General features: G+C 36.7%; 4 protein-coding genes and 1 long non-coding RNA gene across 6 annotated transcripts in view; 4 read left to right on the top strand and 1 right to left on the bottom strand.

Moving 5' to 3' along the window:
- The window catches only part of LOC143179371 (multiple inositol polyphosphate phosphatase 1), a 10523-nt gene extending 5457 nt beyond the window's left edge, over positions 1 to 5066 (top strand). For both annotated transcript variants that reach the window (XM_076378573.1, XM_076378572.1), the window contains exons 7-10: positions 1180 to 1321; positions 1397 to 1607; positions 1746 to 1955; positions 4313 to 5066. In XM_076378573.1, the coding sequence (XP_076234688.1) occupies positions 1180 to 1321; positions 1397 to 1607; positions 1746 to 1955; positions 4313 to 4544 (795 nt within the window). In that variant the 3' untranslated portion in view covers positions 4545 to 5066. The remainder of the gene's footprint in view (positions 1 to 1179; positions 1322 to 1396; positions 1608 to 1745; positions 1956 to 4312) is intronic.
- Positions 5067 to 34259: 29193 nt separating this feature from the next.
- LOC143179675 (uncharacterized) lies at positions 34260 to 35464 on the top strand (the record flags this gene model as incomplete). Its single annotated transcript, XM_076378988.1, is given in 2 exon segments — positions 34260 to 34788; positions 34791 to 35464. Coding segments are annotated over 2 exon segments (1203 nt in total), but the record flags the coding sequence as incomplete, so codon positions are not given.
- A 1680-nt stretch (positions 35465 to 37144) lies between these two features.
- On the top strand, positions 37145 to 139207 carry LOC143179994 (transmembrane protein 114). The gene is made up of 6 exons (XM_076379481.1): positions 37145 to 37287; positions 88445 to 89072; positions 93000 to 93246; positions 122705 to 122782; positions 130042 to 130179; positions 133336 to 139207. Exons 2-6 carry the CDS (start codon positions 89040 to 89042, stop codon positions 133584 to 133586), a joined length of 747 nt encoding a protein of 248 aa, XP_076235596.1. The 5' UTR covers positions 37145 to 37287; positions 88445 to 89039; the 3' UTR covers positions 133587 to 139207.
- Positions 61510 to 63392, top strand: LOC143179229 (uncharacterized). Its single transcript, XR_013001917.1, has 2 exons — positions 61510 to 62363; positions 62435 to 63392. It is a non-coding gene; the product is annotated as an uncharacterized LOC143179229 (long non-coding RNA).
- Positions 80732 to 81613, bottom strand: LOC143179674 (uncharacterized). Its single transcript, XM_076378987.1, has one exon. The coding sequence runs from the start codon at positions 81611 to 81613 to the stop codon at positions 80732 to 80734; it is 882 nt and encodes a 293-aa protein (XP_076235102.1).
- Positions 139208 to 144179: the final 4972 nt, after the last annotated feature.

Below are 144179 nucleotides of genomic sequence, written 5' to 3'. Positions count from 1 at the left end.
AACGTAACATAATTGAATTAAGTAACGAAAATCTCAAATAATATAGCATTTTAATAGAATATATTTCAATAAAATTAAGTTCAATACAAAAAATTCCTTTGGTAAGTTTGCCATGTTTACTACGTTTTGAAAAAATTAAAAATTTAGAGCAATAGAATTTTACATTCACATATATATACATATTGATTCCTCGCTATTCGCTATTCACTATCTCATATTTTATAATTGCTAATATAAAAAGGAGATAATACAGAAGCTCTGTCAATAGAAAATAGAATCATAGTAAATCGTTTCCTTGTATTCCCCTAATTTTCTCTTAGATTTCATTAGCATTAACCAGGAAAGATATATCTATTAAATAAAAACTGTAGGTAGTAATTAGTGAGTATATATGTTCATTTGCTGCAACAATGACATAATTTAAAAATTTGTTCTTATTCTATATTAACTAATATCTAAGAAAAAGATCGGTTTTTGCATTAAATGTTATTTCATTTCCTTAAAAATTATTATTTTGGAGTTATGTCATTGTTACAGTAAATGGGGCGGTATCTTTGATAAAAACAAAAGTGAGTTAATTATCGCATTGCTTATTTGTTGAAACAATGACATAGCTAAAAGATTATCTGTTGTTGAGTTATTAATATAAAATGAACGATATCATCCCGTTTCCATGAAAATCATGATTTTCTATGAATATTCACATATACAAATTTCAATTTTAGTTTATTACGGATGCGTGTCCGCGGACAATCGCCGAAAAGTATTAAAAGCTGAATACTTTCGTCCGCAAAGAGTTAACACGTTGACTACCATAGTTTTTTACTTTTTTAGATTTTTTCGTTTACAAATGCAAATATTATAAGTGTTAAGAATATTTCACAATTCAAATACATTCGTAATTATTACAAGAATGTTAACCCTTAAGATACCACAATGGCCTCACTCAGAGACTCCAATATCATTTCTTTAACACGAACGAATTGAAGCTTTTAATATTTCGGCTTTTTGAGTTCCAATTCTTGACAATCTATATTTGAACTCTAAGTAACCCTACCTTGGTATGATAAGACTTAAATGGATATTATGAGCTGTAAGTTAAGGACACTGGTGATTGCGATGGTAGTTGTATTATATTTGCTTTTACACACCACTATACTTCTTATATTATACTTGCAGGCTTACAGGACCTGCAACGTATGGGATCACGAATATAACATTACGATGGAAGAAGTGGAAGAATTCGAGAAGGGTTCAGAGTTCCAGGACCTCATACAGAACGTCAGTCGGCGACTCGGTTTCCTGTATAATATTTCCAAACGTTAGTTTCCTTTGTACTGCGAGTATCTAACTTTCCATTCATTTCAAAGTCTCCACTAGATACACGATTTTTTAGGATCGATCTTAACGATGTACGACATGTGCCGTTACGAAAAGGCTTGGACAGTGACGAAACTTTCGCCTTGGTGTGCCATTTTCAGTAAAGAGGAGCTTCGCGTGTTGGAGTATCGCGAGGATCTCCACTATTATTACAAAGCCGGATATGGACGTGAAATCAATGCACAGCTAGGATGTACGCTATTGCAAGACATGATGAATCACTTTTGGTAATTTTAGTTTTTGTATTTTAAGTGAAAGTGTCTGATATTTTTTCGCATTGTGCAATGGACTTATGTAATATTTATATTTTGCTATAATTTCTGTGCTATTGAAAGTGTGAATGATTTTGTACTATGCAATTCTAGGAAAGTGCAGCAGGATAAAGATTCGAAGGAACCGAAGGGATTGTTCTATTTCAGTGACATTATAAGTTTACAGAATCTCTTGACCACGTTGAATATAAACAAAGATCATGTGTTATTGACAGCTTCTAACTATAGAGACGTGGCAAAACGTCAGTGGAGAACGTCCTTTGCCTCGTCTATCGCTGCCAACCTGGTCGCAGTATTTTACAAGTAAGAAATTGATTTTCAACGGTATTTTGAAAACATTAACATGAAGTACATTGTATACCGGATATGGGTACAGAAAAAATTAAGTGTGGTCCAATTCTTAGTAATACTACGATATTCAAAGGGAAAAATAATGTAACTTCTATAATTACATGTACCAAGATGGGAACATGAGATGGGAAATAGAGAAGAGAAATGAAATTGTAATTTCATTGTAGAACTTTAAAATGAAAATTCACAAACGAGAAAATGCAGTGTAATTTATATTGCCCACTTGGTGCAATAGTAACATATTTCAAAAGTTATGATTTTTTGGAAAAAGACATAATATTAATGCAAAAATCGTTCTTTTTATCTCAAAAAGAGCAAATTTTTTAGTTATATCATTGTTGCAGCAAATAAGCAATATAAGGTAGATAATTCCAATTTCGGCAGCGTTTTTAAATTTGTCACCCATGAGAATTTCATTAAATCATAAATACAATCGTAAAATAACATTAGTGTAAGATTTCTAAAGAGAATGAACTTCATTCTACAACGTTACAACCAAAAATTACAACATGCTGGTGAATAATAGACATTTTTCTAAGACGCGACATAATCGCGTAAAGGATTGAAAATGACTTACATAAAGCTCTGTGTAGACAAGTAAGACTTGTCTTGTTTCCTTAGGATAGATAATCTGATCAGTGTAACTAGTAAACTCTGAAAAAGAATTCTCTTAGATCAAGTTAGCAACCCTTTTCGCTACGGTATGCAGCCTTTTACTAGTTTGTTCTAAACTGTAATTAAAAATCTTTTTTATGAATAGTAATTTATTGTAGGTATAAAATAAGACTTTATGCTTTATGAACCATTCAATAACTTCACTACATATGTATTTAGAAATATTATATAACGTTTTAAACATTAATACAAGGATGGTATTCGGTCTCGCAACCGAATTTTTTTGTGGGTTCGGAAATTTACTTATTTTAATACCGAATCAAATAAAAGCTACGGATAAAATACGGTCAAGTAGCTAAATTAAAACCGAAATAAATTTTTGGTACTATTTCTGCTCTTATTAACACGTTCATGACGGACTCGATGTACACATCGAGAGGACTACTAGGACCTCGAAAAAGTTTTGATTCGGTCCGTCTCAGAGTGGAAGACCAAAGTCCGACCCTTTGATGGAAGACGATATTTCCTCCACTTTCAACGAGTCTATATTATAGTATGGACGTTTCAGTTGCAAATAATTATAGATGATTGCTGGAGGACCTAAAAACAATACCACCGCGAAAACATTGCGGCGAAAATATCATATTTGTATTTATGATCTCTCGATAGATATGCATGCTTTGAGAATAGAATCTATCAACATAAACAAATCGTAATAGGGTCACTTCAGTCAGTTCGTCAAATCGAACACTTTTCGGAGTAGCATCGCGGATCTTGTTCAAGTTTTAATATATTGTAGTCTTTAGTGATATTTAAACGTATCTAAACGGGGTTTTAAAATTTTTAAAGTTATGAATTTTGCAGCTGCTTGAAATAGAATGCAAACTTTTTTTTTAAAGATTCATTTAATTTAGAAATTTAATTTAGTTATCTTTTAAGAGACTAGTTAAAAAATCGAAAAATATTTCGGCTTTTAAAATGAGACCCCTCTGTAAAACCAGTAAATAAGATTTTTAAGACAGCATGATAAAGAAATGCCGAATTAAATATGGTCTATTTGAAAATGTATACTAAAATCAAAATTAATATCGGTTTCGGGACCAAATACCATCCCTGTATTAGCATGGCGAAATTAGAGCCACCTGCTTTACATACATTTATGGTACTAGTGATAAAACCAGTTAATTTAGTTTTAATAAACAGTTCCCGAATAATAAATAACCTGATTATTCCACCATTTTAATAAATATTACTACTATTGTATAATAATCTTTACCGTATAGTTATATTAATATACTAAGAAAACATTGTCATTTGCTTGAATTTAATAGTTACCATTCAACTCAAACTAATTAATCTTCACACTTTAATTGGCTTTGGTTTTATAAAAAAAAACTAAAATTTGCTCTTTGGAGTATTTTCACTTACAGAGTCATCAAAAAACTCTTTCGTTCTTAATAGGAATTTTTACGCATTTACTGACACTTCAAAATACCCATCACATAGTTTCTTCGAAAATATTTTTTAAGCATAGGTCTGTTATTTGCTTTTTCGACTTTCCATGCTACCAATCGTGAGCTATGAAAGAAAACATAGCAACACGATTTGAAGAACGTGGATTCTATCTAATATCGCAAACGTGTGAGTCAAATGGACAACAGTTGGTTGCAAAAGGCTTCTATTTCTTTTCACAGATGTAACGGCGACAGTCAACCACATAAAGTCATGTTTTACTTGGCCGAGAAGCTAGTTCTCCTGGACGGATGTGACGTAGGACTCTGCGATTGGGAATACTTTAAGCAAAAATTCAGCCCGGTTATCCGTGGTTGCAATCTTAACACTTGCTGGAACGAAAACGGAACTGTCATCTTAGTCCCAAATTTACTTCTTCTTTTCCTTATTTCTCTAGTCTTTTTTAAAAAATAAAAAACAAAAAAGTAGAGAACATATGCGTTCAATCGTCGATACTCGTGATTCGCAGACGATGCATAATAAGTTCGACATTATAAGATAAAATACAATTTTCTAACGTACAAGATGACGCCTTGCGAATAATCCTGTGCTTTCGAATCACCAAATATGTATATTTAGTATCTGCTCTATACATAATTTATATGCATTTATTACTGTTTAACGTCATCTTCATTTGTTTATACCTCACATGTTCGCATAAGTTGTATATTATTTATAGTGTCTCCTTTCTGTTCTTTATCCGTCCGATTCGTAGCAATTGCACAACAATACGCAATACACAAGTGCACACAAATGCTTTAAATCTTCCTTTTGACTCTTTTAAATATTGCGAATCGAAGGAAACACATTCTTGTACGCTTAATTAGTGTAAGGCCTTGGATGTTAATGTACTATTCCGTTTATAATATCATGTGTTTTGATTCTTATATGTAACGTGACATTTCCTTTTTAAATAAAACTTTATTGCGAAGGAAAGATTCGGAGTTATTTCATTGAATGAGAAATTTACTGCATAGAACATAGAAAATTACAGAATTTATTAGAAATTAAACATTTATTAGAGATTTAGGTCTTGTTTATTATTTAGATAGAAGTGTTGTAAATGAGTATAAATTTATAGAAATTATATTAAATAAAAGAAAAATATAAGAATTAATTGCAGAATATTTTTCAATGTCAATTTCCAGATTAAGACATATATTCTCTTTATCTTGTAAAATAGACGACCTTGGGCAGTTTTATATAGACAGCAAATAATTACAAACTACAAGGGTATTAATCAACGTAATAGAGTCATGGAATATGAAGGTTTAACATTGCAGTGGTTAATAAAATTATCATAATTGAAGGGGTAATGCATCGTCAAGGATTGTCTGAAAGATTCTAGGCTATAGACAATAAAATTTGTATTGAATGTGCAAATTATCAATAAATGGAAGACTGTCAATTAGAGTCAATTGAACGCTCCGCCTGCGTATAGTTTGCAGGTGAAATCTGTTAATAAAAGAATCCTTCAGCGGTACTTTGATCATTTCAAGGTAAATACGTACACACAAGCAAATTCTTGGTAAAGTGCTTACGTGATTTCTCTTTTCTTGCACACTAGATGAAACACTTAAAATTACAATTTTGACATGCGTCTATGTTGTCAAACTTGTACAATTTTAATTACAGTAAAATTTACTACTGGCAATGTAGTATTGTACAGGATATAACATATATATATATATTGAAATATTTTAAGGTATGATAGGGTACCCCAATTAGAGAACAAAATGTCCCGTAACATAATGTCCGATCTGCTTTCGTTTAGCAACAATAATGCCTTGAAGTTAGCACCATGTTCTGAAACAAAGAGTAACTTATGCATATCGCTGATACAAACACATTGAAAGAGTCCGTTCACCTATTGTCTGTATTTCGAAAGAGGATCCTTGGTGGCCGGGCCTCTAACTTATGATGTTGCCGTTTTCCTGATTTATGAGGGGTATGTATCTCTAAAGGTTGAATCATGAGAAATCAAACTGTATGTGTTTAATTTTATTGTTTCTTCTATTACACTAGGATTAGAAGGGGACAGCGTACGAGTTTTTAACCTCGTTTCATTTGGCCTCTCAAATCATTGCTAAATTTAAAATAGCTCCATGATATGCCATAGGCGGCACTATTTATCGCCCACAGACAAATGGCCTTCCTCCCTCTCACGTGGTATTTCTATTACGCGGCACGCGCCCTTCTGAATGGGTGCTAACCAATTACTTACGACTTCTTAGTTGTGGGACCTGACCTATTCTCTGTTTTTGTCTGGCGTCTATCATTTTCTCTTTTCCACAAGCACCGCCAACGTCCTTTCTATAGCTGCTGAGAAAAGTGTTGAATTCTACTGATAATTTAGGAAGGCTCGTACCGTAAGGAATAAACGGTAAACAACTCGAAGAATGTCTTTTCATGAGGCAGTTCGAGTTATGCTATTCTGCGCAATGGAAATACATATACTGCAAATATTTGTATGTAACAGTCACTTAAATAATGTAGAAGAATTAAATTAATATAGATAACACGCTGTTAGTGGTTTGGTATGTTGTTTCAAAAATGAAAAAGAAACTATAGGTAATGTATAGCAAATAACAAGATAATATGGTCCAATTTACCAACTTACAATTGTAAAACCACCAAGTAGTTAAGTTCGGTTTGGATTCTGAGTTCCACAAAAAGATTTTCAAAAAAGTATCCAAAAGATATTAACCACAAGAAATCTTTACAAAATATGAATCCCCCCAAAAAGTATCCAAAAGATATAAAATAACCCCCCCCCCCCCCCCCCCAGCATCTAAAAGATATTAATCCACAAAAATGAAACCCAAAAAATATTAAACTTCAAAAATGTTACCACTTGATTCGAAGAAAGTATTGAAATCAAAAGTAGTTTTCCAATTTATAAAGGTGCCCTAAATCTCGGTAATTATGAAACCGCCAAAAAACATTAATCTATTTGACTTGAAGAAGGTACTGAAATCAGAAGTAGTTTTCTCGTTTGTACAGTGTGCTTCACAACACGTTAATTAGAAAATCACGATAAAACGTTAATATTTTAAATGGATACATGTGAAAACCAGAAAAACTATCCTAAAGTGTACTTGGGGAGTCATATGTATGCAAAATTGGTGTAACCAATAAAAATAAAGAAATATATAAATCCCAAAAAATAAGAAGCTCGTCAACAAATATAAACTCATAAAAATGAACTTCAACAAGTATTAAACTTCTAAATGATATCAAAAGCCCTTCAAATAATTAATCAAAAGATATTAAACTCCAAAAACAAGTAACCTTTACAAATAAGGTTTTCCTTCAATTGATGACGTCACTTTGTAATATCATTAGTGGTAACAATTGACACGCCAATTTAACATCAGATGTAAATTACGTACATTTGGAATTATAATATTGTAAGTACGGTTACGTGGAATCAATTCGATGTCACGTCTCCAGTTAAAGGTTAAGGTCATAAAGTGTGTATCCAAATAATGTCGTTATTTGTATATTACCGAGGATACTACACACGACGGTTGTCTGATTTTGTTAAAAATGGCCCACCAAGTACACCTTAGGCTTAATTTTTCTGGTCCTCACATGTATCCGTTATTTGTGAATCCATTTACAATATTAATGTTTTATCGTGATTTTCTAATTAATATGTTGTGGAGCACACTGTACAAACGGGAAAGCTACTTGTTGATTTCAGTATCTTTATTCTAGAGGTTTTGTAATTACCGAGATTTGGAGCACCCTTATAAATTGGACAACTACATTTGATTTCAATACTTTCTTCAAATCAAGTGGTAATTTTTTTGAAGTTTAATATTTTTTGGGTTTCATTTTTGGGATTAATATTTTTTGAAGGTAGTTTTGGGGGGTTTATTAATACCTTTTGGATGCTTTTTAGGGGGTTATTTAATATCATTTGGATACTTTTTTGAAGATTTTTTGTAAGAACCAAAGTCCAAATCGAATTCAACTACTTGGTGTTTTAAATTTGAAATGTTTCTTTTGGTGATTTCACTTATCTTTGCGATTGATATATAAGAAATTATTATTTCTATACAAAATAGGCTGTCCGCGTATCTTTGTTTTGCTTATTATGCGTATTTATTGTGATTTCTGATAGTTTATTGTGATATGTTTTTGAAGATAAATATACAAGCGTCTTTGGCACCTCGTGCAAAACGCGTTTGACGAATGTCACAGTCATTAGCATGCATCCATGTAGAATTCTTTGGACTTAGGAGACAAGTATATGGTTCTTTATGAATAGATTCGTCATGATGAAATATAATAGTAACAACTTTATACATCTTCGAATCTATTTGCAGTGTCGTAGTAGTTACAGCTTTGATGTTATATTTGTTAACTTTTGAAACGATTTGATTTCGTAGAGAAAATATCAATAACTGAATTATTATAAGCTGGTAATAATTTAGTGGAAAGTATAATAATATTTTGAATACATTGATGACAGTCACAGTCTACAATAGTACACACGTTTAAGTGTAAAATGTAATAAATCACAAAAGGTTAAGTATAAAATTCTAATAAATAATAAAAATATATATTGAATACAATTTATTTTGTATTATTAATAATACCTAATTACTTATTAGCAACCTCTCCTTCAAAATTTTTTCATTTAACATGTATTAACTCACTCTTTATTGTGTAACAACATCCCCGGTATTAGGGCATGTTGTTACATGAGTCCCCAATTTTTTAATTTATTAATTCTGTTATCTGTTACTGTTTTACTGTGGAGTCTAAGTCTCATCTTCATGAACAATCTGAAGTTATTATAGTCTGAAGCCCTATCTTCGTGAAGAACCTGAAGCTACCATCATTGTACCCATTGTCTACTTACATTGTAAACTCGATCAACGCGCGTTATTTAAGTGTTTAGAGTCAACTATTAATTTGTTTATAGTAACAACTCAGATACTTCTGAGAGTGTAAAGACTCGAGATCTGAATTTAAAAGGAATCTTAAAATAAATAATTATTCAACAAAATATTGTATTTGACTAAACACTAAAGAGTCGCTACGATATTTATTGGTGACCTCGAACATAAATACGAATACGAATATAAAATTAAAAGATTTCCAAGAATTTTAAAGATGCCTCTTGAACGATTTCCACTACGGCAAACGGAATCCTCGACTTCAAACACCATGGATCATTTTCAGCAACTTCCTTAGGAACAAACTCAAACTAATTTGGTGGTTCAAGAAACCGTTCCTTAAGAAAATTTCGGAGAATCCTGGCCTCTGGCTTGCTCAAGTCGAAGCGGCATTGACTATAGCACGGATTGCAAGCGACGATTCCAAATTCAGGTACGTAATCGTAGACTTGGATCACAGCATTCTTCTGATGGTATCACATATCCTGATTAGCCCAGTGCAAAAATAAATATCAAACTATTAAAAGTAGAATCATCAATGCTTTTGAAGAGACTAATGAGTCTAAATTGCGCAAATTCATGCAGTTGCATGACCAATTATAGCGTTTTTTAGAGATCTATGCCAGCGTTCAATTGAACCATTGATGGCAGGATTATAAGCCGTAGTTCGAATTCTGTTTACTCCTATAAGTTTGCATAAACTTTGGAAAAGTTGTGATTCGAATGGACTTCCCCCATCAATAGAAATTGTGACTGGGGAACCAAATCTGTAAATCAAATTATTAAAAAATGCAATAGTTACAGTATTGGCAGAAGTTTTAATAGCTGGAATAGCTTCTGACTAACGAGTAAATCTATCAATGATAGTCAGACAATATTTATAACCATGAGACATAGGAAGAGGCCCAACAATATCCATGTGAATATGTTCAAAATAAGAGTTAGGAACTGGAAAGTGTTGGTACATTTTTCACACGTCTATGAATTTTACTTCCTTGGCACGGAAGACAGGAACGAGTCCAATCTTTTATGGTCATCCTCATGAGTGACCAAACAAATCTTTGCGAGATTAATTTCAGTGTAACTCTTCCGCTGGGATATGATAGATTATGTACTTGTGGATAAATCTGTTTCCGTAAACAAATAGGTACGTAAGGTCGAATGTCTTCTCAGAAGTGTTAGATCGTAGTAAAAAATCTGAATTATCGACGCGTAGACCGCAAAACTTCAGTGAAGAGTTTGTTGATTGCAAGATATTTTGTAGTTCCTGATCATGCTGTTGTTCTTTTAGTAATTCGTCAATAGTAACAACAGTAGGTATGTTTATTGATTCTACTCGCGAAAGAGCATCAGCAATAATATTAGATTGACCAGCAATATGAACAATGTCAGTAGAAAATTGACTAATGCAATCAAGTTGCCTTAATTGTCGTGGAGAAGTTTTGGAAGACTTTTGAGCGAAAGCAAAAGTTAAAGGTTTGTCTGTACAATCTGAATTGCCCAGAAAGGCGTTGAGAGGGGCTTGAACAGTAGCAGCATTCTTGATGTATCTTCTGTAAAAGTTGATCATGCCGAGAAAACGACGGAGTTCTGAAACATTCTTCGGAGTGGGAAATGTTTTAATGTCTTCTATTTTGGCAGGTAAAGGTTTTAGTCCTTGTTCGGATACTGAATACCTGAGGTAAGTAACTTCCGTTTCGCAAAAAAATGCATTTTGCAATATTTATGGATAAACCAAAAAAACTTTTCTTAAATGAAGTTTGTGTTCAGCAAGGTCTTTAAAAGCGATAAGAATGTCATCGATATAGCCATAACAAAAATCTAGACGAAGGACAGTGTCCATAAATCTTTGGAATGATTGTGCAGCGTTGCATAAACTAAAAGTCCTGACAGTGAATTCAAAACGATCGAAAGGTGCAATAACTGCGATTCTGAGTTGATCTTCTGGAGCAATTGGAATTTGGTAATATGCGCGAGTGAGATCTAAAGTTGTAAAAATTTTACAACCGTGTAAGCGGTGAGTCAAATCGTGGAAGTGAGGTATAGGATACTTGTCTAGAATGGTAACTTTATTTAATCTCCTATAGTCTCCACATGAGCGTCAATAACCAGTTTTCTTCTTAACCATGTGAAATGGACTTGCCCAAGAACTAGAAGAGGGAACGCAGATGCCTTCTCTCATCATCTTCTCATATTCCTTCTTAGCAATTTGTAACTTCTCTGGAGTAAGTCTACGAACTGGTTCAAAAATTGGAGGTCCAGAAGTAAGAATGTGATGAGTAACATGATGTTTACACCCACGTTTTCCTAAAGATTTCGTAATGTCAATAAATTCTTTCAGGAGAGATGTAAATTTTCCGGTTTCATTGATTGTTGATAAAGTAACGTAAGATTTAGATGTGATGTAAGCTGGAGAACTTAAAAATGTGATCCAATCCAGTAATCTCTTTCCTTTCAAATCAACAAGAAGATTATAATGTTTGAGGAAATCAGCTTCTAAAATAGCCTTCGAAGTATCCACGATGATGAATTCCCATGTAAATTCTCGCTGATGACCGACATTGATGGATAAAAGTTTACGACCGAAAGTGTCGATGACAGTACCATTTGCAGCGCATAATTTGAAATTACCCTGTTTACAAGACCCTTTCTAACCCTTTTTTGGAATAACGGAAATATTTGCGCCCGTATCAACCAGAAAATGTGTTTTTGTTTTCGTCTCTACAATAATAAGGCGGTATTTGAGAAGTCATCGAGAATTGCCTCTAATTGACTTTAGTGGTTTTCCGCAGACGTAGATGATGTTTGTTTTGGAGTTTGTCTTCAGGATCAAGACGAGATACATTAGGTGTTTCTTATTCGCCGTTATTGGAATTCGCGAATCTTCAGCGACACCCGTGCTCCCCGATCCATCCACAAGGCCCGGTGTGTGTGTGTGGGGGGGGGGGGGGGGGGGGGGGGGGGGGGGGCACTCAGATGGCAGCCCATTTCACGGCGAAAGTGAGAATAAACATAATTATTACATTAGTTGCGATTTACAGGAGAAATATGATTAGTTAGCGTGAAATCGGCTATGCACCTACGTACCTTTTTTATATACTTCAAATTACAGTTGAATGCTATAAAATGTGTGGTAAAAATGTAAGCATAGCGAAAACGATTTCTAATGAATTTATCTTCGATGAAAAATGTACATGATTATTATATGTATATGACTATACTTATCTTTTTGCATGTGTGCAAACTGTCTTCTGTCATGTGACACAATAGATCAGCTTTAACATATTTTGTATTTTTCAATATCCATATAATTGCTGAAAAATAACACCGAAGAGCTAAATTTACTCCCATTATTACTCCGACTATTATAGACTGAAATTTGTCGATCGCAAAGAGTTAAATATGTCTGGGCAAATGGAAATATCGCGCGCGGTTTGTGCCGTTTGTCAGCACCTTGGACAGTATTTCAAGAGCGAGAGAGTATGGTTCGCTTTACATTCGCGTTTTCTTTTGACTTTCCGAAGCTGTCCGAAGTGTGTGTAGTGGAGGGGGAAATTTTCAGTAACTCGCATCGCAAATTTTGGTATCACAGTGTTCCGTTCGACGAGGACCACACTCTGTTTTTTATTGTTGCCAGATGCGGAAATCTTGGTTCTTTTCGCATCGTTTTCGAAGTTCCACATCTGGCATATTTTTACAATATAATTTCGGGACTTTCGTCGAACGGCATGTTCTTTTCCCTAGCAATAACCATCGAGGGCCGTATTACCCCGTAATCGGTGCCTTCGCCAGCTCATCCTTTTCGGACTCAGAGGATTGATGCTGACTCGCGGGACAATATGGCTATAAAAACATTCGGAAAATACGCGCGTGGGCCCGCTCGAGCCACGCTATTCCGGGGTTCGTTCTTCCTCCCCAATTTTCGCGGCCTTCGACCTGAAGGAAACGTTTCCTCCACTTTCGTCGCGAGGAAATCAGGGCGGTTCCTTTGCCCCGTCAGGGTGACTAGGAAGATCTTCCTTCTTTGGGCCAAAGGCCAATCAATACCGATTTGTTTCGTCGTGCAAATTCGGTGACGCCCTTAAAGTCGCGCGTTTTGGGGAATGTAGGGTGATGAAGAACGGACTCCGGGAAAAAACGAGGAGAAACATTCGAATCTTCGAAGAGATACATTCGTGTCTTCGACAAGAAGTCAGAGCCGTCTGAGCTTCACCGCAACTAGAGTCATCGTACGGACTCACTGCTTTACGCTGTAACCTTTCACTGACGAGGTCTCCGGAATTTGAAACAGCCACTCAAAATTAATTTGGCGAGTGGCAAAACGAGTGTCGCGAGTATCTCGATTACCCGCGAACCGAACACACAGATTCCGGTTCCACATCGGCAACCTTTCAAATTAGGCGTCGCCTGGTTCGCAAAAGCTCAACTAAATTTGTCACATTTTTTGCTCTGTTTTATCGATAACACTGTTCAACACGGGTCTGATTTTGTAAGCGTGAATAAACATTTCTTATAGATTTCGACGTGCTGATTACGAATCTGCAAACCGTTTTTTCCCAGAACGTACAGTTTTTGAAAAAATCAATTTTGAAAAAAATGACAAATTTTCAACTTTGGGATTTTTCTGTGCTTTTGCCGTAGTAGTGATTCTGTGGACTCTCCCGAATAAAATAATATAAATAGTTATTAGATTATAAACATCGAAATAGGTTTAAATAACAATTAAAGTGAAAAGGACACCCAAAACGCACCCATTTTTGCTGATATTTTTCACTTTATTTCAAAAAGTAAGGGTCTAGGAGAAAATTTGACTATACCACGCGGTAGAGCAAACCTTTCCACTAAGGAAAGCATCAAGCGAATGTTCAAAATTATTTTTGTTTTCAATATAGAAATAAAGTAGTTTGGCGAAACGCGCGGCGGCGACAGTGGTACTCAATGACGGCGGCGCGCGCTGGTGGACGCCTCGCCTATCGCCTGCCGTTCCGCGGACCCTATACGCATTGACGTCATTGAGTCCCAAAAAAAAATCCCAAAGTTGAAAATTTGTCATTTTTTTCAAAATTGATTTTTTCAAAAACTGTACGTTCTGGAACAAAACGGTTTGCAGATTCGTAATCAGCACGTCAAAATCTATAAGAAATGTTTATTCACGTTTACAAAATCGAAAAAAAGTCAAAATTTGTTGAACAGTGTAACCCAGCCGGAAGCAATACTGTGGTATGGTTTTACGGCCTGATACTTTTCGCCCCTATATGAGAACATTTTGAACTGGGAAAGGGTTCATTCGATAGAAAAAAGTACAACGCAGCGCAGTCAACTCGCGATTTCGTTCAAAACACTCTCTAAATTACATAAAAATGCTTAAATTTCTATAGCTGTCAATGGTAGATTTTTGTTCTATTTTATAACACTCGTATTACTAAATATCAGTAGAATTTCGTTAAATCGCGAGTTGATTGTGCTGCATTGAACGTTTTTTTCTCTGGAATGAACCCATTCCCAGCTTAAAATCATCTCATATAAGTACGAAAAGTACCAGGGCGTAAACCCCTGTTTTTGCTTAATTTTATCGGTAATGTCGTCGCTCTGACATATCTGATCGTACCTCCTGAACAATGTGGTGATTGTTAAAGTCCATTATACACCGCGTCAAAAGAATAATTGGTTATTAAAACTTTTGGATGTCTTGGTCGCAGAAAAGATACACTGCTAACGTCTGGCGCCACTCAACTATCTGGCGCGGGATGCTGCTGCGTCTCCAGAACTATATAGATTTAAATAACTATTACATAAAACAAACGTATTTTTATCACATACAATAGTACAATATACACTAGAATTCATCTGGTGCATGTAATATTGCTTCGTGATCGTAATTTTTTGTATTTGCATTTGTCGGATTACGAACTGTGGATGTTCAGTTCTTGCAAAAATTATACTCCACTGAGCTATCCGAAAAAAAACTGTGAGGATACGCCTATTCGTTCGAGGCTCAACTAAGGGATCGAGACTTGGAGGTGTGCAGCATACCCACGATTCGAGGAAAGAAACGTCATCAACGCGTCATCGACGATCGTCAACAGTCAGTCAACAGTCAATAACGGTTAGCGACAAGACATCGATGACATCCAAACTCGAGACAGCTCCTGAGTTCGGCTCCATCAAAGGTAGGCTCGTTTGTAGTCAGATATTGTCGAGTCTTCTTCTTTCATATCCTTCCTAGTTCGTCTCAATAAAATATGTTCGTGGTAAAAAACGCGAACGTAAGCACTTCCGGGAGCAGCGACGCAAGGATAAAAAACTTGAAACTTAAGCGACGGACGTTTAAAAGTTAGTCACTATGTTCACTAATTACTTAGATGCCTGCAGCGATAGCGAAACAGAACGAGTTGAACTCGCGGACAGAATAGTGAGAATACGTAATCAATTTGAAACTTTTAATAAAATTCAAGACAAACTTCGTAAAATAGAGGATTACGACGAGGTCTAGAATGAGCGTAACGCCACCACCGACATATATGATGACGCGATGGCTAGCGCTACCGTAATGCTCAACCGATTCGCGAGTATTACGAATTCCGTAAAAACCTCCGAACCTTCGCCCTCCACGAATTGCAAAGGCGCGAATTGCAATACATCAACTGTATCGTCCTTTTCATTGCCCGTTCATTTAGTTAAAATGAACTTGTCAAACATCTTGTTCAACGGACGCATTGGAAATTGGCTCACGTTCAAGAACGCATTTAATAATCTTATTTATTTGCAACCGAGCTTGAGTAAAATTCAAAAATTACAACATTAACAATTATCGTTATCATGCAAAGCAGAAACTGCGATCAGTGCTTTTACCATCTCGGATAAAACATTGGAAATATGAAATATGAAACATTGGAAACAGCTTGGGAACATTTGACAAAAATATACGATAATCGACGTGCACTCGTATTACATCACGTTGCTCTTGTTACATCCAGCCTTCACCTGGTCCCCTTTTCTTCGGTGTCAATTAGCAAGAAATGCTGATGCATTCCGAAATATGTAATCAAGCGTGCGAACGATTACGACTAACTCTATCGAGCTGATTCGGCAAACTGATGTAAGCGTTTTCCTTTTTGATATTATGACACAAAAAGGAATAATATAAAAACAACAGTCGTCAGCGCGCGCCACTCAGACAAAGAATCGAAAAGAGAGTTAGCCCAGTCGTGATTCAAGTACAAATTCGAGTCCGAGTAGAAGTGACAGATCAGAACGAATCTCTGATTGCCACCCACACAAGAGCCGTAACATTGTAACAGCGAGGGCGTATAGTAACGTCGAACCGGGAAACCGCGTAAGAGTCGAAAGTGTCGTGAACATACTCCGCGAAATCCGAATCCGCCTCCTTAGACCGCGTTGAGTGAATCCGCGAAGTTCGAAGTAGAAAAGTGCGTACGACAAGGAAAACCGCGTTGAAAAACGACCAGAAGTGACCAACGAGCAGATAACTTACAAGGTGGTAACGCTGAAATTGTACTGACAGACCGGACAAGTTAGTATGTAATTCGTCACCTTTCTAAATATTGTGATGTTGCGCATAGTCCCGTCTTTGGTGAATATTGTAAAGTTTGTGATAAGAAGGACCGTATGGCTCCCTTGCGGAACACATGCCGAGAGACGCCTCCTGGAGGAAAATATCGTGAATTCGAATCGTTGCTAATTTCAGGTGCCTCCGTGCCGAGCACGCACGATGTTTCAGGGCCGTAAAAGACACTTGAGGGACCCCGAGGCCGTCCCCGTCCCCTGGCCGTGCAGTTTTCGGATTCAGGCGCCATATCAGCACCGGATGGTATGGGAGCCCTCCAACCTCGGAGTTGAGGGACTTGCCGCTTCCGTGGAGGACAAGAAGAGCCAAAGGAAAATCTGCCAACAACGAACTAAGATGGTCCCGCGGTGCTGCCCTTTTACAATGGCTTAAGAGGAAGGCGAGGGAGGAGGCGAGCCCGGAGATCGTTGACCAGGCGGCAAGAGCCACAGGAAGTCCTGGGGAAGTCTCCACGATGCGAAGGAATACGGATCGTCGCCGGAGAGGAATGGCCTGTCCCGGGGGCCCCGCTCCTCGCATACACACCTGGACCGTAGCGAGTACGCCAGGAGCGGCCTGCCGCGGGGGCCTCGCTCCTCGCATACACGCCTGGACCATAGCGAGTGCGCCCTGGGGCTGTCGCGCTTGCGCGGGGGAGCGACATGCCGCGAATCAGGGGGGTCGCATGCGCGCGTGCCGAGCGTCGTCACTCGTTGCCGACACGCGACTTTAGGCGAACGCTACAAGGGACCAGAAAAATTAGGGTAAGCTGCATAGATTACCTTGGTCTAAATGTCACTGTTAAGTTTTCGGGTGTACGCCGTGTCCATTTGGAATTATTTTCCCAACGTTTCACTAGTATTGCAACTAGCTTCAAGGGGGGTGTCAAGAGACACACACTAATACTGATGTGTGCCTTGAAGTGTTCTGTTATTATACCGGAGTGTGTTCATGTACCGGATCACTGCCTACCAAGCAGAAAGTGTTTTTAATTGGTCAGCTGAACAATACAGCACATTATAAAGTTGACCACTAACTCCCGTATCACTGACAAATTTCAGCGCGCCCCTTTTTGTCGCTGTTATGTACATTCCATTTTTCGCCGCACGGAGATTCTTATCGGTGACTTCAATTCTTCAAAATCTGTTGCCAAGTATTCTCTGTTGATTAAGTGATCCGATGCTCCCGAGTCCAGTAGAAATTGTATCCTTGTCTTTTCTATGTTGTTCATTTCGTAATCTCCTGCCACAAAAGCGAACCCTGTTGTATTTGTAGCTCCTTCTGATGCTTGTGCAAATTGCACGGTCTGGAGTGTTCTTCCCTTTTCTCTTCCTTTAAATTCTAGAGCCTTCTTAGAATAACAATAGTCCTTTTTATGTTACTTTTCCTTCCACACTGATGACACTTTGTTACGTATGATTTCTTTGACTTAAATGTATTACTTTTTCTTTCTGACGATCTTTATATGTCGTTGGAAATTTATGATTGTGTTTTCTTTCGTTTTTAGTATTCATTAATGTATGGAGTACCTTTGCACTCATATCTTTATTTTCATGTATCAACTTGACTTCGTGATCTAGAAACCTTGTTTTTACAAAGGCAATACTCGAATTGTCTTCCGATAAAGTTTCGATGGCCGTTATTACTCCATCGTACGATGATGGTAAAACTAACAGTAGATGTGATATTATGTCCATTTCTTTTAGTTTAAAATAAAGTGTTTCATTAAAGACGTGTCACCTTGTAAGTGTAAACTTAATAGTCTACTTAATAGTCTCTTTCGCAAAGTTAACTGTGTCGCAAGACTTCTTCTTTCGTATATGCTGTCTAAGTTTTTAAAAATTTCCTTCACAGTCTTCTCCGGTGTTATAAAGCTTAGAAGAGAATCTGCCAAATAGTCCACCATCATCCCTTTAGCAATCCGCTCAGCTTTCTTCCACTCTTCTGTTTCATTGCGTGGAGTTTCTTCATCCAGAATCTTTATGACATTTTACTCGGTTAACACGACACGAATTCTGAATTTTCAGATACTATATCGTTCTCCGTTGAACACTTTAATGTTTCGTTTTGCACTCGTGACTTCCATTACCTTAAGATCACAAATTGTTCACAATACACAAACGAAATATATGTTTTATAATCTGGGTGTATATTTCACCTTGCACAGAGTGAGGGATTTGCACTGTTATACATACACTGCCATACTATATTTTATATTTTATTTCACACACGATCAACATGCACGTTAACTGGGCCCATAACCTTTTGGGTTTATTTGGTTATGAGTGAATACTTTTATTATTCAAAAGGAAGGTATATCCCTACGGAACCGACTTTCATGAACAACTAATTTCTACGTGCTACAGTCATGGGATAGAACTCCCCGGACCACGGACCTTTATCTCTGTTTATATAAACAAGCAACTCTCGGTCCGGGAACCGAAGTTTCAAAAATGAATTCTCCTAAAGAGAGATTAATGTTTTGTAATAAAGAACTCCTTGTTGGACGTATGTTAATTCAACAGGTAGGATTCTCAAAATGTATAATCTTCTTTCTGTGTGTAAAATGTGTATCTTAAATTTGTGTATAGTAGATTTTACTATTTTATTTGTTGTGAAATCCGACGCTGGTTGTATATACAACCGAGGAGGGTGTAGTGGAGCGTTCCAGGAACACTGGACGAGGCAATAGCAGGGCATAAACAGCAGGACGCCAGGCCCTGCTAATTGGGGACAGTCTTGGGTTGCGTTGGAAAGCGACAAGACGTGGCAGCGAACTGTCTCAACCCGAAGGAAGAATAAATCTTCATTTGCATAAAAGACATTCTTTGTATCATTTATTGCGTTTAGTCTTACAAGTCAGAAGTGGGATTGCACATTGCCCGCGTGCAGTGGTGTGTTGGCGCGAGTTACGCGCACTCCAGAGTGAACGCGGTTGTGCAGTTTGACGTTGTTCGCAAATTGTGCCTGTGTGACGGTGTTGTAGTGCCAGTGAACTATGGGCCGATCAAAGGCGAAATCGCGACGGCACTCGCGGGATTGTTCACGGGGACGTTCGCGCAAACGTGAACAATCGAGGGGCCGGTCGCGTGATAGCTCGGACGGGCGGGTGCGCGAGCACTCGCACGATCGCTCAAGGGATCGCCCACAACGTCGTGAGGACAATCAGTTGCGCGATCATTCGAGGGATCGCTCGCGACGTCATGAAGGAGAAGGGTCGCGAGACCAAGGCAGAAGTCAATCGCGAGACCATTCGACGGATCGTGTGAGGGGTCGTGCACGAAGCTGGTCGCGTGGTCACACGCGCCGCCGGGACCACTCGGATGACAGTTCCGCATCGGAAGATCTGCGCGCGACGGTGAAGCGCCTGAAGCGCGAGCTGAAAAATGTCCAGGGAAGGCCCGTGAATGACGAATTTACGGTCCCGAAATTCGATCCGTCGCGAGACGATGCGGATATCGAACAGTGTGTGCGACAGGTTGATCGACTCGCGCGCCGTTATACGTGGAGCGACGGTAACATCATGATTATCATCGCTCGTAATTTGAAAGGGTATGCCCGGCGGGTGTTCGATGACGAACTGAAGAACGATCACACGTGGAGATCGTTCAAGACACTGCTGGTCGGACGATTTAAACGACCGCTGCCGTTCGCGCGACTATTGAAGGAGGTAGCTACGTACGTGGCGGCGCCCGGACAGAAGCTGGGAGATTATTGCTTCGAAAAATTGTCGAAGTTGAAGGCCCTGAAGTTGGAAATCCCGGACGCGTATCTGGAGGATGCGATCATAGGTGGCATTGGGGATGAGAGCATCGAACGGACAGTCCGCTCCAACCGGTATGACGACGTCAACCAATTGTATGCCGTTATGAACGAGATGGGGTCGATGCCACGCGTGCCGCTGACCAAGGTGGTGCCACAGCGACCGACGGTGTTCCACCGAGGGCTGGTCACAAGACGACCCGAACCGGCGGCGTCGACGTCAACAGCTGTTACTCCTCCAGTGGCGCGGGAAGGACGACAGCGACCGTCAGTTACCTGCTTTAATTGCAGGGACGCAGGTCACTTCTCGACGCGATGCCCGAAAACCCCAGTCACCTGCCGGACCTGCAGCAAGCGCGGACATCTGGACAAGTTTTGTTTCCAGGCGAAGAGAGTCAACGAGACCCGGGTGAGTCGAGATCGCAATAATATGTATTTGGTTCCGGCTACGATCAACGAGTGCAAGGTGGCATGTCTCATCGATACGGGGAGCGCGAGGACATTGATCCAGAAACCGGTAGCGACGCGAATCAGGGTTCAGATGATTGCGGATAGAGAGCTGGAATTGCGGGGGTTTGCGGGATCTAGAACGTCGAGCAAACTAGTGGCCGATGTTACGATCAAGATCATGGAGGCCATAGCGAAAGTACGGGCGATAATAGTTGATGCAGACGTGATGCACCATGAGGCGATTGTCGGTCGCGACTTCCTGGACCAGGATCATGTTCTGCTCATTAAGAGAGAGGATAGCGTCACCATACGCAACTTTCCTAGGATTGAAGAGATTCGGGGAAAGGGTATAGAGGTCTGTTCGAGCGACGAACCAACGGAGATTGAGCAAATGATCTTCGGGGACGTTGACGAGGCCAGCAAGGGTCTCTGCAGGGACCTTATGAGGTCATATATTGATCGGGTATCAAAATCGATGCAGACACTCGGGAAGACAGCCACCACGGAAATGGAGATCCGTTGTACCACCGATAAGCCAGTATACTATCACCCATACCGGATGGCCGAGACGGAGCGGGAAGCTGCACGGCGGATCATCCAGGAACTGCTCGATAATGGTATCGTTAGGGAATCCAAGTCGGCGTACGCGAGCCCAATTACCCTGGTCAAGAAGAAGATCGGTGACTACCGATTATGTATTGATTACCGGCTGCTGAATGCTATAACTGTAAAGGATCGATCCCCTGTACCACGGATTCAGGACCAATATGATCGACTGGGGGGGAACGCATATTTTACGGGTTTGGATCTAGCATCGGGTTACTATCAGGTACCGATGACCGCCGACTCCATCGAGAAGACTGCGTTCGTTACCCCCGATGGTCACTACGAGTTTATGAGAATGCCTTTCGGCCTGACCAACGCGCCCGCTACGTTCCAGAAATTCATGAACGATGTGTTGGGTTCATTGAGGAACACTACTGCGTTTCCGTATGCCGACAACATCATCATACCGTCGAGGACTGTACGGGAGGGACTGGAACGACTGGCACTTGTCCTGGATAAATTACGGGAGAATAACCTAACGCTGAACTCGAGGAAATGTTCGTTCCTGATGACCAGCATTGATTATCTTGGCAGCGAGATAAGTGCCGACGGTATCAAGCCAGGACGTAAGAAGGTGGAGGCTGTGTTGGCCATGCCGAATCCAACGAACGTCAGGGAGATTCGGCAGTTTCTGGGCCTGGCGGGATATTTTAGAAAATTTGTGAATGGATATGCGACGATAGTGGCACCGTTGACAATGTTGACGAGGAAGGAGATGAAGTAGACATGGGGACTGGAATAGGAAGAAGCAGTCGCACGGGTAAAGGAAGTGCTTACCACGCGACCGATATTGGCAATATTCGACGCCACGCTTCGCACAGAATTGCACACAGATGCAAGTTCACTGGGGGTCGGTGCCATTCTGTTCCAGTTCACCGCAGAGGGCAAGCAGCAGGTGGTCAGGTATTTCAGTAGACAGACTACCAACGACCAGCGCAAGTATCACTCCTATGAGTTGGAGACAATGGCTGCGGTACTGGCACTCCGGCATTTTCGAGTGTACTTGCTTGGGCTAAATTTTTTCGGTCGTTACGGATTGTAATGCCCTTCGGACCACTTTTACGAAGAGGGACCTGATACCACGTGTCGGCCGATGGTGGTTGGAGGTTCAGGATTTTACCTTCACTATTGAGTATCGAGCAGGGACTAGGATGCAACACGTCGACGCTCTCAGCAGAAATCCGGTGCAAGGATTCGAATTATATCCGGTGGACATCACTGAAGCTGATTGGATCCTGGCTGCCCAGATGTAGGACGAACAGCTGAGTCGAATTCGCCGAATCTTGACCGAGAACATCCGTAACAGCGAGACGAAGCAGTACTTCTCCGAGTATGCTTTGCGAAATGGCAAGATCTATCGACGGTTGGAAGGGGGTCGGACGGCGTGGGCTGTGCCACGTGTAGCACGGTTCCAGATTTGTCGTTTATGCCACGACGATGCGGGGCATTTAGGACTGGAGAAGACACTGCGACGAATCCGTGAGAATTACTGGTTTACCGGGATGGGGTCGTTCGTGAAAAAATATGTAAGAGCCTGTCTGAGCTGTGCATATTATAAACGGACGTCTGGGAAAAGGCAGGGTAAGTTGCACTCTATTGAGAAGAGCCCGGTGCCTTTCCACACCCTGCACATCGACCACGTGGGACCGTTTGAGACGAACGTTCGAAAGAACAAGTATTTATTGGTGATCGTCGATGCATTCACCAAGTTTACTATCATAATGCCAGTACGAGATACGACGGCGAAACGGGCAGTTAAGGTTTTATTGAATGTAGTGCACCTGTTCGGGGTCCCATCTCGCATCATTAGTGACCGAGGCACGGCATTTACAGCGAGGACATTCAAGGTGTTTTGCACGATCTATGGGATTCGCCACATCCTGAACGCAGTCGCTACACCACGCGCCAATGGCCAATGCGAGCGATACAATAGGACCATTGTTGCGTCGTTGGCCGCGACGATGGCGGGGAAAGAGTCAGAGAGATGGGACGAATGTGTGAAGCAAATTCAAAGCGCGCTGAACACAATTTATAACAAGGGAATTGGAGCTACACCCGCAGAGGCGTTGATGGGTTTCAATGCCAGAACCACGGCGGAGGCGCGAATTCTGCAAGATGTGCAGATGGAAATACAGCGCTTGGACCTGAAGGAGTTAAGGAAGCAAATCTCGGAGCACATCACGGAGGATCAGCGTCGACAGAAGGAACGATACGACAAGGCCCGTCGCGAAGCGACTCAGTATCGGGAAGGAGACTTGGTGATGGTCGAGATTACTGCGGAGCGACCCACCGGGGAGAGCAGAAAACTGCACCTGAAATTCAAGGGGCCGTTCAGGGTGCGTCGGGTATTGGGAAACGACCGCTACGAGGTCGAGGATTTGCGGCAGGGAGGTCGAGGGGCCAAAACGGTGGTTGCCGTGGAACGACTGAAGTCGTGGGTGGCCGCTATCGAGTGAAACAGGGGAATGCCTGCTGATGTACAGAATCCGGTTGTTGCAGGAGTGATTAAAGACGACGTGCAGATACAATTTGCGCATGGACGCAATGTGGCGGGAGCAACACGTCTACTTCGCCATTCATATTTCCTTCATAGTTCGCTGTGAGAATGCAGTCCGGTCTTCATTTTCGATTGCATTTCTCTGAGCCATTGGCGTGGCGAGGAATCAGCTGGATGGGGCGACTGGGACATAGGCGTAAGGCAGGGTGGACAACACGTCTACTTCGCCATTCATATTTCCTTCATGGTTCGCTGTGAGAGTGCGGCCCAGCCTTTATGTTTCGACTGTATGTCTTGCACTGTCGATGCAGGTAGGGTGAATACAAGGACAGATTGGTCTAGCTGGTGCCAGCGTTGTCCGACGGACTTTCATCGGCGAGTTGACTAACTTGGCAACAACGAGGAGGCAGTCCTCGAGAGGAAGTCGATGGTACGACGGCGGTGGGACCGTCGCTGCTATCGCATGATTGTTGACCATCAGAGCGACGGAGATGTTTGGCTGTTATCGATATCACGGTGGCAGTGAAGAGTGTCATTGCCACGTGATTGTTTTAACTTGCCATGGCAGAAAGCGGATTGTGCAAACTGCATGACAAGGAGCCGTTATTAGTGGTCGTTCGAAGTCGTCAGAGCAGAGAGCAGATTGTGCGGCTGCATGACGAAGAAGTCGAACCATCGGGACGTGAGAACGTCTCTTTTCCCCGCGATGTCGATGATGCCCAGTTTGCGGGTTGGTGATAGCGACTGAAGGAAGGGTTGGTCTACAAGAAGGGGAGTATTGTCGGTTGACAAATGTTTCGGTGCCCAGACGCCTCTCAGAAGATCATGAGAAGGCGCAATGTGCATCGGATGAGTACTCAGATATGGGTTCGATTCTATTTGTTACAGAAAGCGTCGTAATGAGGATTTGACGGCGGCCGAGTGCTCGAGGACAAGCACCACGTCAGGGTGGCCGAATGTTGGGAAATCCGACGCTGGTTGTATACAGGGTGTCCCACATAAGGTGGCGGAGCCGAAAAGGGGAGATTCCTGGGGTGATTCTAAACACCCTTTTCCTTTGCAAAAATGTTCTCTGAAGCTTTGTTAACGAGTTATTAACGAAAAACATCGACCAATCAGAGAGCACGAATAGCGAGCGCTCGGCCGACCAGCGACAGGTCACAAGCTACGCGGAGCGTCTGCTACTCACCGTGCTCGAGGCTTGTACAAGAAACTGAAGACTTTTACACGTTATTGCCAAATTCCTCCTAAAGTATTGGATGGAAAATTATGAAAAAAATTAGGGACACGCTAACTATCGCGACACATATTGTGGAATTTTTTCAGATTTTTAAATTATTAGCCAAGTTGTAGAAAAATAAAAGACAATGTTAGTGTAGATTTCTCATAAACTATTGGACAAAAAATTATGAAAAAAATTAGGAACACCTTAGCTATCGCAACAAATGTTGTGGAATTTTCTCAGATTTTTAAATTAATTAACAAAATTGTAAAACATAAAAAACGAGAGACAAGAAGGATACTGACCAATTTTGTTAAAACTATTTGTGGAAAAATTATAACAAAAAATGCTGCAACATGTTAGCTATCGCGACAAATATTTTAGAATTTTTCCAGATTTTTAAAATAATTAACAAAGTTGTAAAACATAAAAAACGAGGAAAAAGAGTTTCAAAATGCCGATTTAATAAAGTAATGCTATAGTAAAAAAATAAAAAGCAATGTTTTTGTAGTTCCTACGGATTGTACGTTATTTTACTGTGTATCAAAACATTGAAAACTGTACAATAATACTTATTTCATAATGAATGAACGAAAATTGGAAGTATTAGTTGCTGTAATCGGTAAAAAGTATGGAAACATTGATTTTTATTTTTTTAGTTATGACGGACCAAGGAAAAACATGTTTAAATAAATTGAGATTAATAATATGACTCTAGTAATACGAGTAATTACTATCGGTAAAACTCACCCATTCGGAGAGGAATTCACCTGCTGCTTGAACACTTGCTCCATTAGGTCGTTGTGTCGATCCCGATCATTGGGGGATGATGGCCAGGTAGCGCTGATCGCAGGTATCCAAGACCACAAAAAGACACCTTGCATTTACAACACTATGCGGTCACTAACAATAATCACTTCACTAAACGAGCACTTGACCTTTTAATGACCTTTTAAACGACAATCGACTATTTTGAAACGTTCTGCAGGATTCCATAAATAAAAACAAGATGTTACACACTTCAGCGGCGAAATTACGATCGATACTAACGATTTTTTCCGAAGTCTCTTTCCTCGTGCCCTCGTATCCCTCCAGCGCGACTTCTCGGGGTGTAGCTTCGTCGAAATAGTCGAATTTGATTTGTTAGTTGACACCAACGAGGTTGGATCTTCTTCGGTTACTTTTTTTAGTGGAGGTGGTAGTCTCTTCTTCGGGTCGAAAAAGTCACATGGAAATTCATGGGGAAAAACGAAGGCCGTAACGAGTGTCTCGCAGATGTGGCCGTTTATGATCACAGGTATTGCCCAGCAAGTTCGTAGGAGCCATCGATACCCGAGACTGGAGACTGCAAGGGTCGCGTCGCGTTTACCATGGAAGTCCTTTTAATGCATTCGGACGGATGAAATATGGAATTGCCCGTTGTTAAAACGTCAGTTGGGGAAAGCTTCTGAACGTTAAACATTTGGTCAACGGATGTCTCGGATAGACAGACAAACTCGTCGATGAGGAGAAAATACGGAAATTGTATTCTCATTCTTGCATGCATTTTATTACGGCACACACACAGTGATCATCCGATGTTTGTTTCTCTCTTCCCCAATTTTCGTAAACCTTTTCGACCTATAGGGGAGGCTTACCCATGTATTAAAGATTTGACGGATCTTTTACATACACGTAAATGCATTTAGGTACATGTAAAATCAGGACCTCCTTTATAAACCACTTGGAAATTAAATTCAATACAATGGCAATACTTTTTTTCCTTCGGAATATTTCAACGAATATCTGTTTATTTTTTCGATTTTGTTTCATAAAAATATTTTGAAAGATAGCAGGGCAAACAAGAAGAATAAATGTACGGTCACTACATGTGCAGCGTAATAAAAAGCAAGGCTCGGTCGCAAGACGCAGACATCGAAATAGTTAAAGGGATTCGAATACAATTGATGTATTTAACCCCCGATGTAGTGACGAATTAGTCTCTGCCAGACATTCGTTGACCAAATGTTTAAGGGCAAAAGAGTTTCCCCAACTCGCTTTTTAACAACGGGCAATTCCATATTTCATCCGTCCGAATGCATCGAAAGGTCTTCCATGGTAAGCGCGACGCAACCCTCGCGGCCTTCGGTCTCGGGTACGGATGGCTACTTCGAACTAGGCAAGGCAATACCTATGATCATAAACGGCCACATCTGCGAGACACTCGTTACGGTCTGCTATGCTAATCCGATATGCCTTTGCTTTTCCCCATGAATTTGCTTGTGACTTTTTCGACTCGAAGGAGAGACTACCACCTCCACTAAAAAAAGTAACCGAGGAAGATCCAACCTTGTTGGTGTCAACTAACAAATCAAATTCGAGTATTTTGACGAAGCTACACCCCGAGAAGTCGTGCTGGAGGGATGCGAGGACACGAGGAAAGAGACTTTGGAAAAAATCGCCAGTATCGATCGTAATTTCGCCGTTGAAGTGTGTAACATCTTGTTTTTATTTTCGGAATGCCGCAGAACGTTTCAAAGTAATCGGTTGTCGGTCATTAAAAGGTCAAGTGCTTGTTTAGTGAAATGATCAGTGTTAGTGACCGCGAAGTATTGTAAATGCAAAGTGGTTTCTCGTGCTGTTGTACCTGCGATCAACGCTACCTGGGCATCATCCCTCAGTGATCGGGATTGGCACAGTGACCCAATGGAGCAAGTGTTCAGGCAGCAGGTGAATTCTTCTCCGAATGGGTGAGTTTTACCGATAGTAATTACTCATATTACTATAGTCATATTATTAATCTCAATTCATTTAAACGTTTTTTGCTTTGGTCCGTCGTAATTAAAAAAATAAAAATCAATGTTTCCATACTTTTTACCGATTACAGCAACTAATACGTCCAATTTTTGTTCATTCATTGTGAAATAAGTATTCTTGTAGAGTTTTCAATGTTTTAATACACAGTAAAATAACGTACAATCCGTAGGATCTACGAAAACATTGCTTTTTATTTTTTTTACTATGGTATTACTTTACTAAATCAGCATTTTAAAATTCTTTCTTCTCGTTTTTTATTTTTTACAACTTAGGTAATTAATTTAAAAAGTTGAAAAAATTCTATAATATATGTCTCAATAGTTAACGTGGTCTTAATTTTTTTCATAATTTTTCATCCAATACTTTAGGAGAAATTGAGCATTGACGTAAACATTTTGAGTTTCTTGTACAAGCCTCGAGCACGGTGAATAGCAGACGCTCCGCGTAGCTTGTGCCCTGTCGCTGGTCAGCCGAGCGCTCGCTATCCGCGCTTTCTGATTGGTCGATGTTTTTCGTTAATAACTCGTTAACAAAACTTCAGAGAACATTTTTGTAAAGGAAAAGGTTGTTTAGAATCACCTCAGGAATCTCCCCTTTTCGGCTCCGCCACCTTATGTGGGACACCCTGTATACAACCGAGGAGGGTGTAGTGGAGCGTTCCAGGAACACTGGACGAGGCAATAGCAGAGCATAAACAGCAGGACGCCAGGCCCTGCTAATTGGGAACAGTCTTGGGTTGCGTTGGAAAGCGACAAGACGTGGCAGCGAACTGTCTCAACCCGAAGGAAGAATAAATCTTCATTTGCATAAAAGACATTCTTTGTATCATTTATTGCGTTTAGTCTTACATATTATTTTGTACTTTTACAGCTAGAGTAACCCCCTACGGAGGACGGTGGAGGATTTTAAAGGTCACTCATTTGTCCAATGAACTGAGCAAATTGGTCTACTTTCTTCTTTTTTCAGGTATGTATAACTTAAAGCAAGAAAAAATATAAGTAAACATATAAGATCATATGTATTATGTATAGTAAATTATATGTAATTATAATTAGTAACTATAAATAATTTAAATATTTGTCAGATATTGAAATCAACAAATAATCCATGGATTAAAAGGAGAAAGATACTGGAGAACTCTGAACACTCAGTTGTCTAATGAACTGGGCAATATAAGTCATTTAGTAGATTGGATTTTTATGTAATTTTATATTTTTATAGCAGTTAAAAAATGGAGCCTAAATAAGAGTTTATTTCTTCTTCCAAATACTGTGATTTGGACTTCATTTTTCATATTTTCTATATTTTTGAGAATTATACGCATTCTGTAATCTTTTTCACGTTACAAATTTCCATAAATGCATTAAAATTACAGTCTATTCATAACAATTATGTAGTGAATTATATGTAAGCTATAAATCATTTGAATACTTTTCAGATTCTATTTATGTCAGTTCGCTAAATGATGTCAATTGTACGATTAATTGAAAATAATAAAAGGTGTACATATACATACCTACGTTGTGCATTTTCACCTCTAATTTCTTATTTTTATTATATTTATATAATTTAAGAAGTAAACCAAGGCAGCTACGGACACAATTTAAAAGTTTTTCATCAAAATATTAATAAATTTCCACAGTTTTAATGAAAAACTTTTAAATTTCGTTCTCACCTGTCCTGGCTTGCTTCACGATTAGTTAATCTTATTTGAAATACTCGATGCGTATGCATATATACACATAGATGCGATCGTTCACACATTTACACATTTTAGTTCTCCCCGAAACGGTACGCAGCGCTGCAAACGTGACTTTAACTTTGAACCTGGGAGATTTGCTCTCTTACGCGTTGGCACGAAGCATTACACAGTAGTTGCTTGACCATATCGGAATCATGTCATGTTTGATATCATTTTCATCAGGAGAGCGTAAGGAATCGATTGATGTTACTTGTCTATTCTTGTCTTTTATGACGTCATTAATTTCGGGCGTCGAGCTCGAGCATCGACGATCGAGTGAGCCCCTTTTTCAGGAAACATATTTAGGCGATCCAACAATTAAAAGATAAGTGTAAGTCAAATGCAATCTAACCTGCTAGAGTATTGTAATTCTGTGTGTTACGAGCCGAGGGCTAGATAGTCTGACCGAGGGTCAGAGTTTTTGGAATATTGTTATTGTTTCGTGGACGAACCAACGGGTAACTTTGCACTCGTTGGGAGCCACCTCACGGATGTGGATGAACCAGTGCGCAACGGCCAACACCGGGAACCGCCTTGGGTTTTAGGTAGGTTTTCGTGGACGAACCGACATTCAACTTGGCGAGTATCGGGAGCCACTAGGATGGAATAAAGACTGTGGACGAACCAGCGAGTAATTTTGCACTCGCCAGGAGCCACGGGACGTGGACGAACCAGTGCGCAATGGCCAACACCGGGAGCCACTTGTAGGTTAGGAAAGGGATCTTCGCAAGGATTGCGAAGATGTTAATATAGCCTCGTAACTTTTAAATTTATAATATATCTCGAGCGGTAAAGATATAATATTTGTGGGATCGTTACGCGTTCGCTTCTTATTGGATTTAGGAAAGGTTTTGATTGAACTAAGTCCAATTTAACAAACCTTATAAAAATGTATATTATTACGAGTTTAAGTTTGACTCGAAGGAATACAATTATTGTCGATGAGTTTAAGTGTCGCGGAACTAAGTTCTCTCTCCCTAGATTACGCACAGAGGTATATGGGGGACGCGTCGTTGAGAGTACGTTACAGTGAATTTACTTTACGTACAGTGAAAGAGAACTAATGCTCGATCTTGCTTCCAGTCTATGCCACGTACTAAACTCGAATTGGATTGGAAATGAGCCCGCTAGATTGAATTTCTTGGCCTTTTTATAGTCAAAACTCTATGGGAAAAATGGTGGGGACTCGGCTGCATCGCAGAGTTTCCGAGAAAAGTTCAATAATATTAGTTTCAAGGAATTCTATTAATTGGGTGCAACGGAAATGCCTATCGGCCTTTACATGATGACTTCCAGGCAAAGTTAAAGGTCAATGGAAGGAACTTTGAATTGAGCACTTTCATAGTTACTTTACGTAACTCGTCTGGAGTCGTAACATGTGTTTTCCTATCGCACGTGCATCCTGGCAGTGCCAAACGAAATTTATGCCTCATCCCTGTTCCTCGCTGTGTCGTGCCGAAGATGAAGGTTAAAAAAAAATAGTATACCAGTCCTGTAAAAGAGCCGCACATCGGGACCATTCGTGGCTATTTTACGGGACAGTACTGTATTCCCTTGTTTTTTACATTTATTTTTCTTTGTCTATTTCTCTTCCAAATTGCTAGATTATGGTAGGTTAAACATACTTTATTGTATATAAGCAATTACACGTGATACGCAGTTAACAAAAGATATAGTAAGAACCAAAAAACCGGAAGTTCAACAATTACAAAAAAGAAACAAAAGAATGTCTACTCTTCCACACACGTCGCTGCTATCAGCTAGTTCGCCGCGGGAGATACAAACTTAAAGTGTATTGTCAATACTATCATAAATGTAAATAATTTTCAGCTAATCAGCAATTATCACCGCTTTGTCTAATCACTCCTTTGAGGATCACTAGTTACACCCAAATAGCCTGTCACGAGTACATAGGAGTTATGTAAAGCAACTATGAAAGGGGTCGATTCAAAGCTTCTTCCGAGACCTTTGACTTTGCCTGGAAGTCACCATACAAGGGCCGATAGGCATTTCCGTTACATCCAATTAATAGAATTCTCTGAAACTAATATCGCCGAACTTTTGTCGGAAACTCTGCGACACAGTCAAGTCCCCATCATTTTTCCCATAGATTTTTGAGTATAAAAAGACCAAGAAATTCGGTCTAGTGTACTCATTTCTAATCCACTTGTAACGTATAAGAATGATGTATTGCACAATTCTAATCATCCTAATGTCCTATAAATTGGAAAAAGCATTGCATTAGATGAATGAAATTAACATCCAACGATATCTAATGTTAAAATAATTTCCGTACAGCTTTGTGCCTAACTTCTAGAATCAGTCACACTTCGACTTTCTAGTTGGATTTTCGATTTTATAACTGAAATTTATTTCAATTTTTAACAAATTGGAATCATACTTCTATTGTATCTATAATGCTTTCACAACTGTGATTTTGGTTTAATTAAGCAAATGTGAGTATTATATTACATTCACAATCCGAAAGTTTTGATTCTTGCAATTATTTTGGTATATAGATTTTGTACCTAAAATCTAAACCAACCCAAGTCCTTTGTTATTATTTTCTAGGAAAGCAGATCAACTGCGATCACACTTTTCTTGAAATTGTGTTTAAAGCGATCATCACTATTTTATCTTCTTTATTTATGCTAGTTATTCTATTATTCTAATGAAATGAAGAGAAAACAGTAAGAAAGTGTTTAAACCTGAATTTTGGAAGAAACGGACTTTGGTTAATTTGGCTTTGAGGTATAGAATTGTTACTTGATAATTTTAGTAGTCATAAATAATTTTGTTTAAGGAAATGTGCAGATCGCGAATTTAGTTCCTAACCCACTATTACTTTCATCAATTTTCGTTTGCTGTTTTTAAAAGGGATGAACCAGTGTTAATTAAATTCCAGGATTTAATCATGAAAACTGTCATTATACTATCAACGTTGCTCCTAACAACGCGAATAAAAGGATGCTCAAATCATTTACTAATAACACTGTCCAACAGATTTTAACTTTTTTTTGGTGTTCCGATATTCATTATACTTTTCTTATAGAACTTCGTGCGTTGATTATGAATCTGAAATCCGTTTTTTTCTATCATCCTTAGTTTTTGAGAAATTTAATTTTTACGAAATTACACATTTTTCAACTTTGAACTAATTTTGTGACGTTATTACAAAAGATATTTCAGTTTTGTTTATATATAATAATTCTGTAGACTTTCCTCTACGCATTGATATCAAGTTTAATTCTGTTGTGAATGATTATATATATCTAAACATTCATTGAAAATTAAGTGACATCGATCTGGTATCAATTTTTTGAGGTTTTTTTGAATATATCCTAAAAAGTAATGGTCCAGCATAAAATCCTAGTATACCACACGATAGAGCGGACTTGTTTCTCAAGGAAACGTTCTGGAAAACTGGGAACACAAATATTTTTTCCAAAATAGGAGGCAAAATTGTTTCGTAGGCGCTAAGTTGCCGACAGTGGTGCTCAGCAACAGCGAACGCTCGACACGACGCGATGCAACGTGACGCAGCGCGACGCAATGTCTCATTTAATAAAATGCAGCCCTTTTATTTGCAAAACTGCCTTATCTTACTTCAATATTATATTTATTTTTATTATATTATGTATTTATTTTCTTATTATTATACATATATATAGGGTGAATCTCGTAATGTGACAAGTGTCAAGTAACTCATGTGTTATTTGTGGTAAGAAAAAATGTTTTAAATAGATGTTCCTTGGTTTATAAGAGGACATACAGTATCGTAATTTGTAACTTTTGTCCTAAATATTTTTTTATCAGATTATCGCAAGTACTTAAAAAATCGTGAAATGTGTTACGTGGGACACCCTGTATATAATCATTCACAATAGAATTAAAATTGATATCAACGTGTAGAGAAAAGTCTACAGAATTATTATATATAAACAAAACTGAAATATCTTTTGTAATAATGTCACAAAATTAGTTCAAAGTTGAAAAATGTGTAATTTCTTAAAAATTAAATTTCTCAAAAACTGAGGGTAATAGAAAACAACGAATTTCAGATTTGTAATCAACGCACGAAATTCTATAAGCAAAGGATAATGAATATCGGAACACAGATTGGCTGTTGGACAGTGTAATAAGTATACTTCAAGAAATTCTCAAAGCGATAAAACCATTGGACATATAATTCGTTATTTAATATCTTCCCGGATGTGAAATTGCAATAATCGACGAAAACTGTTAACAAGTTGTGTTTCCCCGAATTCTTCAGTTCCTCCATTGTCACCCTCTTTTCACGCATGCTGTGAAACACTGATAATCTATATATACATTTCAACGGAATATCTAAATCTCCACCAAACAAACGATATAATTCGCGTTATTGTGCATAGTAATAATCGCCCAAAAGGTTTATTAATAACTATGCTAGAGGAATAAGTGTCACTATTGAAGCAAATGTGAAAAAGATATATCCTCGATGTAGCAATTTTCAAATTATCTGGCAATATTGGAATATTAATGAATATTCATCAGTATAATCAATTTACGAATACCTATAATTGGTAAACCTGTATTTCCAATGCGGAATGGTTTCCCAATAAAATGACAAATTTGCATAGCCATCCGATCAACGCGCAAATAGCTAATACACCAGGGTATGTGCAGGTGACAATGGATTTGTAGGGCTACCCTGTAAAGTACAAAGGCACCAATGTAGAGGTTCTAAAAACACTTCTACAAATTTTGAATTTTACCATCATTTATTATCCCTCTGATAGTAATTTGAATGGAAGTAGCGTCACAGACAGAACAGTTGAGATGTTGGCCATGACTATACCTATTTATCCTCGCTCCATGATTCGTAGATTCATCTTGCTACTTAATTTTGAAAAGTGATGTCCAGTGGTACCAATTACTTACAAATATGAAAGTTTCAGTGAAAAAGTTTTTATCAGGATCTTCATAAATTTTTTGATAATTTTAATATTTTGGGGGTTGTCCATTTTCTTGAAATTTAACTCTAGCTCGTGGGAGTCTCTCAAAATCTTCACCATGATAATTTGTGTTTCTGTCTCAGGCTAATATAATAGAACGTCTGAGAGAGTCTCGCTTTTTTCCTTCTTCTGGTTCCGACTATTTACACATCGAATTTGTATAGTGACTTAGCCTTTGTCAGCTTACAATTCGTGATTGAGGTTGACTATAACAATTTTGAAGAATTGGAACAATCTGAACTGATACCTGTTGTGAAGGTTTTGATATTTAATGAAACTTTCAACGGTGATAATGAAATATTCCTAAAACTGAAGAAGAAAGCTGCAAGTGTACTCAATATGATTGATTTCATTGCTTCTCTGGTAGAGTACAAAAATGTTATATACTTTATAAATTTCAACAAGGCGAATATGGCTTCTTTTACGTGTAAACGCGAAGGAAAAGCAATTTTTAAGATCTGTTGAGATCTATGCTACGTGCAGCCACCGAATGTTTGTAGTTTTTATAAACATTCACCTTATCTAGATCGAGTTACTGATATATTGATACGACTACATATGAGTGGAATTCGTAATAAGTGGCATTTTGATTATCTAGGTAAATTTTTACCAAAGAAGATATGCTCTATGATAGATACAAAATTTGATAATCACTTAGTTATGTTAAGTCTTACTTATATTGTGGGATGTGGATATTTTGTATCGTTATTAGTATTCTTTAGCGAGATTGCAGTTTACTTATATAAAGAAAGAAGCGAAAAGTCGACGGGTACTCGATTGTATTAGTAATCGAGACTTTTTGTCAGTAATAAGAAAATTCTTAAGTATTGTCTAATATACATTCATTTAAGCCTTCTGTTTATTTAAACATTTATTTACACATTTACATGAAGTACATGTACCTTCAAAATAATTCACAAAATTCCGCTTCATTCAGGGTTTAAAGTGTATCCGTTAAAAATTAAAAAATGGCTTTATTAGTATACCTAAAAGTATTTGTTGTTTTAAGCAAAATTAGTTTACACAAGTAGTTCAAATACTTAGTTTACATTTTAAATATTATACCAAATTTTGCACCAAGTTTTCTTTTCACTTTTATCCTCTTGTATAAAACTGAGCTTGCATAATTTATCATATATTTAAAAAATATTTAATAATATGGAAAAACATAGTGAAAACAATACACTGATTTCCAGTCATTTTGGATTTTGCGCTATATTTATTTATAAATATAGAAATAATCTAATATTAGTATCATAGAACTTAATGATCCCATACTTTAGCTGTGTCTTGAAATGCCAACTTATTTTCAGCATTTGACCTCATTATGCTGTTGTAACATTTGTCTGTGAATATAAAATACTTTAACAAAATATTCATCAAATATTCACATCAATAAATGTTATTTTATTTAATGTATGGAATATGCAAAAGACATGATGAAAAATCGGATCCTATACATATAGACAGTAATTCATAATAATTGATAAGAAGATTTCTTTTCTGTTTTTTTTTTTATATTGTTAATTACTCTTGAAAAAAATTGTCTTTGAAATAATATTTAAGAAATAATTTACTGATTTGCAGAGCCCCTTACACAGATACAAATTAAACTAATTTATCATAGGAACTATGATAACTATGCACTTAAAACTTAAAATGTGCAGTATTTTTTTCATAAGCATGCATTTTATTCGTTCATAAAAGAAACTTATATTAAGCTAGTGTATATATATATACATATTACATTATATATATACTATATAGTGGATACCCTTGACAAAGAGCATACGTCTTGTTCTTCCGTTAAGCAAATTTAAATTAATTTGGGATTAGGTCCCTCCGGAAACAAATTTCTGTGAATAAAACATTCTCTCCTTCGTCAATAATCTGGGTCATTTATGTCCACCAAATATTTTTTTATATTCTGCACTTTTAAAAAGTCTATGAAACTTTTGAGATATCTCAATATTTTTAGAGTTTCGTCTAATAATTTTTGTTCCTAATATTACACCGTTTCTTTTAGTTTCTTTTTAGTTTTCACGGAGAACTTCAAGAGCACAAAACTGTGAAGTAGAATACACAGATTTTTGACGAAGGGTTAAACACTTAATGATCAAAACCACTAAGTATTGAACCACTGTTCCTAACACACGAGAATTTCACGCTTTATCTATAAAATCTGCAATCCCATCTTCCCAAAAGCATCACAATTCTTTCTAGCCGATAAATTTCATCATAGAATATCAGGCGAGGCATTCCCCTTATGCAGCCCATAGGGAGAGCCAGTATTCAGGGTAGACACCCTCTCTTATTTAGATTTTCCTCGGTTGCAGCTTTCCCTCGCAGCCCTTTGTCCCTTGGCCGCTCCATTTCCTGCTACCCCCACCGGGGCGGACTCGCTCCCGCTGTGAAGCCACGGAGAGTAAGTAGTTCGTGTAGGATCAGTGTCGGCCCGACCGACAGCGTGTGTAGGTGGTGGAGCGACGCTCACCCTGACGGTTTATTTCGAACGGCCAGTTACACGAGACGCAACCGGATAACGCGACGCATTGTGTCGGGATATTCTGGCTCCTCAGACGAATCGAATAGCGCAAGGAGGGAGAGAGGTGAGCGAGGAGAATCGGAGAATAAGCGAGAGGAAGCACGTGTCAACGTTCCTCGGTTGAATTGCCTCCCTCGACTATAACTGTTCCCTGGTTATTGTTGTCCAATTTAGTGCTGTTAAAATAAGCTTCGAGTCCTGAGGTTTGATAGCTTGAACCACGGTTGAAGCCGAAAACTCCGGAATTCTCTGGGTTCAAATTTCGAACTGCTGGAGATAGAGTCCTTAACCCTTTAGGCTTTAAACTCAATGACTTGAATTGTCTAAATTGTTGTATATGTTGGCACTGTATATTGCCATTAAATTCTGCGACTTTCTGTTGCTGTATACATGATATAATATACCATAACGGTTACAACAAAGTCACAAAATATCATAAAGTTCGTGAAAGTACCTTTTTGTTACTGAACTTAACTAGTGCTTCAAAATTTCTTTAGTTTAATTTCGAGAACATCGAGGAGTGAGCATTAAATCTGTAATCTTAGAACTTTGAAAGCTTGAGTTTTAGACGATGTTAGTTTTAAAAACTCAGCATTTAAGATTGTGCTTTAAAATTTGCGAGTATTGTGCTTTACACGTCACTAGATCATTTATTATTACTTTCATTCGGGCTTCATAATCCCCAGTTTTTGACATCTTTTTTATGTTTCCCACTAGCATAGCGTGCTGAAGAAATAGAAAATTCACATGTGATCGTATATTATGAACTTTGTTTAATTCGCCGCGTGAGACGGTTGTGAAGTTTACGTTGAGTTCGTAGAATAATCTTCGCAGAAAGCAAGTATCTTTGGTGTACGTGTGGTCAATGGTTGCTGCTTAGCAATGAATGTTGTTGCAGTGACCTGTATTCTGTGCCTGTAAATTGAACTTGTGATTGAAGCTTGCAAGATTGGATGTATATTATTGATTGAAGAAGATTGAATTAAAGGAATTTTTCTCTTAAAAAATGAAAATATAGTAAACGCAATTTCATAATACAGAAAGTTCGAAATTCGAAGTTTCAAATTTTAAATCAAATGTTATGTGATTTAAATGTCGATATCTCGAAAATAGAAATAATGTAACGTGTGTCGATTTCTTTTATAACCACAGTATTCTGAGTTGCGTTTTAGGGGGTGGGGATTTCTTGCAAGTTAGTAATTTAAATTTCATAGACATTGTATGTCTCAGTTATATGACTTTCATAAATTTTAATTTTTGAGTATTCTTTATATGTCAATGGTATAGTTTGCAAGGTACTTCCCAGGTTTCATGGTAAAGTTTGTTAACATTAATTAACTTAGGAAAACCACGCTACTACAGGACTTCAAGGAGGTTCGATATTTTGTATTTTTTCTTGTTAACTCTTAACTTTTGAATAATAATTTGATAATATATTTGGGTATATTAGAATATTTCACGAATAATGAAGATACTATTTCTTTTCTTTTTTTGAAAAGATGTCTCTATGGACTTTTGTAATACTGTTTTTTGTTCATCTATCAATCTAGTATCAATTATGGTCTTATGTAGATACGTGTTACTTATGAAATAGTTCAATATTTCCTGATTGTTTTTCATATTATTGTATTGTTTCTTAAAGTCATGTATTTAGGTTTGACATTTTGGTTCTGCATTGTGTATCATATGTATATGCAGGGTTTATCAGAAGTAGGGTATTTGTACAGGGTAGGTTTTACATAAGTAGACAATAAAAAAAAATTCATGTGTACATATACCTGGAACTACTTAGTTTTTCAGACATAAACTATTACGTAAAACATTGACCCAAAACTTGTAAAAAGTAATAAAAACGTAAGACACTTTTGGAGAATAGATTCTAGAAACAAAGACAATGAAAAAAGTTTAAATGCATATATGATCTCAAACGTTTCTAGTTATATACTACTTTATATTACGTTATTACTTACCCTCGTATTGATGTCCTCCTAGGCCCAGAGATATTCTGACCTTTTAAATAAGGGGGACACAATTATGAATTTTAAAGAGGATATCAATGCGTATACAATACAAAATAAAACTTTTTTCGTTGTGTTCTTTATGTTTCAAACGTACCTTCCAAAAATGTCCCACATTTTCTGATACATTCTCTACATGTACGTGAAGAAAACTAATCATTTGCCAAAAAAATATGTTAGTACATACATAGAAATGCAGCTATATATACATATGTATGTTACTCTAGATATCAACTATTTGTTATTCTATTTTTTATTTAATTTCTGTTACAATAGTCGACTTGAAATTATGAAAAAATTAAAGAGTATAATTCTAACGAGTTTCCTTTCACAAAGCGTTAAAGTCAAAGAGTTAAAAGAAAGACCATATCATGAATATTTTATTATTTTCTCTTTCGTTTTAAATAGAGACTTACACGTACTGAGCAATTTTCATGCAACTTCTAAAAAATGACTATCCGAATTAAAAATTTTCAGACAAAGAAATTTTATATTTATTTTTATTCTGAAAATATTGTTGAAAACTTAAGTAATATTGCTTGTTTATTGCATCTTTGATCATTACACATAATCAAGCCTTTTAGAATCTCCTTTCAGTCACGATATGTTATCATCGAAATAGCTTAGTCAGAATAAAGTGTAAAAACGATGCACCCTTTTCAAACGTACCACATGTTTCGATCTGCCACTGTGAACACCGTTATTCGAGATAAATGCACTTGTTCTATTTACAACCCAGTCACGCAACACAATTCTGGAAATCTCACAGAATTTAGAGGAAATACATTTGTTTCAAATACGAAATTCTCTTGAGATATGTCGCTCAATAATTTAGTAAATTTTAAAGATTGATATTTACACTTGAATAGTACCTTTATCCTGTTCCGAAAATGTTATAAAAAACTTCAATAATAAAAAATTAGAATAGTTAACAATTTGAAATAAAATTACTGGAAATGAAGTATTTAATTTTCACTAACAGTCTCATACGCTACGTTGATTATGTTTCCAGTTAATTAGAACTTCTATCTGAAACATTGAATATTTCACGGCTATTTTACAAGACTTGAATTGTCAATACTGTCAAAGCAAAACTCCGTTATGCAAGCGTAATGAACCTTGAACGAGTTTTTCTACGAAAACGTTAATTAACACGCATTTTTGCTTCACAGTCTGAAAATATGAGCGAAAGTAATTAATAATAATAGCAATAATAACGTTTCCGTATTAATATTAACGACATATATTCTACATGTACCTATATGTATCTAATAATGTGTAGGAATAAGATTAAGATTTAACATTATAACTACTATGTACAAAAATCTTAGCTTAACGCAAATTCACCTCAGTTTTGAAAGTACATAACGCCAAAAGAATTCGCTCATACTACTATACTAATATGTATATTAGTCGTATATTCGTATCGTACAATTGTTAAAATTAACACTATCTCGATTTTCCATTGCTGTTACTAACTCCTTTTAATCCTTACAATTTTTTAATGATAATGCTCTTGCATATGTTAGATCAACGTGGATTCATTCAGCCCCTAAAATCGTTAACTACCGTGTTGTTATTCCCCTTTTGCATTATTTGCGATAATTAGTATCCTTGCTACATGATAAACAACACTTTCACAAGTCAGAAGTTACGAAAGAAACTCGTGAATTAACCATGGGGTGGCCCTGGAAATTTTACTCTCTCTTTTGGCTGTGGGTTCGATACTTGGCCTACCCTTATTCTACCCTCGGAGTAATTTTCCCCAATGCATTTCGTGAATATCATTTCATCGTAGGGATACTGTAGGTAGAATGTTTTCTTCTATAAATGCTATTCTATAAATGCTAATAATTAGGTCAATTTTATTACATTAATTTCTGTTTAGAAATTTCTGTACTCATAAATATTTATTTAAGGAAAGACTTTAATTTGTTCTAGGTAACTAAAGATTCTTGTAAATATAGTTCTTGATCTATCAAGATTCCTCGAAGTTCCAATTTATTTTATAGACAGTACCATATATTGTACTATACTACGTGATAAATATACAGTACTCCCGGGATATAGACTCGCTAGATCTCCCAGGATAAACTCTCGTCGCTATCCCCACCACCGTGGGAATGGGAGATCCCACGGAATTACTGTAACGTGAAATGTGACACGATTCGACCCGTGCGATGCTCCTTTGTAAACAGTCGAAGACTAGTATTTAAAATATCAAGGAGACATTTAACAGCCAGGACTAAAAATGAAAGGTTAAAGTTTTTAATGTTTGGTCTTATTTTTATGAAAATATTTGTCTTGTATTACTGTGATTTTTCCGATGAAAATATAACCAAACACGACATGCATTTAATATCGGTTCATTATTTCTCACTCGCTCTCAGTTTTTCCCTACGCTATCAGTTTTTCCCTATGCTATCCTTTCCTTCGACTGCGATTCATTCTATCTCACTCATTCTCATCATTTCTCAAAACTATCCTTGTCTTGGATCATCGAGGGTCGACGTTATCGTCTAAAGTCTACACAAACCATTCACTCAAAGTTAAATGAGGTGTGAACTTAGCATCTCACCCGGGATAAACGCTCGCGACCGGTCCCGAGCAGTGAGCCTATATCCCGGGAGTACTGTACATTGTGCTGTACAATATTACAGGGTAGATTCCTTTTCTGATTTTTCTGTTTTTTTTAAAAGGTGTCATATTTTTTATTTTGCAAAGCTTGAAACGTAAATGAATATATCTAAAAATTATTGTTATTAATAGACATGTATATAAATTACAGGTTTAAGGTGAAGTTATATAATTCGATGAAACGAATTTTCCTATTTTTTTCTATCTCCTTAAATAAGACAAATTAAAAAAAATGAATATTATAGTTTCACTTGAATATAAATGTTTTTTTTCTTTTCACTTGCCCTTCTCTTCGCTTTGTCCCATATAATATAAAAAACTCTAATTTGAAGAACTGTCTATATGAATTCAGCTTCTAGTTGAACCCAGTGTGTTAATCCTCCATTTGGGAATAATTAAGTTTTCCTCTATTCTTTTTATTCAAAACGCAAAATCTAATTGGCTAATACATTATCTAGTATTACAAATTCAATAATTGATAACTACTGCTGGATATAATCTTTCTACGAATCGAACTCCAAACAAGTGCAAAATCCACTTATGTCCACTCACACCTTTTGTGCTCTTGTTTTCAGTTTCTGTTTCTATAGTGAATGTGAAATACAAAAAGGTATACTTTCTTTATACTACCCTTTCTTTATAGACACTTTCATGACATCCTTAGTATTTATTTTCAATCCAAATGGCAGCTAATCGATAGTGAGAGGTACTCCATAGAGGGTCCATTTCAGTAATGTCACATTTAAATTACAATAAGTCGGGGGTCCGCATTGTAATTTTCGGGATACAGGTAGCGATTTTATCTCAATAATTTGTTCGCGTTCAAGACTCGAGTTCCTAAACAAAGAAATAGCGAGAGTAAGTGAAAAAGATATAGTAGGACGAACGTCTTCGGTCAATGCCACGCATTTGAAACACATGCTACGTACATTACAAAAAACATGTAATTTCAAAAATATTCATTTCTATAATTTATATTCATTTTAATCATCTTACTTTTATAAAAATGCTGGATTGGTGAAGTCCTACCGATAAAAATAAGTCCAAACACTACATAAATGGAACAAGTTTTTTATTAGCAGGACTTCATCAATCCACTGGCAGGTAAGATGAAAATTACAAAGATTAATATTTTTGAAATTCCATGTTTTTTGTAATATACGCGTATATTACAAAATTTTATATTGTTTCGTATATTGTTTCAAATGCGTGGCATCGGCCACCGCTGCCACCTTATTATATCTTTCTCGTTTACTCTTATTATATCTATTCACTGTCTTTGTCCATAGGACAAGGTTCCGCTAAGTTGAGGATTTTTAATGGTGGGATGGTAGTGGGGCGGGGTCATTGTAATTAAAGCGTTACAATTTTATTGGAATTTAGGTATTACATTACTGTAAAATTAAAACTGTAATCAGAAAATAAGGAACGAAACTGCAGCGTGTTGTGGTTAAGATCCATAATAATCATCGACGTGAAATGGCGTTGACACGATTTCGCTTACATATTTCACTGTTTACTTGACTAGAACTACTGTGAATTTCCAAGATAGGGGAAAACAAATAGCAACATTAAACATGACGATTAACTTTTTCAAAGGGTTTCTCACCGAACTTTCTTGGTCACTATATTTGCAATTTTGATTAATCGGATTCATCAAAATGAAGCTTTTAAAGCATTTCCTTTACGATTCACACATTTCCAAGTCACTTTGGTAAAGGGATCCAATTCCTTCAACTTCTCCTTTGACTAGGAAAAATAAAAAACAGTTAAAGCTAAGAGTAAACGAATTATTGAAAGAAAATTCTTTCAGCAACGGAATCTGGTGTCAGAGGAACCATAAATCATCATTTATTTGGGAAGTAATCCGAAACATGCAATTAAATGCATTTAAATTCACAGCGTGAATTGTAATTTGATTAGTTGCTATTTTTGAGTATTATTATATTATCTTCGAGCAACGTTCAAGTAGAAAAATTATTTTTCAAAAATTCATATAGAACACTGTTTATAAGGGGTTATCCTACTCTGACGGCCCAAAAATAGGGCGACCTTTAGGAATCCTTTTTTATAAACTATACAGCATATCGTTTTGAAACTTAATAGGATTATTTATTAGTACCGTAAAATTAATTCAGAATGTTTTTAAGCATCAAGAATGGATATATGAGAAGTTCTATCTCATCCCTCCATGGCGCCATAAAAATTTCTGCTCCGTGGGTGCCACGATTTCAGCTGTTACAGTGGTCTGAAAACAAAAAATGAAAAACATTTTAAATCGGTATCAGCGTGGCTATCGTAAGTACCACGGTATCAGAATAATTTTAAAATCTTGAAAAGCAAAAAAAGCAAAGTAAAGGTCGCTAGTATCTTGACTTTCTAAATTCGAAATCATTGTGAATTAAAACGATTCTGGTAGATTTGTATTCGATTCTGGATTTCTGAACATATCTGCAAAACCTGAAGTGAATTGGTTACACCGTTACAGTTATCGTGACAGCCATGGAGAAAGAGATGTTTTGTAGTGAACGAGCTAGAACCTTTTATATATCTGCTCTTTTTGCTTGAAAAAATTTTGAAATAATTTTAAGGTGTTAATAAATAGTCCCATGAAGTTTCAAAATGATACGTTGTGTAGCTTTGCAAAAAAGATTCTTAATTTTTGGTCGTTCAAATTGGTTTTAAGCATCGTCATTTTTTGACACATAACAGTAGGATAGCCACTTAGAAATTGTGATAGATTGGTACGGCCAACTCAAATGATTCTGGTCGCATTGACATTTCCTATCTCTATCTCTCTTATTCAATGGTGCCAGTGTAAAAAGAGGTAGAGAGTATCAATACGGCTAGATTTGTCCGAGCTGGTTGTACATAAAGAATCTGAAAAGTAATAAAAAATATTTATGTAATGACAAAAATTGGACAGAGTAAAGAGATTCTTTTATAGCACAATAATTATCTTTTAAAGAATCAAAAACTAGTAAATTATATCAATTAATAACTATTTTAGTAGTGATAGAAATTTATAATATACTAATCGTAATGATGACTTATTTAGTAACGAATAGTCATTTATATTTTGACCTCACTCTTTTCAGACTTGAGATGATTTACGAATAAAATAAACACAGAAATAAGTAAAACAACAAAGTGATCACAATTATTTTTATTAAACATAACATAAAAATTATCAAAGTTAAATAACTCACTATACTAGAATTCACAATTTGGCTATGTTGAAAAAGATTATATATACACAATTTTGCTAACATTTCGATAAATAATTAGTTCTGACGAGATTTGGCACTCGTTCAGTGAGATCAATTATTGCCTCAGCTACATTTTAATATTATCATATCAGCGGAACTCCTGCACGAAGTATCACATGTTTGACTTGAAAAAGTCTTTCTAGCCGCTTTCGAGAACTCACTATTATCAAACGGTATCGATCATATTTTATGATTAAATTGCAGATTTTTATGCATTTATGACATATTTAATCTGTGAACAATGAATCTCCTGCATCTTGGTCATCGTACGACAGACTGTGCGCTCATTCAGATTCAAACCTCAGTTTGATTACCTCATATCTGAAAATATGGATATTGATTGAAGTGTTACATTATTATATTTGTAAATTCTTTATTTTTTATTATTATCTATTTTTACAATCTAAATTATTATTATCGTTACCTATTAACACACAAAATTAATAAAATACACCTTTTGTATACCAAATGTGTATAGCATGCATATACAGTTGCTGTACTTTTATGTACATTTATTACCATCAGTGAGAGTGCATCTTGTATGTTGTCGCTAACTGGTAGTACCTTTCCTAAATTTATGTGATTTGAGAATGGGAATAGTCAATTAGCTATATCTGTCTGTTATTTTGCAGTTGTGACAACCATTGCATGGGTTAACGTGGACCCGCTGGGCGAATGTTAATTAACGTTTTGATATGAACACCTAGGCATGTGTTAATCTTGTTAGAATTAATAATATTGTAATTTAAAGATGAACGCAGATAATTCAGAAGTGATGCAATAATTACTGGATTGAACTTTTCAAGAATTTGCCTTGCCATTTTTCTATGAATGTACACTTACTAAGAATCTACACAGGAACAGTTTCCCTCCATCAGATTATATTTGTATTTCCGCTGTTCAGACGTTATCTTCTATATCCCACATTTTTCTTACACAACCAACGAAGCCAGGAAACGTCTGTGTTTATTCGAGGAGAACTCCCCGGCTTTTGGCCATTGTATTTATACCATCCAATCAAAACAGACGCACTGCATACATCTGCCTTTAAACAGAGTTTGAACAACAAGATAGAAAATCGAGGATGACCTGCGCACCAAAATTCTGAATAATTTTGTAGCTGATTATTGGGACAAGTTAACCCTGATGTGAGCCCTATCCATTGCTCTTGAAAAGGCAAGCAGACTTGGAAGTTCTGTCAGAAGTAGCTCATCTAGGTGCTGCCTCTAATGAATGAAGCTAGAACCTAGGAAAAGTGTATTTTCAACAAGTGCTCTAGTTTTGCAAATATTCTTCAGCTATTCTCCTATATGAAAGTCTTAGGAATTCATCTTTGAGAAATATTCGCATATAGAAGAAACCTGGCAACCAAAAGTATAGCCTCGGTTTTACAGCAGAATTTTCTCAAGACTTTTCTTTTCCATGGTGGTTATAGACTCTCTACGACTTCCTATATTCATAGCCTTGTTTAGGAGCTTCAGGGTCCTAGCTCTGAGCTTATTCAGCTCAATATTCTTCTCGGACGCCCTTTTGATATTCTTTCTTTGCTCTCTTCATGCTTAGTTGTGCATGACTCCCTTTGAGCTCTTCGGTATAAAAGACTCAATTAATGGGTATTGTAGTTGCTCGACTGAGAGCCGCTTCGGCCATCACGATCGAGAGCCGCGACTATCCCTACTACTTCATATTCTTGGAACGATCGCGCTCGAACTCGGCGCCGGAGAACAAGGTGGCAATAAAAAACAAGGATAGTATTAGGGATTAAGAATAGAAAAAATTGAAGTTTCTTATTTGCAAACGGATATTCACGCAAGTAACATCAATCGATTTCTTGTGCTCTTCCGATGAAAATGATAATTTATAACAATGATATATGAAACTTGGTTAGTTGATAAACTATCCTTATTAAAATTTATTTAGAATCCAACAATTCTTACTCACGGAAGGAAGATCAACCCATATCGTATATATATATGTATATTACATGTATGTTACATGTATGTTACATTAATATATACCTATATATGTGAAATAATATATAATTCTGTAGTATATGTGCAAAAAGAATTAATGGTACGTAGCGAATTAGTAAATCGAAGCACGGATGAGTAAGCTCTTTCTTTCCACAAATTAAGTTCTTATGTATCTTTGTTATAAATAATCGGAATCATGTCGTGTTTGATATCATTTTCATCGAGAGAGTACAAGGAATAGATTGATGCTACTTGCGTGAATATCCGTTTGTAAATAAGAAACTTCAATTTTTTCTATTCTTAATCCCTAATGCTATCCTTGTCTTCTATAACGTCATTGATTTCGTGCGTCGAGCTCGAGGCATCGACGGTCGAGCGAAACCCTTTTTTTTGCTTCTGCTGTTGTATACCAATTATCTCCACGGCCTAGAGCAAAGGAAGCCGAATCGATTACCAGTCACATTAGAGGCTCGCACCCAGACCTGAATGCGACTCTCAATCGAGCAACTATTGTACCTGCACTAAGCTACCTGACACAGGCCTCTTTAAGCTGAAGATCCATGATATTCATCAATTTGAAACGTTACGCATTAAAAATGTAGTTTTTAAACCTACGTAATTATATTTGTAAATTCATCCCAGTAAAAAGTATTTTCAAAACCAGACTGCTTAAGAGATACTTCAAGAATCAATTTCTAAGCTAATATATTTTAAAAGAATGCACAGAAAGTAGCAAAAGATGTCTTATTCATATAGTATAATGTAATTCAATATTCTGTTACATTCCTTTGTTGCAGTAAGAATAAGATTCCTTTAAAATTGGGTACAAAAGTTAATTTACAAAGGATTTCCTCTATTATTTATAGTACAATTTAAAAAATGTGATTTTTAGTAATAGTATACAGTAGGTCTATGTGACTCAGTGACTAAAAACAATGAATAGAGGACTGTTGTTAGAAAAGAAGAAATAGACCTGTAGTTGTCGAATACATACGACAATTCTTAAGAAAATGTACTCAAAAAGGTACTAAAATGTTAAATATTTGCTGCAGAAAATTGTCTAACATTTGATCAAATAAAACCTTTTCAACTCTTGTTTATTTCCGCATATACATACTTTCTTTAGTCCTCATTTGATATGATGGAGGGCTAAGTTGGTTTTTAATATTTAATATGAATAATATCCATAACACTAAAAAGATTGATAAATTGATATATATATTGTTAAACGAAACTATAAAATATATATAAAAGCTATGCAATGAGTGTCGGTGGGCGTGGCAGTAAAACACGCTACCAGCTTATTATGTACCTGCATTCGTAATGACGTACTGGTAACAATTATTGTTTCATATAAGGTTTTTTAAGAGGAACGTAGCAGAGTTTAACTTTTATCTTATTTTTTCAATTCTAGTACAAAAAGTACAATGAAATTTGAATGTGCGTATTTAACTCATAACTATGAACACCTTTCTTGAACAAATTCGTGAGTCACTGTATGTATACAATGGAAATGAAAGTATAATCGTACAATATGAGCGTTATTTAGTGGCAGTAAGTAATAAAAACCTGAAGTGGTGTGAGCGATAAAAAGATGGAATCACATGTTTAATCAGCGTAAAAGTTCCGCGTGCCACGCAATTGTCGTAGGTCGTTGAGAAATTATTTAAAAATACATTACGGACGGGAAACTATTTCTGTCGAAGACCAGCCGCTCATACGTGTTCGAGTCTTGTCGTTTTGGGTTGAGCCAACTTCACGTACGCGATCTCTACTGACACGTGTCGATGTTCGGTGTCAATCGCCTATTAACGTGACTCTATCGGTTCAATTTACTGAACAGTTATGAAAATCAATTTATTGGAAGTCTAAGCTAATCTATCAATCACCAATAGGATTCGTTATCGATTTTATGAACTTTGTTTTACATTAAACAAACTAAACAATTCAGATTCTTAAATTAGAAACTCAAATTATAAAACAACAAGAAATTCCCTTAGCCCTTAACAGCCCAATAGTATCTGCTGAACACATTTGCAAATTGATTTGCATACAGAATCAAACTTGTTTATTTTATTGCAAAATCACTTATTTAGTTTATCCCTTCTTTTACCTCCTAAATTATTTTATCAAAGATTTCTAAAATAAAACTAGATTGTTAACGATTAAGTACCAGGTATAATTCAAAAAGTTTTTAAATAAAACTGGGCTGTCAAGGATTAAGTACCAGATATAATTCGGTACCTCAAAATCAAACTTTTACCCAAGTCCTTTTTTAAGAAAGATTTTATATAAATTTTCTTCATTTGTAACGTAAAGGAAATAGATTCTTATTATTCTAATAAGATTAAATAAAAACAATAAGATATTGCACAAAATCCAATTCTGAAAAAATAGACTTGGATTAGTTTTGCTTTCAAATAGAGAATTGATTTAGAACGTAAATGCAGATTTTAATACATGACTTTTTAAACTAACTATTATATACGTCACGCTACACATTTACCCAATGTATGCAAATTTATAAAAAGGGTTCCGTATTCATTCGTAAATCGTAGATTTCAATATTCATTGACAATTCTTTGTACTAGAATATTTCTACTAATTATTCTTAGAAAAAAAATAGCTCTTAAACTATTTCTGTTTTTAAGGCTTCTGTACTGTTCAAATAACTATTACATACAAGTATTATCAAATTAATTGCTATCACAAAAAATAATGTAAATTCTATTTTCATTTAATAATGTATACCTTAAATGTCATAACATTATTAAAAATCTGTAAACTTTTCGTCAACTGAATTTTTATCCAAAAGCGTTAAAATGTACTCAAAAAATGCACAAGAACGCTTCTTGCAGTGAATGTTCAATGAGGTTTATTTATTTCTGCATTATCCAATTAAAAACGTAACTAAAGTTACACATTATCCAACACTTGTATAGGTCTTATATTTCCGAACAAAATATTGATCGCGCCTGCTGAGCGTTGTTCATATATGCCTGACAATTTTAACGCATAAAGCTGTGAACTTACCCGACGATGACGCCTTTATGGACAGATTATCGTATCCATTAATTTTCCTTCGTATCTAGAATAATGTTTCTCAGTTATGTAGCTAACAATAAGCTCAAGTGACTAAAGTTATCTAAAATTGCATTGTAGTTTGAAGACTAATTTTTTGTAGAATAAACTCCTTTGAGGTTGTTTGTGTATTTAGTACGTGATGCCAACTTTAAAATATTACACACGTATCTTGGGACTGTACGTCAATAAAATAAAACTTGGACAAAATGAAGACCAGAATACTGCCTTGTAATCGAGACTATGCGATTGAAGTAAAAGAATAGATCTCTGTTTCGAGTGTTTGTTATTTCTATTATCGCAAAGTTGCTGTTCCATTAGCTCGACCTATCTAGGGAACAATCCTGACTCTATACTATGTGGCTAATCTCGCTGTCTGGCCAGCTAACTGATATAGACAGATCGTTGGTAGTTATGGTGTTTGTACCAACAAAAATCATTCCCTTGTCAGTCAGTCATTAGTCTCTTTAATGCAAATTCGGTCGGAAACAAACAAACCCTCGTATGCAATGATGGCGTATTTCCACGCCTTCCCTCTTGGCTCGGAGCGAGGATAACGTCGGTGGAAATTTAGGAAGGCTATAACTTCGTGTTTTGTGGTTATATTTGACAGTGAGACTCATAAACCTTCCGAGACGATCAATCATCGACGGAGAAGGAAGTGTGAGAGTTAAGATGACGATAGATCGATGGCTATCTCCTTCTCAGCATCATTATCACTACTGTTCTTCACCCCACACATTTTTCTTCAAGCAGGAAATCGAGTGCTCTCCCTTATCGTTTCTTCATACCTTCCCGACTGACTAGAAAGAAAATAAGATAAAAAAAATAAATGAAACTTGAATTACTGGTTTGCTTATTATGGTATATTCTGGTTTAAACTTGGTTGTAAAGAGGATTCCTTCTGATTTTGTTATTCAGAGACTGTCAATTTAAAATAAAAATTTATGTTTTTATTTCTGTAATTCTAAGAAAAGAGAGTGTATGTAAATTACATGTTTTTATTTTGAACAAATTGACTTTTGAAGTATTGAACTGTGATTGTGTATTATGAACTTGGGTTTTGTTATATTCTTGTTTTTGAGGGAAAATTCCCACTTAAGAAAATTTCTTTTTATTCCATAAAAATTTCGGTTTGTAAAATTGTGCTTCTAGAAATTTGGCAGGCAGTGTAGTTATTACAATGACATCTTGAGCACAACAACGCTAAGAAGAGCAGCTGAGAAGAATTTGCAACAACAACAACCATTTTTGAACTCATGCCAAATATTTTTTCCATCAGTTTCTGAGGCTGTCATTGTCGTGCGCAGCATTAGGCTTTGTGCAGTAAACATCGTTGAGGGAAAAACGAGCATTTAAAGCGGGAGAATGAAAGTATAATTTCATCTCGATAGAAGCTTTGAAATCAGAAACGAGCTTAAAAAATTTAAAACACTGGTCTTCCAAATATTAACAATTAGAATTTTTACCTTTTCAGTGACTTTGCGTAGTGGAGACACAGGATTTCTTTTTTAAAGTGAAAGGTTAAGATCATGTGCACTTTACGAGTTTATTAGTGACCATGGTGAAATTATCAGTGAGCCACATATATAATCATATCAGGTGATAGAGATCAATGTTTTTTAGGGAAACACTTTTGTAGTTAGTCTAGAAAGGAGTGGACGTGTAGTTAGTTTAGAAATATAGCGTGGTCACAAAATGAATCGGAAGGTGAACATGTTTGGGACACTAGAACAAGTGAAGTGACAGAAATATTGGAAAATGAGGGTTTTAGCCTCTTGTAAGACCACGATTAGTTGTTATTATCTGTTCATATTAGATGGTACTTCTAGTTCAAGCCTCAGTCTACCACGCTATATTTCTAACTTCTGGGCAAACTGTATCTTCTTTTTGTAGCATGTCAGAGAAGTTGATATATGGTGGTGGTTTCTCTTGTTAGTGCTACTTGCTAAGATTTGCTCGATTAAGCTTTGTATGTTACATTCCTCGCAGATGTTTTGTTCGGTTTTGCGATAAATCAGAAGTGTGTCCAGTTTGTATGGTTTTTCAGTCTTGTTAACATCACTTAATTAATCTCTTAGACTCAGTTAGATAATTCGACTGATGTTTCTTGCGTTATTACGGATTTTGTGTATATTAGTAGGTTTTGAATTTTTCAATTCTTCATTTCATACCTTTTATCGTAGCCTGTAAAAAGTACTGTATACGGCTGCAAGGTGGCCGTTAGGACGGCACTTAAACCCACTTTTGTTCCCTTTACGGACATCGATTAGTAAATCTAGCCGATATTACCAAATTACGACAGTACAGACTCTACAATTACGTCTGAGTAGATCGACTTATTTCACTATCAATTGGATCCACACTTCTTTTGTCTGCCAACTTCTTATCGGCTGTATACAGTACTTCTGAAGATACTTATGGAGTATAGGCAAATGATCTGTTGTAGATATGTTAAAGCTAGCGTGTTTAGCTGCCATGTTACTTTCCTTATTTCCATTGATAAAAAGTCCAGGGTTGTTTTCTAGATAGTTCGAGCCAATGAAATATTGACTTTGTGATAATAGAAATAACAAATACCGGAAACACAAGTGCATTCCTTCATTTTAAAAGTGAAATCAAAAGAAGGCTAATAATAAATAATCTAAAAAATTAGATTTAAGAAAACTTGAGTGGACCACCTTATATTGATACAACATTATAGAGTCAAAAAATAGTTCCACATAAACTTAATATAAAATGTAGATAATATAGAGTGAAAAAATAGTTCCACATAAACTTATAATTAGTGTAGATACTATCCAGCTTGTGTCGAAACGACACTGTGCCGTTATTTCCTATTTTATAATACAATGACTTACGAATTTATTTACGAAGACTTATTATATTCACATGTTTAAATTCTAAACAAAATTTATTTTTCGTATTAAAATTAATATGCCCAGTCTATCAAAGACGTTGCGCTCCTAAAAAAGTATTGACTGAAAAATAGTGAAGAAAATATTTCATCACTAATAAAATCTACGAATTCTTCTATCCGTATTCTATTCTAAAAGAAATTCAACAAGAATTTGATGAAAATATCGTCAGAAATCGTCGTTAAAATTGCCCTGATCCACATATGGTTCATCCAAAAACAAGACAAATAAACGGAAAAAATACTGTACAGTAATTTTTACAATCGATCAATGCTCTGGGTACAAGTGAACGAATCTATCAGTCACTATACAGAGTGTTTCATAACATGTGATATCCACTCTGGGAGTTGATTGTATGCTTAAAAGCAATAAAAAAAAGTTATATAAACACATCCTATCTGTCTTCATTTATAAGATGTAATGAACTTTTTTTTAATTACCTTTAGAGAAGATGCTCAAACTGATCACCTTGCATTTGAAGATAAGCCTGTACTCGTCTTGTCAGCGATCTGGTTACTCTCTCTATCATATCTGGTATTTCTCGAATTTGTTCAAAGCCTTGCCCTATTCTATTTTGTAGTATTTCAGTATTTCAGATTTTAAATGTCCCCACAAATGAAAATCTAATGGATTCAAATCCAAAGAATGAGCAGGCCATGCAATACTATCTTCTCAACCAATTCATTTATTCGCAAAATGTTGATTTAAAAAGTGTCTAGCTACTCGACGAAAATACGGCAGAGCTCCATCAAGCATAAATCACATACAAAGTTTAATATCGACTGGAACTTTCTCTAATATTTCGTGTAAATGTGTGCTTAAAAGATCAACATACTTTATGCCTGGTAGTTTCGCATCAAGAAAAAAGGTCCAGTTAAAAACCTTACTTACGAACTATTGCGGTCTATGGAAAGAGAGGCTGAACAGAGAATTTGCCCTGTTTACACAATTCATTATATCTCATAAACGAAGACAAATAGAATATGTGTTTATGTGACCTTTTTTATTGTTTTTAGGCATGCAATCAACTCCTGAAGTGAGTACTACGTGTTATGAAACTCTGTATAATACAATACAGGGTGTCGCAGTAGTAATGGTACATGAAAGAGGATGATTCTATATAAAAAAATATGTCGAAAATGTACAATAAAGTCTTTTCATGAGGTTCTGTTTTCAGGAAAATCGACTTTGAATATTTTTTAGATACAGATACGCTCCACTGTGGTGTTGGTTGATCTCGATACAGACCATTATTTACTTTTCCATTTATATACAGTGCTATGAACATGACTTCATATGTTCATGATACAATTTCATGATGTATTTTCTTAAAGTATTACTATGTTTCGCTTATAACTATCAGTTTCTGTGAACTAGTCACAGTGGTAAGATATAATCATCAAGAACACGTTGGTAAAGCATTTTCGCAACTTGCATATTTTCAAAGAGAAAAACAAACTCTCGTCGAATGTAGCTCTTCTCAAGTTTTCAGTTACTATACAATCATGAATTACGTTAAGCGATGAATTCTGGAAAATGTAGAAGTAAAAATTGTGAAAAATGTTATACAAACCTTTCCATTTCACATAGTTTGCAGTATGTTATACTTAATGTTAATGACTTCATCTTTATCATACATTAAGAATGCAAAGTCCTATGTTTCGTGATTTTATCCCAGAAATGGGTTTTTGCTGTTGATTTCTCGAACAATATTATGAAGATATTTTTGATCGCATATTATACAGATCAATGAAGCGAAATTTACACATGATAGCATTCTAAACGTAGGTACACAATACTCGTTGACGGTCATCTGAAAATCTACGTAATATTTTAGATACTCACTTTCAAAGACTATGAAGCAAATATAAACATCTAGGTCAGAATAAATAGAAATGAAATTGTAGAACCTCATAATATCCCGAATAATGGAAATAGAATACTGTATAAAGTCCTTACGTGATGACCTATTCACTTTGTTAGATCTCTGTATGACGGAATCGCACTGCATTTTTCTCGAGAAATTACCAATTTATTAGCAGGTAACCTGAATGTGTATTGACTACGGTTTTAATAATAATTGGATTTGTCACCTCGTGACTTTTATTCATGGGATTTTCTTCCATCAACAGTTTATTTTAAGGATAATAGGAGCCTTTAGAAGTCAAAAGCAATCATGTAACACCACGAGTAGCATTTTGGACGATTTCTGTGTTAATACAGTAAATTTTAAAAATTATGAGATTTCTATTCACAAATCCACTCTAGGCAGATAAACGCAGATAGCGGTACACAAAACTGATAAATAGGCGGCAGATCTTTAGGCCTGTATGGGATTTTTAAGTATGTAAGAAGTTACGAAATATGAAAAGTAATTTAAGTGCGAAACAAAGTTTCATTTAGAATCTATTTCTTTAACTGTGGTTACGAAAGTATGCATTTGCATAAAAGTTTGGTGTCTACTGATAAGGAATCCACATTACATATGATATTAACGCTATTTGTAAATGATATATGTTCTGCATCAAAATCCGTTTAACCAGGTCATAATGAAGTGTACGCGTGTGTACGTAAATAGTGATCGAAGTCGATTTTCTCTAACACATATAAAAAATTACATTCTAAATTTTTAATTTAATTTGGAGATGTTCATAAAACATTTTTCTAATCATAAAAACAATGAAAAAAGTGTATGTGCATATATGCCAGAAAACGCTTAATTTTTTAGTTATATGCTATTTCATATTACGTAACACGTTAGTCTAGTACTTTCCCATGGTTAATACTTAAGTTCTTTAAGATCGTGTTAGGCTCAGAAATATTCCGGCCTTTTAAATAAGTAAGGTTGAGTCATGGATTTTAACCCTTTTAATTACAAGCCCCTAATCACAGGTATAATGGAAATTATCAAGACATTGTTTACTTAGTCTTCATGTATCAAGAGTACTGTAATCACCACAAACACTGTTAGTGGTAAATGAAATTTTGTCCACATGTTGACAAATTTTTCCAAAATACACTAATGAAAAAAATTGTATTCCACACATTTATTCAATAATTTAAAAGGTTAAGAGTTAGACGAGTTTTAAAGTATATATGTACCGATAGATCGGTTTAAGGCAATTTTAATACTTCGTCTTAACACTGATAGATCAATAATTTGGCACTAATTGTAAGAGAGTTAAAGAGGGTATCAGACCGTACGCAATACAGAATAGCGCATAAATAAAAACTGAAGCTTTAAGCATTTTCCAGCATACGTGAACATGAACTTTTCTATTTGTCTTCGTCTCTAGAACCTACACTCCAAAAATGTCCCTATGTTTGGAAACACACTGTAGAATCATTCCTTTCCTCGTTGTATCATAATTACTGAGACCGACCACACTGATTTAGCTTTGTGACGTAAAGAAAATCAAAGGAAATGTGTCATAAAGATAACGAAATTTCCCTATAGACAATATCAAGAAAAATTTGAGAGGTTCTGAAAGCTGCGTGTGGCAGCTCCATTATCGAGAGAGAAGTTGTCGAATTAAATAAGGGACGAGGAGGAGATGACGCTTCTCATTTTTCTGATCATTGAAAATTTTACGAACTTTCTTGTAGTACAGTTTGTAAAATTCAAATTTATAACAATGTAATTGCTAGTCAAGAAATATAGTGAGAAGTATATAATTACGTTAAAGAAATTGTATTTTATCTCAATTTATTGAAAGTGGTGAAAAATAATAATTTAAAAAATTCAAGCACAATTCAAACATTGAATGGAGTTTTTAAAACGTAACAAAAAATAATACATTACGTAAAGAATGCTTTTCGTTTTTCTAAATCATTCAACTATATATATATATAATATCATTTACTGTCTCAAAGACGATGTCTAACGTTTGATACTCGTTTCCCGAATATGTTTCCAAAAATATGAAGCTATAAAACCTGTCTATAAAAAATTCCGAATTATGTGACAGTTTTTTGGAAAGTAAGTTAGTTTCTATAAAAGCTTTCCTTTCTATTGGAAGTCTTTAATAATAGCTTTTATTTTTATCGACATCTTCCATGTTCAATATTCACATCGTTAGCTATATTGTCTGTTCTAGGTAAATATACTTGCGTCTAAAAAATATAGTATCGACGGCTTTGCAAACAAACAGTAAATTCTTGCAAAAATATAAAATTTTGGTATGATATATTTTTAATGAGAGCCATGTTAGTCATGATAGTCTATTTACAATTTAAGTCGGTAATTATTGTATTTGATTAAGATCAAATACCATATTTGACGAAATTACGTCTAACAATAAAAATATTGTCTCTTGGAATACATATTTTCCATATATTCACCCTATAAAAGTCGCTCAAATGATGACGTTGAATATTAAACTTCAAAGAGTGTATAATAATAAATCATATCTATATAGAGTATTTTTTGCAGAAATGAAATATGTACGTAGTTCGAGTTCAATATTTCTTTTAAGTAACTCTGGCTGGGGGCTCAAGGATGCTCTCTTCCGTCTCGTATTATTCCTAAGATTAATTTTGAATATTTTGTCTCATTTTTAGTTTCTACGTTCAATTTTTATTCAGTTTTTTTAATTTTAAAATGTAAACTAAATTTTCTTCTGAATTTAAGTACGTGAACTTAATAATCTTTCGTAAAGAAACTCCTGAGTTTCTGTGTATAATTAAAAAAATCTTGGAGAATACTATTTTTGCAAGACAGTGGATTGATGGACATTTCAAATTACTTTCATATTCAACTTATCTTTACCCAACGAAAATTTTTTCATACAAAAATAATACAATCATAGAATCAGTCGTAAGTAATGTTTTAAAACAAAAGTCATAGAGATTTTTAATCTCTAGAAATAAAAAATGGCGACGTTCAAAAAAGACATTATAATTTTTGTAAAAAAATTACCTTTTGTTTCATCTTCTACAGTCAAATTTTGTAAACAGTGGCTTAGTTCTAGTTCGGATGAGATAGAGATGCTTGCCAAGTTGCAAGTAAATCAAATGATTAATTTCTAAGATATCATGCTCGCCAAGTGGAAAAATGTCATTTTAAGAAAGACGCATTTAAAGTAGCGAAACACTTCAATTTCTGTTTACGTGCCGCTATGTTTAAAGACTTGTAGCACTGCTAATTTTTCAAATTCCTCTATAATACCATAGGATTGTGTTTTTGAAGAACTATAAGAAAATATAAAAAACATTTAATTTCTTTCAATCAGGTTCTACTGAATGATAATTTTGTTTCAAGACTGCTTTCCTCCTGGTTTTATTCTTTATCGAAAACCACTCTGTATCGCAGAACATTATATGACAGCTAAAAGACAGGAAACGACTTTGCAGCGTGGAAAAAAGGCGACAATACTCGAAAATAGCAACGGTGAGTGCTGGGTGTAGATCTAACAGTGGCACGTTAGTTTTATCAGCATTTATAACTCCATGTGCGTCTCATGCGGCTGCAGCTGTGGTTAAATAAACTACGTGCACCGTCGGCTCCCAGTGCTCGCCATGTAAACGAATAAAACAATGCTGAGCGCATTGACGTCATAGAACGCAATAAAAAACGATGAACATTGATAATGTCAAATGACCAACATTTACGCGTCGTTAACGGCTCAAAATGAAACAGAAAGCGCACGTGTGCTTTGTAATTTTAGCTACGCGTTTACACGCTGTTTCCAGCGACTTTTTCCCTGTTCTAACTGGTTTTTTAATCAATATTTTAAAAATATAAAGACTGAGGAACTCGTAACGAATTGTGATCAGAAATCAGAAGAGGAGCTTACAATATCATGGAACCTATACAACATTTTAATTGATGAAAAAAATTTAATTAATAGAAATAAATACGTTTGCATTAATATGAATAATATGTGGATCAGTCCAATTTGAGCCATGATTTCTGACGTGTTTATCAAATTCTTATAAAACTTCTAAATTCTCTTCATTTTTTATCGTTTAACATATTTAATAATTAAATTGCCAATATTTATGCTTTTATGGGAATTTTAAAAGTGTAAAAATTTCTGGAATGGATACGATGTGCAAAAATATACAGAATATGAACTAGATAAGAAATAAACTTAAAAACTGAAAACGGGTAGACGCATTGATTTTTGTTTATAAGGAAAAATTTCTTCTAATTTAATTTCCTTTTTAAAAAATAGAAATTCTATCTTCTGGTCGTCCATTGAGATATAAACTACGGTTTTTTTTTAAAATGGACTTAGGCTGGATGTAGACCATGTAGATTTTTGTTATTGTAAACATTGCAACGTCAGCGGCTGTTAACTAAAGCCTTGTTTAAATTAGTCAAGTTACTTAAATTCGAGTGGCTGGAATGTAAGTGATTTGGACCAATTTGACCAATGTGAACGTGTTATTTTACTTGACTTGAGATATGCTTTCAAGCTTCATGTGAAATTGACGTTTTTTTAATTTTTCCTTGTCTCAAAATTGTTAGATTTGAACGACCTGCGCATGACAGTTTTCTTTTGTTCCTTTTTATACTTAACTACAGGCGATTCGCAATGGCGTGCGTGGAAACATTTGCTGTATCATTGAAATATTATAATAAACGCAAAGTATATTTAGTGTAGTGCTGGACGTGATGACTTATTTTCATTTGCGTTCCTGACTCTTGCTAATATGTTATGGGCCCAGGGGGAATATCGCATTAATGTCTCAGTCGAAATCAAACGTTGAAAATAGAACACGTGCTCACGTAGAGGTTAAGTGCCGAAACGTGAACAAAACTGATTGCGTCAAACATCGTACGCATCGAAGTGCTAACAAAAGAAAACTATGATACGTGGAAATGCAAATGCGTGCATTATTAATTAAAAATGACGCATGGTCATACGTTAGTGGTGAAATCCGGAAGCCAGAACGAAGGGAAGGAGACGAACAATCAGCAGCAACATGCATGGCTTGGAAGAAGAACGATGAAAAAGCTAAGTCAGATAGCATATTATCTATAACTGCTTAAAAATTGAAATAAATTAAATTTTGCGAGATGTCGCACGAAATGCGGTCACGGCTAGAAGAGATTTATCAATCGAGAGGTCCAACGAAGAAAGCAACATTGCTGCAACGGTTAATACTTCATAAAATGAAGGAAGACGATGATATTCGTGTGCATTTAAACAAATTTTTTGATGCTGTTCATAAGTTGCAAGAAATTGTCGTCGACATAAACCCGGATGTACAAGCAATCATGTTGCTATATAGCTTGCCGAACACGTTCGAGAATTTTCGATGCGTAATCGAATCAAGAGATACGTTGCCAGAACTAGAAGTATCATGTGTGAAAATTGTCGAAGAATATGATGTACGAAAAGATCAAACGGTTAACGTTGTGCCAAACGCGATAATTGATTGCTGGTAAATTGCGTGGAAAACTGAATTTCTCGAATCGGAATAAAAATGTAAAATCGGAAAAGGGAACTTTTAAATATAAGTGTCACCGATGTCGACGAGTGGGACATAAAGCCTTGGAATGTAATAGAAAATTTGATAATGCGCGGCCGTTTGCGAAAAACGGAAACGTTATAAGTTATAAGAACATTGTAGAAAAGACATTGCATGTCGTAAATGTCAGCAGCGATAGTTGGTGTATCGATAGTGGCTGCACTTGACGCTTGGCATTGTCGTCTTAGACATCTAAATGTTTGGGGTATGAAGGAAGCTGCGAGAAAAGATGTAATTGTTAGATTAAACTCCAAGGATTTGAAGGGTGAATTGAATTGCGATATATGTATCCGCGGAAAAATGACTCACTCACCCTTTTCTAAGACTACTAATAGAGAAACGGAAATTCTGGAGATAATTCATAGTGATGTGTGTGGTCCCATGCGCGTACCTTCGCATGGCGGTTCAAGATATTTTCTTACTTTTATACATAGATGACTGCACGATATGGTGCGAAATATACACACTAAGAAGCAAGGATGAAGTTTTGCAAGCATTTAAAGAATTTAAAACTTACGCGGAGAATATTACAGAATATAAAATAAAATATTTACAATCGGATAATGGAACAGAGTAGAAAAATCGTGTATTTGATGATTTTCTGAAAGCTCATAAAATACAGAGAAGATTTTCTGTTGCATATTGTCCTCAACAAAATGGACTGGCTGAAAGAAAGAATCGGACTATTATTGAAATGACCAGGTGTTTACTTTTACAGTCTAATTTATCACCGTCTTTCTGGGCCGAAGCTGTATCTACGGCGAACTATGTGAGGAATAGGTGTCCCACCAAAAGCTTATCAGGCAGAATACCATATGAGGCACAGACCGAGAGAACACTGGATGTCGGGAATTTTAAAATTTTTGATTGTACCGTCTACTTCATGGATGGAAAGCCGAATAAGGGAAAGTTCGATCCACGATCAAAGAAAGGTATTTTTATAGGATACTCCACTGACTTCAAGGCCTACAGAATTTGGATACCTGATGAAAAAAAAGTAAGGGTAAGTAGAAACTTCGTAGAAAATAGAGTAGAAAATTCGTTGAAAAGTTCGATACACGAACAGAATATAATTATAATGAATTCTTCATGGAAAATCAACACAAGTTCTGCACGGAGGACGAAGACACAACAGAACACAAGAAATGTCAGGAAGTAGAAATTGAAATATCTCCTACTGAGGATAACCAAGGTCAACAAGGTCAAGATGTATAAGAAGACATTGAAGAATACTCACATTGAGAGCAAGAAACTCCAAGAAGAGGTCGAGGAATGCCTAGAATTGTACGCACCGGATTAAGGAAATTCCATTGAAACGGGCTCTATCTGAAGACAGCAGAGAAGAATGGTATGGAGTAATGGCGTTTGAAATTCTCGGCCCACAGACAGAGACATTGTCGAAAGTAGAGTGGTACTCACGAATAAATATGGAACGAACGGAGTACTAGAGCGAAGAAAGGCAAGGGTTGTTGCTCGAGGTTTCGCACAGCGTCCAGATGTTGATTTTAATCAAACGTTTGCACCGGTCGCTAGACTCAGCTCTATCCATGCCATGAATGCTATAGCTACAAGGTATGAGATGGAAATGCATCAGCTTAACATAACCACTACATATTTGAATGAAAAAATCGAGGAAATAGTATTTATGGATTTACCAGAACAACTAAAAGAGACGTTGGAATTCATACTCAGAATGAGAAATTACTATCCTGAAAAGGAAAAGAAAGTACGGAAGATACTTGAGGAATTAAAAGTTGGCAATAAAGTATGTCTCCTGAAACGTGCATTAGAGTTGTACCATCTAGCGCAAACCCATGTATGTATTTCACTTTTCAGGGAGAAGATTTGTTAATTGTCCTGATCTATGTAGATGACCTACTTATCGCTTTTCGGAATTGAAATAAGAGATAACTTTAAGAGATTTTTAGCTCGTTCATTTGAAATAAGAGATCTAAAAGAGGTAGACCATTGTCTTGGAATTGATATTGTACATACTTATCTATAGTTGCGAGACCAGATATAGCGTATATGTACTGCGAATGTTCTTAGTCAATATAGTACATGCTATGGAGAAATGCACTGGATAGCGGCAAAGCGTGTTCTCCGATACTTGAAAGGAACAATGGATCTCGGAATTGTGTATAGTCGAAACCAAGAATCAATGATTGGGTATGCGTCTGCAGATCGGGCAGGTTGCTTGCATGATAGACGTTCTCATATTCGTTACACATAGATTCTTAGCGGCAGAGCGATTTCCTGGGAGTCACTCAAGCAGAAGACTGTCGCTTTGTCTTCTAAAGAAGCGGAGTATATCAGCTTGTTGAAAGCTACGAAGGAAGTTATGTACTGGAGGAAACTACTGACAGATTTGGGACTCCTGGAATTATCGGATATTATGATATTTGGAGACAATCAAAGTGCTCTTCGATTTGTTGAAAACCCGAAATATCATAATCGAACTAAACATATCATAATCGAACGACACCACTTCGTATGAGATGCTGTGAGAAATAATCTGATAAGTTTGGAATACGTGTCAACCGATCGTATGGCAGCGGACATTTTAACGAAGTTTCTGCCAGGACCTAAGCATAAGGAATACGTTGCTCGGTATGAAAACAATACAAATTGGTGATTATGCGCGTCTCGAGAAGAAGTGTTAGATTTGAACAATCTACGGCGGTTTTCTTTTGTTCTTTTTTATGCTTAATTGCATTCGGTACGTAATGCCGTGCGTGGTAACGTTTGCTGTATCATTGAAATATTATAATAAACACAAAGTACATTTAGTGTAGTGCTGGACATAATGACTTATTTTCATTTGCGCCACTGACTCTTGCTAATAAAAATACACATTGATTAATGCGTATTATACTATGCAGAGCAAAGGGCCTAGCCGAATAAGGACGTCCAACAATGCCGCCAAACCAAATTCAATTTGAAATGGGCCATTCGATGGTTTATCACAAAAAACTAGTTTGTGCCAATTTTCAACCCTTTATCTCAACCTGGGGGGTAGTAATGGAGGTAAATAGAAAATCACGTTTTTTGGAAATTACTACTTGGAAATTACCTTATCGAATAAAAAATTCGACAAAAAATCAGAGATATTTCAGACACTAAGATATATGTTGTAGAATTATTTGAGATTTTTAAATCGATAATTGAAGCCGTGAAAAATAAAAAACGGAAAAGAATGCCAAAAAACGTGGATTTCGCATTGAAGCAATCTCAGAACTGCAATCATATTTTTACAGTAAATACATATTGTTGTTACTAGTATCTCTGATTTTTTTCAGATTTTTCGGTTTGGTGCGCCATATTCGAAAAAATCAAAAACCGATATTTTCGTCGTTTCTGTCGCGTCAGAGTAACATATACGTCGAATTTTCGTACATTCTTTAAAAGATAAATGTTTTGTTCAATATTCAAAACTTTTACAATGAGAAAAATAACATAACAATTAGAGAAAGTAAATAATAAATAATTTTTGAACTGAATTTAGAGTGCGAATACAATGTTATAACGTTACGTGAACTCACATTATATATTATAGCTCTGTTTCATATTATAGCAAAATTCATATTATAGCGGGTCTAAAGCAAGGGAAAACCCTTGGCTCACACTACGAATTGTCTATATGTAGTACGTAACGTGAGTTCACGTGACGTGATAACTCTGTTTCGTTGTGACATTTCGGTGATGACACTATGCGATCGATTAACAGCCGTCACCATTGTGGGATCGTAACGACAAAAGTTGTTCATCTGCATCCAGGTTTTACCAAGGGTTCCGACCTAGGCGTTTACAGAAACATTATTTCCGGCATCTTTATATGCATAATAAAATAAAGAAAATGGCAATCTGTTGTTTCACGGCATTTTATTTATTTTACAAAGTTAGTAACTCTGAAATAATTTAAAATATCACAAGTTCACTGCCTGTGATATTCTTTAATTTAAAAGGAAATTTATTGAAATTGATGAACTTGTTTTTGAGATATTTGTTCCGCCAGTTCGGGAAATGTTTGAAAAAAACGTGTTTATAATTGAGCCGTTAATAGTAAATCTATGCTACACCTGTCACTTAAAATTCTACAGTTTAATATCTAATTCTTTGATCATTTTAGGAACTTTGAAATTTCCTTTTACCTGTGCATTTTTCAATCACCAAAGAAGTAGAAGTCTAAAATAAACCAAATTTTTAAAAGCTCTAGACTGGAACCTCTATTTAAATCATTTTGTTTTACAGTCTCTATAAAACCTATGGTGTAAAATGGTAAAAGTACTAACATGGTGTAATAATGTTAGAAGGAATTATATCTTCAGTCAGATGGAGTTAGAAGATATCTAAAATAAATTAACACATAACAGTAACGTGTTACACGTTAACATTTTCTACCACAATTTTAACATTCTTTAATATGTCTAAATAATGTCTTCTCCCAAAAGAACTTCAATCCTAAATTGATTCTGAAGAAAGTATAAACATTCTATCTTATTTTTTTATAATTTTTTCTATAATTTTTACGGAGAATCTTTTCGAGATGAACGCACACCACTTTCTCAAAAACCAGAAGAAAATTAGAACTGAAGAAACAATGCTCACTTTGCTCTCAACGTATTTCTTTATGTAATCTTATTCAAATAACATGGTTACTAATAAGCTACTTTGGTGGGTGCAATCTAAAAAATTCAGTTCAATAAATATATATAAATAAGTAATTCTTTAGGTTCCTCTGCTGTCTGCTGTAACATCTGCTAACAACTCGTTGACGTTTAATACTGCATCCATAGCGTAGCGGTTATCATCGTTCATACTTAATACTTACACAAACTGTCAACAAGATATCTATCCACTCGTGTGTTTCATCATTGGCACCTTAAATTCATTTATGTTTTACGATTAAATGGGTTAACGTGTCAACAAAACTGAGCTTTAGCTATTATTGTATTTTCGCGAAGGGTTCTGCGATCAATTTGCAAATATAACGTCGTTAGGTTGCTTAGTATAATATTACAAGGCCATAGCGGCGAACTAGGACAAACTGTGTAATGAAATCAAGGATGGAAAAGATAATAATGCGCTCTACTTTGGTCACCGTGCTTGGTAAATAAATAATGGTATAATGCGGAATCTCGATTTACGTAAGTCCGAGACTTCAACATCGATTCTACATCATTCCTCATACGAAAATAGGGTATTGCGTGAGGAAAATGTATCCAATACTTTCAACACAAAATTTCAAACAATTATTCAGGAAGAAATAGCAACAAAGAAGCTTACAATGTTTTGTGAAATCAAAAAGTTATAGTACTTTAATCATTTTTTTCCTCACCTTTTTACATATTCATTGAAATTAAAATCTTATTTAATCTTTTAATTAACCATTACTTAGAAATAATGAATGGAACGAAGATTTGAATGTTTTGAAAATGTTAGAATATTTTCATGAAGCACATATTTACATACAAACTGTTTAAAATACACGAGTATAAATATTTCTTTGCAGTCGTTAAATAATTTGGGAAAGAAAGGGTTTACCCTATGAAATAAAACTCTTTCATGGAAATGCTTATTGATGTGACAATAACAGTAAAACTGATATTTTCACTGAACAGTGAAACCATTTTGAATATCACTAGTGATTAATTACTTAAACAAGTAATTATAGTAAGCTATGTCCATAGTGTAACTTAAATGAACTGCACTTCGAAGTGAGAAAATTCATGAATTCATATTAGCACTTACAACAGTAATTTTCCTTACATTTCAAATAAAGCTGATATAATTATTTTTATTGTTGGAAGCCCCAACGATATTTCATCGCATATCGTGAGTGAAAAATGCTGTGCTTGTAAGACAAAATAGCATATCATTACTTTTCATATATTTACATTCGAACTTATGGATCCTGATTTAAATTGAGAACTTGCAATTATTGTACTCTTATGTTTAAGAGAAGAATTCTCAAATTCAGGTGCACATTCAATATTTTCGCAAAAGAAGGTGTTTATTCACAATTTCTGTTATTCAGCATAACGACACATGACACAACAGTTCTCGAAATTTCTCTGTGTAACAGTTATGTAACTATACCACTTCTGAAGAGTCTAGTAAAGATATTACATTTTGACGAGCAATAACGTACAATTAATCTAACGTCAATTTCGAGCACATTTTGAATATTCAACCCAGATAGCGAACCATTGGAGGTGTCAAATCTTCAAATGATTGAAGTTCATCGCACATTTGGCTGAATTTATGAACAGCAGCATAGTGAGCTGACACGCAATATCGTACACAATAAATATAGCATGGTGGCTTCAGAACGTGGCTTTATTTTTAGGCTGTTAGCTTTTCTCAGAGAACAGTCAGTCAAGCTAGAATCTTTTACAACGTCGCGAAATTAATGAACTGAACGACCACTCTAATTTCACAGTGAAAATAGCCAAAATCTAAGATAGATAGGTGTTCACATCTTTACCAAGATATAGCAAAATTATATGTAAAATTCTCTACAAATGTAATTAAGATAGGTATATATGCTACAGGAAGAGTACATCGTATACAATAAAATATGACCGTTGCATGTTCATGTTTGCATTTTGTTAGAGAATATAATGAAATAATAAATGAATGATTGATTAATGTTTTCAAATAGAAAAAAAAACGAAGAAACTAACTATAGAAAAACTTGTTACATATAAAACAAATTTGAATATTTATTTTATAGTATAAAAATCTTTTCATCTTGATTGGTTAATACAACATATTACCAGTGCCGAAAATGCAAGTAAAGCAATAATATTGATTTGAGATAAATAACTAATCACACAGAAAATCAAAACAAGAAATTAATCACAATTTGAAATATATGTCTAGTATATGACACAAAATTTAATCATCATATATTAATGTTAAAGTTGTTAATTTATAAAATATAAAGCATAATTAACATCTAAAAAGTAAGGTCGACCAGATTGTTTTTAATAAAAGTGTTTATTGCTTACAAACAACTAACACACTGTCATTTTTTATTGAAATAGTGAGTACTCTGGGTACCAAAGTTACCACTCTTTACAATCTCTACTCTACATTAATGTTCTTTAATGATTTTAATTTCTATTTTATGAATTTCTTATTTTTTCTTAAAAAAGGCGAATCCAGAAACGAATTCATGAATGGCGAAATTGTGTACACTTACTTTATTTGCTATGTTGCGAAATGAAGCTACGAAATATAAGTTCGAATTAATCGGCAAAGGAAAATCAACTCGTATGAAATTTATTGGTTCAAATTCCAGGATGGAAAATACGTGTCCATTAATGAGGTATGAACGGGAGGACAACAATTTCACAAACTAGGTTAAAAACCGATAAATCTGAAGATCTCAATAGTGCCTTTTGTATTCTTGTCTGCTGTATTGAAATTATTTACCACTTTCAAACACCTGTTACACAAGCTACATCAAAGAGTCTTTAATGTAAATTTATCTCCTTATTTCTGAAGGGGATATTGTCCTTATGTAGGGATTTATTATGATCTCATTCATTTAACATTAAAATCGTTATTCATAATATAATAGTCGAAAGCATTGAATTCTTAAGAGCAGTGATGTAAAAATTTCTATTTACATAATTACTTAATCACTATAATAAAATTCATTAAATGATAGTGAATGTATGTAATGGAAGATAGCTTTATAATTGAAAAAAAAACTTGATAATTTTTGACTTGCGACAATTTTCTATCATAAGTGAAGTTGTTTCAATTGAATTCCAAATAAACATTAGATTTTCAAATTCATTTGAAGCTAAAGAAATAATCTATAGAAACTGATCTCGTGATCTTTATACAAGTAACATTTAAATGCATAATATTCTCAGAAATAATAATATGTTAAAAAATTCCGAGTTTAACAGACAAAAAACATAGGAAAATAATCAAGTAATTGTGAAATATAATAGTTACATATTTTCAAATTTGAAACTATTATAGAAACTAATAGGAAATATTATTGCTTATAATTATAATATAATTAATATTTTTTTAAATATATTTTTTAATTATATGCCAACCGTGAAAATTTATTAATAATAATTAACATTGCATAATTAGCTAATCTTAACAGCGATACAAAAATCGTTCACTTCAAATTAACAAGTAGGTATAACAATTCTAACGCTACTAATATACCTAATTACTAATTAATTTTAACTAATCTTAAGGACTCATTTAATGCTTGAGACACTTATTGAACTTAATTTTCTTATAAGATAATTAATGGGGAACTTTCATTTAGAGAAAGTACTGCTATCAATGTTATTTAAGCACTTTGAGTGACACAGTTGCGTGTACGTCACAGACGCAAGTTGAACACGAAGATCGTTTTTCACGTTCTCGGGAGACTCGTAAATTTTGGCTGCACGTGTTGCTATGATAAACACGTCCATCGACAAGTTAAGGCGTTAAGATACTTTTGGTTATCGTTTCATTGCCAGCAATATTTTCATTCTTGTGATATTACGATCATTTTGCAGCTAATATTGATGTTGAAGCTGAGACAGGCCTTGACGATGTTACAAGTATTGGCCAAGAATATTGATTTATTTGTGGGAGACTTTTTGAAGGTGCTTGTTGGGGATATTCTCACACTTAAAACTAGAAGTCGAAAACAGTTACGATATTAGTTCCGGTTCTTGAAACGATTACGAAGAATCAAAATGATACCATAATTGTTATGAGTGAAAAAGGTTTTGACCGATGTTGATTTCGGTTATGGTTCCACATTCGGTTCCACAGCTTATTATAATATCAATTTTAAAATGACTCTGAAATGATTTTGTATCGTTTTTGACACGGTTTTATGTTGGCTCTGACATAGTTCTACATCTATCGAAGTGGTCATATAGAAGTAGAAACTTTTAACTTGAAACGATTCCGAAAATTATTGTTAATAATTGATATATGAAAGTAGAAGAATACAAATTTTATCTTTGTATCCTTCAGTTCGGTCTTTTCGCAAGATTAAAAAATAGAGTAATCATTTTTCATGTTAATTTAGCTTATTAAAGGTAAAGTAATGAAAAAACTTAACAGTAAAGGAACGTATTAACTCATAAGCAAATTGAGAGGCAGCCTTGATGCACGAATTTTGGAGTGTAATGAATGAGAGTGAACTTGAGGTAATAAGTAGTGGAAAGCCATGTCAATCGGTTGGATAAAACCAATGTAGAACTGTTTTTGAACCAAACATTACAAAAACCGTTTCAGAATAGATGGAATTGGAGGTTGTGGGACCATAACCAGAATTGATATTGGCCGAAACTTTCTTCATTCAAACCAGTTATATCATAATTTTAAATCTTCATAAATGTTTCAGTTAGAACATATGTAATAGAACATTATGTAATAGTCATTGACATAGCTATTTTCGAAATCTTTTCAACTATTGATAAGATTTAAAACTTACACATCTAATAGACATATATGTATGTATAGAAGACTTGTTTATGAAAAATATCTTTCAAAGTTATTTCATCTCTACTCATATCTTTATTATTATACAGGATGTTCCATACACATTGTTGGACCACAGAGTTGTGGCATCAGGTGTCAGAAATTTTAAAAGGAGATTCTACATGTCAAAACAGCACAAAATAAAAAATGACAAAATAGCGATTAGGCCTTCGTTTCAGAGGTGTCAATTGTTATAAAAACGCCTAAAATTCGAAAGAAATGTATTTAACTTGGAACTTACTCTATTACCGGTACGTATTATATAGTGAGGTCAGACTCACTATATAATAGTATTTCAACCGTTTTCTTTGCAATTAATAATTTGGAAACGAAATCTGAAACATAATTTTGTCTTATTTTAGCATGAAGACTCACGCTCTAAATTTTCTGATACTTGTAGACGAATACCCTGTATACAAGTCAGTACGCAAAATAATTATTATATCATTGCCAGTATCTAATATAATTTGTTTTATTAATTTAGCTATAAGCTCTCCTTACAGAGAGAAATTATTGTGATTTATAACTTGAATATGTCACATTTCACAATATTTTGAACTCTTATTTACCTAATTTAATTAGTATAAATTGTTAGCAAAGCAAACTAGACCCTAGTTTTAGCAAAAAAAAATAGTAGATCAAATTTCAAGTATATCATTTTAACAAATTTGAAGTATTTTTAAAACATTTTATGTTGCTTCGTAAATTGTGTTTACTTTTGGACAAATTTAAATAATAATAGATAAATATGAATTTTCATGCGAATGTACCTTTCTCGTTGCATACTAGAAGCTCTGGATATGAAAAGCCATTTAAGCGTATTCCTGATGTTGATTAAATTTTTCTCTTTTCACGTATGCGAGAAGCAAATATACCGTTTTATGTCGAGCCAGGTTTCATTTCAGGACCATTTCAGTCGTAAAATGCGTATATCTCGTATTAGGTGAGTCAGCCTCTGGCACAATAAGTCGAGAGCTACTCTAATTAGAATCTTGATTAATGTACCGGGTCGACAGATGTAGAGTTGTAACAGAAATCACTATTATTTGTTAGAGAGGAATCTTTGTTCATATGACAATGAAAGAATCCATTACGTTAATTTAAAATAAGAAGTTATATGAAATTGGCGTTAGTAATAATATATTATCGTGAAAACTTATTTTTAATAAAATACATTTAAACAGTAAATGTTTGAATAACTTTAGAAAAAATATAAATACATTAATAATAGGATTATTTAGTAATATCAATAATTACATACCTGGTTATAGCGATATTGGTGGAAGTACAAACAGACGACGTGTTCCAGCCATAATATGTACAAATTGCTTTTCATTTACCATATAAATTTATAATATTTTTTCATTTTACATCATTTCATGATGCAGAAAAAACTAACGTAACATAATAAAGAATAATTATTAGAATTACTCTTAAAGTAATGGAACAAAGTCGTTTAAAACAGTGAACGGATTAAAAAATGATCACTTTTGTTGCTGAAATGTTACATCTCAAACTAACAAGCAAAACCTTAAAATTCATCAGAAAGTTTTCAGAAATATCCGAATGAATCTGATTAGACATTATTTAGCACCCATATTATAATTTTATTACTTTGTGACATTACATATAATTATACAAGTGGATTGTTCAGTTTCGAAAAATTAAGCATTAATCAATAAAGCAATAAAGTTACAAATTTGGCAAAAAATGGAGTTGATCAAGTTAGATTTTGAAAAGCTTACATATGAACTTCACATTTTCTTCACAATTTTACCATTTATATGCCTCGTATCTTTATTATTTCTCTGTAAATTCGAAATCTATTTTAATACAGTCAGGTATTAAAATAATTTTAATTAAAGTAGTCAAGTATGAAGCGACACTTATAAAAAAACGATTATACTTTGTCAGACAGATATCAAATAAAGAGTCGTCATAAATTACTACGAAACTACTTTACGTCGGCTGCGATTGTTGATCTCAAAAATCGATTATTCACGCATATCCCTGTGGTCGTACAATACCGTTCAAAAGCTTGATTTCTTATACCATTTATTATTGAACAAGGCAGGCTTTTTCTTATATATGCAGCTATTAAATATTTGTATTTATTAAAAATTAAAAGAATTTTTCGGAACCTATCAATAATTGAATAAATTTAGTCTTGAAAACTGTAAACTCAAAGTAATTTAGGTTTCCTCGTAATTTTTATGACAACTGTTTCAATTTTGATCCACCGTTTCATTCTACATAACTTAATTATTAAGTAACTATTTTTTTTAATTTGTTATGTCCGTGCATTCCATAACTATTTATGTATTTTGATTTTTTTTTTATTGTTTATAAAGCACACTCGATGCATATAATATTATAAAGTGGACCATGTTCTGTGAATAAATTAAATTAAGAATTAAATTTAAAGTAAAACAATAAGTTTAAGAATTACTAAAAAGTGCGCTTTAAAAACTACTATGTTTCGGAATCTAACTTTCTAATTCAACTTTGACTACCAACTATTCAATTGATCTGAACTTCACATTATCTTATGAACAACTTAATAATTAATTTTCACAAATTCGAAATTATGTAATGTGATTATAAAAAGGAAATCAGAATTTCTTTGTGAGAAAACACTTTCATAAAATTGTCATATTTTTTTTAAAAATAAGTGAATTGTAAGTGTATTTTTTGTTTTAAAGTATAATACGATACATTTTAATTACTACCACAAGCTAGCACATATTTTCAATAGCAGACTTATCTACTGAGGACAACACTTTATTTATTTTTGCGAAATTGTGTATTTGCAAGTAAGATTGCATCAAAGTTTTAAGTGATAATCTACATGTCAATGAATCTTGCGTAGTAAGTCCCTATATGAGAAATAAACTCATTGAAGTGTCGAATGATACAGCATTCAGTTCAACAAACGTATAGTAAAATTTCTTTCCATGAAATGCATTTTCGTTGCAATTTCCATCGGACCCATCCAAATTAATTATCCAAGGGATCTTAATTGGCGAACCACTCCGTTGGGATGTATATCTTTACTAGTGTTTGCAAAACAGAACTCAGTAAATCTTGAATTCACAATAAGACGGTTGCCAGTCGTCGTTGTCTGTGACGCCAAATTTATGTTTGGTGTCGGGTAGACATCAAAGCATTCTGTCTCATGAATCTCTAATTCTCGTTCTAATATTTCTTGTCTCTATTTTCATAATAATTCGCGCCTTGCAAATAGTTTCCTTTGTTAAGGGGGCAGACTCCTTGTGTTTTGAGCTGTGTGCGTGCGCTCACACAAGCAAAGAAAGTCATACACGTATACGCGATGAGCGAGAGAGACAAACAGTTTCGCAAATTACGCTTTACGTCTCGATACTTGCATAAATGAATTTTTCGCGGGTACAGAACCCACGAGTAGACTTCACTACAGGGTGCTCTGGTCCGTTTAAACTCCAATAAACACTATACGTTGAGAAAACTGTAAAATTACAAACTCTAAGCATGAAACAGACGCTGTTGTAAACTAGCAAGATGGCTGCCGAAGTGACATTTTCGCAAATATCTCACGATTTAATGGTTTTTTCACTCATAGCACACCAGAGCACCCTTCCTTGAATTAGCACAATATCGTGGAAATGCGATTTTCCTCAATTTAACACTTCTTGAAGGCGTAAAGCGTAATTTTCGTTGTGCACCCGTTTTGACACAAAAATAGTTCAACGATTTGCCGTTAGAAGCGTAATGGTATATCTCAATCAATTTGGTCATATTACCATCAGCATCGATAAAAATACAGATCAGTCGGTAAATGTAATCTAGAATTTGACAGCTGAATGGCGTATTCATCGAATACACGAATACAGACGCAAGAAAGGCTTAGTTGCCAAAACGTATTGAAAGTTCCGTCACGCTGTTGCCACATATATGTACAGTTACTCGTTTTAATATTCGGACACTATGGCTTTTGCGAAATTAAAGCTTTACGTACTTACTTGAAATGTGGTTATCGAATTTTCTGGTCCGTAATTTGTTGAAGCACATATTCTAGTTTACAAATATGTAAAATTAATTACTTTATTTTTTATTGTTTTCCACATAATAAATCATAAACGAAATTAGACCCAATATTGGTGTCGAAAAAATATTCGGACACTTAACATTACATAACGTTTTTTCCTATTTAGAAATACATAAGAACAAAATTATAATAATTTTAATATTTTGTGGGATATCCCTGTTGTCTAATAACATGTTGCAACCGTGTCGGCATATTTGAAATTACTTTACTTAAGTAATTTTGAGTAATGCGTCTCCACTCTTCTCTCAGTCGTATTTTTAATTCTTCTTTTGTTTTTATAGGCGTTGTCGTAATATTACGATCCAATAAGTCCCACAAATTCTCAATTGGATTTAAATCCGGTGATTGTGGTGGAGGATGTAGCACTTTCGGACAAGCATACAATAAATATTCCTGAACTATTCTCGATTTGTGTTTCGGATCGTTGTCCTGGTAGAACTTGAAACTGTCGCGTATACCCATATTCGTTGCACTTTTTAATAAATTTTGCTTTAATAAGTCTAAATATTTGTTCTTATCCATAATACCTTGAATGAAAACTAACTCTCCTACTCCAGCAGTTGAAATACAGCCCCATACCATCAAGCCTCCGCCACCGTGTTTCACCGTCGGTATCATATTCTTTATTTTTAATTGTTCATTTGGTTTACGCCACACTAATTTTCGTCTACTACACCCAGAAACATGAAATTGACTTTCGTCCGCAAAAATCACATCATTCCACTATGATTGTGTTTTAGAAATAAATTCTTTAGCGAATGCTATGCGTTTCTTTCGATTGATCTCGTTTATGTATGGTTTTCTACGAGCCACTCTACCATTATAATCAGCATCTTTTAAAACATTGCGAACTGTATCCACGTGCACTTTCTTTCCAGTTTCCGCAGCCAATTCTGCTGTTAAATTAGGGACACTTAATCCTGGATTGATCTTTATTTTTCGAATAATTACACGCTTATCACGATTGTCAAGCAGACGTGGGCGTCCCTTTTGAGGAATAGATTCAATGCGATCTTCATGTTTATATCTTCTTATAATATCCGCGACGGTACTTTTACTTAAATTTAACAACTTCCCAATTTCCCGGTATGATTTCCCTTTTTCGCGGTGAAATATAACAAGTTGTCGAATGTTGAATGAGGTATTTTTACTTTTGCGACCCATTTTCACAAATGCGTGCAGAAACGATGGAATCTATTATGAAACTGACTACCAGAAGCTAACCGAATTGCTGCACACTCTTGGTGTTTACAAACAATCATAAGGAGTTTACAAACGGACCTTCTAAAGCGAATAAACGGCGAAATATACTAGATGTCCGAATATTTTTTCGACACCAATATTGAGTCTAATTTCGTTTATGATTTATTATGTGGAAAACAATAAAAAATAAAGTAATTAATTTTACATATTTGTAAACTAGAATATGTGCTTCAACAAATTACGGACCAGAAAATTCGATAACCAAATTTTAAGTAAGTACGTAAAGCTTTAATTTCGCAAAAACCATAGTGTCCGAATATTAAAACGAGTAACTGTATGTACATATTACAATTCTGCCCATCAGGAAAACTTGAACGAATCCAACTCCAGCCGAGATTTTGATTCTTACGAATAAGGGAACATCGCGAGGTGAAAGTCTCCGATTTTGATGAAACTTTGTAGGATTGTAGAATAGCCGAAAATATTCGACACGTATTTTTTTTTATTGCTTCTAATTCATCTAAAGGGTGTGAAAACCACCCCCAAAGTTGGGGGTGGAAAACATATTTCGTTTAATATTTCCAAAACTAGTGCGTATAGCAAAATGATATAAATGGGGCGATTGTGTATTTTTGAACGACGAATCCACCTATGTAAATAGTTTTTAAAAATATCAATTTATTTAAAAAATATATTAAAAAATAGTATATTGTCGTTGTTTTCACTGACAACATGCTGATCGATGGTTTTGCAAATTTGTATGCAAATACTATGAACCAAAACACAAAATACGGCTAAAATAGAATTTTGAATTTTTACGTTATAAACAAAATAATAACATTCCTAGTTAAACTGCATTTTGTGCGAAATTGGGCCCTGAAACGAGTGGTTTTACGAAAAATATATACCCCTATAATGTTTTTGTCATTATATTATGATACATGTTGTTTATTGTTCACTAAATGTATAAATTATAACATTGCTAATGAATACTCGCAACGTCTTGCACTTGTTGCAAACAGTACGAGACGTTCAGTGTGAGTGACTCTTGATCGATGAAAATGTAGCAAGTAAAGGTGATTTACAAATTATTATTCTTCAATAGTTATTATTTACTATAAACAAACAATTGGAATTGTATCACAAGTTATAGTTTAATCCACTAATTTTACAAGAAAGTACTTTAGTTGAGTGTGAATTAGGCATTCCCTCATAATCTGTAGGTGCCTGGTTCGAATCTCGTGGTAGCTTTTAATTTTTTTTGTTTTCAATTTTTATTTTAAATAATTCTAATTTTTGTATAACTTTTCACAGATTACAATTATACCACCCGTAACATTTTTATTTTTAAATAAAAAAAAATTAAAATAATTTCGTTTGTTTATTTCTTATTTTGGGATATTGAAAGGATTACATTTGAATAAATTAGAAAATATTTCTATAGTACGTAACATTATAATTAATCTTGATTAATGAACATTTATTATAAATGTGAAATTTTGTGTGAATCTCATACGAAAATGTTGTTTCTTAGACCACTATCACAATTTTGGGCACATATGTATTGTTTCATTCGTGATACCTTTCTTTGTCGCTCGCAACGTCCTTTTCTATATTCGTATGAAGCAAAATATCAGCTCAAGGCGTATTCAGTAGAGATTTACTGATGCATAAAATTGTAATTGATGTGGCAACAGCGTGACAGAACTTTCCTACGATGCGATTTGGCAATTATACCTTCGCACTTCTCATTTGTAATTCAACAGCATAACGCTAGATGCCACATTATCAAATGTCGTATAGGGTTATCGTTGTATCAGCAGCCCTATTCTGCTCTTGTTCTTCTTGAGTGATCAGTGCGTATGGGAAGCGTGTAGAGAAACTCAGTCCAGTAATCAAACTCACGTTTATTATTACGTGCGCTTACACTGGAAGCCGGGCACGCTCTATGCTCTGTCTTCGCTTGCGTACTGCGCGCATGCGCATCGCCTTTTCCCCTACTCCCACATTTGGGAGTACGGAACGCTGGTCCCCACACACTCCCCCCCGAGTGTCAACGACTTGGGATCACATGGGCAGTGTGGGTAGGTATTTTACGCGTGACAATGTAGGAGCGCTGTGTGACGAATACATGTGGTCGATGTATATATATATATATCCCTACATAAAAATATTCTACTCTTTGGTCGTTTTAGGAACTTTGAATTTCTTACTTTCTAGGCTTATTTTCTAGATTAAGTGCGAAAGTTACAGTTTTCTTACGACTAGGATAGGTTTTTAGCGTTGGGTGTGCGTCGCTCGGCACGTTCCGTGACGGTGTGTTGCTATCACTGCTCAACAATTCGTCGCATACGACGTATGCGGGTTTTAGCAGTTCAACGGATACGTTCTTGGCCTCTCCGTTTACCTCGATGGAGTATACGCGCTCGGACGCTCGTGCTAGTACTCTGTGCGGACCGGTGTAGGGTCGCTCCAGCGGTTTCTTAGTCGCTTTACACAACAAAAAGACGTGTGTACAGGTGCTTAAGTCCTTATACACAAACGCGCGCTTCTTGAACTTCTGCGCGACCGGCACTGGGCGAACTCTACGCATGCATTCGCGAAACTCCTCTAGGAATATTTGAGGATCGGCTGTTACGTCCTCCGGGAGAAAGAATTCTCCGGGAATACGGAGCGCGATTCCGTACACGTTTTCCGCCGGCGATGTGCCCGTGTTAAGACGCACGTGGTTTCGGAGACCGAGTAATACCGTGGACAATACGCGAGTCCAGTTCACGTTCGCATGGCACATTATTGCGGCCTTGAGCGTTCGATGCCACCTCTCGATCATGCCATTTGAGGCCGGATGGTACGCTGTAGTGCGTATGCGATGGCATCCGGTTAGCCTAAGCAACGCTGCGAATATTCGCGACTCGAATTGGACGCCCTGATCGGTGGTCAGGACCTCGGGTGATCCGAAGCGCGCGATCCACTGGTCGTAAAACGTGCGAGCCACCGTTTCGGCCGATGTCTCCTTCAGAGGAACCGCTTCGGCCCAGCGTGTGAAGCGATCGATTAAGGTTAGGCAGTAGCGGTAACCACTGTCGTCCGGCAATGGGCCAACGAGGTCCATATGCACGTGCTTGAAACGTCCGTCTGGGGCCACGATTTGCCCCGGCAACATTCGCACATGACGCGATATCTTTGATTTTTGACAGTGCATGCAGTTCTTGCACCATTTTGCCACATCTCTGTGCATGTTAGGCCATACATATCTCTGCCTGACTAGTCTGTCCGTGACCTTGGCGCCCGGATGTGCAAGGTTGTGGAAGGTATCGAAAACTTGTCGACGCAGCGACACGGGTATGTATGAACGGATTGATTCCGCGGACATTTCGCAGTATATGTGGGTGTGTTCCGGTCCCCACATCAGTCGCTTCAACGTGAGAATGAGCTTGTCGGACTCCCGAATCTCTTTGAGCTGTGGGTCGTTCGCTTGTTCCCTGGCGAGTTCGACTAGATTGAACTCGGTAGGAAGACGGATTGACTCGACCCGTGAAAGTGGGTCCGCGACCGTGTTCTCATCTCCGGGTATGTACTCAATTCGCGTAGTGAATTGAGCGATGTACGTGAGCTGACGGGCCTGAGTGGTGACGCCTTGTCGGAGCGCTGTGAGAAAGCGTAAGTCAATGGTTTGTGATCCGTCGCGATCGCGAAATCACGGCCTTCGAGGAAATGTCTGAAGAACTTGATTGCTTCGTACATCAGGGTCAGTTCGCGGTCATATGCGCTGTAACGGCACTGCGCGGGACTGAACTTACGCGAGAAAAAGCTAAGGGGTTTCCATTCACCGTCGATCCTTTGTTCGAGGGTTGCACCCATTGCGAAGTCGGACGCGTCGGTCACCACTCTCGTCGCCGCCGCGTCGGAAGGGTGTGCCAAGGTCGTCGCGTCGGCGAGATCGGTTTTTACTTTGTCGAACGCGGCCTCAGACTCCGACGTCCACACGATTTCCGTCCTGTCACTTTTGCGCGAATTCGTTAGATACGCGTTCAATGGTGCCTGTACCACCGCGGCGTGGGGTTGGCTACGTCTGTAAAAGTTGGCCATGCCCAGGAATCTCCGGAGTTCCGCGACTGTGCGCGGCCATGGGAATTTTGTGATCGCCTCGACCTTTGCGGGGGTCGGTTTTAACCCGTCGCGGTTCACTATGTAGCCGAGGAATTCTAATTCGGGCACGCCGAATTTGCACTTTTCCGTGTTTATCCTTAAATGGAAATTCTTCAAGCGTTCAAGAACGGTTCGAATGTGTTTCTCATGCTCCTCCGCCGACGACGAAGCTATGAGGATGTCATCAATGTACACGAACGCGAAATCCAGGTCTCCGAGAGCCCGGTAAATATAACGCTGGAGTGTCTGACCCGCGTTCCGCAATCCGAACGGCATCGCCAGGTACTCGAAAAGTCCGAATGGGGTGATCACCGCCGTCTTCGGGACGTCCTCGGGAGCGACCGGGATCTGATGATACGCGCTGTGTAGGTCAAGGGACGAAAAGATAGTTTTCCCGAATAAATTCGCCGAAAAGTCGTGTACGTGCGGCACGGGGTACTTGTCAGGAACCGTGACGGCATTCAGTCGGCGGTAGTCGCCGCACACCCGCCACTGGCCGTTCTTTTTCTTCGTCATGTGAATGGGGCTTGCCCACGGACTGGATGACGGTTTGCATATGCCTGCCGCGGTCAAGCGTTCAAACTCAAGTTTCGCGGCGCGCAACTTGTCCGGGGGCAAACGTCGTGGTCGCTCTGCGATCGGTGGACCGCGAGTTAATATGTGGTGCGAGACACCGCGTGCCTCCAATGGCGTCTGCTGAGCTAAACCGGTTGCCTCCGGGAAATCCGCGAGGATTCGCGCGTACCGACTCGACGGGTTCGCGGTGTGGATCGAGGTCAACGCCGTCGGTCTCAGGACGCCGAGTGTACATACGCTCGTCAGGGAGTCCGTGAGACGACGCTTTCCCAGGTCCACCACGAGGCCGTAATGCCTGAGCAAATCTGCGCCGATGATTGGATACGGAACGTCGGCGATACAGAAATTCCACGCCAATGGGCGCCTAAGCGCTAAGTCCAAAACGCGGTGCGCCTCGCCGAACGTGTTAATTACCATGTTGTTCGCGGCATATAATTTAAACGCGTTCGGTTCGCGGGCAATTTTGTTGGGAACGGGGAGTAACGAAATTTCCGCGCCGGTGTCGACCAGGAAGAGTTGTCCGGATCGCCGGTCGCGCACGTGGAGACGGTTTCGCGATATCCACTCCCCTGCATCAGTCTCCGCGATGTAGGGGTCTTTCAGTTTCCCGCGACCGTTTTTTCCTTCCAGCCACAGTTTCCCTTGCACATCCGCGCGTCGGATCCGAATTTCCTGTGTGCCCAGCACAGTTCTCGATTTTCAGAGCTACTTCGCTTGTCGTCGCGTCTCGACTGGCTTCGCGCCCGCGCACGCCCGCGGTATTTGCCGTCTTTCGAAAGACGTTCTACCTGGGTTGTTAATTTCGCGAGCTCAGCCATGAGCTTGTCTACCTTGGCCTCCAGCGTCGGTGGGGTCGCCGCGCCGGACACGGGTGCCGCGTAATTAGGCCCTACATTCGTTGCCTCGACGATTTGGTTGGCCAATGACGCGATTTCCAATAATTCGGTGATTTTCGAAGCCGCGAGGATTGCTCGGCACTGCGACGGTAACTGATCCAGAAATATCGATCTTATGACTGACTCGCTACATCGCTCGTCATCCAGGTTCCGCAGACGCATCAAGATCTGAGTTGGCTTCCCGTCTGTCAGAACTTGACCCTTCAGCAGTTTCCTGAGTCGGCTTTCCGATGACGCGGAATACGTTGCCAAGATTCGCTCTTTTATTTGCGAGTACGGATTTGTGAGGTTCGGTGATGTTACAAGGTCGCGAAAACTCGCTATGATTTCAGAGTCTAACGCGGCAATTATCGTGTCGGCCCGAGTGCGCTCGTTCGCAATGCGCGAGGTTCGGAACGATGCCTCTACCTGGTAAAACCAGAGCGCCAGGTCCTCACGAAAGAATCCGGGAATTTTTGGAACGCGATACGAATCTATGTGCCCTGAGTTTAACGCAGTGATTTGTGCTTGGGCCGCACTCAATGCAGCCTCCGTCCTGGCAGCACGCTGCTCCAGGGTTTCCTGGGGGTTTTCGCCGGGATTCATTATTTGCGCGTTCAGCCTCGTCGTCGCAGTCGTCGCGTCGTATAGTAACGCGGTTTAACGCACGCTCGCTTGTTACCGGTGGCGCTCGTGTGCCCGCTTGGCGCGTTTCCCGTCCACGAGGCACGGTTGCCTACACAAAATGGCCGCCGTGTAATGCGACGCGTCTTGCGCAATCGGAAACGGATTTCCTTGTACCTCGGTCCTTCTAGAATGACTCCTGACGGTGTCTGGGCCACGACGGCGGATGCGCTGAGGTAGAAGGTGGTCTTTCGCCGCCGTTGGTAGTCCACGTTGTTCCTCGTTGTCTCCGATGGTCTGGGCTGTTCTTTGGCTGTCCCACGCCACTCAGCCCCTCGTGGTTATCCGGGAGACTCGGCGACTCGCAGGGACGATGCTTCTCACCGTGGACGATGTTTCTCACCGCGGACGCCGGTCCGTTGTTGAAAGGACCGTCTCAGCTCGTCGGTGCCCAGTTTGCAGGTTGTGGCAAAGCCCGGTCGAGCCACGCTGGTAGCCCGTTTTTCCCCGCACGTGATCACGTCGGGGTCACCAGTATAGGGTTATCGTTGTATCAGCAGCCCTATTCTGCTCTTGTTCTTCTTGAGTGATCAGTGCGTATGGGAAGCGTGTAGAGAAACTCAGTCCAGTAATCAAACTCACGTTTATTACTACGTGCGCTTACACTGGAAGCCGGGCACGCTCTATGCTCTGTCTTCGCTTGCGTACTGCGCGCATGCGCATCGCCTTTTCCCCTACTCCCACATTTGGGAGTACGGAACGCTGGTCCCCACAGTCGCATGTATAAATTATATATTTTCACTAATGCCCGTTTTTTCGCAACAGCGCTTCAATCGATTCAGAGTAGGCCCCGAAGGAGTCTGCCCCCTTAAGAAAGGCAGAGAAACAAGCGCACAAAGATTGTTGCCTTAAGAGCCTAGGGTAGTCACGTGACTTTTCGAGATTTCTTGGTCGGTATCTGCTGTTACAGTTTTCTTTACAGAAATAATATTATTATTATTACACACTGTGTTTCCCCCTCCACTCTACACACTACTACACGAGCCGTATGTACGTGAATTTGGCCCTTCGGATCACTTCGGATAGCTTCGGAAAGAAGAGAGAGAAGGCAAACGTCAAATCTTACTCTCGCGTTTCTAAAATGCTATTATGGTTTGGTCCAAGTCACCCGCAAGCGGTATTGAGCGGTACGAGTTACTCGCGAAATATTTCGAGAGTAAACTCTGGTTTGATCTGCAAAAGTAAATCAGTTTAATAAAAACTACTTTTCCAGTTTATACAACTTGAATGTAAAAGATGATATACTTACAAATTTTACACTTTCTACGTTCTTGATACAAGCCTTTAAAAAACAACTAAAACAAGTTCACGATGATTTCCTATTAATTTACTTACAAACAATAAGAATAAAAGGATTTTACTTATCTGTTTGTATATGTGGCAAATTATTTCCAAATCATTTTTCCCTCGGGTTTGGTCTGAATTAAGTCTGGGTATATACAAAATAAAAGGAGACGTTGCTAAAAATACATTGATTTAATATATTTATTTTCTAACTAGTTATAATAATTAATAATTAAATTTTTTCCCCCACCCCCCTCTCTTCCGCCCCGGCGTGGACCACGGTTGCCGCCGCGACCCCGACCGCGGCTTCTCCCGTACTTCCATTTACGGATTTCCTTTTTAAAGTCCCAGAACTGTAATATGAAAAATAGACACATGTTATTCACGAAGTTTACTTCGTCCTTGAACAAAAAATGAATAATAAATTGCTTAGAGCTTTAGCATAAGATCGTCTATAATCTACGTACCATTTGTCGCCATGCCTCCTCTAAAGTTTGCACCGACTCCGGCGTCGGAGTACGTAGATCATAGACGATCTTATGCTAAGGCGCTAAGTAATTTATCTATTCATTTTTTCTTCAAGAACAAAGTAAACTTCGTGAATAACATGTGTTTATTTTCCATATTACAGTTCCGGGATTTTAAAAAGAAAATTCGCAAGTGGAAGTATGGGAGAAGCCGCGGTTGGGGTCGCGGCAGCAACAGCGGTCCTGGCCAGGGGGAAAGAGGCGGGAATGTGGGGTAAAATTTAATTATAAATTATTAAATAATAAATCCTCTTATTTTGTATATACCCAGACCTAACCGAGATCTAAGAACTATTTTTGGTTTATTATTGCATGTAGAATCGCTCTTTCTCGATTGTATCAGCTTGTACATAAACATGTTTTAATTTAATTTTTCATACAAAATACACAGAGAATGTCATCGCTTGATCTTTAAACTCATCCCTCAAAATTTCATAAAAATTTTTGAAGATCTCACCGAATAATCTCCTTCCGAGTCGAAACGTGAAAATATCTATAATATCAAAAAGGCTGCTTGTGCCGTGTTGCGCTTGCCGAAGCGTTTCAAGCTTCTTTCCGAATCTTTCCGAAGCCGTCCGAAGCAGTTCGAACCGCCGAGCTCACTTTCTGTTCGAACCTTACAATGTCACTCGGAATGACTTTTCATGGGACTTCTTGTGGGACATGAACGAAACACGCAGCTCGTATAGTTGCATGTGCAGTAGTGCGTCAAATTCTCGAAACTCGCGTGCTAACTCAGGGCAGCACGGGCCTCCTAATTAGGCGCTGCCTGGTGTGTTCAAGCGGAACTAAACTTGTCAGTTTTTTACTCTGTTTTATCTCTAACCTGGCAAAAAGCACTGCCAAATCGCGCTGACGCTTTACGTCCTTATATTGGAAGGTTTTGAGCTGGAAAAGGGCTCATTCGATAGAGGAAGGATCAATCTACCCCGTGCTGGTCATGATTTCGCTCAGAACAATCTCTAAATTAGCTAAAAATGCTTAGATTTCATGGCTGTGAATTTGTCGATTTTTGCTTTACTTTGAACACTCATATTACTGAACATCAGCAGAAGCTGATTAAATAATGACCAGAGCGGGCTAGATTGAACCTTCCTCTATCGAATGAGTCCTTTTCCATCTCAAAATGTTTCAATATAAGGACGTAAAGCGTCAGCGCGTAAACCTCTGTTTTTGCCTAATTTTGTCGGTAATGTCACCGCCCTGACATATCTGATCCTAGGCCCTTAAGGGGATACGATCAGATATGTCAGAGCGGCGACATTACCGACAAAATTAGGCAAAAACAGGGGTTTACGGCCTGACACTTTTCGTCCTTATATGAGATGATTTTAAACTGGGAATGGGTTCATTCGAAAGAAAACAGTTCAATGCAGCGCATTCAACTCGCGATTTAACGAAATTCTACTGATATTTAGTAATACGAGTGTTGTAAAGTAGAGCAAAAATCTACCATTGACAGCTATGGAAATTTAAGCATTTTTATGTAATTTAGAGAGTGTTTTGAACGAAATCGCGAGTTGACTGCTCTGCGTTGTACTTTTCTCTATCGAATGAACCCTTTCGCAGTTCAAAATGTTCTCATATAAGGACGAAAAGTGTCAGGCCGTAATACCATACCATAGTATTGCTTTCGGCTGGGTTATCGTTAAAACAGAGCAAAAAATGTGACAAATTTAGTTGGGCTTTTGCGAACCAGGCGACGCCTAATTTGAAAGGCTGCCGATGTGGAACTGGAATCTGTGATACCCAAATTGGCGATGCGAGTTACTGAAAATTTCCTCCTCCACTACACACACCACCTTAGGAGTCACCTGTACGTGAGCTCGGCGCTTCGGGCCACTCCGGCCATATTCGAAAAGACAAAAGAGAACGCAAATGTGAAGTGAACCTTACTCTCTCGCTCTTTAAATACTGTCCAAATTGCCAACAAACGACACAAACCGCGCGCGATATTTTCATTTGCCCAGACATATTTACGAAAGCCCGAGAAGACAAGAATACGGAGCCCGTCTTTTGCTATCATGCAGGTTCAAATCTGTAACTTTTTTATTTCATACATAATTTTTTTTAGCTTTTTAACTTTAGAATTCCTCGCTTCATATATTACTTCATTTATAAAATACTGTAGAAAATATAATTCATATTTTAGCCACACAGATAGCCATAAAACACAGTTACACTGTTCTCATTTTTTTACAACCAGTCTTTTATGGAATAAAATAATAATTTGAGCCAAAATAATATAAAATCAGATGTATATAAAGATTGGAATTGTATATTAAAATTACTTGTAGAATAAAAAAAAAGTTGCAGCTTTGAACGGGATTCGAACTCGAGCAATGGTAAAGACATAGATGACAGGTATAGGATCTGTGCATTTTGATGTTCTTCATTTCATTGCGGTTACGAGGTGAGATTGTGAGATCCTATACACGTCTAATGTCGCAGTTAGATTATGTGTAATGAAGAAATAAATGCAGTAGGTCACATGTATATTCAAAACAGTCGTGTGCATTTGGATACACCACCAGGCACGCATAGGAAATTGAAATATCTCAATACCATCGATTAGCTGTCGCGATTACGAGTAACAATCGGTCATGTTCGGCATGCGGCGCGCATCGCATCGCTCACTCGTAGCCTAGCGCGTTACCACCTATGTATAGATACAGGGTATCCCGCGTAACACTGTACAGTCCATTATTTCCTAAGCTGTATAAGATATAAAAAAACTGTTTATATGAAATTTGCGTGGTATAAGGCGGAAATTTTATTGGCTATAACAAATTATCTTTTAGATTATTTTCACAGATACATAAAACTTGATTTATAGAAAGAAAGGTCACGTTCATCCACGTATCTAGTAATGTTACAGGTAGTCTATTGAGTAGTCGATTGTCTGATAGTCGATTCGATAGCCGCGGCCAGACCCGAGTACAGCTCTCGTCCATGACTGGTTGACGATTCGGGTTCCTTTGCTCTCGGTCGCCGAGATATGCAGAATGCTACGAAAAGTACTCTAATCCACTACACTGATGATGCGGACGCTGCGCTCGGGTCTGATCGCGGCTCTTGTTCGTGTGGACGAAACGGCCCTCGATCGTATTGTTACTGTATTTAAAATGTATCGATCCTAATCCAGACCTAACTCAAAATATATACACACATACAGGGTGTCCCAAACTAAGTGCTGGAGCCGGAAATGGGAGATTCCTGGGGTGATTCTAAACAACATTTTCCTTTCCAAAAGTATCCTCCGAAGCTTTGTTAACGAGTTATTAACGAAAAACCCCGACCAATCGGAGAGCGCGAATAGCGAGCGCTCGGCCGACCAGCGACAGGGCACAAGCTACGCGGAGCGTCTGCTATTCACCGTGCTCGAGGCTTGTACAAGAAACTCAAAATGTTTACGTCAATGCTCAATTCCTCCTAAACTATTGAATGAAAAATTATGACAAAAATTATGACCACATTAAATATTCAGACATATATTATAGAATTTTTTCAAATTTTTAAATTAATTATCCAAGTTGTGAAAAATAAAAAACAGCGAAAAAGAATTTAAAAATACCGATATAGTAAAGTAATGCCATAGCAAAAAAAATAAAAAGCAACGTTTTCGTAGTTCCTACGGATTGTACGTTATTTTATTGTGTATTAAAACATTGAAAACTGTACAAGAATATTCATTTCATAATGAATGAACGAAAATTGGACGAATTAATTGCTATAATCAGTAAAAAGTACGGAAACATTGATTTTTATTTTTTTAATTATGACGGACCAAGGCAAAAAGTATTTAAATAAATTGAGATTAACAATATGACTCTAGTAATATGAGTAATTACTATCGGTAAAACTCACCCATTCGGAGAGGAATTCACCTGCTGCTTGAACACTAGCTCTATTGGATCACATTTCCGATTGCGATCATTAGGGGATGATCCCAGGTAGCGCTGATCGCTGGTATACATTACCACAAGAAGCCACCTTGCATTTACAACACTTCGCGGTCACTAACACTGATCACTTCACGAAACGAGCATTTGACCTTTTAATGACCGACGGCCGATTATTTTGAAACGTTCTGCGGCATTCCGTAAATAAAAACAAGATGTTACACACTTCAGCGGCGAAATTACGATCGATACTGGCGATTTTTTCCGAAGTCTCTTTCCTCGTGCCCTCGCATCCCTCCAGCGCGATTTCTCGGGGTGTAGCTTCGTCGAAATATTCGAATTTGATTTCTTAGTTGACACCAACGAGGTTGGATCTTCCTCGGTTACTTTTTTTTAGTGGAGGTGGTAGTCTCCTCTTCGGGTCGAAAAAGTCGTAAGCAAATTCATAGTTAACGTGGTCCTAATTTTTTTCATAATTTTTCATCCAATAGTTTAGAAGAAATTGAGCATTGACGTAAACATTTTGAGTTTCTTGTACGAGCCTCGAGCACGGTGAAAGCAGACGCTCCGCGTAGCTTGTGCCCTGTCGCTGGTCGGCCGAGCGCTCGCTATTCGTGCTCTCTGATTGGTCGGGGTTTTTCGTTAATAACTTGTTAACAAAGCTTCGGAGGACATTTTTGCAAAGGAAAATGTTGTTTAGATTGACCTCAGGTATCGCCCATTTCCGGCTCCCGCACTTAGTTTGGGACACCCTGTATAGTCTGAATCTTGAATAATAGTTATATATTAATTATTGATCACAAGTCATACAATTTTAGAGTTGTGTAAGTTTTATATTGAACTAGAAAAAGTATCATATACCCGTAAGGAATAATTGTATGAATTGTCGCTTTTATATCGAAAAAAAATTTGGAAGTGTAAGTCTGGTATTATTTGTAGTTATATTTCTATTTTCTGAAGAAATTTTAATTTTTTCAATTAATACCCATAATTTTAATTTGTTTGAAAATCAAATAAGCATTTTGTATTATTTTTAACAGTTTCAAGTGCAGCCAAGAAGAAAAGAGAAATCTCCGAAGATAAATTGAGCCAAATAGACCTGCTGAAATTTTGAGAGAATTGTAAATTAAGATACTTCAAAGAAGATTAATTACGGACATCAAAGAAAAGAAATGGAAGTAACTGAATGGAACTTAGTGACAAAACCGACGAAAGCAGTCAAGATGAATTCCAGAGAAAAATAATTAAAATAGTTACAGACTGACTTAAAAATAAGCCAAATATTTAACAGAAAATAAAAGCACAAGGAAGTGGTACAATTACTTTTGAATCTCGCAAAACAAAATAAACTAATCTGCATTCAAATTATTAATAAATTTTTTAAAAGAAAAGGATGGTATTTTTAATGATACGATGAAATCAATATATGCTTAACGTTTTGAAAATGTCCAATGAAAATATATAGGAATGCTTCTACAAATGAAAGATTTAAATTATTAACACACGCAGAATAAAAATCTACAATATAGTGGCGCATTGATGCAAGAGACTTAAATTAAGTCAACAAAGGATATATCGTCGATATATTTGTGCCAAATACAACCTTCTTAATTAGTATCCAGAATATCCAATAAAATGGCGAGTCGAATGAAGGCATTGTACAACCAGGTAATTAAAAATGATTTCTTATTAAAAGAATGATTCCGATTAACTGGAAACTTAATTTAAAAAATTATATTGCGATTAGATAGTAGTTGATAAGTTACTTTATCGTTTTTCATCTTAATATACAGACTGTCCCAGAATTAGTGGTATAAGTGGAAATCTAGTCTATTCTGCAGGAAAGAATAAAACAAAAGTACACAATAAAAACTTTTGTTATCAAGTTTCGTTTCCGAGAAAATTGTGTTTGAACTAGAATCAAGTACAACAGTAATGAAGTAAAATTTCGAGGGTACATACTTCATTTCACCCATTTTTGGTTAAAATTCAAGTCAATTTTCTTGAAGACGAACCACGATATCAAACAATTTTATTGTATATTTTCATCTGATTGTTTCACGTAGAGCCACCTCCTTTTTGCTCGTACCATCAGTTCTGGGACACCCTTTATATTCGTAACACTAATAGAATCTATTACACAGCCTTCGTAATTACTACACAAACGTAGCTACAAATTCTTCAGTTAACAAAGCTCTATGTTATATAATAACTTCATTTCAATTTTCTTTACTTTTACTATCACAGTTCCCATTATTCTTGTTTTAACATCTCGAGATTGATGATGAGTTTACAATACTGAAACATAAGGAAATGACATAACAATGACAAAAGTACTGTACAATTTAAAAGTATGGTACGTATTAAGTACCTATAGAGAAGACAGTCTAGATAACCTTGACCTCGACATATGTTATCAAGGAGACGCACCTGAGTAACCCTCAAGAGAGTTTAGCTGCCGTTCGTTAGTTTTTAGGAAGTTATTGATTATTAAAAACAGAACATTTCTCAAGCAACCACGTTTGTCAAAATGATATCTCAGTCTTTGTAAGAGTTATTTATGGTAACTTTTTTGGCTTATTTATTTGGTAAATATGTAGGTATATCGTATAAATATTTAAAAAAACTTAATCCAGACTTAAGCTAATCTATCTCACAAAGGAACATTCCAAAGTGTAAATGTTCGATTTTGATGACACGTGACATGTTTGTAGATTAGCCAAAAATATTAGACACGTATTTTTTTGTATCTACTGATATCTATGTTAAAGTTTTTCCACCCCCAATGTTGGGGATTATTATATTTGGCTTATTGTCTCGAAAACTATTGCACCTTGCAAAATGGTGTAAGTGGGGCAATTGCATATTTTTCATCGACGAATCCATCTATATAAACAGTTTTTGAAAATATTAATTTATTTAAAAAATATATTAAAAAATAGCACGTTTTTGTTGTTTTCCTTGATTAAATATTGATCGAACTTTTTACAAATTTGTATGTGAATACTATGAACAAAAACAAAATTCGGATAAAATAGAATTTTGAATTTTTACACTGTAAGCAAAATAATAGAAATCCTAGTTAGACTACACTTTATGCGAAATTGAGCCCTGAAATGAGTGATTTTATGAAAAACATGTATCTTTGTAATGAAATAAATTATTATGTTATAATATGTATTGTTCACTGCCCCATTTACACCATTTAGCAAGATACAATAGTTTTAGAAATAGTAAGTCAAATATGTTTTTTACCCCCAACATTGGGGGTGGTTTTCTCTCCTTTAACATAAATTCCAGCAGATACAAAAAGATACGTATCTAATATTTTTGGCTAATCTACAAACATGCCATGGGTCATCAAAATCGAATATTTACGCTTTGGGAGGTTCCTTTGTCAGCTTAAAATCAGAATAGAATGGCTTGGTTTCACATATAGATTAAGTTAGGTCTGAACTAGGTCTTTTTGAGGAGGGAGTACAGTGGGAGGGGCGGAGCGTTGAAGTATAATTAGGATTTACAAAAAATAAAACATTATGTTGATAAATATCGTGTTGTCTTACTTGTGTAACTAAATAAATTGTGTTGAAAGTATGTTTTTACACAACTCATAATAATTGTACGTTAAATACAAAAATTCATGGTATAACATAGTGAACTAGATTGATGCATCTTGCATAATTATTTCAAAACGACAACTGAAGAATAGTTAATATTGTTGTGTGTGTGTGTGTATACGTGTACGATTGTGTGAGCAGTCAGAGTATTCTCACAGAAATGAAAATCGAGAGCAAATGTTTATTCCGTTTCGTTATTCTACATATTAATACGGATAATAAGTGATATATTTTTGAAACACTTTTCATTAATCCTTTTTTAATGAATCATAAACATCGGCTAAAACTTCTTAGGGGTTACTCAAATTGTAAACTAATTTAGTCTAACTCTGTCCTATTAGACGTTAAAGATATGATGTAGCTTTTTGTCTGAAAAGTTGATTTTATTTATTCATATGAATTTGCTTAAATTTGTCAGAAAGATCAGAAACACGTGGATCGAGTAAATGGGACATCCAAGCAAGCGAATATTTAGAATTCTCAATTAGATTATTTCAGTCACCCAGTAGCTTTATTTCAAACTGCTGTACATAAAATTATACTCACGATTTGACTGAAAGCTCTTAAACAGACTTTTTAAACTCTCACATAGTGCGTGTAATTGTAAAATGTTATATATCATAGAGCTAATCTAATTTGAATAAATAAATAGAATAAGAAAGTATAATTTACTGTAGCTAACACGTTCACCACTAACTAAGGGTTTTAGTCATCTCCATTCCGTCAAAATCCGCGAATATAAAACCCTTAGAATCATGTACAATCAAGCAAATCTTTTCGTTATTCATATTAGTACATTGTTACCGACTAACAAGGAGGTGTTACGGAGTTCGGGTGTCCGATTTTAATCAAACTTTTTTTGCTGAATCTAGACCAAAAATAATTAAAGTCATGTTCGAGCGTTTGTGCGAACGAGCTTTATTTATAAAGATATTTAGTGTTGAAATTTCATCGAATTAAGAATTCACTTATAGGTGAAAGAAAAAAAGAAAATTCTCAAATATTGTATTAGCCGTGTGCTTAACATACAATACTACATCTCCATGGGTCGTGGATTCGATTTCCTGTCTTTGGTGTACACTTTGTTTATTTTGTTCTTTTTTTGCAGAAAATTCTACTTCTTAAATTTCCACTTAATTCTACTTCTTAAAATTATCAGAATTTTATTAATATAATTTTTTAAAATACGTCTGCTCATTATAAATTTATGAATATGTTGTTTAAAGTAACAATGAATAAGTTTCGAAATATAAATTTCATATTTCAGACATATTTTAAAAAATTATATTAATAATAAAATTATCATAACTTTTGCAGAAGTGAAATTTTCTGCGAAAAACAAAGATAAAAAGAAGTGTACACTAGAGACAGGAAATCAAACCGACGACTCGCGGAGTCATAGTATTCTATGTTAAACACACGGCTAATACAATATTTGAGAATTTTTTTTTTCTTTCACCTATAAGTGAATTCTTAATTCGATGAAATTTCAACACTAAATATCTTTATAAATATGGCCATTCGCACAAACGCTCGAATATGACTCGAATTATTTTTGGTCTAGATTCACCAAAAAAAGTTTGATTGAAATCGGACACCCGAAGTCCGTAACATTTCCTGGTAAGCTTTAATCTGTTTCTAAGAGGTGAATAATTATTCATTACTGAAATATGTTGTAAAACGTATAATCAGGTTTTCAACCGTTTCGGGAAACAACAGAATAAATTGCATTTTTGCATCTAGCTGAACAATCTTTAGTCCTCATGTTCTTATGTAGTTATCAATAATAATCATTAAATCGACGGATTAATCTCCTTTCTGTAATATTAAAATTTGAAACACTAGTGTTCATGTTGTTTAAATTCTTGTGTAAAGCTTAAAACATAGATTAAACTATGATCAGTTGAGTTTCATTTATAGCTATCTTGTTCTTTATTTTTATGATTTTGAATATGAACCATCAACTTGTCGCGCACAGGTTATTTTTGAAAGACGAATTCTTCTCGGCTGCACCATTCTCGTGGGATTGTCAGTGTGTGTGTGGTCAGTGGCCATTGGAACAGATCACTGGTTTACAATCGAAGCACCGGACGAAGGAGGTTTGCCTCTTGGGGATGCTGGCAAGGCTGGTAGAAGGTTAATCTATAAACACATGGGCCTTTGGAGAGGTTGTATACGAGGTGTAGCACCGGAATTTGTTAATTCGACTGACATGGTGCCTTACAGTAAGTATAATTTTTCCATCGAATATCCTATAGGTTGATGTGTACAAAATTGTACAAAAACTGTTTAGTATCAATGCGAATTCAAACTCTTTGTCAAAATTTATGCAAGAAACATTTTTGCATGAATGCTTGAACTTATTGTCAAAATTTCAAGTGACTAGAGTGGCTTTCTGAATTTAATAGTTTCTTTCTATTAAGTATCAAAAACAAATCTTGTAACTTTTAAAATCACAATAAGATCACTTGTATTTTGTAGAATAATTTTATCCACCTTTACACTAAATTATCCAAATAGATGTTACGAGCGGAGTTCGTCTGTCGCTCGTTACTTACAATTTGTTACGGTCTAGCTACGCCATACCCGAGATGTATTTTATAAATTAATATACTTATGCTCATCTATATAAGTTTATCGAGCAGTTACCCAGTTTTAACAATCGCTGTTAACAATATTATACGGAGTGGTAGTGTCGCGTCGCGAATTGATATAAATCTTCATGATTGTAAGCCGTGTTCGCGATTCGGAGATTACTCGCCTAATTAAATTTGAGTAATTAGTTTAGACGACTGTATTAAGACGAACTTGAGACTCTTCGATGCTTTTTAGACGACGACCTTTCGATGCCTTTTTGACGACGACTCTTAGACTACGACTTTGAGATAACGACTCTGTTTGCTTCCGGAGTCCGCTTCCTCCTCCGGTTTCATCCCCTCCGAGATACGCATGTAGGGATGTCAACTCGTTTCGGGCGTTGACCAGTCGAATCGATTGGCTATCGATCTGAGCAGTAGCATCCCCCTCAGTCACCTTGGAAGGGCGGACAGCACCTCCACTTCCTTGGTCCCGCGACGGTGGTGACGGAAGGTCCCGTGGCCCGGTGACGGTGGTGGAGGAAGCCTGCTTCCTCCCCGGTTGAAGGCCATGGTTGAGGAGGAATAACGGGACTCCGGATTAGCAAGGCGAGTCCTCACGAGTGTCTCGCAGATGTTTTATTGCTTGTTTTCCGCCGCTCGACGAAAGCTCGAAATTGTTTTATACTAGTCGCCAGATGCGTGACCCTTAGCTATTGAAATCTAAAGATAGAATTTCGAACGGACTCTGACTTTCGCATCTGGCAATAATAAAACAAACGATTGCTTCGTCGAGCGGAGAAAGGACCGTCTCGATTGTGCCTATTCTTGTTCCTCGGCGGAACAGGTAGTGTAGTTGCAATAATAGAACAATTTCTAGGTAGAAGAAGAGCTAGGCCACGATACACGAGTATATCTATTATGTTTATTGATAAATTATCCCGAAGAGATAATGGTAAATGGGTTAGGAAATCATTTCATCCCATACCTAGACAACGCATAGATATCTTATGCACGTTTAGACAATGTCCAAGTCGAACATTCGTACATTTGATGGACGTTCCGAAAAGGTTCAGAGTTAAGGTTAAGTTCGGAAAGTTAAGGAACGTTCAATTTACAAAGTGAGATATCCTAAGATCGTACGTTGCCGACATTCTCGGGACATTCTTCGAATGTTCAAAAGGACATTCTGTGTACCTTTTACGAATGTAAACATAACACAGAATTTTTTTTAAATAAAATTGCAATTAATCTAATTCACTCAATGAATATCACATAACTGTTTCATTCTGGATAAATTGCTCATAAATTAGGAATTTTAATAAAAGTGTGGTAGCCATGGTATTGTCACTACGCCTTTGCAATGGTATAAGTAAATTAAATATACGTGTATTCAAGAATATGTTTAAGAGAGCTAGTCTATTAGTACTAGAGCTTTTAATATGGCTCGGATTTACAAGTATCTGAGTCTTGAGTATCCGAGCCCCGAGCATTTGGGTTTCGAGTATCCGAATATCCGAACATGGCTCCGAGTATTCGGGTATCCGGATTTAGATTTTTTGTCTTAATTATAACTCCTACTCTCGGAATATCTGAGTTTTCGAAATACTCATTGTAAGAGTCAGCTTCATATTATTTGGTTTTCGCCGTCTGGTTTTCACCGTAAAGTTGAAAAATGAATGCTGGCCGATTATCAATCGGTATAATGCCCATTTTCTACGACCCTGCTAATTAAATGTATTAAAACAATTCAAAAGAAAATCGGCACGGCTGCGTTTGTTGAGAGAAGACAGCGTTTGTTACGCCCGATTGACATTATGAGTATCTTCAGATACACCTTTTGGACTTCCTAACACTCCTAATGTCTTTCAGAGAGCAATTGATAAATTCCTTATTACTTTGAAGAATAGAGTAGCCCTAGTTTATCTTGATGATATTTTGATTCCGTCATGTACTATAGAAGAAGGAACAGAGAAATTAGATTTAGTATTAGATGCATTCAATAAGTCTAGATTTTCTCTAAACATAGAAAAATGTAAATTTCTTAAGACCTCAATCGAATATTTAGGTATAAAGGTATCTTCCAATGGAATTAGACCGGGAAACGAAAAGGAAAAGTTGTATTAGAGTCTCTAATACCACGTAATACGAAGCAAGTACGACAGTTTATGGGATTAGCTAATTATTTCGGGAAATTTATTCCTGAATTTGCTATCCATACAGTACAAAATTGATAAAGGGCAATGCACCGTAGAAGTGGGGTGTTACGGGTGGAGTCCGAAACTCCATACGCTCGTATGTCACCAGTTTGTTACGAACGGAATTCGTAACTCTGTCTGTTACATACACAACCAACCCACAGGTTAGTGATGGGATGTATTTTTATAGATAAATATACTTCTATGCGTTCTAACGTCTAGTTCGAACCACTACTCTGCCTATGAATTGAATATGCTAAGACAGTGTGAAATGGTAGTGTGGTCGCGATAACAGAGCGGCTTTGAAAAAGAAGCTCGGCCTCGATACGCGAGTATATCTAAATTTTTATTAATCAAATATCCAAGAAAGATAAAGGTAAATGGGTTAGGAAATCATCTAGTCCCATACGGGCCCCGCTGTGCGTGACTGATTTTCCCGAGAGGTGAAGGCTTATGCTAATACTGTATTTGGAAAAAGTAAAATAATCAATTCAATGTATATATGAAAGACAAAAGGAAAAATAAATATATTATAAATTTCTGATACTTCATAAACAAAATTAACAACGTTAACAATGGATAATTGTATGTAGAATAAAAAAAAATGAAAAGAAAAGAAATTAAACGCACTACGCTGAATGAGCACGTAACCGTAAAATAATCATTTAAATACATACGTGAAACATTATATCGATACGCGCAAAAACAATTATATGATGTTAATCAAGGCGCGTATGATACAAAAAAAAGAAATAAAATATATACATATATAATCGCAAAAAAAATATTAGATCGTGCTATGCATGTGGATCTCCCGCGCCAAGGTGGCCGTAAGGATACCAAGGTAAATCCACGATATCGACTGGCGATATCGATGTCTTTCAAACCACGTAGCTAAACAAAAGGCAATAGCTCATGTACAATAATTTGAAGAAAAATTAATGTATAATCCATACAAAAGAATATGAAAACAATTCCAGACAATCAAATTATATATATAAATCAAAATCTGATAATATTCAAAAGACTCACGCAGTTGTAGAAATAAACACAATCAATCTTTCCCGGAAATCAAGTCCAATCATAAACCGAATCAAATCCTTGAGGTATGCCTTGTCGTTATATGAATTGCAGAAGGTTGTAGTGTAGACTGTAAATGCTGATAATACTGTAAAAGAGGAAAGAGAACACACGTGGAATGTTTAAAGAGTTAAATTTCAAATTGAACTATGGTTTTATCCGAACGGATTACAGAATTTTACGTAGGCGATTGAGTCCATTCACTCCTGTGAATCTATGCTCGAAACAATTGATAATTGAGGAAAAAGCGAAAGAAAGAAAGAAAGAAAGAAAGAGAATATAATTAACCCACAGTCTCCCGTCACGCACCTCGCGACTTGTCGACGAAAAGTGATCGATCACGGAAATCAGGATAGGCAGGATCCTTCGTGGATCACCAATAGAGTGATCTTCTGCCGTATCCGTGAGAGGTCCTGACGAATCAGGTGAGGCAACGTGCGGGAGCCGTCGCGCGGTTTGTCAACTCGCACTTTGATATATCGCATGTGTTCTCCTTCCGGTTTCTTCCACAATTTACTAGTTGCTCAATATTTTGCGCAATGCTAGACATGTACAACATTCTCCATTGCTCCTTACAATTAACGACGGTCAATAATTATTAAACTTGTTGTAACAATTCATACAGGTTTTTCACACTTTTGCGGGAAACGCTCGGCGTTTTCGTCGTATGGTATCGTCGCTCGCGCGTCGCGTTGTGTCGCGCGCTGTATACAGTTTTTGTGCGAATTCTAAAACCAAACGCGAATGGTTCTCATTTCAAATTTTCGAAACGCCGTTACATTACAAGGTTTTCCCGCAATCATTCGTAAGTATCCCAATTCATGCAAGATACGGGTGCATTGAAGCCCTATGAATAATTTGCGATTAGTTTTAACAGACATCATGGACAACAAGATGTTCGATTCGCAATAGAAGGTGTTGATTACACACTCAGACCACACTCATTCAAGCACATGAGGACCCGCAATTCCAACATGTAACGATAGTTGTTACGGCTAAGGTTCACGCTCACCTTTTCGAGACTTCAGAAGAATACACACACTCTCACATACATTCTCACACGTCTCACACACATTCACACACATTCGCGTCGTCGACTTTTGACGACGATTCCAAGGAGAGAGTATATAATACAATGCAATAATTATAATTTAGAATGTTGATCGTCAAAGGCCAGAATGTGCCAGACTAAGAAATTCCATAATGACAAAGCATTGTCGTGACACATTCCGGCCAACGTAATGGCCGAAAGTTAAAAATTCGAAAAATTTCCTGTTCGGAACGTAACAGGGATAAGGAACAGCAGGAGGCTCGTAGACACATTATAATGGAGAAGTTTAGTTCACAGCCACTCCTTGTTGTTTTCGACTCAAACAGGGAAACAGAATTGCATACTGATGCAAGTTCGATCGAATACGAAGTTATACTGTTTCAAAGAATAGGCAGTCAACTAAGGGTCGTAGCGTGTTATAGTAGTGTAACGCCCCACGACTCTGTCTCTGTCTCTTCCTATTTCACTCTATCTCTCTCTACTATCGCTGTCTCTCTCCATCTTATTGTAAATATGCCTATCTCTTTCTATTTCTATCTTATTACTGTATATAAGCGCGTATTCTGTTCATCCATTTACTAATAGACATTTTTGTATTACGACACACATTATATATTATAGATTTTAATTACATTCTCATATAAGTATAACATATTTCGTACGTTTTCATATTAAAACAGTCACTATTAGAATAAGAGCGCCATTAGAATTAGAACAACTGCGCATGTGCGAACTCCGACTGGCGGGTATATAAGGAGCTGCGAAAGCAGCAGGAACTCACTTCTCTCTGGCATCAGGTTCCGAATAGACGAAGATCTGGGAGGCAGCTGAGATACTCGTCCAGTGAGATCGAGACCGCTCCTTTAGGGGTAGCGACCGTTTTCCAGAGATCAAGAGTATTCGATGCTCCTTTACAGGTTCAATCTTGAGTAACTTTATGACAGGTGCACTACGACGATTCTAAGCAAGTGCAGTACGGGCGACATCTTGGAGGTAGCTGATATACTAAAGATCGAGACCGCTCCTTTAGGGGTAGCGACCGTTCTACCAAATAGTAATTGATGCTCCTTTAATATAGAGTTCGTGCTTGCCGTAAGCAGACGAATCGCTTGCCAACAAGCGCTAGAAGCCATTCCTAGTCGGACGCATTTCTAAGACCGCTCCTGAAGAGTCTTTTCTCCAAGAGAGCGACTGATGTAGAAAAGATAACGAAGGGCTTACGGATGCTTAGGCAATCAAGCAAAGATTATATGTTTCATGAAACCTTGAGACCGCTCTTAGGTTATAGCCACCTATAACTTCGGCAGCGACCAGGGCATACGAGACAAGATCTATTGCACACACACACACACTTACACTGCGTATCGTCTAAAATAGAGGATCCTCTACCGCAATTAATACGGATTAATAATTAATAACAGCATAATTACTCTTGTTCACGAATGTAAAAGCTTAGACACATAACCTAACTTCTATTCACGAATTTTAAGCATAGACACATAACCTAACTCTCGCGTTATCGAGATAAATGATAGAAGTATATCGCATAACGATTACGATCAACATAACCTCGTCTGTACATAATAATTAACCTTATTTGTTCTTATAAATATTTAACGAATTAGAATAGGCGTTAGTATTGTATTTACGTTAGAATTAGAATAGGGTTTTACTGAATAAATTATTGTCAAGAAAGATCTAAGCTTTGGATTTTAACTCCTTAACCGCACGCCACACGAACCCCACTTTTCGTCCATCGGAAAGCCGCTCTTCCATGGACAACGTAGCATCGCTTTAGGGACGTTACAGTAGGCATAACAACAGTGTTATAGTAGGAAGAATACCCGAAGAATCTTGTTATTATTTCTATGAGTTAGAGACATTGGCGATAGTGAACGCTTTGAAACATTTTTGAGTGTATTTAATTGGTATCAGATTTAAAATCGTTACAGATTGTAATGCAATAGAAGCTCCTCAGAATAAGAAGGATTCACAACCTCGAATAGCTAGGTGGTGGGTTTTTCTACAAGGCTATAGTTTTGATATAGAATATTGGAAAAGCAAACACATTGAATATGTAGACTATTTAAGCAGAAATCCACGTCAATATTATTATGTGAACCTAATTTATGAAGGTACTTGGTTAGAAACAGTTGAAAAAAAATATCCTAAGACCAAAGTAATAATCAAACGATTAACTAATAGTGTTGCGGATAGGTATAAGTGTGTGGAGCGTGATTGACTCACTCACAACGTTGTACGGATTGTGTTTAGACCAAATCTGAGTATAAGACTCGCCAAGGAACACCATTTCCAAATTATCCAAGGAGCTCTGAATGAGCGAACGCGTCCGCGTCCGATACGAGGGGGTTGACGTGATCAAAACATTGTAAGGTGAATGAATTCAGCGAATGTGTAAGATTAAGGGCGAAATTGTACGAGGGTGAGAGTGTACGTGGCTAGGAGGGTCCCAAGGAGAGAGCCATAGCGGGAGGTCCGGAGTAAATATTGATGTCTCGACATGTATGCATCTGCGGATGCATTGGCTTCAAACGCGCGGATTTACCCTAAAAAACGCGCGAATTCTCGCTGACAGAAACACTCGACTACGCAGCAGCGTTTAGTCGTGGTTCAAGCCAAGCGTGCAAAGGTAGACGTGAAAACGTCGGCCTTAGGCCGCCATAAACCTCAGAAGGGCGGCCATCTCCCTCAGTGTGAAGGTTAAAAAGCGTGCATGGTGAGATAAAAAATGGTCAATCTGTGGCCGCCAGGCTACAGGAAGAGTCACGAGATTCGTTAATGGGGTTAATTGAAAATGTTCATGGTTAATAACAAGATTGGGTCACGACGGGTCGACCGCTCTGGCTCTCGGGGAAATCTCTGGTGACCGGCGGAGGTTGAACGGGATGGTTACCTGCGAAATAATGGCGCTAAGTAGATATAAATTGTGCGGATTGGTATGAGAGTTCAATCAATCAGTAATAAGCTTTGCTTGCGGACAGATCAAAATCAATATAGGCGAGTCCTTTCCTGTACAAATAGTGATAGCTGCTCTAGTGACTATGAGATATGAGACGGTGTTGTGTACAGAAGCTTCGTGCCAAAGGGCAGTCATTTTGGATTGCTTCGATTCGGTACCCGAGACCGAAGGCCGCGAGAGTCGCGTCGTGCTTACCATGGAAGTCCTTTTGATGCATTCAAACACGCGCTTCCCCACTACGCTACACAGTACGTCACTATCCCCACACTTTCGCGACCGTCGTTGCCACTGATTGCCCACGGGTACCACGAAATGCCCAGCGGGTCGCGGGCACGACTTGGACAGGGCTGCTTTAACGGTTTCTAGGGTTGTCCACTACCGACGTTCTTGAAAGATTCGAAATTTAAATCTACCGAACATTCATAGAACTTTTAAAACGGATGTTTCTGAAACATCCAAAATTTAAGTCTTAGCCTAAGAATGCCCAAAATAGACGTAGGACATTCGGACATGAACTGGATATGAAACGGACGTCCTTGGGTTATATGGTGTTATCTGGGTTAGGATCAGTGGATAGCGATGAGTTATCTTCTTTTTTATACTCAATAGAGAAAGATAGTGATAGGAACACTTTTGCAATAAAAATTGCACTTGATGTGACAATTAAGAGTTATTTTCACTTTTAGGTTACTAATGAGTACCTAACTTAGTACCTAACGCTGCCTCTTTATTGTGTTTCTTAGTTTTTACACTTTTGCTGCTATTCTCTCTCTTCCTAACCTTATTCTGTTCTGTTCTTTCCGTCATATGTTTTTCATCTTCTTCTATTTGTTTAAAAGCGGTAGTATTTCGAGTCCTTGCCTCGTCCGCGAAAATCGTTATCTATTAGCATACGTGACCGACCGAAGATCGCTTTCGGTAGGAGATTCAGTTGCGCCAACAACAGACACGGTACATTCGACGTACGACTCATTGTTTAGTTATTACAGTTGACGTTCGAACAGACAAACGATTTCGATCAGCTGTTCGAATCTCAGGCCCGATGTCAAGTGAGGATATCGGAGTCTAAAAGAGAGAGAGAGAGAGTGAAACCGTAACACATTAGACACAGACAGACGATGATAAGCGATCACCGCGTAGCGACTTTTCGGGTGCTCCGCGCTTTCGCGGAGACACTCGAGCTCGAGAGTCAGTCTTGCACCAATCGCTCGATAGGCCACAAGGATTTCAGCGTTAATAGAACAGCCTAACGAGTTCAAATAGTTTGGTCATCAGAGTCTTGAAAATCTACACGCTTTCTAAAGCTGAGTGTTTGTCTGCTGCGACTCCTACAATTACTCTGCTCGGCTAACACGTGGGATACGTGCGACAGAGTATCGAAAACGCAGTTTAGTGACAATTTTGGCGACTACCTGCACTCTTGGCATGGGTGGTTTCCCTGATTCCCTGAGTTTGCTATTTGTCAGCGGAGTAACCATAGATCACTGCTTGGTTGAGCCCTGATAATCGGCATTAATACAGAGTGGGTTAACGTAAGTGAGGCACCTCTGCGTTACCCGCGATCTGCCACTTCATTTAGCAACAGCCCACGTGTGACAAATAGATGCACACGTTGTGGTGAACGGCGCGTGGTAGAGCCTCTGGCTGTTATCAGCCACCAAGACTACCCTCTGCTAGTTATAGTGTTTCTTGACGCTCACGAATCTTAGCTCTAGCCGTGATTTGTACGAGGCAAGCTTTACTATAAGGTGCAATAAACGCAGAAAGGTGGATTCCTCCTCTCTGTACGTTCACCTACTGACGATTTCTTCGGTGCGAAGAGACGTCGGTAATACAATCCACTGCACTACCTTGGCGTTACGGCAAGGTACTACTCTCCCCTCCACATAGGCTCGTCGTCGAGGCCTGAAGTTGGGAGCATAGGGTTCAGCTCGAAGTATTCGCAAGTTAACTGGTGCGGTTTCGCCAACCCTTCCTTTTTCTAGACGCCAGCATCGCTGACCGCTGCCGAAAGAGAGGGGCCCATTATCTGCATTAAGAACCAAGATCGGTCCAGGGTCATCATCGGACTATCCCCTCTTCCCTCATTTCGGGAACACCTTATTGATTCTTAATAAACATCTGTCCTTTTCAGGACAGACAAAATTAAATTCTCAGCGTACACTTTCTTTGCGACACCCGATTTCTAATACCTCATCCGGACCCTATTAGATCTCTGTAATCAACAATTCTAACACTATTTTTTTCTATTTAATTACTTATCTGTCTGTATATTAGTAATTATAAGACCTGTAAATATTCACATATTTCTTATTTTATTACATATCATTCATTTTTATTGTAGGCTAGACAAATTCTAATGTATTTCTTCGATATTAACATATGAGCGTTAATAATTAGAATAAATCCGACATTAACCTCAAATGAGGGGTAGACAGGGTGTTTCTAAACAGCACGGGATAAATGTAAGGGTAATTCTAGAGATCAAAATAAGACGAAGATCAAGTACAACCATAAAATTTTACGACATTCGACAAGGCTACAGGATCTAAAATTCAGTCAAAATTTATGAATATTGTTGTGCCAGACAATGCCCATCCGTGTAACATAGTTGCGTCACCCGAGAACGTCTTAGAAAGACACACGTTCCGCTAAGCACATTCCGCTAATTCAGCATCGACATCTTAACGTTGCTGCTAACAGAACCATTATGGTAATATGCGACCTCACCAAAAAACGCCGAACAGAACTCGAGAGAGTTGGAAATCGAGGAGTTCGAGTATGCCACGGCCGATAACAGATCGAAACGACCTCTGTAACCTCCTGAACTGTTCAGCATCATTGCTCAATAAACGAAGTTTTGTTGAAATCACCCGGTGGATTCTAATCCTTTAACCACTACCGGACCCAAAGCCCATTTTCCGTCCCTCGTCCTGCGAAGCCACCACGTGGGGCACAACAATATCATTGAATAGCAATAATCTTGTTCATTGGTTGCAATCCATAAGCCAACATAGAACACTCACTATAAAAGTGGAAAAGGTTAGTACATTCACTTTCATGTAAATTGTCTGTTCCACTTCACACATACATACATCATGATTCCCTTATCCGCAAATATTGAAAAACTATACAAGGGTATCATTGAATAACATTAAATTGCCTATTTCTTACAATCGAAAGGGCAAATCAACACACTCTATGAAATGTCGGAGTAGAAAGGGTTAATGTGGCCACTCTCCGATTAATCTTTTGGTTCAAATCCACCTACGAAAAACCTGCACACGCTACTGGAAGTCTTGGTGAAGAATTTGAAGGAAAGCTACATACACAACGGGAATATCGCGGAAAAAGGACTAGATTTGTAGAAGAACTCGGCTTGTATTACGAATATTCGCACAAACGTTCGATCCAAAAGTCCGTTGAAAAACTCGTCGAGAACTTCCAACAACACCTGGTGTTGTTAAATACCTTGGGCTTCCCTCAAAGGCCCTTAGCTTTACTGAAGGCTTAGGCTCTTCGAAAACCGAATAGATGCACGAAGAAAGTTCTTCGATGTTTGACATTCAAATTTCCGGCTTTAATGATTTATGTAAATAAAATTAATCTCAGTACATGAGCTAAATCGCGCTCAGCGTTTACACGTATTGAACTAATCACCAGCAGTTTTTGCTTTCTTGACCGAATGTTACCAAATATTGATAAAGGTAAATTTCCTTGATGTTTAGATAAACGAAATTTCAAATCAATCAACGAGTAGATACATTTTAAAAACTAGAAAATCATTCTATTTCATGACGACATTCACTCTCTGTTAAGAAGCTGCGAAAGCAGTAGGAGATACCATTCCACTCTGACATTGAGTTCTGATAGCACAAGTATCTGGAACTAGCTGTTAGACCTACCCAGTGGATCGAGACCGCTCCTTAGAGGCAGTGACCATTTCCAATGATAAAAATGATTGATGCTCCTTTTAGATCCAAGCGCTTATACAACTTGTATGATAGATTATAGGGCGATTCTAAATAAAGCAGTTCGAGCGACATCTCGGGAGTAGCTAAGGTGCTAACTTGGAATGTATCAAAACCGCTCCACCTAGTGACCGTTTTACAAAGATTATAAGCATTCTATGCTCCTTTAGGAGTTACAGTGTATGCATGCCATAAGCGGACGAATCACCTTCCCTATAAGCACTATGAGTCATTCTCTATCTAACAGAATATTGAGACCACTTTTTCAAGGTAGCAACCGGTATAGGAGTTGTGCACTTCTGCAAAGTACGTGTTTTCCTGGCGAATACTAATTTTTTCTCTCTCAATTTTGTTGTCGTAGTGGAAGTTAACTCATAATAGAACGATGAGAAACTACGTGGGGGTAGAAGGAGCTGGTTTGGAAATATTCTACCCTAGCATAAACCATTTCGACGGTCGATGACCAAGATCGGTACAGTGACCCATTGACACAGGTTTACAAACTACGGGTGAAGTTTGTTCACTTCTCCGTTCATTTTTTCGTTGCATTGCTTTTACGTTTATACGTCATGCGAATAGGAAATTTACGTATTCCTTGTCCTCTCACATAATTATTATTCTTGATTCTCCTAAACAAAAAAAAAACTGTGTATTCGTATGTTTACGTTGCATGTAGTTTTCCTCGATTTTAATTAATTGTTCACTTCAAATGATAAACAAAAAAAAGGATTCGGTATTATTCGATACTTCGCTCTCAGTTTTCATAATAATATTATTTCTTTCGACGTATGACGATTTTCTTGTTCGGAGTACAACCGTAGCGCCTAGTACGCGTACCCAACGCTACCACGGTCACTCGGTCGGCAAACTCGCGCTCTCATTAGCCGGTGTTTTTCGTTAAAAACTCATTAACGAAGCCTCATCTAACATTTTCGCTAAGGAAAAGTTGTTTCAAATCACCCCCTGGATCACCCCTTTTAAGGAACTGCGACATTTTTGTTACACCTTGTATATGCTTTGGCTGTTGCATAGATTCTTGTTTTAAGGAGTCTTCAGACTGTTCCACGGTTATAGCCATCTGTACTTCTGGGAACGACTTAGGCACACACTCACACTTTTACACAGGGTCTCGATTGAGGATCCTCTTGCGTCAAGAATAGTATTAAATGTAGGGAATCTAATCGCAACTCTCGTTCAGTTAAACAGCGTTTCTATATTATTCATCATAACCTCAAATTCAATGACTATTATATAAAATATTCAATTTATAGTTATTAAAAATAAGTTAGAATAAGATTGTTATTTAATAAACCATTGTTAACATAAAATTTAAGTTTTGGTTTTTTACTCCTTACCTGAATGTCACACAAACCCCTATTTTTTTAGTCGATGAAAAGCCGCTCTTCTAGTGACAGCATAGCTTTGCCTTAGAGACGTTACACTCACATGTGTTACTCGTGGAACCGCTTGTTGATAAACATGGCTGTATCCGTTAACGTTCGGAGCGAACTATATTTATAATTTGTGTCACTGTATATCCAGATATTACGACAAACTATTTTTGCCAGCGTAGCGTCCCTAAAGTGATGCTACGTTGTCCATGGAAGAGCGACTTAACAATGGACGAAACATGGGGGTTCTTGTAGCGTGTGGTTAGGATGTTAAAATCCAAAGCTTAGATCTTTCTTAACGAAATTTATTTAATAAAAATCTATTTTAATATTAACATTAATACAATATTTAATACCTACTCTAATTTAGTTCATAGTAATGGAACATAAAATGGTTATATATTATATGTAATTGTACAATAGTCGAGTTAGATTATTAGATAGCTATAAAGTATTTCAGTAGTGCAAAAGTTTGCGACGAGACCGTCCTGCCGAGTCGTATTGGGGTTAGGACGGGCGTGCAGGATCGAGCGGTCTTGATTTTTTAGTATATCAGCTTCCTGCAATATGTCGTCCGTACTGCACTTAACAGGAATCGTCGTAGTACACCTGTCATAAGGTTACTTCAGACTGAACCTGTAAAGGAGCATCAAATACTCTTGATCTCTAGAAAACGGTCGCTACCCCTAAAGGAGCGGTCTCGATCTATTAGTGTATCAGCTTCCTCCAAGATGTCGCCCGCACTGCTCTTCACAGGAATCGTCGTAGTACACCTGTCATGAGGTTACTTCAGACTGAACCTGTAAAGGAGCATCAAATACTCTTGATCTCTAGAAAACGGTCGCTACCTCTAAAGGAACGGTCTCGATCTCACTGAACAAGTATATCAGCTACCTCTAAGATCTTCGTCTATTCGGAACCTGATGCTAGGGAGAAATGTGTCTCTTGCTGCTTTCGCAGTTCCTTATATACCCGCCAGTCAGAGTTCGCGCACGCGTAATGTCTTATTTCTAATGGCGATCTTATTCGAATCGTAAATGAAAACGTACGACATACGTTATGTTTATATTAAATTATATCAATTATATCAAATATAATTGAAACCTATAGTATGTGATATACGGTACAAAAATATTAATTAGTATTAAAATAATAGAATACGCGGTAATATATAATAATAAGGTATTAGTAGAAACAGAAGGAAATAAATACGATGAGATAGAGACAGATGGTAATAGATAGAGTGAGATGGCGATAGATAGAGAGAGATAGTAATAGATAGACTGAGAGGGAAGACCGTGGGGCGTTACACATCTAATAACACACTCATATGACATTTTTTAGTTACATAAATATTTGTAAATAACCGAAATACACAAAATTATGTGATGGCCGTAATTAATTGAATATTACACTTTTCGGAATCGAAATGTATCTATGAGACTTATACCACTCAATAGTCTACAGTATAAAGAATGTATAATAACTGCAAAAGCTGAACTTGCGCATCTTTGCGATTTTGGAGTTATTACCAATTATGATAACTGCAATAGCGCGGAGCATACAAGTATCGGTGACCAACTAACGGCTAGCGTGTTTCCGTATTTCTGGCCATACGAAGAAAAACACATTTTAAAAAACTGTAAACGATAGTAATTAAATATAACAATGTACAAATATACAAATAAATTGTATATTAATTTTTGCGTCAACTTGCAATTTATTCTAAGGCGTATGTTCCGTTCTCCCTGTCATTCTCCGTTTCATTAGATGATGGAAAAACAATCAGTTTGGCAATATTTTCATCTATGTCTTTTTTTTGCGGCTTTGCACAAATGAACTTAAATATGGATCGGAGCTACTTATTAGTCTACGAAATAAATAACCGTTTGTTTTTAAATGCGAAGTTTATGCGAAGGCAAGGACCCCACTACTCAGGTGACAGTCCCGATGGCGTGCGGGTCGTGGGATTTGGGAAGTCAGTTGTTGTATCCCGACTGTCAAGGTACGACGAGGTATCAATAAATACAGTACGTGAATACGTTGGTGCTGTGTTTAATAAACCCAGTACTTTACACTGGCAACGAAGGTAAGCAATTACGGTAGAATACACTGAAATAAGTTATGGACGTATATACAGGCTAACAAACTCTGGAACAATCGGAGGAAAAGCTTATAAGATAAAACTGACAAAGGTTAGTAGAAAACTGGTAAGCTTGGAATTTGTACAGGTCAATATCCTGGAAAAGGCACCTAGTGCCACAGAATGGAAAACATACAGGGCAAGCCGTGTTCGGAATTATTACAGGTTAAAATCCTGGTATAAATCAGAGCCTCAGTTTAGCACAGGTTAAGATCCTGGAAAGGAATGGTACATCCCAGAATGGAAAAAATATCAAATTTGCATTGTCTGGAACCAATGGACTGTGAAAGAGATCCAGCTTCTCTAGATATCAGGTGGGAAAAATGGAAACGAGCATTCAAGATTTTCGTGGATGCCTCTGACATCACTGACAGCGGAAGAAAATGATCAGTCCTTTTACACTCCGGAGGTATAGCACTGCAAGAAATTGTCTGTAACTTACCTGGAACTAACATAGACAAAGACCCGGAAGATAATTCGGAAGCTGATATATTCGAAGCATCCCTGAAAAGTTTGGATGAATACTTCTCGCCAAAACAAAGCAAAATTTATGAACGACACGTATTTCGACTGATAAGGCAAGAAGAAGACGAAAAATTTGATAAATTTCTTATACAGCTGAGAAATCAAGCTACAAAATGTAAATTTACGAACATCGACGAAAATTTAATAGACCAAATAACTGAAAAATGCAACAGTAAAAAATTGAGGAAGAAAATATTATCAATGGAAGATGACATAACGTTGAACGATACAGTTAAGAAAACCAATGCCTTAGAATCTATTAACAGGCAAATGGAAAAATTTAACGAAATAAAAAATAATAACAGTAACACCGAAATAAACAGAATACAAACAAAAGACCCTCCTAAGTACGAGAATATTTGCACAACATGCGGCAAAAAGGGGTATCATTCCAGAGATACAAGGTGTCCAGCCAGAGAACAAATATGCCACAAATGCAACCTGAAAGGCCACTTTCGGAAATGCTGCAGAACTCGAAGGAAAGAACAATCGCGAGTTGATAGATACGGGGGACAAATAAAAAGAAGGAAGATCGACTGGAAAAAAGAGCCAGAAAAGGGAGAAGGTGTAGATTATATATTTCATGTAAATGATGACTGCACTATACCTTGCGAGATTGGAGATGTGAAAATAGCTATGATTGTGGATTTGAGAAGTAAAAGCAATTTAATTGACGATAAAACGTGGAATAGTAAAAAGGAAAAGGAGCAAAAGTAATGAATCAAGTAAAAAATCAAGATAAGAAGTTTATGTCATACGCTAACGAGACACCATTAGAAACTCTCGAAAGTTTTGAGGTGGAAATCAAACTTGTAGGAAAAAAGGGAACGCCACCTTCTTTATCATAAAAAATGAACAAAAATGTTTGTTAGGTAAAGATACAGCCAAATTATTGGGCGTACTAAAGCTCGGACTGGACATAAATACAGTTATAAGTCCTTTCCCAAAGTTTAAAAACATACTAGTCGATGTACCGTTAGATGAAACTGTACAACGAAGGTCACAAGCATACAGAATTCCGATACCATTAGAAGAAAAGTAGATAAAGCCCTTGAAGAGCTTTTGGACGGTGATATAATTGAGCCTGTTAACGAGCCGTCGAGATAGGTCTCTCCAATAGTTCCAATATTGAAAGAGAACGGAAACGTACGAATTTGCGTTGATATGTTGCAAGCCAACAAAGCCATCATTAGAGAAAAACACTCTATCAACCGCAGATTATTTAAACACTCAGCTCAGAAATGCAAAGATATTTTCTCGATTGGATATAAAAAACATTTTTAATCAAGTAGAAATATCGTAAGCCTCACGATATATTACAACTTTCGTTTTCTATGAAACGACTCTTACGGTATAAAAGATTAATATTTGGAATAACATGTGCTCCAGAGTTATTTCAGAAAATAATGGAGACAATTCTTACCAGCTGTGAAGGAACTATGAATTTCATAGACGGCATCATTATATTCAGAGAAAATGAAGAACAGCACGACAAGAGATTAAAGCAAACGTTACAAACCCTAAAGGAGTAGAACGTATTATTAAATGAAACCAAATGCATAATCAAGACCAGAACCACTCAATTTCTTGGACATGTTCTAACAGAAGAAGGAATAAAACCTCTCAGCTAACATATCAATGCGATAAAACACTTTCGGGAACGTAAAACCATCGAAGAGGTCCAAAGTTTCCTTGGCTTAGTAAACTTTGTTAGAAAATGGATACCACACTTGGTCACACTAACAGATCCGATTAGGAAAATACTTCGGCAAAAACGTACAAAACATGCTCATATTGAAGATATATGGAAACAAGAACAATCAGAATCGTTCTAGAAATTAAAAGGTGTCTTGTGCAACGAGAAGACTTTGGGATACTATGACCCAAAAGACAAAACACAAGTCATTGCCGATGCAAACCCAGTCGGATTAGGAGCAGTCTTGATTCAATCCAATGCGAAAGGTCCTCGTATTATAGCATATGGTAACAAGAGCCTAACTGTTTGCGAAAGACGATATTGTCAAACAGAAGAAGAAGCACTTGCTCTAGTTTGGGCAGTCGAACATTTTAGTGTCTATCTTTATGGGAAGGATGAATTGGAATTAATCACCGATCACGAGCCACTGGAAGTAATATTCGGTACAATGTCAAAACCATGTGCCCGAATAGAAAGATGGGTATTACGACTGCAGGCATTTCAATATAAAATCATATATCGACCAGGAAAATCCAATATTGCAGATTCCTTATCAAGATTATGTGGTAGGGATAACTCAGATCACTCATTTAACAGTGAAGAACACATCCACAAAATAGTAGAATATGCAAAACCAACGGCTATTCCCTTAGTAAGCATAAAAGAACACTCAAGAGTAGACGCAGAATTAATAGGCGTGAGGAAAGGATTATATGAAGGAAAATGGCAAGAGAGTGTAAAATACTACAAACCGTTTGAATCGGAATTATGTTTTCTTGGTTTTATTTTGCTGCGTGGAGATAAGATTGTTATTCCAGTGAAATTAAGACCAAATGTTCTAGCAGCCGCACACGAGGATCACCCAGGCATAGTAGCGATGAAAAGACGACTTCGCACCAAAGTATGGTGGCCAAAGATAGACTCTGAAGCGGAAAATATGGTGAAAACATGTAAAGGATGCTTATTAGTTTCAGCCTCGAACCCGTCAAATCCAATGAAGCGCCGCTAACTTCCTACGCAAACCTGGACTGACATCGCAATAGATTTCGTGGGACCGTTACCGAGTAATGACTATATATTTGTAATAGTCGATTATTAAAGATATACGTTCTAAGAACACTATAGACATATTACGAGATATTTTGTCACGACTTGGACTACCGGAAACATTAACGGCCGACAACGGAAGGCAATTCTGAAGTAAAGAATTCAAAACATTCTGCAAGGAAAACAACATCATTCTATATAATACTATACCATACTGGCCACAACAAAACGGAGAAGTGGAGAGACAAAACTGGGATATATTAAAGATAAAAAATAGTCAAGCCACAAAAGGGGAATGGAAGAAAGACCTCCTAGACTATTTAATGATGTACAACAACACTTCACATGCAACAACGAACAAAACGCCCTTGGAATTATATTTTCACGGGCTATTTCGAGACAAACTTCCACAATTGCCCAATCGAACAGTCGAAACAGTTGAGGAAGAGGTAAGAAAGAAGGACATATGAGAAAGGAAAAGGGAAAAGAATACGGCGACCGAAAGCGAAGAGCAACAGACAACACTTTGGAGTGTGGAGATAAGGTGTATGTAAAAAACGTGCATAAAGAAAACAAGTTGACGCCTACCTTTGGCCCAACTCTACATAGAGTAATAAATCAGAAAGGAGGCGACACCAAGATTGAAAACGACGAAACAGGACAAATCCTCAGAAAGACCACCGTTCATCTAAAGAAGGTGGATGACTAGTGGACAATTTGCGATCGGGACAATTCGTAAAGAACCAGCAATCTTAGCCATGAAAATACTATCACAAACAAAATCAAGATGAAAAGGAAGAGATGTAGTGTAGTAAATATAATGGGACTTGTCTCAGGTGGGAACAATAACCCTAACTACTCGAGTGACAGTTCCGATGGCGTGCGAGTCGCGGGATTTGGGGAGTCAGTTGTTGTATCCCGACCGTCAAGGTACGACGAGGTATCAATAAATACAGTACGTGAATATGTTGTTGTTGTGTTTAATAAACCCAGTACTCTACAGTACCAATTATAAAGTATAACATATCTTTCACAAATTTTCTTACACAGTTTGTCAAATTCTTCGATTCGAATTTTGTATCCAGAATTAATTCTTCTTAAAATTATGGCACATTTTTTAATTAATTCTTCGTCGATGTCACTTATTTCCGCTGATAATGATTGATTATCGAAACATCTCCTTGCTGTATTCCCATCATTACTTGTGCCAAATCCAGGGACAGGAACATCGACAATAAGTCCCACTTTAATGCGAACCCTTAGTTGCACAACTTTTTCTTCTTTTATTAAACAAGGGAACTTTATGGTTTTGTGTTACTTTCCAGGTTTTTAATTCTATCCTATACGAAATATGAAAAAACCATTCAAAGAAGCGTATATACGCATGTAACACGGAAAGGCCAAACTTGTACATATCTGCATTTTCAACTCTTTCATTTACTGCTGTAATATTGTTTAGTTGTGAAATTGTCGCGTGGCAGATGTAGCATTTCATACTTGAAGTGTTTGATAAGTCATTACAAACGTTTTCATCTACTATAGTTAAAAATAATGAATAATTCAGAATTCCCAGTTTCAAATGAAATGAATTCAGATCATTAATTTGTGTTCGAACGTGTTCCACCTCATTTTTTGTAATTTCAGTGGATTCATGTCCCCACTGTATTCGCACTGGTCTGCGAAACATTTTCGATGAGGGTCGGAAGTTCCTCCAAATTATATGACTTGCCACAGATTCGATTAACCGGAGAGGGACCATAGCTGTTTAAAAAGCGGTTATATAACGAGCATTTGGCTCGCCCGCAAGACTCGTCGTCTGTTGGCATACGTGACCGACCGAAGGTCGCAATCGGTAGCAGATTTCGTTGCCATAATAGCAAACACAGTATTCGTTTCAGCCATTCCAATTAAAATTGAAACAAGGTGAGCGTTTTCGGTCAACAGTTTGAACTCCAGGCCCGGCGTCGAGTGAGGACGTTGGAACCTAAAGGAGAGAGCGTAACGGCCAATGAGCGTGTTACGCGCTTTCGCGGAGACACACGGGAGTCTCGCGGTCAGTTACCGCCAGCCCTTTAGACCGGTAGACAAGAAAAATCCATTGCCACAGGCATGTTCCACGACTTCAAGTTGTTTGGGCGCCAGACGCTTAAAGTCATACGCTCGCTTTGCGGCTGAACGGCTGTCTCCTGCAACTAGTGAGGTGCTCTGTTTCATTCAATACGCATTACACGCACGACAGAGCACCTGGCTCACCAACAGGTAACAATTTGGCGAAGTTTGCGTTCTTGGAATCGGGGATTGTCCTGATTCTCTGAGTTTGTTCTTCATCAAGGACCAAGGAGGCCGCTCCCTGGTTGATCACTGAGTTACGGCACACAACACAGAGGGCTAACATACGTGCTTATAACCTCTGCGTTAGTCGCGCTCTACCACCTCGTTTAGTAGTGGCCCCCGTGTGACGAATAGATGCACACGGTGAGGTGAATGGCGCGTCGTAGAGCCTCTGGCCGTCATCAGCCACCAGGACTAGCATCTGTTAGCTATAGCGTGTTCCATCGCTCGCGAATCGCCGCTTTAATCGGGATTCGTACAAAGCGAGTCTTACCTATAAGGTACAAAAAGCGAAGAGAAGAGGTCCCCTCCTCTCTATTCACTCGCGTATCGACGAGCTCACGGATGTTCCACACGTGCGGCAAGTGCGTCCGCGCACACGGAGAATTGCCGTGGTGGGGGAACCCACCACAAAGGCGCGTGAGGGGCTGAGTGACTCTAAGCCGCCTGTTGAAATTAATTCTACCATACCTTGTGTTACGGCAAGGTACTGCTCTCCCCTCCACATAGGCTCTTTGTCGAAGGCTCGTACTCGGGAGGACTAGGTATAGCGCGAAAGTGATACTCTCACTTACCGGTGCGGTTCCACCGTTCCTTCCTTTTTTCAGACGCCAGTGTCGCTGACCGCCGTCCACACCAAAGATGGCCCCACACTCCTCGGTAGGACCGATCGCCCCGCGGAGGACTAGGAGCCATCCGGACGTCAATTTTAAAATTTGAAAACTTGAATAAAGATCGTTTAGTTCAACAAAATTTAAATTAACAGCGTGCGATTTCTTTGCGATACCTTATCTCTTACACCTTATCCGGACCCCGTTAGCTCCATTAATATAAGCGAATCTAACAACAGAAGTAATAAACACACTGCTGCTGTCTTCTAGCTCTGCAGCTGCATATCGTTGCTTGTAAGAAAGATATCCGGAACTCCCGTCGAATCCACACTTACAGTATAATGTAAGGGTATTTGTAACTTCCTCTCCTGAAATTGTTTTTACTATGCTCTCACAGGTTTGGTTCAATAATTCTTGCAATGGGACTTCACATTTACTTTCCGTTATACTAATTCCTTTTGGGTAGTATTGTTGTTTGCACTGCATAATTTTATAATAAGAAGGATATAATTTGCTTCAATGAGAAATAGCAATAGACCTCAGACTACAATACGTTTCTTTAGTCAAATTATGAGATAATAAGACGGATAAAGCTTCTTCAGGAATCATAGAAATCGGCTCAATTCCGACATTTTTCCAATTTCTTAAAATTCGCTCAGATCTTGCTAGAGTTATTCCTGTGCATTCTAGAAGTAAAGCTGCACAGGCATTATCGTCTTCCGCGCGCAATTTCATAGCAGTAGCACATGTAATTTCAGCATTGGATGTTGAGTTGCGAAGATCTTCAGCTTTTCTTTGTTTGGTAACTTCACTGCATTCCTCAAACTGTTTGCTTGGACGTCCCTTTTGCTGTGTTATCAGCAAATATGAAAGAATTGAACTACAATGAATTTCTTGCGAAAGCCAGACTTCATAGTTTTTTAAAAACCGATTATCTTTGCGACGGCACTGATTCCAAAGTCTGAAGTATGGAAAGAAGAATTTCTTCGAATTTCTCCTCGTCATCAAAATGTCCACTTATACGTAGTGTTTCTTTGAAGAAGTTCATGACACGATTTTTCTTCTCTTTTTCATCACTATAATCCAACATCATCGTATGCAAAGCTAAACGTAGTATTTTCGCTTCACACATGATTAATTAAGTAATAACAACTAATAAGAGCACTAAATAACTTGTCGCGGAAAGTAGAACTAGGTAATTAAAAATATAATTAAGGCACGAAAACTCTAAATAAATAACATACATAATGAAACTAAACTAAATAACGGAAACTAAATAATGTAACTAATAGAAATTAAAATATAGAAAGATCTAAAGACTTCGTCGAGATTGTGCGTTGGCGTTGTAGTGTTCACAATCTTTGCTAGATTGATGGTTTCCAAGGCAAATTTCCTCGTTGATTTTGTCGTCAGATGTTTCAAAATATGCACGTAAATTCAATTGTGAAAATCTTTAGTTTTTCTGAGATATTGTATTTTTTAGGTGCACGTTTTGAAACATCTGATGATAAAATCGACGAGGAAATTTGCCTTGGAAATTTGTGCTCTTATCAGTTGTTATTACTTATTGTTATTACTCCGAAATCGCAAAGGTGCGCATGTTCAGTTACAGTTTCAGCGCATGTTCTGTTTTGCAGTTACATACTTTATAATGTAGACTATCAGCATACCAGCAAAGTGTAGCATACAATTAATTACGACCATCATATAATTTCGTTTATTTCGCTTATTTACGAATATTTATGTAATTAAAAAATGTCATATGACTGTGTTATTACATGTTCCAGATGAATGAAAACTTTTTAAACATATAAACAACAAATTTTTCGAAATTATTGACTTCTTGGTCTTCGCGCGCTCAGTACGCTTTTTTAAATTAAAAAGCAAACTATGTTATTTTTTCTAATTTTGGTACTGTATCCAATTTCAAACAATCTAAATGAATCAGGTAGTGCTATTAAATAAAATATAAAATTATTTTATCGACTTTTTCCCCCACCTATAGGGCTCAATTTTAATGTAGTCAAATTTTTGACCCCAAAATTAGATTCCACGACCCGAAAAGCCTCTAGAGTGAACAATGAAATAAACAATGAAATACATACGTAAGGATTTTAGATCGCGTCTTCAGCGTTTCGTCCCACTGTGCATCGGTGTGTCCTCGTGCATTCGTGGTGCAGCCCTCTCATCGTGTGTCCCCTCTGAGTCGGCTCGATGGGCCACGATAGCCTCCTAATTTAAGCATCGCGTCACTCGCCAGGCGGAGTGACCCTAGAGCGGCTGTACCCTGGCTCTAGCCCCTGTCTCCTGCCAATGCTTGCATCTAGTTCGCCGAGATAACCGTGGTAGCTTGGGTAAAAGAGATGTGAGTAACACGTTAGACTCCCGATGGTGCGCACTAAAGGCCCCTCTTGACCCAGGAAGGGTGTAGCTTTGTCACTGGCACTGGTGCCACGTCACAGATTATACATCTACGTTTATTATAAGAGGTTAGGTTAGATAATTACGCTATCATTAATTATTAATTTATATATAATTCGGGGTTGAGGATCTTCTATACTCTATACGAATCACAGGGTAAGTATGTATATGTGTATGTGCAAAGGGTCTGATTTCGTATGCCCTGGTCGCTGCCAAAACTATAGGTGGTTATAACTTCGAAGCGGTCTCAAATCTTCGGGAAACAATTAACCTTTGCTTGAATTGCCTAAGCATCCGTAAGCCTTTCGTTATCTGGGTTATATCAGTCGCTACCCTTGAAAAAATATTCTTCAGGAGCAGTCTTGATGATTATTTGCTAGAACGGTCGCTATCCCTAGGAGAGCGGTTTCGATCCAACAGGGCTTAGTATATTAGCTGCCTCCAAGAGGCAGCTCGGAGCTGTCGCTCGTATTGCACTTACTTAAAATCGTCATAGTGCACCTGTCATAGAGGTTACGCAAACCTAAGTCTGTAAAGGGGCATCGAATATTCTTGATCTCTGGAAAACGGTTGTGTGGCAGTTCGGCACTGCCACCACGGCCTTGTCATTTTCTCTCAATTTCCATTTCCGTTTTCTGTTCTGACTTTCTCTTCGACTTTCGCTGTTCTTAACTTTTTCTTCTAATGCTTTACAATTTCCTGCCTATTCTTTCTACATCCTGTCCCAAGGATTGGCACGGGTCTGGTCATCGTCAGTTACATCTGGCGGCCAGATCCGCGCGAGGCTCAGGACAATTTTCCCCTTTTTACTTTTTTCACTTTTCTCTCTGTTCTGTCCGCTTTCCTCTTCGTTTTCCAGCCCTCTTTCGATCCATCTCTCTTCCTGTTACTATCTCTAGTTTGTAAGGTATAAGAAGGGATGATGTGAGGGCGCGAGGACAGTCGGAGTCAAACTGCTGTAGTTTACGCTTCATCGTGATAATAAACCAATCTTTAGTTAACCACATTTATGTGTCTCTTGATTAACCACCTCAGTTGTTACCGCTAGATGAACGGTCTCAATTTCTGAATGAGTACCTCAACTACCTCTTAGATCCTCGTGTTCTTGTGACTCGATGCCAGAGAGAAGTGTGTCTTCTGCTGCTTTCGCAGCTCCTTATATATCCGCCAGTCGGAGTTTTCGCATGCGTAGTGTCTTATTTCTAATGGCGCACTTATTCTGACCGTGAATGTTTTAGATGAAAACGTACAAAATACGTTATATTTATATTAGATTAAAATATATGATAAAAATATGAATTAAGTATTTAAACTAATAAAACATACACTAATAGATAATAAAATAATATTAATAGAAAGAGAGCGAAAATAAATACAACGGGGGAGAGAGAGAGAAAGAGATGGCGATAGTTAGAGAGAGATAGACTAAGGTAGAGTAAGATGGAGATGGAGTAGGCCATGGGGCGTTACATCAGTTTTTAAATTTTCTAGAACTCATAATTGCAACAACATGCATCCGTGATCCGTGGTTGCTGTAAGACACGCATGCGAATGAGCTCGATTCTGCCAGTACATATGACTATTATGACGGTGCTCGCAACCATTATTTCCATACTATATTATTTCCATTTTTATCTCGAAAACGAGAAGAGAGCAACAATTTTTTCTTGCGGATTGTTAATCTGTACATCAAAGCAGATGATATAGACGATATTCATTCAACAGTGTAATTTCTTCAATCAAGTGAAGATAATCACTAATCACTCACGTAACAAATATAACTTGAGGTGTGCGAGAATACGATAATGTCGAATACCTGATGTTAAAGCATATTGAGGAAAAAAATCGGTCAGATCGAGTCGAATTCTGGACAGTATCTGGTGACCCCAGAATGTCGTGATTCCGGAGAATTTCAAAAACTTGAATTACACTTCGAGATAACCTTTAGACCGTTTTTAAATATGATTTGAGGTGTTCCGGAATCCTATATCTTATCAAATTATGAAAGATAAAATACATCCAAGTACTGGCGTGATATTTTATTTTAAATTTGCACATAAGAATGATAAATGTCCAACATGTTTATAACTCGTTTCCCTTGTTGGTTTAGTGTTACAGCAAGAAAAACATAACCATACACTGTCTTCAAATAAAATATATCATTTACAGGGTATACTATTTTTGCTTTCCCAGATAGCACATGACGTCTTGAAGACATCTCTTTTATGTCCATTTTATGCCTGAACGTCTTCCGACATAAGTGGAATATCTTAAAACACATCCGACAGTGTACGTTTTAAAAATTTCCGAAATTTACCTACATGAGACCTCTTAAAGAGACACTACGTGGACGTCTTAAAGACTTACACTTTTGGACACCTTAAAGATGTCTATTTTTTATCTTAACGACATATAGACGTAATCTGGACGTCTTTAAAACGCCTTATGAATATCATTTAAGACATCCAAAACATAGACTGATTTGTAACGTCGGACGTTTCAAAGACATCTTTTAGACTTCTTTAGAACTTTATTGGATGTCTTTAAGACGTTTTTAAGACGTCTGTATGCTATATGGGTTGTGTTCTATTTTGTACAATTTATAACATGTCAGAAATGGTCGTATTAAAAAAAAGCCATCCTGAAGTTTAATTCAGGGCTTTGAAATTCTCAGACAATCCTGATATTATTAAGTCACGATACTTTCAGGAATCTGATCCGATTTTAAAATTATTGACCCGACTCGATCCAATTCGATTCGACATTTTCGAGTTTTCGCAGACATCTGGATATCCACAACCTCTCTTGAAAATTTCTCAATCCCTCTTGAAAGTAAGACGTTCGTTAAGGATATTGTAATAAGTTATCACCAAAGTAAATGTCGCAATACATACAAATGTCCCAGTAAATGAACAACCTAAAAATGCATGTGATACTTAAAGTATGACGTCCCAGTAGCTGAGTGTACTATTTTATTGTACTATTCTTTGGTTCGATTTTACGTTACAATTTAAGTTTAAAAATTTTTAATTAAAATTAAATGAAATTAGCGTTAGTGTTCAGTTACCGAACATTAATTAGATGTACTTTAGAATCTAGACATTTCTGTCACAGTTATTTGGATGTGATGTAAGAGAGGGACCCTGAGCCACAAGCTCAAGGTTTCTGCCTTACCGGACAATAAAAATTTAATCCGATAATAGAGAGAGGAACATTTTCTTGACATTTGATATAGTTAGTCTTTTGCCTCATATAATTTAGGCTTACATTTTCTTGAAGATGGGATTAATCAATGGAATATTGAAAATGCACAAATTGTTTCTCTTGTTCAACATCACAGACTTTTGCTCAAATTTTATGAAAAGCTTCTTATCAATGTGTGTATAGTAGAACGTCGATTATTGGAATTAATAGAGAGACCAAAATTTTCGAATAATAGAACCACTTTTCCTATACTGCATTTGTTTCTTCAGTAAATCCTTGAGCTTTCTCGCATATCACTAGCTATGATATACATATTCTTTTGTCATCTTTATAGTGCAGAAACTAGTGATAAAGTGCAATATCCAAATCATTATTTTCTGCCAGTTTTAAAATTTGTCGGGTATTACCCGGTATCAAATAAATTAACATTCGGTAGGTAATTTTCAATTTATTGCTTTTTACTTTTTATACCAGTAATCGTTGATTTATCAATACCATATTCTTCTGTTAAGTTTGTTGCACACTCACCATTCTTCAACTTCTTTATGATATCACACTTTGTTTCAACTTATAAAATTACTCATTTCTGTTTTCACAATATTTTTTAGCACTATGAACACTTAGAATATAAATATCATATTATAATATTGTGAAAAGATTTTGTTGAATGGTTAGCTTCATGAATAACTTCATAAATACTACATGAATTACATACATATGTTGTTGGATTATTGATTACACAGGGATTTATGCCACAATAATTGTCTATATTTCGAGTATGTCGAGACACACTTTGCCAATCACAGTCAACAAAACAGCGGTCTATTCGCACGTGTAGTTACAAACAGAGTGCCTGTTTGCTCACACATGACTCATCACAATGAAAAAAATGTATACTTCTTACTAACTCCTATCAGTCGATAAATTAGAGTTCTCTATAATATCCAACACTCCCACGTAATCGCTACATCTTGAATTCTAAACCTAAGCCTTTTGCTAACTTATTGTGTCTGTCTGTCGTTAACAATTTTGTTAAGATATTGCCGATCATTTCCTTTGTATTCACATAGCATACTTTTACAATTCCTGACTTTACTGTTTCTCGTACGAAGTGGTTTCGTACGACTGTACGGCATTTGTTCGCTCGTCCACGCTAACGCCGACTGACTATCATTAAACACGGTTATTACAACTTTTCTATTTGTGATCTCATACACGAAATTACTTAAAAATTTTGCTTGCTTGCAAGCTTCGGAGAGTGCAATGTATTCAGCTTCACTCGTTGAAATTGCTATCGTCGCTGGGTTTTTGCGTTGCCATGTCACAGCTCCCTCCGTCCAATAGGAAAGCGAATCCGCTGTATGATTGTCGATCTTTGATATCGTTTGCATAATCTGCGTCCCCAAAACCAGACTCGTACAGATTGTTTTAAACCATATATCGCACGTTTTAACCGACAGACTTTGTTTTTGTCGATCATAAAATTCTTCGGCTGTTCCACATACAGGGTGTCCCAGAATAAGTGTAAGTCCCGAGAAGGGGTGATTCCTGGGATAATTCTAAGCAACTTTTTCCTTAGCGAAAATTTCTTCCGAGCCTTCGTTAACGAGTTATTAATGAAAAACATCGACCAATCAGAGAGCGCCTATATCAGACGGACGGCTGTCCGGTGACAGGGCACAAGCTACGCGTAGCGTTCACTACTTGCTATGCTCGAGTCTTGTACAAAAAACTCAAGATCTCTACGTTATTGCTCAATTTCTCTTAAACTAATAGATGGAAAATTATGAAAAAAATCACGAACACGTTAGCTATCGCGACACATATTATAGAACTTTTTCAGATTTTTAAATTAATTATCCAAGTTGTGAAAAATAAAAAACGACGAAAAAGAATTTAAAAATGCCGATTTGGTAAAGTAATGCCATAGTAAAAAAATAAAAAGCAATGTTTTCGTAGTTCCTACGGATTGTACGTTATTTTACTGTATATCAAAACATTAAAAACTGTACAAGAATTGTTGGTAGGATTTATAATAACGCACTTTATTGTTACACTAATAACTACACATAAACTAAGTTTCTTTATCGAATAATAGTTTTAATAACTAAAATGTAATATATCCTTGGTTACGCGACGCATGGTTACAACTTCACTGTCGATTCGCACGACTTCTCTTGCGTGATCATTCACACTCACACCATCAAGAATACTTATTTCATAATTAATGAACGAAAATTGGACGTATTAGTTGCTGTAATCAGTAATCGGCATGCATTTTATTACGGCACACACACAGCAATCATCCGGTGTTTGTTTCTCTCTTCCTCAATTTCCATAAACCTCGAAACCGCGTTTCGAGTTGGGAACAATAAGTTGAATAAAAAAATAATAAACATTGTAATTGTAGTAAGCCAAGGGTTTAACTGTACATTAATTTTCTGTTTTCTCTTCCCAGCTGAATGCAAGAATCACAACATGTTCCCGACCGAGTTACAAATCAAACGGGATCCTGGATTGAATAGAACTATCCTCAGTGAGTAAACAAAACACTACCACTGTTTCTGACTTATTAAATATAGCTGTATTTATTCTGGTATGATTTCGGATAACCACTTACAAAAGCATCCGATTTGTTTACTTTCGATTTTGACATAGTTTTATAAAAGGGTAATATAAATTCATTACGAATTGTAAATGTAATATAATATTATAAAAACATAGAACTAATTTTTGGTATTTCTGAGATTGTTAAGTGTAATAAGTCTAATATTAAGTCTAATTATAATATTTTATAAATATCTATATTTTGGTATACTACAGAAGTATATCAAAATTAGTGACAAATAGATAGATTGACGTATCCTTCACCAGTCGGGATAACGATATGCTCTTATATTTAACTGCTTGGATACCAGTTTAATTTTAACGAACTCTCTCTAGATATCTGCTAGCTTATATTTAATTTTCATAGAACGAGTGCGAAGACACTTCAGATACAATAACAAATGAATATTGTCAACTGTTTAGTCTGATTATTTGAATTTATTCGAACTAAGACGTTTGTTATCATTTTTGGAAGAAGTCTTCTCTCTCATTTGTATCATCGCAAAAATGTATTACAAATAAAGAAGAACTATAGAAAATGGTCTTTTGCATTGCTCTTCACGTAAGAGGAGATTCCGATTTAGAAGGCTACAAAAAGGGTCATGTTTAAGATTCTTTCTATAACAAACTAAACAAGATGACAATCTATGGTTTCCAGCTGTTCATTATGTATCTTTTGAGAATATAAAAATTGTATACATTTCTATTTTGTATGCAAGTATTAATCATAGAGATATCACGGTATCTGTGAAATACCTGCTGAAAACTGAGCAAAAAATTGTGAAAATTAAAAAAAATTAGAAACAAATAATTTTCCTCCAAAAATTTCTGTACTATTCGTATTGTTATTACATGTTTAAGCTAAAATAACTTCTAAGAAAATACTTAATCAGACACCTTTTACAGAATATCATCAGTATCACAATATCAAATTTAAATAAACGTTGCAAAATTATAAACTCCAAAATATGTAATCATGAGCACTATTTAAAATTGTAAAAGTAAAGTAAAAAGTAATAGCTACAACATATACTTGTAACGTGTATATAGTCTAAATTATGTGAAACAGTGTAAATAGTATGTAAGAGTGCATAAATAGTATGCGATAGCATGTAAGCATGAATCGAACTATGAAAAGTAGTCGCGAGTACGCTGCATCGCACTCGCTGCACCGTAGGTAGCATCATAAAACTTTTGTTGCTCAAGGAACTAGCTTCATTTTTTGCTATAAAAAGGGCTCAGAATCGCTAGAAAGGACATTCTGATCCCAAAACACCGACTGCACCTACAACAAGCTATACTCAATCATCCTAACCTTCAGCAGACCACCAAAATCTCATTACAGAAAAACCTCTTCCTATCTATGTACATGGAAATATTAATTTCATTAAATTCATAGACGTCCTTGAGAAAACATACGGAAAAGACTTTACAGCAAAAAATTGTAACACCAAATTGAGGATTAATTTCCAAAATGCTCAGACTTTTAACTCCTTCAGAAAAACTTGCTCTGAGGAGAACGTTGAATTCCATACCCACTCCCTAGGTTCAGAAAAGATACTCACGGTAATAGTGAAAGGACTACTAAAATTCCCAACAAGCAGAATACTCAATGCAATAAAAGAATCAGGACTAGAACCCATACAGTGTACTGAACTTCCACTAAATACTAAATACCCCATATACAAAATAACATTTAAATCTGGCACCACTCTAGTACAAGTAAATAAAATTAGATTTCTGGAAATCCTTAGGGTTTACTGGGAGAAATACGACTCACCCAAAGGATTCATTCAGTGTAAACATAAATGCGTTAAATGTGCAGGAATGCACGACTTCAGAACTTGCACAAAATCCAGAGACACTCCTGCTACCTGCGCAAACTGCAAAAGCCTCCACCCAGCTAATTTTAGCAAATGTTCTGCTTTAACTGCATTTCTTGCTAAAAGAAGAAGAAGCATGCCTTTCCTAAACATCAACACACACAAGACATTCGAAACCAATACAAGAAACTCATAAAGTTACAGCTGCTAACATACCCTCCGCCACCAACAACTTTAACTATCACCAAACCCCCGAACACATCAATGACATACTGCAGGAAGGTCGGCGGTGAGGTCCTCGAAAGAAAACCGCTAGGTGAAGGTAACGAGAAATATATTTAGCACCTCATGGCGGCTGAGATCGAACGACGACTGCCTTTGTCTCTGCACGCCTAAGCCAGGACTCGAAAACAAAACAAAAAAGACTCGCTGCTCCCGATCGCGCTCGGGCTATCAACAAAAATATATCATCTTCTGTAACGCTAGATGGCACGACAAAGGTCGTGCCGCCGTGCGATTCCGCGCTCGCACTCTTACAATACTAAGAAATATTCACAGTATAAATTCGACAACAGACCTGAACATATTCCTAAAAATACTAGAACTCATACAAACACACTATTCAAACTGCACAAATAATCTGGACAGGGAAAAAGCCACCATTCTCATCATTCAGCAACTCGATGCCCAGTTTAAATAACTTCCCTGCTAATTTCATGCTGTGGAACACCACCAGTATAAAGCCAGAACTTATTGAATTTCAACTTCATTTAGAATCCAACTACATAGCTGTTGCGATTTGATCGGCGAGAATATGTTTAGTTGGAGTTATCCGCTGATCCTCGCTTCCTTGGTTTCAATTAAGAGACGAAGGATAGTTGAATTTGACTTTTATTTTGATGTTGGGACAGAGCTTCTGTCTGTTTGAAGTAGATAGATTGATTGCTTGATTTTGATACATTTGTAAAGGCTTTTATATATTTTCGTGTAGTTTAAGCTAACCAATCAAGAAAAAGCAGAATTCTTATTGGTTTGGGTCTAGCTTTCGTTGTCGCATTGTCAGGCCGCGGAAAAACCTGACCTACGAGTGAACAACTTAATTACGGTACGGTTCGGCGCAGCGCGATGGTGTACAATTTTATGGTGTTTAGTCGAAATGTAATAAAATGGCTTTATAGCGGTAAATAACAATTCTTAACAGATGTTTGGAACTCTTTCAAGTTTCAACAATAGCTATAGCCTTCATTTCAGAAATCTGGCTATGAACAAATGATCCATGTGGCATTAGAAATTATAAAATTATCAGGGCAGACAGACCCCTAACGATTTGCAATTCCGAACATAATATCGGTATTCATCAAAATAAAATCTAACCCCACACTAGTCATTGGAGCAGGATATCCCCCCGCCAAATATAAAATTTTGTCACAATGATCTTGACATCATCACCTCCCACTCAAATCCCAAATATTTCCTAATAGGAAGAGACTTCAATGCTAGACATCAATTCTGGAACAACACTTCAAACAACAGAAACGGAAACAGTCTCAAAAAATATGTAGAGAACGAAAATTACAATAATATTAGCAGTAACACATTCACTTACTGGCAACCATATAAAACCAAGTCTAACATTGATATATACCTCACCAACATCCTATACAACTACAAATGCTGCACATCAAATCACCTTCCAATATACCTCCAAATTTTCACTTCAACACAAAACACAAATAGAAAGCACTCTGAAATCACAGACTGGAAAGCATACAAAACAATGTGTAACAATTTTAGCATCAACCCAGACATCTGGACTAATGAAGAGATTGAAACTAAAATAAAAATATTTCAGGACGGAATAAATACTGCATATAAAAAAGCCGCAACTACAATAGCAAACCACCAATACAAAGGAACAGAAGATAAGTAACTAACTCAACTTATAAAGGATAGAAACAGAATGAAAAGAAAATACCAAAAAACAGGAGCCCCTACTATAGATTAGTGAGAAACCAACTCGCCTCAAACATTCAAAAACAAATCCTGACACTGAAAAATAATATTTAGCAAAAGAAAACTAGCTAAGATACAAAAATGAGACAATACCTTACGGTAAATATACAAAACCATTGGAACTAACTCACAACATATCCCCATGCTGCAATCTGACAATAACCAACCAATTTACTCAGACAAAGACAAAGCTGAATTGCTTACCAAACATTTCCAATAAGCGCATGATAGAACACATGATGTAACATCCTCATTTGAATCAGAAGTCAACAGCATGTACTCTCTCATACAAAACCTACAAATAGAACTACATACCCCCTCACTCAGTCCAATAGATATCCACAACATTATAAGAAAATTACCAAACAACAAGGTTTCTGGCCGTGACAAAATCACCACGATAAAGTTAAAAAACATCACCTGGAAATAGTATGTACAAATTTACTATATAATTAGAAAATCCGTACAAAACTATTATTTCCCCCAACACCTGAAAAATGGCAAAAGTAATTCCCATCAAAGAAGCCAAAAAACCTAATCATGAGCCTGAAAGCTATCGTTCCATTGGTTTGCTAAATATCCTGAGTAAAGTATATGAAAAGATAGCACTAAAACTACTCAATCAACACTTGAAGGATAACAAAATTCTACCAAATCATCAATTTTGGTTCATGGAACATCACTCCACTATTCAGCAATTTTAAGAGTTACTGAAGATATTACTTTTAAACTAAACAAAAATAGATCAGTACAAATGCATGCAGTATGGCATGATGGTTTAATATACAATTAATATACAGTTAATGGTACACGTTCAGAACCCATAACCATTTATGCAGGTGTCCCACAAGGCTCTATGCTAAAAACTAATAATAAAAATGGTGGGGGGGGGGGGGGGGGGGGGCATTACAATTAAATCTACTGCACTGGACACTTCAAAGCGTCGAGCATCCGTGGTCCTACAAGGAGATGTTACGGACTTCAAGTGTCAGATTTCAGTTAAACTTTTTTTGGTGAATCTAGACCAAAAATGTCCATGTTCGAGCGTTTGTGCGAATGGGCCTAATTTATAAAAATATTTAGTATTGAAATTTCATCGGATTAAGAATTCACCTCTAACAATCCGAGTAGATAATACCACGGCCATCTCGTATATAAATCATATGGGTGGTATTCAGCATCGAAAATTGAGAAATATTGCAAAAGCTATATGGATATTGCGTGAAAATCGTAATATTTGGGTGTTTGCATCTTACATTCGGTTACAGGAAAATACAATCACAGATATCGAATCAAGGCGACTAGAACTGGATACATAATACGAATTAAACTCGAGGGCATTTGAAGCACTATGTAAATCATTTGGGAAGCCCGAAATAGATTTACTTGCAAGTAGAGCAAATGCAAAATGTCTGAAATATATTTCGTGGAAGAAGGATCCAGGGGTGTTGGCTGTAAATGCCTTTACAGTAAAGTGGTCTCCTTTTTCATCTACGCTTTTCCTCCTTTCGCAATTATCCCAAGGATGTTAAGAAAAATCAATAAAGTAGAGTGTAGAGGCATTCTTGTGGTTCCAAGGTGGCCTATCCCAGGCATGATATCCGAAAGTCATGACAATGTTTGAGTCACAGCTTCTTGTATTGAAACCGGCAATTAATTTGTTGTTCTCTCCTAATAGAGAATCCCACCCGTTAGCAGCTCAACTTTCCCTGGTGGCAGGAATTTGATCAGGAAAGCCTTCAGGTTGAAGGAAATGTCACAGGAAACTACCACAATCGCCTTAGCATCGCTTAGTGAAGCGTCTATACTCCAGTACAATGTGCATTTAAAAAAATAGTGGCAATTTTGTCAAATCACAAACACAGACGCCTTCAATGCTCAAATTTCAAAAGTTTAAAAATTTGTAACGAGCCAGTTTGAAGGAGTGTCATATGGCTTTATCAATACGGTGAGATCGGCGGTAGCTTTGATTCTGGAACCTGAAATAGATCAAAATCATGCCAAAATATGATTTCACTTGGGATCCAAAGATAGTTTTAGATGTAGTTTGAAAGTGGTACCCAAACGAGAAGATATCAATGAAGAAGCTTTCACTAAAATTGGTAGCGTTAATGGCCCTTACTACAGGGCACAGGATGCAAACGTTGGCCGGTATTAATGTCAGGAATATTGTTGAAAAGGACAACATGTTGGAAATCAAGATTCCGGCACGAATAAAAACATCTGACCATAATAAGATGCAGCCTAAAATTGCTCAGATATGAGAAGGATCCTTCAATTTTTGCAGCATCAGTCACAGAGACGTATATTAAAAGAACAAAGAAATTACGAGGAAAGATGGTAAACTTGTTCAGTTCGTGAAAGAGCCCGTACAAAGCGGTTACTACGCAGATCCTAAGCCGATGGATTAACACGGTTTTGAAGAGAAGCGGATTCGATACGACAATTTTTTCAGCATACAGCACTCGACACACGTCAACATCGGCAGGGAAGCAAGCAGGAGTTAATATTGATGTTATAAAAAGGACGGCACGCTGGACGTCCCAGTCAGAAACCATTGCAAAGTTCTATGACAGAGGTATTGTTTACAGTAATAGTTTTGGCAAAACTATCTTAAGTTTGAAGTAAAAAAAAAAAAAAGAAGAAAAAAGTAAGTCTTAAACTTTTGTTCTTACTAAAAAGATATTAAAAAGAAATATATATATAATGCATACGAGGTTGGGTTTTTCTGCCGTATAGCTCTAAACATCTACGAAGTGATTTTCAGGAGGATGCGCGGAATACAATTAAACCATTAAACGAACTTACGCTCAAATAAATTCCATTTTTAACTTAGCAGTTAACCCAGGTCAATACGGCAGTCTTTTTCTTTTGGCTCTGAAATAATGAATGGGTTGAACGAGCCATGGCGGACCAGGCATCTCAACCGAGCATACGTTTTTTGTTTCTGTCTATAAACCTGTTGGCGATAACAGCATGTAGTAGGTTACTACGAAGTGATTTTCAGGAGGAAGCGCGGAATAGAATTATAATTTCACAATTTCTTGCGCCTTATAGAATGAAATCTTATTAATATTGTATCTATAGAAGCAGTTCAAAATGTGACCATTTTCTACTATTCTCCTTAAGCATATCTTTAGTATTTTCGGTAAACATTAAAATGCTCTCACTAATTATTGTACTATAAGTGATACAAGATTACTATCACTATGTAATTGTTCTAATAATTGTATGGACAAACTTTTACAAGTTTAGTTTTACTAGATATATAATTATTCGAAATAAATTTTGATTGAAAGACAGTTATCCATGAACACTGAATAAATCACTAAAATACATTTATTGATTTCAGATTACTCCAGAACGGAGGTATCATTCGCAATAATTAGCTTGTTTGTGATGATAATGGGCTTTTGTTTCTCCATCTACACTTTCCGTAACCCTCGATACATGTTCAAGCGACTGGCCGGTGGAATACACTTCATTAGCGGTAATTGTGACTTTAAGAGAACTAACAATAATCATTTGCCATTAAATATATTTCCATTGCCTGAACATTACTCACAAAGATTATTTAATAAGTAAAGACATAGAAATTCAAATAAGAAGTATAATGCTATGTGCAGAACTATAAGACAACATTCCTGTAATCTATACATACATAATCTCGGTCACACAACAAGGGAAGTTCGGTGAGTGTTAATCGCCGCTTTTAATGAAACTTTGTACAATTATTCTATGGTCTGCGACGTGACCGTCCCGCCGAGCCGCATTCGGCCTAGGACGGGCGTGCAGGATCCGGCCACTACGCGTCCCACACCTTGATCTTTCCGTGGGCGCGGAGAGGGGCGAGGTTCTTCAGACGTAGGGTGAGGAACGTATCTGGGATCTGGGATTCTTACACGATTTTCTTAGGTAATAAAAGATGTATTATAGCGAGAAACGTACAAGCGTTATTCGATCTGATTACACGCGCCGTATCGCGACACGTGGCCGCGGGCAGTTGCCCGTTCCCCGCTACAGCGATCGCGTAACAATGATTTTCGAGCGGCGACGAGGCTCAAACGCACGTTCGGCACGGGTAAGTGAACCGCCCAGGTGGCTGCTCTTACACGAGGTTACACCAGCAAGCCGACGATGTACCCGCACGCGACAACCGTTCGCTACGACGCCGCTAAGCCGCAGACTCGCCGTTTAGACGAGCCCGCAGGCTTCGAGAAACCCGCACGCGAAGGTTCTCTTCCTGTTACACGGCCTAGACGACCACCAGGAGTCGGCCCTCTCAAGATTCCGCTTACGAACCGATCTAATCCGAGTCAACCGGGGAGAACAATGGGAGAAGACTTACCACCTGCGACCTGATCAGCCTCCCGTACAAGAAGAAGGCCGAGATCGCTGCGTGCGGCAGGATCTCGGCACGCGACGCTTCCCCCACCGTGCCCCGATTGGCTCACTTGTGTCGCGCGACCTCGCGACCAATAACTATTGGTGCCGTTCGAATGTTGATGGTTGATTGGCAGGGCCTCGCTGAGTCCCCCTGGAACTCGTCTTGCGGCGTGGATCCGAGACGCAGTGTTAGACGTCGAACTTCCATCACTCTTTAAACTCATTTAAGTAGTTATGCATTTGCTTGCTTTTTGCATACTTATATACAACTATCAGCGGCACACAGAGTCCAGAAAAACAAGACGGAAGAATTTCGTAAAAACTTTATCTGATCACATTGTATTGCATAATTACGAAATCAATTTGCACCAAAGAAATAACATTATAAAGCTACTATCTCGTACTCACAGTCAGCTGTCTTCGCCTAGATGTCATAATATATTTAAACATTCATTCATCAAGATCGCCCAGATCGTTACGAGATTCCAGATGATTATTGTTGCGGAAAACAAGATATCGAAATTCATAAGTATCACATATGCGGAAAAACTGCAATTCTATGCTGTGCTTGGTGTAAAAAATACTTCTGTTTTAAACATTTTTAGGAAGAGTATCATTATTGTGAAAATTACGTACAATAAATACATGAATAAATAAACAGAATATAATCTCGGATTGTATTGTGGAATACTATTCCGTTATCGTAGACGGTGCGATCGAAATATTACACTATTGTCACTCCCTGATTGAATGTTTTTTTTTTAAATTATAAAAAATCATGGGTAAAATTAACTGATATTGCTATTTTTTCTCCCCTTTTAATTCTGTCTTCTTCGTCCAGAGTTGCCAACTACAATGCAAGTTTGTTATTCCATACACAAGTCATATGTATACAAAAACTTTATTGCATTATCGGTAGCATTCAAAGGTCAGAAAATAAGGTTTATTATTATTGCCGGGGCATTGTAACGAACAACGATAACGATTACACCCGAAAATCAGAATGAAAAATGTAATAATTGGATACTTACTTCAATTCACCGTACCAATAATGGCGAATATTACACTATACAGAAATGATGCAACGTTTTTGTATACAAGAAATAGAATAATTATATATTGCTATAAAACGTTGAATTCACAACAAAAAGCTCTTTATTTATCTGGAATAAAAACATTTTTTATTAGAAACGGGGGGGGGGGGGGGGGGGTTGAATTTTTATAAACAATTCGTTTTGTCAAGATTTTTTTGAAACCATCTTACAGGTCTTGAAAAAACAGTAAAACTTTTGTATACAACATTTTTTTATAGCGCTTATACTTTGTGAGCTATAAGCACCGAAATGAAAAGGGCGACTTGGATTAAAGGGGTAGTTTCTTCCTTAAAGATACGTATGGGTAGCTACTTTGTACGGTCAAATTCTTATGTAGGACCATAGAATAATTGTACAAAGTTTCATTGAAATCGGCGATTAACACTCAACAAACAACATAAACAAACAATATAATATAAATACAAGCATAAAAACAATGTAATATAAATCACATGGACCGTTCAAATTTTTACAAATGGATGGATCGAATAAAAAATGGCCAAACGGATGTTATCAATATGCGTCACTAAAGAGGATCACTCGTAATGTCAGCTCTAATTCTGAAAGCTCTTGTTATTAGCCATAGGCGACTCATAGTAGAACATATTACTGAGAATTGTTAAGTAACGTAATGGGTAAGCATAATGTGAAATATGCAATAGAGAAGAAACGACGAGGTTTGCAAAGAAAAGAGTGCTTTTTGAGAGTGTTCATATACGTAGCTACTGCACAATTAACGCTTGAAACTATCTAAAAAAATATCCAGGAAGATTCTATTGTATCCATCGCATATCTATATCTTGCCCTATCAGATTTCTTTTTGTCTGGCTGTCCGAAAAAATCATTATTTGAAGTCACGTTTTTCAGCAACGAAGAAATGAAAACAAATATGGAAAACTGACTCATTGTCAGCCTAAGCCTAAAGAAACAAAATTGACTTCTTTGTTACTGGCATAAAAAAGCTAATAAAGTGTCGAGACAGAAGAACATAATTATGCCAATAAATTATGATGAAAAATAAATAAATTATGACATTTATTGAGTAAACTATATGAAAACGGTCGGTTGTCTTTCTACTTATTAAATAATTCTCACATACGATAGATTATTTAAACATTTGCAAATCTGAGTAAACCAAATTTCTATTTTTTAAATTATTATTTCAGCTGCTTGCAACATGGTAGTAATACAAGTGCTGCTGTCTTCGATCGAATTCGAAGGTAAATATGTGAACGCTACGTTCCCAAAAGGTGCAATCATGAGGTACGATTTCTCTCTGATTCTCGCCTGGATCGTATTCCTCTGCAATTTGCTGGCGGGATGCGCATTCATGTTATTCTCAAGAAAGAGGAAGCGGGACAAGGCGCCCACGGAAGAAATCGCGATGGCAGATGAGCCAACCATCATCGGTCGCTGATCCTATTTCGTTTAACCTCTTTTTGCAATGCTAACGTAAACTGTCACATGTAAGAAAGACTACTTATAAGCTAAGAGATACACTGATAGAGATAAAAGACGCGTACGTGCAAGGAGTAGACAATCGTTTTAGGATTATGCTTCAAAAAGTGTTGTCAGGTGTAAAATCTGAAGACTTGCGTAAGATCAATATGTAGTCGACTTTTAGAATATCAAGTTCGAGTCACTCAGGGACTACAATATCTAATTCTTCAACGCGAACGGTTTTGAATTTTTGAGTTTCTCGAATTTCTAAGGCTAAAGAATTTCAGATTGTGGACATTCAAATATTCAAAACCCGTAATTTTCAAATATTTAGTGTACAAATTCTTAATATTATTAAAACTTTCTAATCTTGAATTTTCAAACTTTCGAATGTTCAAAGTTATCAAATTTTCAAATTTTTAAATGTTCGAAGTCTTTTTATTTATTTATTGTAATTTCTGGAACTTCATATTTATCCTATGAGTGATCCTTTAGTATAATAAGGATTAATTGAAAAAATGCTTGGCGAATTTTGTGATCGATGGATAAGGAATTAAGTGTTAGTGCACTTGCTTTGCTCTTTAGACTATTAAGGATGTTATGTTAATTGTGATTGAAGGATACTTTTCATCCGTGTCTTAAAATATTTGTCTTTTTACCTACAGTTACCTACAAAAACCTTACTCCTTTACAAATTTAAAAATTTTTATTTTTTTTAATGAGATATGCTTATTAGCTGATACAAAAACTATTTCTATGACTTAATGTCAGAAATACCATAAATAGAATAAAGACCTATTTGTGATTTTGAGCTGTAGTATCTTAATTTGTAGGGAAGACCAGATATAAACGTAACAATTAATGTTTTTGACTCTGTAACTTCTAAGTCTTATAGAATTCTTAAAAAGGTCGTACATTACAGTAAACTTACATTATTAAACAACATAGTGAAACTAAAACGTTAGCAATATATTACACTGATTTTTTTAAATAAGCCTTTTCGAAAAGTATGTCATTTGTTACTTTCATCCGTAAGGGTAGGCATGCAATAATATGAGATAGGGATGACAATAACACCCTATTTAAGTTTAAAAATTGAATTAAGTAATAGAAAAAATACTTTTGAAAGATATTTCTATTTCTTTTGAAGGTAAAAATAAGTAAAAATGTAAACTTAACATAGACTTTTAAGAAATCAGCCCATGATCTGTTTTTCTTTTACGAATATTGGGCATTCTGTAAACATTAGTTGCGTATTTCAGGATCACGTTCAAAAACTTAATAAGTTCATCTTTGTTGATTTTCTGTTTTTTATTTTTTTTTTATGTCATATGGTAATCAAAAGAGAATGCTTTCATTATATGTCAACGTTGAAAAGCTGAAAATCTTGATAATTTCCAAGATATGAATAACTATTTTCATAATGGGTACATAAGGTAATAACTTGACAATCCTATGTGTAATAGAAGAATAATTTCATAAATCAACGAGAAAGTCAAGGTTATTAAATAGTTTCTAATAGTTATATCGAAAAACGTTGACTACACTAATTGCATGATTCGTTTTTATTATTTTGCGATGTTCTGTTTCAAATTTCAAAGTAACTCGTCTATAAAATTTAAGAAATATGATTTCACAAGTTTTTTTCTTATTTTGTTAAGATAACATATCGGGTAAAGCAAAGAACGCAGAAGAAAGTAGAAAGTTAAAATTGTAACAACTTGTTACTTTTATCCCTACTAGCGGTATTTCTATCTATAAATTCAGTATCTATTGAATGCAATACAAAAAAACGTCAAAGGAGTTTATGAAGCCAGAATAAAAGAATACGTAATTAAAATAGACCCTACAAATTTACTTTTAATATACTATTTCAATAAAACGTTAAAATACGAAGAACTGGTTATTATAACGTATTGTCAATAAGTAAAGTGAAGAAGAAATGGAAGTAACATATGAAGAGGAAGATTATTTATTGGTTAACTGATATTTGTTTTACAGCGTTTATTATATTCGTCTCATATTAAGTTTGTCTCTGGTCTCCCCTACACTAAATCTTTATTATAGTCCAATAAGAATTAGCACCTCGAATATCTTTAACATTATGAAAGTAAAGGACAATTTTTCGAACAATAGTTATTTGAAACGATAACTGTCGTATGGTTATGATAATTTTCTCTATAGACAAAGACATACAAGTCTAAAAAATACATATTCAACATTGTACTTCTTATTGATCCACCCTACGTAACAAAAATACATTACCGTCATCGAGTTCGATCACGTTGGAATCACTTTTAAAAAAGGATAGAATGTGAATGTACTCTGATAGTTTAATACTCCACCTCCCCCAAGTGCTTTCGATAATCAAATAATGAGACCAAGAGTATATAAAGTTTACAGTGTATAATTCTGAAACACAAATTACCCAATATTCTGTTATGAATTATTGAACCCCATAAAAGGAAATAATCTCGAAAAAAGTAGTTTTGAAATTCACTCAATTAATGATAAATATGCTATTTTTCTACCACACTAGAGGATTGAAATTTAGGATATCAAATGGGACCATTCACTGTAAATCAAAGGAAGTCTCTTGTATTTTTTTTCCTGCTAAGATAATAAATTTCGAAGAGGAATAAAATTATACATACATAATATACTGGGTTTTCTTATAATACAAAAGTAGAATCAAAATCGATAAAACAATTTTATGCAAACAACATAATAAATGGAAGGATTAAAGTATAAGATCACATTATATTTTCTTACAGACTTCATAAAGTAATTGCAGTCTGTAAATGGTGAAAGATTGGTATCATACGTGTATCTACCACATCCCTTATTAGACAATTTTTTATTTTATTTATCGATATTACTTGAGCACAATTTTTAAAAATTGACCTGTTAGTTTAAAAATGACCACATTCTACACCTTATAATATGCAAAGCCAGTTAATAAGAATTGCCACCTACTGAACATTCTCTGGACCTGTGAAACCATAGAAATAAGAAAAAAGTATTTCCATAGAAAGTTATTTAGTACAAAATCAGCTATTGTATTGCTATGGCAACATTTTCATAGATGAAGTCATTTATTAGAGAGATATTCAAGAACAAAAGATGTATAAATTTTAAGGAAATCATTTTTTTTAATACACTCCATATTCTGAAAATATTTTTAACATACATATATATATATATTTCTAACAGCTATCTTTGAGAAAAGTACGTTTCATGAACTAATGATACCAAATACTTTCGATATAAATGAATAGTTTAATTATTGTAGATCGCTACATGTACAATAAAATTTTGTGAGCACAGCAATCTTGAAAGGAATCTAGGATCAGCAGTATATAATTAGGGGTGATAAAGGATTCTTCTCTAAGTTGCTGAGTTGAATTAGAACGTAAACCACAGAAGTCTTGGGATGATAAATACTTGGGTTCTTAACTTCTTAGTGCAATGTCTCGGCTTAAAAATTAATAGTAGCTCAAAAAGACACGAAAATTGTGTTAATTAGAAAAGCACAGGAGTTAGCAATATCAATTTTTGGGGGAGGAATAGTCGTCTCAAAGTTTATCTTAAGAGTTTGTGTTTGTTTCTAAAAACAAATGCAAAAAGAAAAGCTCCACTTCTATACAGGTCGTATTTTTGATATTCTCAATAAAAAACACATTGACGAAGAAAAACATAAGTTATCTAGTCAAAGAAAGCTTACGGTACAAAAAGTATCATAACTATTTATACATGTAATGCTAAAGATACTAAAGGTTTGAGAAAAACGACTTCATAGTCGAAACGATTACTAATTATTAATTAATCCTATGATTCTAATTACTGATGTTGTGATTTGTTGTATACTGCCGGTGCTGATCAAAAAAAAGTTTGAGACCCATTTATTCTATACAAGGTGTTTTTCAAGAAGAATGTTATGCTTACATGGTTCTTCAAAATTTAAACTTTCTTTTTGATCATCACCCTAAAGAAATAGACGAAAGATTTACTGCAAAAAAAAACTCAGCAGAACATTATTCTCGCAAAAACGTATATATTATCTACAATCAAACTATCGAGCCCTTTTATGTGATTATTATTTATACTTATAATTCTAGTCACAGCTATCGTGATAACGAAGTTACTTAACAATAACCATGGTAATTTTTCTAGAAAAGAGGAAAAAAGTGTATAATTGTTTTGAAAGAAAAATATTTCATACTAAAATAAGTATCTTTACAATTTTAGATAACCAAAAAAAAATCAATCTCTTCATCTCCCAAGAATCAGGGTGATGTAAATTAATGAAACTTCAATCTTACACTTTCTTGAACTTACATATCTCTGATTCTTAAAATCAGACGAAAGAGGGCTCACTAATGTTCAAGAAAGTGTTAAGTATCATTCATGATACAATACTGTATCACTTATCAACTTTCATACACTTATAAACAATATAGATATTCTTCTAAACAAATGTTTCGTCTCATAATTAACGTCATATCTCATTAATAATTGCAAATACTTAAATTTTCTAACATTTTAAGAACAATTTCACACTCGATTTACACAAATATTTAAAAAATTGCAACTGAATGTTAGCTAAGTAAGAAACTACTTATTAGACATTGTTTACATTACTATGTATAATAATGCATTGAACACTTTGTGGTTGAATTTCGAATTTATTGCCTTTTGAATTAGCGATAATGAGAATTAACGTTCGCTAATCATGCTACGGGTATTTTATTTCTTAAGGTAATCCATTTTAATTTACGTTATATTATGTACCTGAATTTAATGAACATTGGTGTAATTTAAGATAGAAAAAACGTTTTCTCAATTAATTCAGAGTACTAGCTGTATCGGAAAAATAATTCTATAGTTTGTGATTTTTTAAAGTATATTTTAAGGCAAAATAGTATTTCAAATTGTTATCTTTGAAATATACTGAATATCTACAATTAGATTCGTATCCCAAAAATTTCAATTTCATAATATCGCAGCAATGTTCTTATAATAGTCGTTCTTAATTTCGCAGAATAATGATTAGCAAATGTTTAATTCATCTAATGATAAGAATAAATTTCATAAAAGTGTTTGGTTGAATGTTCCTTCGCCTTTTGCTATTCAAGTATAAAGGTTCACACTTGTAATAAATGCTAAATAAAAGTTTCAAAGATTTATTTATTTATTTGCATATATTGTATAAATGAAATAACTGTGTTATACCATTGTATAAGTAATACCTAATTTCCAGGTATATAAAGTATTTAAATTTATAAATATGTAAACCATTTAAATTAGAATAATGGTTAATCTACCTAAAAATAATGATTATTCTAATTTAAATATCTTGCCTTCATGTTACCGCTATTTATAGTTGCATGCTATTTTTATTGCTAACATTGTCTTTTTATTCCTTATTATAAAACAGTATTCTGTTTACTGTATTGTTGCCAGTGTGAATCGATTTCAAACAGCTGCCCATACGTCCTGATAAAAGACATACTTTATATACATATGTACATGAACAAAAGAACAATTGTATCTACGTTTTTCCATGATCAAAATAAAGCGTATATCTATGAAAAGTCAGTAGTTTCAATACATACATAGTTATCCTGATTATTAGACTGTGGATGTTTTCAATTTCCAATTTTTCACATATTGTCCGATGCTTATATTTTGAATCTTCATACTTTTAAGACATTCTGTTAGAATCGCTGAACGCAGGGATCTAACAGGGCCCGGATTAGGTGATTGAGAGAAGGGTTTTGAAAGAAAAATGTACACTTAATCAAATTTAAGTCGGCCCTTAAAAGGACTTATTTACGACGTTTATTTGACCGCAAAATTCTGCGGTGGGGGCCTCCTGGTCCTTGGTGGACGTCTGGTCCACCGCGAGAGAAGAGCCCTTCGCTTCACACGACGCCGATCAACGACGCTGGCGTCTGGAAAAGAGAGTAGTGGTGTAACCGCACAGGTAAGCGAGCGTATGGCTTTCACGCTATACCTAGTCTTCCCGACCAGTGTTGCCATCCATACCCCTTACCTTTCCGTCCCTCGCCAAGCTGTGCTGCGGAACCTGCCTTCGGTTGCCCCACTCCTCTCACTGGGGAGCAAGTAGGGAATCCAACGGGTGTACTTTTATGCTACGCGATCCTACGGACGGCTTTAACTTGCATAAGTACACGGTTCTTTCGGAACACTCGCTGGCATGCCCCACGCGGCACGCATCAGCGTCAGTGTGAGGAGGGGGGCAACCGAAGGCCGGCTCCGCAGTACAGCTAGGCGAGGGACGGAAAGGTAAGAGGAATCGAGAGACTTTCGGATGGCAACGCTGTTCCCGACTCCAGGCTTTGACAACGAGCCTATGTGGAGGGGAGATCAGTACCTTGTCATAACGCTAAGGTAGTGCAGTGGACTGTATTACCGACGATTCTTCGTACTGAAGAAAGCGTCGGTCGAACGGAGAGGAGGGATCCTCCTTTTCTCTGTTTAACCTCTACCGTCCAGGAAGGCTTGCATCGTACGAATCTCGGTTGTACGCTGAGATTCGCGAGCTTGAGACACACTATAACTAGCACTGACTAGTCTTGATGGCTGATAATAGCCAGAGGTTCTAGCACTCACTGTTCACCACAACGTGTGCATCTACTCGTCACACGCGGGCTGCTGCTAAACGTGTAGATCACGGGTAACGCAGGGGTGCCGCACTGACGTTAACCCTCTCTATCTTATTGTCAATTATCAAGGCTCAACCAAGCAGTGGTCTATTGTTGCTTCTCGGATGAATAGCAAACTCAGGGAATTGGGGTAACCGCCGATTCCAAGAGTACGTTTCACGTGATAGTCGAATCGAGCAATTGCATGAGTTACAGTGAAACAGACACAGCAAAGAAGGTGTCACGAGCCCAAAGGAAAAAAAAGGAATTTGGTGCCCAAATTTCCTAACTCAGCGGACTCTTCTACAATTGCTGATACTTTGCGACCTATCGAGCGATCGGTGCAAGACTGACTCCGACTTGCGAGCTCGAGACGCACCACGAAAAGCGCGGAGCACTCGAAAATCCGCTACGCGGCATTCGCTTATCATTGTCTATCTGTATCTAATGATCCGATTTTACTCTTTCTCTCTGTCAGGCTCCGATATCCCCACTCGATATCGGGTCTGAAATTCAAACAGTTGATCGCAAGCAGTCGCTCACCTGTTCGAACTTCAACTGTATCAGCTGAAAAACGAGTCATAATTCGAATGTACTGCGTTTGTTATCAACGCAACTGATTCTCCTACCGAAGGCGACCTTCGGTCGGTCACGTATGCTAACGGACTGCGATTCTCGCGGACGAGGCAAAGGTTCGAAATTTAACTGCGGCTGAACTTTACTGTGGGGAAACAAAAATTAATATTTTTTTTTACATATTTTAATAGTACTGGACGAGCGGAATCCAAAAATGCAAATTTTAAGTTTAGGAATCCAGTGGTTGAAAAGTTATGCGTATTTAAAGGTGAGCATTTTTAAATTGTTTCACTAGCTACTTCGACGCCATATTGGCTTCTACAGGCAGCTTAGCCAATGAGCGGAGCCGTTAGATATGAGCAATTGCGCCACTGATATCATAATATCGACCATTTAGGCAGGATAAATCAAATTTCGATGTTCAAAGTTTTACGAGTGATTTGATTTATGTAGTGATACCACAATATTCATTGCTAATGTTCATTGCTAATTTCTTTGATTTTGTGTATTTTCGATTTTGATATAGTATAGTATTTTAACATTTACAGTGTTATAGTATTTATAGTATTTTATGATTTATATTAGCTTTTATTTAGTATATTCAACTAGTATAGCATTTATTTTATTTTATTGTTACGTATTATTAATTTTTGCCTACTTTCCTTGTTTTTTTCTTTTTTATTAGCTGTAGTATACTTTATATTTCTATTTTCTTTCATTCATTTATTTTTTTTCTTTTGTAAGAATAAGTGTTGATAAATGGAATTTATCGAATTTACCAAATTCAAAAGAAAGTGCGATCGCCTGGGCTCGAGAGCATGGGTTGTTAAGGACGGATAAAAATTGTTCTGTCCATCGAAAGCCGATGAAATTATATAAGTCATCGCAACATGGTGCTGGGCGGTTTCTCTGTTCTGTTGGAAGGTCCAGATGCAAACAATTTGCAGCCACAATTGATTCCCTTTTTTGAGGATGTCCGTTTGCCTTTTGATAAGGCAATAAAGTTAGAATTATTTTTCGTGATTTCATCAAATTAACGATTAAAAAATATGAAGATTCTTAAAAACGTTTTTTTGTTTTTGTAATTATCGTTTTAGATTGATGTATTGTTTCACGCGAGATTTTTCGTACGATGATACTGCCCACGAGTTGTGCGACTTTACAGTAGAAGATGGTAGCAATTTATCATCTGCCACTATTTCTGCGTGGTATCAATATTACCGAGAAATGGTCGTAGATCATTTCTCAAGAATTGAAGCAAGAATGCCTAAATTGGGAGGCATTTACGAATCTGGATCTCGTATTATTGTTCAGGTATCTTATATAACTGTTCTATAGTACTTTTTCTATTTCTTTTCTTAGTTTTTATTCTGTAGTGACACATCGTTAATTTTATATTATTTCATTTATAAAAGATTGACGAAGCCAAATTTGGAAAACGAAAATACAATCGTGGCAGAAGAGTGGAAGGTCACTGGGTATTAGGTATAGTCGATACCAAAACGAACGATTGCCGAATGATAGTCGTTGAAAATCGAGAGGCATCGACTTTAATCGACATCATCGATAAACATGTGATTGCCGGCAGTGAAATACACACGGACAGTTTTAAAAGTTACGCGGGACTTATTGCTCGTGGATATGTCTATAAAACAGTAAATCATAGTATTGAATTTGTAGGTAAGGGTTAAACTAAACTTCGTGCTGAGGACCAAAATTTTTGGTAATTATTTAGAATAAGGGCCTCCTCACCGATTTCTTTGAAACTTTTTTGTATCATGTATCTTGATACGTGGATTAATTTTTCTAAATGAAATAATTGTCGCTCTCTTTTCGTTTTCGAGATAAAAGTTTTGAAAAATTTTGAAAATTATGGTGGCAGGCCGAGGGTAGGTAGCAAAAAGGGGGTTTGAGTTGGGTTAGAGCTAGGGCCAGTGAAAGAGATGTTTCGAGTTGGTTAGAGCTAGGACCGACAAAAGTAACTACTATCAAAAGTTACGGGGACGTAACAACAGTAGTTACTAGAGCCTATTATCTACGCATATATATATATAGATATAAGCACAATCTTATTTCCGGTTCGATTCCAAAAGCTCTTAACGGAATCATTCTCGCGCGACCGAATTCGAATTCTTTCGTGGGCTCAAAGCATCTGTTTTCGTGGTCTGTTTATTACGCGTAAAATGTCTGGTTATAACAACATGATTTAAACAAGCGTTACAATACGTATAAAATCTTCAACCCCTGAGTCATCTCGTCCGTTGAAAGACTTTATAGTATCGAATAAATCATTGGCGGTTTTCAGTTGGTGTTCCTCATACCTGAGTTCCGTGTCATTTGAGGTGTTGTTTCTACCTGAACTAACCCCTTCGGCGTTCCGTCGAGACGTACTCGGACGAGAGAATTGAAGATGGTTCCTAGTTGACTGGGCCTCTTCACTCCGTTCTTTTTCTTGTAGGTGATGCAATTCGGAGCTGTTTGTAGTGCTGTCGTCATTCATGAGAACAGTATTGTCATTCGTAAGAATGGGTTTCAGAGCTTGATGTAAGGTCTGATTTTCTTGTTTCCTTTTGTCGCTCTTCGTCATTAAAACAGCAATATTTTCGGTAATCTTTTCTTGTCGCATAGTCAGAGTCTGAATAGACTTGGTAAGTGCCTTAATGGCTTCTTCAATGGAGTTGAACATTTTGATGGTAGGTATGGGCAAAGGATCTTCGTCACTCGTATACATTATAGAAAGAGGATTTCGGTACTTAGTAAAAGCCAGGCTTACCCTGTTTTTAGTTTCCTTGGTTCATTGTACCAATTGTGACGATCATCTAGACTTGTCCCTCGACTTCCAACGGGCTCCTGAGACTCAGTTTTCTTCTGAGTTTTCTGACCGTCCTCTCGTGGTATCCTGGCAGAATCGCCAAAAATGTTACAAGGAAACGTCTTGAGACTGGATTCCGTAAAGACCGGATTGCTATACCGTACATCGGCCGAGGCTAACCTCCTCCCGGCATATCCGATCCACGATCTATCCTCTCCAACGAGTTATTTGATCCTCCTACCGTTTAGCGTGACCGTTCAAACAAGTGTCCGTGAGTTTCTGGATTTTTTGTTAATTGGCACGAAAAGTGCCTGGCATCCCTGCATCCCTGTGCATCCCTGCCTCGAGCACATAGTAGCTCCACGCGGGGAACTAGCGTGATAATACACACATTAGATCTTTTTTATTTTTTTCTTCATTTTACTCAACGCAGTAAGTTTTTTTCTATATCTATTAGTTTTCTATGTCTATAAAATGTTACTAGTAAATGTATTATACTTGAATTTTGCTTTTG

The sequence above is a fragment of the Calliopsis andreniformis genome, chromosome 5 (genome assembly GCF_051401765.1).
Source record: "Calliopsis andreniformis isolate RMS-2024a chromosome 5, iyCalAndr_principal, whole genome shotgun sequence".
NCBI classification, from domain to species: domain Eukaryota; kingdom Metazoa; phylum Arthropoda; class Insecta; order Hymenoptera; family Andrenidae; genus Calliopsis; species Calliopsis andreniformis.
The sequence above is the reverse complement of the archived record's forward strand: the minus strand, read 5'-3'. Positions and strand labels throughout refer to the sequence as shown.

Coding starts and splice junctions, on each gene's coding strand:
- LOC143179674 (XM_076378987.1), bottom strand. CDS start 81,613: ATGAATCCCGGCGAAAACCCCCAGGAAACCCTGGAGCAGCGTGCTGCC.
- LOC143179994 (XM_076379481.1), top strand. CDS start 89,040: ATGGCGAGTCGAATGAAGGCATTGTACAACCAG. Junction 89,073..92,999: donor TGAAGGCATTGTACAACCAG/GTAATTAAAAAT, acceptor TGTCGCGCACAG/GTTATTTTTGAAAGACGAAT. Junction 122,783..130,041: donor ATTGAATAGAACTATCCTCA/GTGAGTAAACAA, acceptor TATTGATTTCAG/ATTACTCCAGAACGGAGGTA.